Source organism: Arachis stenosperma, chromosome 3 (assembly GCF_014773155.1).
Source record: "Arachis stenosperma cultivar V10309 chromosome 3, arast.V10309.gnm1.PFL2, whole genome shotgun sequence".
NCBI lineage: Eukaryota > Viridiplantae > Streptophyta > Magnoliopsida > Fabales > Fabaceae > Arachis > Arachis stenosperma.
Window position 1 is genome coordinate 6,509,509 of NC_080379.1, and position 116,992 is coordinate 6,626,500.

Consider the following 116,992-nt stretch of genomic DNA (forward strand, 5'->3'; position numbering starts at 1 on the left):
GTTGTTGAAGTAAATGATGATGATAATCTAGATGAAATTATATTTAATTACCAACAGAATAAATAAGATTAGTATAAAATGTAATTTATGTTAGATGATACTTACAATAATAACAAATTCTTATATGAATGACACTTACAAATCATAAACCAAATAGATTTGCGTACATAATGGCGGTCACACTACTGCATAGGTTTTGTACACCGATTTTGATTCCAATCCATACAGTACACATTTTGATTCATCCAGGGAAACAATTTCAAATCTAACAAGTCTTAGCTTTTTCTAGTGTTAAATTTTATCAAAATATATAACAAACTACACAAGAAACTCAACACGAGGAGGAATTAACCTCTATCATAACTTTTTGATAAAATTAAAGGAAAAATACTATTTATACACTAAAATCAGTTATTAAAATCAGCCATTAATGTATTTATGTATAAATATATGTGTGGTTTAATTTATTTTTAATGTGTATTTATATTTCAACATATATTTTATACTATTGACTAATTTTGGTGACTGATTTTACTGTACATGCAGCATAATCCAAATTAAACATATTAGGTTCTACTCCTAACTCTTTTATTTTATACACTATGCAAAAAAGATCTAACAAAACAAATTTTCTTTTTATTTTTTAATCGTGCCTCCAAATAAGAGAGTCCACTTTTCGGTGTCTTATCCCCACTTTTACTAGCTCCGTAAGCATCTCAACTAAGTCTTCCTCCTCCCACTCCCTAAGAGCTCTCCATTGCTAACTCCATCTCCACAAGAAACCCAAACACCACCCTCACAAATGGAACAATTACCATGTGAAGTTGATCTATATAGTCTTGGATATCTCTCTAATTTTTCCACTTTCATCCACAAATCGTGCCAAAATTTAGCCTTCGTCCCATCCCCAACCTGAATCTACAAACCCTCTTTATATAACTTAAACAACTCTGGTTCCTTATGCTTCAAGCCACCGATATCCGTCATACACCCCATTCCTTTTTATTAAATAATTTTTAATAGGCCTACTTCCATCAAAGTCATTATAGGAACACACTATTTTCTTTCACAACGGATACTTCTTTTTGTTAAACTTCTACCACCATTTAAACAATTGACCAATATTCTTTAGTGTTACATCTCCCACTCCTAAACCCCTTAAGTTCTTCGGCCTTTGTACAACAGATCACCTCATAGTTGGTATTCCCCTCCACGGGTTGACTTAGTCAAAAGAACCTTGATCACAATGCCATAAGCTTTGCCGCCACTACCTTTGTAATTTTAAACATGTTCAAGCAATACATGGACAAATTATTGAGAACCAATTTAATCATCAGCACTAGTTTTCTTACTTTTGTCAAGTACCTCTCCTTCCAACCCTTAAGCCTCTCCTCCACTTTTTTTAATAGTCGGATCCCATTTTCCACCCTCTTCGAATTTACTCCTAATGAAATTCCCATATAATGGAACGGTAAAAGAACTGATCTACACATCCCAAAATATTAGATGACAGCTAGGACTCGAAGTGAGTCAAGTCAGTTCATGAGTTAACTCGAATTCGACTCATTAATAGTTCAATAAGTTGAACTCATGAGCTCACACATTTGGATGCTATGACCGTACTATCAAGAGGATTGGCTGCCAAAGGTATCTATCCAGCTGTATATCCTTTAGATTCAATGTTAACTATGCTCCAACCTCGGATTGTTGGTGAAGAACATTATAAAACTGGCCAAAGAGTTAAACAAATTTTACAGCGTTACAAAGAACTTTAGGACATTATAACTATTCTTGGGTTAGACCAATTATCCGAAGAAGATCGCTTAACTGTAACAAGAGCACAGAAAATTGCTAGTGAACCGACTTTAAACTTGAAATTGAACTCATAAATTAAATGAGTTCATTAGTTCGTGAACTGGCTCGATAATATATATATATATATTAATGATTTTAATTATTTAAAATTATATATTTATTTATTATATATAATTTTGATGTAGGACATAAATAAAATATTTATAATTTTTTAATAGATAGAAAATTTATAAAATTGATCTTTTTGAATATTTTTTAAAATATATAAGTTATAATTTATTAGTATAGATTATAGATTATGTAGTTCTTATTATTTGAGTCAGTTCGTGAGATCGAGCTAGTTCATGAACTTTTGGTGAGTCGAACTTGAGCTTAGGAAATAAGCTCTCAATTGTTAATGAGTCGAGTTGTGAATCAAATTCAATTTTCGTGTGCTAAGTTTAAACTTGGTCTAACTCGACTAATCTCGATTCACTTCCAACCCTAATGACAGCTTAAACTCTTCTACTTTGCAATTTAATTAAATAATTGACGGCTTCTCAATAATATCATATGTAGTGACGCTTATAAATTTTGACATATATCTTAATTTTATTGCCGCATTCTTTTGAAAATGTATAAAAATATATATAAATATATACAAATATTTATTAGTAATTGATTTGATGATTTGTTATTTATAGAGTATTTTATATTTCCTTGATACCTTAAACGAGATAGATTAAATATTCTATGAATTTAGATTGTTATATATGAATCCAAATATATATATAAACAAAACTTACCATAATATACAATATTAAAATATCAAGTATAAAAAATAAAGTCGCACAAGAGTTGAAAATGGATTATTAAATGATAAAAAAATCATAAAACTCGTTAATTTAAAACTTTGGGTTAAAATGTGATATCTAACACATTGTTATTTAAACTGTTGCTTTACTTCTAAATTTTGTTATTTAATTTAATCTATCAGTTGGTTAAAGTCTCTCGCGTTGTTACTACAACACAAATAAACAGTTACGTGCGAATTACATAATATAGTCATTTTTTATACATATGTTATTTGCACATTAAATTAAAATTGGTTATTAAGATTTGTCATTATATATTTTTATATAAATATATGTGTAATTTAATTTATTTTTAGTATATATTTTATAATTTTATATATATTACATACTCATAAATAATTTTTGTGATTGATTTTAGTATATAACTAGCTGTATTTTTCATATTATATATGATCAATAAAAAATACAAACTTTGTGAAGATCCATGATGAAAAACTACATCAGCTAATGATATGCTTATTACTTCTTAAGTTATTTATCTTATACAGAAGACAAGATGATATATAATGTCCGTACAATAATGGAGTCCATATATAACATGTAGATGCCCCTAAATCTAATTAATACCTCTTTTAGTAACCTTCACCTTCAAGCCATGTTTCATGTGAAGAATAATAGAGACACATGGACACACATTATTATGCCCTTCCACCACCTCAAACTGAAAATTGCAGAGCAAAGCAATGGCGATAATCTTCATCTGAATAAAGGTTATATTTTTACCCAAACAACTTCTTGGGCCTGCATTGAAAGCTATGAACTTGTAAGATGGTATGTGTATGATGCTTCCCTTGTCAGAAATCCACCTTTCTAGCTTAAACTCCAAGCAATCTTCTCTCCATATTTGTTCCATTCTTCCCATTGAATATAGAGAGTAAATCACCATACTATTTGCATTAACACGATGCCCACTGGGGAGTATAAATTAATTTTCTATGGAAACGTGTAATGGACGTTAAGTTAGGGATGAGCTTTTTTATATAAGAGTAAAGTATTGTTTTTGTCCCAACGTTTGGGATAAGTTTTAAAGTTGTTCCTAACGTTTCAATCGTCCTATTTAAGTCCTAACGTTTCAAAATTGACTTAATGTTATCCTACCGTTAAGGATCCGTTAATAAAATTAACGGCGGGATAAAATTGAGACGATTTTGAAACGTTAGGAATTTAAATAGGGCGAAAATTTTGGGGACAAAAACGATACATAGAAATAAATTTTAATTTTATTCTTTAATAATATCAATCTTTTACTATACATAGTATTCAATTATTTTTAATCACATTATTTTCATTTTAAATAAATTTATTTTTTTAATTTTATACTTAAAGTAATGTAATTTTTTTATAAATAAATAAATTTTACACTTTCATTCTAAATAAATAATGTAATGTGATTAAGTAATAAAAGTAAAATTACATTATTTATTTAGAATGAAAGTATAAAATTTATTTATTTATAAAAAATTATATTACTTGAAGCGTAAAATTATAAAAAAAATTAATTTATTCATAATGAAAGTGTAAAATTATAAAAAAAATATAAGTAATGTGATTAAGTAATGAAAGTAATACATTATTTAGAATGAAAGTGTAAAAGTATAAAAAATTAATTAATTTTGAATGAAAGTGTAAAGTTATAAAAAAAATTATAAGTAATGTGATTAAGTAATGAAAGTAAAATCATATTATTTAGAATGAAAGTATAAAATTTATTTATTTATAAAAAAATTACATTACTTAAGTGTAAAATTATAAAAAAATTAATTTATTTAGAATGAAAGTGTAAAATTATAAAAAAATATAAGTAATGTGATTAAGTAATGAAAGTAAAATTACATTATTTAGAATGAAAGTGTAAAAGTTATTTATTTATAGAAAAAATTACATTACTTTAAATGTGAAATTATAAAAAAATTAATTTATTTAGAATGAAAGTGTAAAATTATTAAAAAAAATTACAAGTAATGTGATTAAGTAATGAAAGTAAAATTACATTATTTAGATTGAAAGTGTAAAATTTATTTATTTATAAAAAATTACATTACTTTAAGAATAAAATTATAAAAAATTAATTTATTTAGAATGAAAGTAATGTGATTAACTGTAATTTAAAAAATAACTGAATATTATGTACAGTAAAAATTAATATTATTGAAGGATAAAATTAAAATTTATTTCTATATATCGTTTTTGTTCCCAACGTTTTCGTCCTATTTAAGTCCCTAACGTTTCAAAATTGCCTCAATTTTGTCCCACCGTCAATTCTGTTAATGGATCCCTAACGGCAGGACAATATTGAGTCAATTTTGAAACGTCAGGAACTTAAATAAGACGATTGAAACGTTAGGGACAATTTTAGGACTTACCCCAAACGTTGGGAACAAAAACGATACTTTACTCTTTATATAATGTGATAATGACATTTTAAAATAGTCAGAATCCACAAAAATTGCTATCAAGTATAAATTAATTATGGCACCACAAAAAAATGTCGTAATACCCAAATATTATTACGGTTTTATAGAATCACCGTAATATTAGTGTTATTTTATGTCTCTCTTTTTTTGTAATGTAATTTACAAAAAAATATTATACGTTAAGAAGGACAAAATTATAAAATTAAAAATTTAGTAAAATTATAATTAAAAAAGACCATTAGAATAATCAAACATTTTTGTTGTTAGAAAATTTAAAATAAAATACTAAAGTATGCATTCAAATATATGTCATGATGAATACAATTTATTTATGATTTAATATTATATTTTTTTATATTAGACGAGTGAGATGATTATTACTAAACCAAATAAATTAGTTTGGTTCAATATAACACTTATGTATATATAGCTTTTCACGCGGTCTAATTATTTAAGTTGATAAACTCATAATCAGTTTTAGACTGATTTTTTATCATCTCCAAAATATTTTCGGTTATTTAATCTTTAGCTAAAGTCTTTTGCATGTTATTTAATCTTATATCATTTTTTAAAGTTGGTCACGTTATTCTTTCATATTAACTATACTAACCATTTGTAGAAATATCTAGATTTTCATAATCATATTTTGTAAATAAATATTTAATATTATGATAAAAAAATCTAAAAAATAAATAAATAATTTAAATGTTAAAAATATTGAGAATAATATCTAAAAATATCTACGATAATATCTAGTACCTGAAAATATCTAAAAGAATTGATTAACCAATTTAATTTTAGGAGCCTATGATAGGCCATGATAGAACTTATTGTAGTCAAATGAGCTAGCACATTCAAATTTCATTAGTTTTATATTTCCTCCTAAACTATCAAATTTATCCAACCATTCATTTAAATTATCCCTTATCAAAACTATTTTTACTACTTTCTGATTTTGCTTTTTACACTCTTCCTTTTCCCTTTAATCACAATTTTAGTGATGAGACAATTGTCTCTGCTAAGATTTTTCGTATCAATGCTCATGTTCTCGCTTCATCCCTGCAATTACTATCTTTGTTGTTGCTGCCTACACTTAGCACTGCCACCAATTTTTTTACCATTGTTACACCACATTTTTTGGTTCTTTTGTATTATTGTGTTTCATCTCCGTCTTTACAAACTACTCAAGTTCTATTTTATTTTATTACTTTTTCTATGATAATTTTTGTAAATTTAGATAAAATTTAATTTCAATTTGTGTTTGATATATGTTAGAGAAAATTTTGTTTTAATAACCAAGAACCAAGCTATATAAATCATAGTTATGTCAATATTGGTTAGAAGATAACATCTGTAACGACCTTCAGTTTTAAAAATATAAATATAAATAAGTTATAATTTATTTCATAAATTGGAGTTTTTTTATCTTTAAAAATTATTTTATTATCAGTAATTGAACTAATTTTATAACTATTTAAATTTAATCAAATTCATATTCTTATATATATAAATATTTTATGATGAAATATTTTACATAATTAAAACTATAATTCCAGTAATTTATAAATAATGAAACTTATATGTATATTTTAATTTGAATAATTGATATTTTAATTATTTAAAAATAGAGTTTAGATCATAATATTATTATCGAGCTTGATACTTAATTATATGAATAAATATCAGTACTCTTTAGTGAGCTTAGCTTTACTAATATTTCACCAAATATCTTTTATCCTTAAATTACTAATATCATTTATATTAATAACTCATATACTTTCAGCTTTATAAATATTATTGCTATAATTGTATTATTATTATTATTACTATTACGTTTATTATTATTATTACATAATTATCATTACTATTGTTAGTATTATTAGTATTACTAATCATAAAGCATGGAAGTAAAAGGCGGCTTCAATTATGGATTACGTTGGATATATATATATATATATATATATATATATATATATATATATATATATATATATATATATATATATATTATTACATTAATCATATTATTATTATTATTATTATTATTATTATTATTATTATTATTATTATTATTATTATTATGCATGTATGCAAGGTAGCAGCCATTTAGCTAATGAAAAGCCTTTCTATACGTATACATATATGTAATAAATAGTTATGAGAATTGTTAGCTTTATTATATCATTAGCTAGCTTTATATATAATAGTATCATATGAAGGAATAAGTAATATTTACTTTATTACCATTATTATATTTACGCCCCCATACATATATATATATATATATATATATATATATATATATATATATATATATATATAGAAAACGAAAGAATGAGAGACGAGAGAGAAGAGTGATCGAGAGAGAGAAGTGTAAGAACGTAAATCTCCTCTAACCTTTCGGCTTCGATTTCTTACAATCCGTAACTCCAATAAAAAATTTAATCCGATAAAAGTATTCGTATCCTCTTCCTCTACACGTTGGCACCATGTTTGATCGGTAGAAATTGACGGTAACGTAACTCCTCTATTCTTTGAGTTTGGCCAACGAAAGATTTAGGAGGCAAAGACGATTCTGGACGTTTTCTTCTTCGATAGCTCGGTCAGAAAGCTTCTCCAGAGCTTTGAATATTTTGATTTCGTACGAAGGTATGGTTTTGGTTTCTCGTAGTTAACATTTAATGTCACGTGAAAACTCAGGCTAGAAGACCTTAAGATAGGAATGGACTGAATGTATAATTGATGGATTGTGTATATGGAATAGAATGTGTGGTTCAGCTGTTGTTAATAATTTGCTGTTGAAGTTGGTCAGTTTGGAAAAAGATTTAATATTGGTATTTGTTTGATTATGAAATAATTTGTTACTGGAAATGATTTGAGTGACTGAGAGGTGTTTGGTTTGATAGTTGGGACCCTTGAAAGGTGGCAGAAATTTGAGTCTTAGAGGAGATATTGCCAAAATTTCTTTAAGAATTGGAGTTTTGATTTGAGGTAACATTTTAAAAGGGAAAGAGATTATTATGTGGCTTGTGTATTTGAGACTATTTGTTGACCCTCTGTCGCAAGATGTGATCGGGCACTTTAACTCCCCGGATTCTCCCATGGGCATGCATATATATGAATATTGAATATTATATTTGAGCTTGGAGTTCGACTCCATGGAATACTATATTATTGAGCTTGGAGTTTGACTCCATGGAATATTATTGAGCTTGGGGATGCGCGCACAGAGGGACGGTCCAATGGTTAACTACAAGGACTTGTCGGGTTGGCTGTATAACCGACAGATGAGACTCATCAGCCATAGGACAGGCATACATCATATGCATTTGTTTGCTTTGTTTGGGTGTGCATTGCTTTAGTTTGTTTAACTGTTAAATTCTGCTTATCTGCTACTTGTTCTACTTGCTGTAAATGCTTCTCTATTTGTGTTTTCCTTGTCTGTAATGTTTGTCTATGTAATTAAGAGGCCCCTTGTCTGGCGAAGGAATGACGAGGGTTGTTCCACCATTGATTCAGAGGATTAGAAGTGACAGAAAGTAGAATGTTGGGTTAAAGTTAGATTCAGAATTAGAATACCTTAGACAATTTACCTAACTTCCGGTTTAGTTGAATTCTTAAGCTGAAATCTGAGTGTCGAAGTTTTAGGAATGCCTCTGGCTTTCCCGAGACCTTTTATATTAACTATGCGGGCACCTTTACCATACTGAGAACCTCCGGTTCTCATCCCATACTATGTTGTTGTTTTTCAGATGCAGGTCGAGAGACACCTCGTTGAGCATTTGGGTATCCTCCTTACGAGCGAAGAACTGTCTTTTGGACGGTCATATTTTGTTTTAGGCTATGTATATATGTTTATAGAATCTCCGCATGTATATTTTGTGTTTTGTCCCTCCTAGAGGTCGACTTGGAGATACAGGGGTTTATGTTGTGGTTTGAGTTTTATTTTGGGTTGTATATATACATAATTATATACTCTGGTCGGCCTTAGCTTCGCAGGTCGAGTCTGGAGCTTGCTATCTGAGTTTTGGAACTCTGATATGTATATATGTGTTCAGTTATCTTTCGATTTTACCTGTCCGTTTTACGAATATTCATGCGAGTGTGTCACGATTTTCTGTTTATCGATTTTTTTTAGCTTGTTCTTCAAGGCTCCTAGATATGACTTCATTCAACTATATCTATGTACATATCCTTTTCTTTTAGAAGTCGTAATACCTTGTCACCTCTGCTTTACGACTTAAGCGTAAGGTCCTGTGTGATAGGGTGTTATAACATCTCTCTTTTAGTTAAAATAAAATGAAGAATATTTGTCTTTACTATGAATTTCAGGCACTAGCACTAGTATATCAACAAATTGACCACTTTTTTTATCGAGCGTCAAATCATAAAAGAAAAACTTTAAAAAGACAATATTAGGCTGATTTTTTTAATATAGAAAAAATATTGATGTTTTTGTTGAAAATGAGATTATTTAATGTAATTATAGGTAAATTCTGCATGTAAAAAATTAACATGTGGGGGTGTGTTGCAACACGTGGGGCGTGTTGGACACGTGACAACATCTTGACTAATATGTAGGAAGCGTGTTGAATAATTTTCACAATAATGTAATACTTTTCAAATGTCAATATTCAACTAAAATATCATCTTTATTTTCATATTAAAAATAATTTTTGACAATATTATGCTTGACAAATATAATATTATTCTTTTTCATCAGTCCCTTGTGGATCTTTTCCACTTGCTAATAAAAATTAACATTGTCCAATTGATATATATTTTGTCTTATTGATTGATAATTCCGAACGTACACCAATTAAGGCCATATATTGAAACAATAGACGACATAAGCGATAGTATCTTATAACAAACTATGCTATCTTGCCTAAAATATATGAGAATTGCTTAATCAACTGTGTTATTATTTTATACATCTCTTCTCAAACATAATGTTAGATATATCCTTTGTTAATTAAAATTGATTTTTCCTTTGACTTTGAAACATTGATATCAAAAGTTGATATTGAGAGTAGTTTAATTAGGATATCAACCACTTAAAAGAGTGGAGTTGAGTAACACTATTTTTTCCCTATATTATAAAATGAAAATCAAGCACAAAGTGCTTGGTTTATTATAGAGAAAAGGAATTGAAATTAAAAATACCAAATTTAAAATGCTTAACCTTACTATAGAAGAATTAATAAACCATTTGATTTTCAATTGCTAGTTCATTGTTATCATTTTTTTTCCAACACAATTGTTTCAGGTTTTTAACTTTGTATACTTAAAAGTTTTTAAGTCCTTAATGCTTAATTAAGTTATTATCTTTTTTAATTTATTGTATTTTTTTGTTTCTTTATCCACTTAATTTTGATCTTATCCGATTTAGAGTATATATGCTGTTTATTGACAATATCCAATACAACATTAACATTCTGTGACAACTGACATGTTTAAAGGCTGCTCTATGGATATTTTGAAGAATCATGAAAGTTATAGTAAAATATTTTTTTATTTTTAGATTTTACTATTTTGATCTAGGGACATCAAAGTTTACTCAGCTTTATATTATATAATAAATTACAAGTTTTGGATCAGGTACTTATTGTCACCAAAAATGACATGCAGTCAATGTAATTTTAGCAGATAATAGATGGAATAATGATCAACACATTGCCATCCTATGAACTTGGAAGACATGAAAAAATAATTGATTTGTAATACTAGTTTATGCTATGTTGTAGGGTGTACTATTTCATAGGAAACAATAAGAATATTTAGATAAAGATTTTGTTGATGGGAAACTAGTGAACCACTGCATATGTTTTTCTTGATTCTTTTAGTTTTTTGTTCTGGGTTTACACCAATGAGGTTGTGTTATCATTTTACAAGATGTTTTACTTTACTATGCAGGAAGCTATAATTAATGTGTGCTTTTGTGATATTGGTGTTGCAATTCAAGAGGTCATGGAGTCCTACGAGATTGAGATTAATGGGAAGGTGTATCAAGGTATGAAACTACTGTTGTTATTTCTCTCTCTTTTCATATTTATTTTATTTTTCTGATATAGATAAATTGAATTTTAGCTTGAAAAAAGTAGATTATTTACAATTTTCTGTTTTAGATGTAATTGAAATCACGGTAGGAGCATTTATTTTGTGGTTTATGGTTGATCTTCCTATCCCTATAAATTCAACCATGAGTAACTTTGTACTTGTTAGAAATAAAGAGTATTCTATAATATCTCTATCATATCTTAACATACCAAATATATAATCTCTTAGGATTAGTTTTGATATTAGCTATTATTATCCAATTAATTCCTTATCTATGATTAAGGTTTCACTACTATTTGTTACATACTCAGATATTGCTGATGAGATGAGGAGAAGTATCTAATCCTAAGTGAGGGAAGATTCAACCATTACCATTTCATTATAGTAGAAAGAAAAGATTGGAGGGAAGAAAGGAAAAAAGTGGAAGGGGAAATATCCTTGTAACCAACCTGCCACCTGACTCAGTTAGTGAGGGAAGTGTGAGAGGGGGTCAGGAGGTGTAATCCTAACCGAATTGGGTGAGGGGAGAGAGTATTAGTAGTAACAGAATTTGTTCCTTTTTTAAAATTTTGAGATGGGCGTGGGAACTGGGAAGGAGGAGGTAGGCATCAGAGTGAGAGAATATAATAGAACTAGGAGTGAGGCTGGCTCTCTGTCATGAAATTCCTGTAACTTAGGAGTTAGGAATCCATTTTGAATTTTTGAAGATGAAAAGCAATGAGTTTAAACAGTTTCTTATATAAGATGATTAGGTTAACTTTGAATGTCATTTACTATTTTCTACAGGAAATGGAGGCATATATACGAGGTCTTATCCCCAACTTAGCACAATTACGTGATATGCCAGAAGCCTTTGTTCAAATGTAATGTATTATCGTATTATTATTTTGAATTATTTGTAAAAGCATATATTATGAGTAGTTCATTTGCATCTTATAAGATTTTTTTTTTATTTCTATAAATATTACTTTGGTAGTGGCATAATTAGTATATGCTTATTAATTTGTTACAATATGAAATTAATGAATGTAGTTGTAATTTGTGGTTTTATACAGCCCTACTCTTATCATTTGCATCTTTGGTTACTAGTGAAGCAAGGAATGGATCCAAATATTAATAATAAAAGTAAAATATATTGGAGATCTTGTAAAAAGAAAAATTAGATATGGCTATTAAGACGATAATGTTATCAATTTTTAATATAAAATAGACAAAATATGTCGGTAATTTAATAATTAAATCGACCGCTAATTTTTCAATTTTAATAAATCAAATATCGACACAAGCGTCGTCGATTTTAGATAATATTATCGACAACCAAGGTGTTGTTTTTATTAAATATGAGAAAATCTTAAACCTATATTGTAACACTCTACCACACAGAGCTTTACACTTAAGTCATAAATTAGAGGTGGTGTGGTATTACGACATCTAAAAGTAAAATTTATATATAACAGTATTGAAAAGGAGTAATATACGAGGAACCTTGAAAAACAGGTAAAACAAAAATCGCATAAATAAAAGCGCAACGCTCAGACAAGGAGATTACTTGCGTGCGAAGAAAACTAAAGTTCATAAGTATAAATAAAACAGAAAGTAGGAATAGATGGTCAAGGATACAAAATAATAAGCTCCTAACTCAGCCTACGAAACTAAGGTTGGCCGAAAAATATTTACATACATATATACATAACCCTAAAACCCAAAATATATAAGCAAAACCATAGTTCTCTATAATCCTCTAAGAGGTACAAAATAAACAAGTTGTTTGAAAAGAGTTAAAGTATATATATATAAAAGCTATACATCAAACCAAAACCCAGAAACTACTCTGCTTCAGAAGTCCAGACGCCTAGCGAGGTGTCTCTCGACCTGCATCTGAAAAATAACAACATAGTATGGGATGAGAACCGGAGGTTCTCAGCAAGGTAAATGTGCCATGTATATAAGATATAAGGTCTTGGGAATGCCAGAGACAATCCTAGAACGCCGGTACTCAAATTATAAAGCTTAAAATACTAAACAAAATCCATAAAAGGGTGATCATCTAGAGAGTTCTAAGCCTAACTTAACTTAGACTTATTACTGCGCCCCTTTCACTTTTTCTCTGTACCTCCATCTCTGATGAGTTTACAAAGACAAATAAATAGACAATTTCAAGCCTAAATAGAGAACAAGTAGTGCAAATAGCAAATATAACAGTTAACATAATGTATTTAATTAGGCACTCCCAAGTAATGTATAGCAAACAAAGCAAACATAACGCATATGATGAATGCCTGTCCTATGGCTGATAAGGCTCAGCTGTCGATTATCAAGCCAACCCGACTAGTCTGGTTTGTTAAACCATGGACTGTCCCCCGACACGCATCCCCAAGAGTCTATGCATAACTTTTTCTCAAATATATAAAATTGCTCAATGGGGTCAACCTTCCCGGGAATTTAGAGTGCCTGGTCACATCTTACGTCGTAGAGTCAACAGAGTATCGAGTTTCGACTTGGAACCCGTGGTGGCAAGCCACGGTACTTTACCCAGAAAAACTCGTATCTCAGATCAATTGAGTGTATAATGCCAAATGATGTCCATAATCATTGTAATCTTTGCATAATCATATCATATAGGCCATAGTATCATATACGCTCCAAATATACTCATTTTCATATTTACTTCACCACTTTTCCTACTTTACTTTGCCCCCAAGTTACCTCAATTTCCTATCTCCATCTTACTACTAGAGCTCACACTATAATTTGAGGCTAAAATGATGAAAATAGAGGTTTAGAAGTTTGAAATTTGACTTAAAAATACAAAATTTATTTTTGCTGGAACTAAGGGTGAAAACAGGCTAGGCTTTGCTCTTAACAGGCCTAACCTGTCATTAGGGGTGTAATCTGTTCGGTTTGGTTCGGTTTTAGACCGAAAACCAACCGAACTGACCTGATCGGTTGTACATTGATACCAACCATTCGGTTGGCTGCTTTTTGGACAACCGAACCGAATCAACAGTGGTTTGGTTTGGTCGGTTTTTTCGGTTTTATTACACCTAATAAACAGAATTTAAAATATCATAAAATGAAGTTTAAACCTTCAATAAACTAGAATAACAAGAGTATATCACATCCAAATTCAATACAAATTTAACTTAATTAAACATAAAACAAAGACAATTAAAAATGTCTAGCAAAACAACAAAAATAAACACACTTTAAACCAAAACAGTCACTTTAAAACAAATAAAAACCAAACAGCCAGTCAACCACCATGCTTAATCTGAATCCACACCAGACTCATCCTCATCTTCTCCGGTTGGTGCAATTTCTACAAAAATAAAACAAGAAAATCAATATAGATTATAAATATAATATAGATTATAGATTATAAACGTAAACCATGAAAGGAACTACAAATTTCTTTTTTGCATACCTAATTCAAACTTCTCAAACTCTTCAATAAGCTCCTCAAAATCAGTTGTCATTGGAGAAGCAGGAAGCCAATTTTGTGTGCATATCAATGCCTCAACTGTCTTTGGAGTTAAAGAACTCCTATAGTTGTTAAGCACTCTTTCACCAGTGCTAAAAGCTTATTCTGAAGCAACAGTTGAGACCGGCATTGCTAAGACATCTCTAGCTATTTGGGATAAGATAGGATACTTGCTAGAATTTACCTTCCACCAATTCAATATGTCAAAAGTAATTTTGATCACGAGACTTCTCTAAACCATCCATCAAATACAAATCCACCTCATTCTTGTTGATGATCTCATGAAAATGCACCTCCTTAAAAAAATCACCAACCATGTCACTATCAGGTACTCCCACATCTGATGCACCATCCATTGTTGCTGAAGTAAAAGATCTTCCCCCATTATTTGCATTCATATAGCATTCAAACATCTTGGAGAAGGTTTATTTCACTTTTGTACCCAAAAAATCAGCATCATCCTTATCATATAGCTTTTCAAAGCTAAAATTCACAAACTTCAACTTGTATCTAGGATCAAGAACCACAGCAACAAAAATCATCATATTGATATTTTTTATGTTACCCCAGTACTTGTCATACTTAAGCTTCATCCTCTCAGCCATACTCCCAAGTAATGGATCTCGACTACCACAAGAAGCCTTGAACACACGCAAAATCTTACAAAACTCATGAAAATATTGAGAAAAAGTCACAAGCAAACTACCAAACATACTCTTTGTAACATCATGAAAAATTTTCAAGAATTTCATAAAGTGTTTTGCATTGTCCCAATCAATATTCCTCGGAATACCACCTTGCATTAGAGCATATTCTGTATCTCTCTCCCCTAGCCTCTTGAAAGCCTTTTGAAACTTCAAACCACTTTCAAGCATGGTGTATGTAGAGTTCCATCTAGTGGGAACATCGAGTTGAACAGTACACTTGTCTTGTATCCTAGCTTCCTTAATAAAATTTTTGAACCTATTCATACGACTAGGGGAAGCACGCACATATCTAATAGCATTTCTTATCTTGCTAATAGATTCATGCATCTCTTTCAATCCATCATTAACAACAAGATTAAGAATATGTGCACAACACCTAACATGCAAATGCTCTCTTTTTCAAAGGATGTAAATTCCAATCCTCCATTCTAGTTCTTAGGTAAGATATTACAGTATCATTAGAACTAGCGTTATCAACAGTAATTGTGAACACTCTAAATATCCTTCACCCCAAAAAACATCTCAATTTTTCTACCAATTGTTTCTCCCTTGTGGTTTTTAATAAGACAAAAATTGATAATCCTCTTTTGCAATTTCCAATCATGATCAATATAATGAGCAGTGAGACACATATAATTCAGATTTTGCACAGAAGTCCAACAATCAGTAGTTAAACAAACAGATTGATTTGGTTGTTTGAACACAATTTTCAACCTATTCTTCTCACTAATATAAAGATTCCAACAGTCCTTAGCAACAGTAATCCTTTCTGAAAGTGGAAATCTAGGTTGCACAATACTCATATAGAATCTAATGCCTCCCCCTCAACAAACTTGAATGGTAGCATATCAACAATTATCATCCTAGCAAGGACTTTTCTACACATTTCAGCATCAAAAGTACTTGCAGTAAATACCCCTTCACCCTCTCTTTTTTTGTTGGAAGGTAAGAATTGTTTGACTAGGGTCACCCGACTCCCTAGGAAATTTTTTACTTTGGTTCAACAAATGATAACGCATATTAGTTGTACCATTTCTATGAGAGTCACATGCATATGATGCACCACACCAATTACATTTAGCCCTAGGATGTGATGGCTTGGAGTTAGGATCCTTTGTAAAGTGTTCCCAAGTCCAAGATCTAGGTCTAGAAGGTTTTCTGTTACCTTCATTAGCTTCATCCTTGTTGTCCTCTTCATCAGTTTCCACAGTGCTTGGAGCTGGATTTGTAGGAGTTGCTCCCGGAGTTTCACCCACATTAGTTGAATGAACCTTCCTCTTCTTTGATCTAGAATGGGGCGGGGGTTTGGTAAGTACGCCGCTGTCCGTTGAAGAACGTACCGCGGACTCAACAATTTTACCCCCAACTCCAGGCGTCCGCTCTTTGGGCACCTCATTGCTTGTTGGCTGCATATATATAAACAGAATAATAAAAAATTAGCATTTTTAATTCATGAACAGCACCAAAAGTCCAACAGTCCAGCAACAAAACCACAACAGCTCATAAGCAGCTTATGAAAAATTAGCATTTTTAATTATATGCAGCCATATATATGCAGAACAAAACCACAGCAGCTCATAACAGTACAACTAGCATCATTGGATTTAAAAACAACATATTCTAACAAGTAGAAGGCAAGTTATTATTTCACAAACAATGTATTCAATGACATTATTATTACAGAAAATGACTCTACACAAATTACTTTAATGATTCAGCCATTGCACAAAATCTTCACATTAAAGGATCTTGGTTCCTTATCATATTTTCTTGGAATTGAAGTTCATAGAACAGATTCTGTGCAGTTTGTCCCAAATAAAATATACAATAGACCTTCTATAAAAATTGGGAATGAGTGAAGCTAGTCCAATGCCTATCTCAATGATTTCATCCCTACAATTACTATCAACTGGATCAGAGAAGTTTAATAGTAACGAAAGTTAGCCAGTTCATGCATAGTCCACTTTTAGCTCATTGGAAAGTTGTAAAACGTATTGTAAGATATTTGCAGAGCACCAAGGATCGTGGTTTAATTATACACAAGTATTCAAATTATTGTGTTTATCTTGGTACTAATTTAATCTCTTGGTCGTATAGAAAGCAAACCCAATCTCCATATCGTCTACTAAAGCTGAATTCTAAAGCTTGACAGCTTGTGAAGCAGAGATCACATGGGTTTATAATCTACTTCAAAAATTAAACATCAAACTTCATATTATTTTACAAGCAATGTATTCAATGAATGTCTCTATTTTTTATCCAGGAAAAAAATGAAAATAAAAAAGAAAGCGATGCATGATCCTGTGAGTTCTTGATGCAGCCAATACAAACAGAATTTCTAAAAACAGAATTTCTAAAAAATATAACCACAAACAGAATTTCTAAAAGCAATTGTTCAGGTTAAATCAAGCACAATATCACTAAAAATCCCACTAAATCAAGTACAAATAATCAAATATCACTAAAAATATTACAGACTAGGATTTTATTGACAATATATTCATCAATTACTGTAAAAAAAATTATAACCAAGCACAAACTCTAACCTCCGAAGAAGACATTGTTGAGTTGCTTTTTGCAGGAGAGGGCTTGGTGACAGGAGTGCTGCTCGTCGCTCGAGTTGGACTGCTCGGCCACTGGAGTCTTGCTTGGCGACTGGACTACTGCTCGGCGATGAACTGCTTCTCAGCGACAGACTGCTGCTCAGTGAATGGATTGCTGCTCGGCGATGGATTGCTGCTCGGCTTTGGCTTTGTTGCGATGGCAACCCAGCGACGGCGATGAATGAACGCCTTTGAGCAACAACTGGTGACTTCCTTGATGGTGGACACTGGACAGCACTCTCTGACTCCCTCAGGCTCTCCTTCTCTCAAGCATGGAGGAATCGGAGGTGGAACCATGGAAGAGAAGAAGAAAGCTAGGGTTGTGGTCTTGTGGATTGACTGATTCGCGTAAAAGAGAAGAAGAAAGCTAGGGTTGTGGCTGAAGTGGCCCTTTTATACCTAGGTTAAAGGGCAACTTAGTAAAAATACACCATTGAACCCTCATTCTTCAGTTCGGTCCGGTTCGGTTCGGTTTCTGCCGAGCCAACCGAAAACCGAACCGAACCGATCAATTTAGTTCAAAAAAACAAAAAAAAACGATTTTTTCGGTTTTCTAATCGGTTGTTGTAAAATTCAGTTCAGTTCTGTGATAATTTTCGGTCCGGTTCGGTAACTTACACCCCTACCTGTCATGTAGTCAATTGGCCTGAGCCTGGCTTGTAGCCTGCTATAGGGCTTTTTTTTAAGTACTAAGCCTGGCATATTATTCAGCCTGGCATGGCGTGAAGCTTGTTAAAAGGCCTAATAAAATTTTTTTTACAAAAATAAAAATATTATTTAAAAAAATTATTTTTTAATAAACTTATTTATATGGAATATGACATATTTAATATTTATAAAAAAATTTAAATTTTAAAGTATTTAAAATATACAAAACTATTTATAATTAAATATAATAAATTTAAAATATCTCATAATTTTATTAATAATAAAAAATTATTTATATATGTAATTATGTATTAACAGGCCCAAGCAGGCTTGACAGGCCAACAAGGCTAATTAGTGAGCCTGCGCTTGGCCTATTAACATAATAAGGCTTTTAATAAAAGTATGAGCATGTGCCTATTTTATAACAGGCCCCTGGCAAGCTGCCCAGCCTTTTTCCATCCCTACCTGGAATAGGGGCCACACGCGTATGCGTGAGCGTGCGAAAAACCTTGCTCGCGTACGCGAGTATCCCAACTCGAAGAGGTTGGCCACGTCGCGTGCAGGTGGTCGCGTACGTAAGCACCCAAACCCGAAGAGTTTGGTCGCATCGCGTGCAGTGGTCGCGTACGCAAACTGAACAGGATCAGCAAAGTGCTGAATACTGCAGAATTTTTAGTTTTACCCTCCGAACTTTCGTTCTTTCTTCAAATGGCGTAAACTTCACAGACCCAATTTTCATATAAAACAAGTTTGAAATCATTCGAAGGTCTGGAAGCCAAGTTATGGCTCGCCGAAGTTCGTCCAAAATCTAATTTTTTACAAAAATCTTCCAACCCCTATTTCATTGATTTACATACAAGTATCAACCATTCCACACTTAAAAATCAGTCCTCAACATGCAATATCACATCAACATAATTCTACACCCATCTATCATCCATTATACATCTACATTACACAATTATTTTACACCTAAATTCTCACTTTAAATATTAAGACTATAAACAACCACCAATTATGCACAAACAACCTTACCAACAAACCAATCTTTGTTCAAATACCACTTTGGCTTTTAATTTCAACATAATTATAATCACTAATACATACTCAATCTATGTCGGCAATCATTATCACAAACACTAACATTCAACATGCTTAATCATTCCAACCTATCCTATAATCCTCTAGCCTAAAATTTCATAGAATATTATATATTAAATACGCAAAATCTAAACCATACTTTGGCCGATTTTCATGTATTTTCTGAGACACTACCAAGACACCAAACACAACCCTCAAAGTTCAAAATCTCTAATGCAAGGTCTCCCAATATCCTAATGCATATATATCACATACACACTCAATTTCAATATCCAACACACTAAAACCAAGAAATTAACTAGGATTAGTGATTCTTACCGTATCCACAAACCAATCAAACCAAGTCCACTAATCCTCGCAAGCTAGATCGAACCTAAAGTACCAAATTCAACAAAATCTCAACATGGATATTCAAGATTTTTGAAATTTAGGGGGTAAAAGAACTGGGATGATAAAGTGGCTTACCTATGAAATTATTTTGGTAGAATCGTAGAGTTCGACGCGGTGGTCGCGTGACCACAAACGATGCGGCGATCGAAACTCGGAGCGGGAAGTTATAGAGGTTAGAATGGATTAAAGGGTTTGGAACATTTCTTCCTTGCTCTCCCTTTCCAGGAATGTGTTTCCTTGATTTGGGATGAAATGAGCTGAAGCTCATTTGGTTAATGGGTTGTGGGTTAGGCCTTGGGTCAAATTCTTTAAAATTAGTGTTAAAATTCTCGTTTTAATTAGCTCTATCCTAATTTAATATAATATTCATATTTCTAATTTTTTTATTAGAATTTAATTTATTGACTAATTATTTACTAATTTAACGGAGTTTACATATATTATCGACACAGTAGTTGTCGATTTTATTGAACGTTTATCAACAGCATGAAAAGCCGTCGATTTTATTAGTTTTTTGAAAAATCGACACGTTTTAAAGCGATAGCTAAAATCGTCAATTTTATCGTCGATTTTTAATATTATTGATGGCAAAGCTGTCGATTTGGCTATTAATTTTAACGGTGTTTTTTGTAGTGTAAAAAGTATGGTGTTGTAGTGGCGGTGCTGAGTACAGGCAGCAACAACGATAGTAATAACTGTAGAAATGAGACAAGAACATGAATATTAGTGAAAAAAATTTTAGCAAACTGTCTCATTTCTGAAATTGTGATTAAAGGATTGAAAAAATGTGTAAAAGAAAAGTTAGAAAGGCAAAATTTTAATTATTAGTTTTTTTTTCAAAATTAAAATAGTGAGGTTCAATTTGTAAATATTTTTATTTTGGTTAATATTATTCTCTCATAAAAATGGGAGTAATGACTTGGTGACCTAAATTATTAATCTAAAAATATTAGAATGATAACTAAAAATATTGACGAATATAAATTAAAATTGTGTGTGCTTGAACTTTTTTTCTTTCTAAAAAATAGCTTCTGGTGGGACTTTATAACGACCCTTTAAAGTATGACATATGTCTTGCTTGATCTTATTTCCACGCTTTTTTAAGGAAAAGTCTAGGGGCCAGCAATTTTATTAAATTCTGGCTAGCATGTAACCAGCAATAAAAAGTGAGTCATTGGATGAAATATCACACTAATCTCATACCATTAAAACTATCTTGATGGTTATTTGATGGCTACAAATCACCAAAGTTGCTGCCCCCTAGCATTCCTCTAGATTAAATATTCTATAAACAAAATTACATATTCTAAACTGTTATATATATCCAAATATAGAAAATTTTACCATAACAAAATGTTAAAATATAAAGAATAAGAAATGAAGTCTTACAACAGTTGAAAATGGATTAAGTAAAAGATATATAATATAAAAGACCCATAAACTCGTTAATTTAAAATTTTGGATTAAAATATGATGTCCAAGGCAATCTTAATCTAGGCTAAAATCTCTCGTTTATATATTCTACCAACACAAATAGATGGCATATATGGTGCCGTCTATACTCTATAGTGGCAGTTAAGGTTCAATGGTTACAATCGCTAAACTCAGAACCAACAGGTGGCTGACACTTGGAGAGTTGGAGGTCGCTTGACTCTCGGTTTAACTTTGTCAATGACAGTAAAATTGTTATTGAAACACAAAAATATGTTGTGGTTAAAACTGAATTAACAAAAAATTCACCCAAAAAAAATTAAAAGGAAATTAAATTTTTATTCAGTATTTAATTTGGAAAGATGTGTTCCCAGAGACGTGACATATATATATCAATAACAAATACAAACTCTGTGAAGATGATGAAAATAAATACATCAGCTGACGATATGCTTTTTACTTCTTCACTTAATTACCTTATACACATGACAAGATGATATATAATGTTCGTACAATAATGGAATCCTATCATATAGATTATAGAAGATGCCCCTAAATCTAATTAATAATGCCTCTTTTAGTAACCTTGACCTTCAAGCCATGTTTCATGTGAAGCACAACAGAAACACATGGACACACATTATTATGCCCTTCCACCACCTCAAACTGAAAATTGCACAGCAAAGCAATGGCCATGATCTTCATCTGAATAAAGGTTATATTTTTACCCAAACAACTTCTTGGTCCTGCATTGAAAGCTATGAACTTGTAAGATGGTATGTGTATGATGCTTCCCTTTTCAGAAACCCACCTTTCTGGCTTGAACTCCAAGCAATCTTCTCCCCATGTTTGTTCCATTCTTCCCATTGAATATAGAGAGTAAATTACCATACTATTTGCATTAACACGATGTCCACTAGGGAGTATATCAGATTTAACTGCAGATTTGTGCTCGAAAGGAACTGGAGGAAAAAGTCTCAATGCTTCACACATAGCTCCATGCAGGTAAACTAGCTTGTTAAGATTTTCTACCCTTGAAGTGATGAGCCAATATTCTTCTTTGGTTATAAAGTTTGCTCTCATTTCTTCAAGGATCTTGGCTTCAACAACAGGGTGGGTTGAAACTAGCCAGAAAAACCAACTGAGACTTGAACTAATTGTATCCCTTCCAGCTACTAACAGAGTCAATGCATTGTCTCTTAGAAACTTGCGATCTATTTGTTCCATTCCACTTTCCTCCACAAGAGCTTTGAGCATGTTAAATGTTGGTTCATCATCATCTTTGGTGCACTTGACTTTGCTTTGTTCTTGGAATGTGGATGATATGCACTGATGCAAGAATTGGTCAACTATCTTTTCACATTCAGTATAGGTCTTCCCTCGTCCAATTTGGAGCCATTTCTGAAGCTTCCATAAAAACCTTGGGACAATGTGTCTGTAGAATATTGCATCCTCCGCCATGTTGAAAGCTTTCTCGAAAGGAACTTCCGGGAACTCGATGAGCTTGTTAGGAAGGGATTTAGGATCAAAGCCCAACACTATGGAGCAGATGTTGTCAAAACTGATTCTCTGAAAGATGTCTTGCAAATCCACAACAGTTCCTGATTCTGATACATCATTGAGAAGTGGAACTAGGCAACTGTGGAGCTTCTTATGAATGGTTTTCACAACTAAACTCTCAAACGAGTTTTGTCTGAATAATGAATGAAGTATGTTCCTGCTATGCTTCCATTTGTGAGAATCAGTGTTAAAGATGCCATCTCCGAGTATTTCAAAGATCTCATAATACTCAGAGCCTTTGATGTAGTTGTCAAAGTTCTTGCTAGTAATGTGGTGCACATTCATAGGATCACTGGTGATGAGATAGTTGAGGTTTGTGAACCAGGGACCTTTGAACAAAAAAGTACCTCCACATTGCTTCAAAGTGGTTGTTGCGTGATCATGGATATTGGAAAGATTACATAAAACTGATGGTAGCATACCAAAGAAGCGCAAATTAATTATGGGATTTTTTCTATTAGACCTCCAAGTGTGGATGAATAAGAATGAGGCAATGGCTACAAAAATAAGAATAAAGTCAAAGAATTCCATCAAGATTTGGCCTTATTTGGAGGTCTTGTTTTGAGTGACGTGTGATATATGCATGATGTGGTTTCTTTGATCATACATTTATACAGGTCCATGATGCTTTCTAATGATGAAGATAATACTATATAAGATAAAAAGTTAGATTTTAATATTTATAAAAGTGTTGTCTTTAAATAAAGTGTAACTAAATAAATAAGTAACACTTTTAAATAAAATATTTTTATAAAAAAATATTTTTACCATTTTTTTAAATAATTACCTAAAAAAATAAATAAAATCAATTCCATACTTAAACGTGTGGATTTAAAAATATTTATATTTTATATTTTATTATTTATTTTTTTTATAATGATTGTAAAAAATATATGTACGAAAAATATTATTTGAAGAAGATATTTTAGTAACGAAAAAATATAGAAAATCAATTCTATTATAATGTTTTTCGCTGCTTCTTACCACTATTTCTTATCTTCTTGTTCTTCGAAATAATTTCCGTGCTCTTTTTCTTCTCCTTTTTAAGTTTTGAATTATTATTTTTAATAATTTTAGATTTTTTTATAGGTTTTGAACGTTTGTTTGTTTTAGATTTTTTTTAGATTTTTAATAAATTTTTAAATTAATTTTCAAATGTTTCTTTTTTATATTTTAAAACATTCTTTTATTATGTTTTGAATATTTTTTTAATAATTTTAGATTTTTATTTTATTAGGTTTTGAATATTTCTAAAATAATTTTAGATATTTTTTAATTTAATTTTAGATTTTTTTTTTATTAAATTTCGGATGTTCTTTTTTCAATAATTTTAAAATTTTTAATATTTTATAATTTTTATTAAGTTTCGGAGGTTTTGTTTTGCTATGTTTTATTTGTATTTTCTTTTCAAAATAATTTTAGATGTTACCTGTCGTGCTTTTTTGGATGTTTCTTTTAAATGGTAAGACAAAAGAATGATCAGTGATGGATAATAAAACACCATGTGGACGCATTGACAATAACGATGGATACATTCTTAGAAAAAAAACATCTACATCTAAAATATAAACATCCAAAATTTGGATATAAAAAATATTTAAAATGATGTCTTTATTTTAATATTTTTTAATTTATTTTTATTGTACAATTTCAGAAAAAATATCTGAAACATCTAAACTTTAAATATTTAAAATTCAAGTATAAGAAACCTGCAAAAATGATTTTTTTATCATAATTAAAAGCATTTTTATTATGTTTAGATTTTAAATATTTTTTTGTTAGATTTTGAATATTCTTTTTACAATAATAATTTTAGAAATTTGTTTATATTTGATTTTAAATATATTTTTTTAATTTTAAATATTTTTTCATCTAATTTTATATATCTTTAATAACTTATTTGTAACTCAACTAATAGTTAGTTATTATTTACTAATACCTTAATTAACGTAGCATGATTGGTTTATAACTAAGTTTAATCATATTATTTTTTCTTCTTTTTATATATGCATCTCTTCCTTTTTTCAATTAAGTTATATTGTATCAGTAAATTATTAAATTAATTTAGTTAAACTTAATTATCAAAATTATTTAGTCACGTAGAATCACCCATTTTGAATAATCGGCTCTTAAATAAAATGTTATATTAATTCAATGATTTAAAAAAATTAAAATTCGATTACTAATACTGAAAATGATAACAACAATATAACAATATCTCCCTATTCCAATTTATTATGTACAGATTTTTTTTTTTTCATTTACTATTTTTTTCTCAAACATTTCTTTTTTTTTTAAAATAATATACATGATCCAGAGCTTCATCTTCATCACCCTAAACAAACATTCATCTCATCTCCATACATACATACATACAAGATTTATTCCTATTTTTATTTTTATTTCTAACCACTTAATAATAAAATACATACATATATGTTTAATTTCTAAATTCTACTTAGTGTCATTTCATTACAATATATACTGTTAATAAAATCAAAAATTATCACTATCATTATCATTAAATAAAATTATTAAAAAAAAAACTTACATGATTTGGATCTCCAAGATAGTTAACAATATGAAGCTCCGGTTGATTTACTTCCTTAGTTTTCCTTTTTTTTTGACATTTTTATTTTACCCTTTCCTGAGCTTCAGTGGTCCAACAATGGTGAAGGAGTGGGGTTGAGGAGTGGGGTTGAGAGGAACAAGAAAGGGAAAGTTGAGAGTGAAAAAGAGAGTATTGTACCGTGTGAAAGAGAGAGGGGTATAGGGGAAATACAGATAAGGGTCACGGGCCACACCAGGGGAGCCAGCTGCATGTGCGACGTGTGGCAAGGGGTCACCAATCGGTGCCACCGATTTCAGACCTCCCTTTCCCAGAAATCGGTCCCACCGATTTCCTTCCCCCCAATCGGTGCCACCGATTTCTTTCACGGCGCCGTCACAACTCCGTCAAACACCCCAAACTCCCATAACTTTGAAAAACACCTACACCTCTCCCATATCAAAATTAAAAAACTCCCCAACGGTGGGTTTTCTCTAATTTGCATTTTCAGGTTCTACGTACACGCACTTTTAAGTACCCACGTGAATAATGTATGTATTGACATATATGTAAATATAAAATATGTGATACTTTGTCATGTGAAGTGGAAAGATGGTTTCCTGCATATCATGGTCGGATTCTGAGTGCTAAATCCGTGTACATAAAGTTTCACCAAAGCTCCAAAAGAAGGGTTTTACTGTTGGGAGTTGGGGGTTGACGGTCACTATGAGGGGGTGGGTTATTGGGACTTGGGAGTATATTTTAAGGGTAGTGTTAGGGAGCCAATGATCTAAATGTACAATGTGTATAATGTGTTAAATCTTTGGTCCATGAATAAAATGAACATCACCCATACTATCCAGAATAACCATCCGGATACCAGGGATAATAAACATCTCATGTCATAAAATCACTCATCCCAAAAACTTAAGTTGATTTTGGAGTTCACAGAGATTAAATCTTTGACCTTTTGGATCTAGAACTCTAATACCATGTTATGAACCCACTCATCCCAAAAGCGTAACCTGATAGGACAATATAACACTAATGGTCATATTTCTAATACTTCCTAAACCTCCATTGTATACATTGTACGCTTAGGCCATTGACTCCCTATACTTTCTCATATTTTAATTATATTATATTAAAAATTAATCACTAAATTAATTATTAATATAAAATATATATTAAAAATAAATTAAATAATATATGTATTTATATATAATTTTTTGTTATACACAATACATTTTATTTTTGAAACATACACACTTTTATTCTATACAAATTAAAGAATAAAGTATCGTTTTTGTTCGTAATGTTAAGGGTAAGTTTTAAAATTGTCCCTAACATTTAAATCATCCTATTTAAGTTTTTAACATTTTAAAATCGTCTCAATATTGTCCTGCCGTTAGTAATCTATTAACAGAATTAACGGTGGGACGAAATTGAGATAATTTTGAAACGTTAGAAATTTAAATAGGACAGAAACGTTAGAGATAAAAATGATATATTACTCTTAGAAGAATTATCAAATCAAATAAAATGACAATAAATTTTAATGAAATGAATTATATTACAAATTCAAGATTTTTACTCATATTTATAAAATGGCTAGTATATAAACGTTTAGAGAAAAAAAGAGCATGATACATATATAATAAATTATAAATTATACCTTTTACTCTTTAATATACCCAACGCCTTTAATGTTTAATTTAATTAAATTTTATTTTTAACTTTTAAATAAATTTTATTAATTTTTTTCTTTAATAATTTTAATTTTTTTAGTATAGATAATTATTTAATTTATTTTTTAATTTTTCTCTTAATTAAAAAGGTATCATTTATATTCTATTGTATATGTACTTTGCTCTTTTTCTCTTTTCTGAAAGTTTATGCACTAGTCATTCTATAAAAAATTTATGATGAGTAAGAATTTTTAGGAGTAAAATTAGAAAAAAGATAAATTTACTTAATTTACTTAGATGTGATTAAAAAATAATTGAATAATTATGTACTATAAAAAAATTAATATTATTGAATGATAAAATTAAATTTTATTTCAAAAAGGTATAATTTATACTTCATTATATATCATATACTTTTTTTTCGAAAGTTAACTACTAGTCATTCTACAAGTATTTATTATGAGTAAAAATCTTGAATTGGTAATGTATTGTTTTTATCTCCAATATTTTCGTTCTATTTAAGTCGCTAATATTTTAAAATTGTCTCAATTTTGTCCCACCATCAATTCTATCAATAGATCACTAACGGTAGGACAACATTGAGAGAATTTTAAAACATCAAGAACTTAAATAGGACGATTTAAACGTTAGAAATAACTTTAGAATTTATTCCAAACGTCAGAAACTAAAACGATACTTTATTCAAAATTAAATAACATATACTTTAGTAAATTTGACTAAGATACTTTTTAATAATTATTGTAATGATATATATTAGTAATAATAATAATAATATAAAATGTACAAGACTTCGTTGGTACGAATTGTGAGATAAATTTAGGATTCGTCAGTCAAGGTGGTGACACTATGAGAGAATTATATTTCTGGAGCGGCAGGGAGTGGTACCTACAAAGACATTCCAACGTTCAAGTCAAAATAGATCTGAGAGGTATAAGTGAAAGTTAGGAATATGTAACGTATAACTTTTGGCTCCTTTTTATAGTTTAAAGTTGTTATCTTATCTTATCTTGTCGGATAAGATAAAGTTTGAATTTAAATGTTGGTTAATATTTTATGGATAGCGGGTCGGTTTGGGCTACGATGGTGGCTCGGATAACCGGGTTGTAGCTGCTCCGATGGAGGATCCAAGGATCGGGTCCAGAACATAAAATATATTATTATAATAAAGAGTAAAATATATTTTTTGTTCTTAAAGTTTGTTAAAAAGTTTTAAAATATTTCTAAGTTTTATGTTGTTTTAATTTTATCCCAAAAATTTTCGCTTTGCATTAAATATATTCCTAGCGGCTAATTTTTTCGAAAAATTTAGGATAAATTTAGCAATAATTTTAGAAGAATAACCTTTAATACAATCAAATTAGACATAAATGTCATGTATTATTATTAAATTGATCCTAAACTTTTTGAAAATTTAGCTGTCAGAAATATATTTTATATAAATTAAAAATTTTTAAAATAAAATTAAAATAACATAAAACTTAAAATATTTTTAAATTTTTTAACAAATTATAAAAATAAAAAATATATTTTACTCTTTATAATAGTAATATATTTTATATTACTATTATATATAATTATAATAATTATTAAAGGGTATCTTCGTCAAATTTACTAAAATATATGTTATTTAATTTTTATAAGATAAGATCAGAGTGTGTACGTTTTACTTGTTACAAAAATATTTAATTTAAAATTTTTCACATATTTCATGATTAATGGTCAAATATTTAACATAAATAAAATTTATCACTTCAACGGTGTCTATATATATATACTATTACATAATATACAATATTTTTACTTATTATAAAAATACTTAATTTAAAATTTTAAAAACATATTAGAGTAATAATACTTATATATTTTTATATTATTATTTTTTTATGATAATAATATATTTTTAATAAGTTAAAATATTAGAAAATAAATTAAATTTATTACCGTAATTAATAAATATATATTATGTTATTTTAAAAATTATCAAATAATTATTACTTATTTAATTTGTATATATGATTATAATTATTAAATTGAAGAGTATTTTAGTCAAATAAACTAAAATGTATGTTATATTACCTCTTGTATGAAAAGAGTCCATTTATTTAATTTTTTAATCAATTTAGGTTGGTCAAGTAGTCAACTCACTTGTCCGCTTAAACAAGTGTCGGGTTCGAATCCCGCTTTGTGCATGCAGCAACTCAAAAAAAAAAACTCTTTTATGAAAAGAGAGCGTATATTTTAGAAATAGAAAAGAAAATTATTTTTCTCCTATTATTTAATATATATTTTAACACAGGAGAAAATATATAGAAATTTATGTTTCTTAATATATAGAAAGATCATTTTAAAAATTTATTATAAAACTAAAGATGATTTTGAAAATGAAATTAAGAATGATATTAATTATGGACAAAAAAACTCTAGACTAAATTTATTAAAAATATATATACATAATATTTTTCTATTGGATATATGAATAGAGAAAGTGGATACTATTATTCTTATTTTAATAATAACATCTTTTTTTCATAAAATTATACAAACATATAGGTATATTATATTGAAGCTATATTCAATAAGCGATAATTATTCTATTTGGTATATTAGTAGTAACCTCTGAAGTTCACTTTCAATAATGAACAATTTTTAGCAGCCATATATCTTGAATGTTATTAATGTTAACGTAATTATTTATATAAAGATATCTTTATATATATATATATATAAAAATAATAATTGATATTATTAAATAACTTAATATATTTAACATAATATATGTTTATATCTTAATTAGTCACCAAAAAAATATCTTAATTATGATTATGGCATAAAAAATTTTGTATGCGAAAAACCATCTAATACTACCTAGCAATTAGAAAGATGTATAATGCTAGAAGTCTACAAATAATAATAACTAACATGTCGTAATTAATGTTAGCGAGATAGTATTCAAAGTTTAGTTCAATTATTCTGATAATAATTAAAAATATAGAATAAAATAATTTTAATTTTTTTTAAATTAATTTTTTATTGTTTACCAAATATTTTTAAATAAGGGTAATTAAATACGATTTTTATCTTTAAAGTATAAGTCAAACAATTTTTTCATCCTCAACTTTATTTTGCATATAAAATCGTCTCTAAAATTTATTTGCATTTTAAAATTGTCTTTTTTACTTAAATTTTAAAATTTAGGATCAAATTATTCCTAACGAAAAAATTATAAAATATAAAAAAAAGAGAAAAAGAACGGACGTTGAGACTTGAGAGAGAGAAAGAGAATCATGGGATGGGGAAGAGAAGAAGAAGAAGGCGGGGGAAGGGAAGGTGGTGACGACGCCGGTGAGAGAGGATGGACGTCGACGCCGGCAAATCGGCGAGGAAGGACATCCGTTGCATCGCTGTTTCTGCTCCTCCTTCTCGCTAGCTCGCCATTTGCTGCTGCTCCTTGCCACTCGCCGCTCGCCGCTGCTCCTCGCCACTCCCAGCTCGCCACCGTTCCTCACATGTCACCGCTGCTCTTAGTCGCTCGCCATTGCTCTTCCCTAGAATTCTAATTCTGCTTATGATTTGTTGATTTTGTTAATTACGTTGATTCTTCCACCTTTGTTTCTTTTAATTTATTAATTACATGGTTGATTTGTTGATTTTGTTAATCACATTATTTTTTATCTGATTTCATTGTTGTTGTTCATCCTGATTTTATTCTTTTGCTTTTGATTCCATTATTGTCATTGATTCTTCTACTTTTGTTTCTATTTTTGTTGTGTTTTTTGGAATTGGCAAAGATAGTGATAATTTCTCTTTTCTTCTCTTTTAATTTGTTGTTGCTGCTAGTTGAAATACAGATTTATTTTTTTACTACTGTTTCTATTTCTATTTTTTATTTTATTTTTTATGTTTATTACATTAGTTCTGTTTTTTGATTTTATCGTTGTTGTTGTTAATGCTGTGACAAAGAAGAAGAAAAAGAAAAAGAAGATGGTGCTGTGATGAAGAAAAAGAAAAAGAAGAATAGAAATTGATTATTTCGGTGAAGAAGAAAAAGGGTATTTTAGTTCGAATGACAATTTTAAAACCAAGTTAAACTTTAGAGACAATTTTATATACAAAAAAATGTTAAAAACAAAAAAAAATTTTAACTTATACCTTAAAAACTAAAATCTTATTTAATCCTTTAACTAACATATTATACCATGTTAGAAAAAGGATCTGTATATTTACTATGTATTTAGTGTGTATCGCATATAATAAATAAAAAGTACCACTTATTTATAGATGTAAAACAAATAAAAATAAGAGTAAAATATCGTTTTTGTCCCCAACGTTTGGGGTAAGTCTCAAAGTTGTCTCTAACGTTTCAATCGTCCTATTTAAGTCCCCAACGTTTCAAAATTGACTCAATGTTGTCCTACCGTTAGGGATCCGTTAATAAAATTGACGGCGGGACAAAATTGAAACGATTTTGAAACGTTAGGGACTTAAATAGGACGAAAACGTTGGGGACAAAAATGATACATAGAAATAAATTTTAATTTTATTCTTCAATAATAATAATTTTTTACTATACATAGTATTCAATTATTTTTAATCACATTTACACTTAATCACATCACTTTTATTCTAAATAAATTTTTTTTTATTTTATACTTAAAGTAATGTAATTTTTTTATAAATAAATAAATTTTACACTTTTATTCTAAATAAATAATGTAATATGAATAGAATGAAAGTGTAAAATTATAAAAATATAAGTAATGTGATGAGTAATGAAAGTAAAATTACATTATTTAGAATGAAAGAGTAAAAGTAAAAAAAATTAATTTATTTTGAATGAAAGTGTAAAATTATAAAAAAAAATTATAAGTAATGTGATTAAGTAATGAAAGTAAAATTACATTATTTAGAATGAAAGTATAAAATTTATTTATTTATAAAAGAATTACCAATACTTAAGCATAAAATATAAAAAATTTATTTATTTAGAATGAAAGTGTAAAATTAAAAAAAAATATAAGTAATGTGATAAGTAATGAAAGTAAAATTATATTATTTAGAATGAAAGTGTAAAAGTTATTTATTTATAAAAAAAATTACATTACTTTAAATGTAATATAAAAAAATTAATTTATTTAGAATGAAGTGTAAAATTATTAAAAATTATAAGTAAGTGATTAAATAATGAAAGTAAAATTACATTATTTAGAATGAAAGTGTAAAATTTATTTATTTATAAAAAAAATTACATTACTTTAAGAATAAAATTATAACAAAATTAATTTATTAAATAAAAGTAATGTGATTAACTGAATTTAAAAACGATTGAATATTATGTACAGTAAAAATTAATTATTGAAGGATAAAATTAAAATTTATTTCTATGTATCGTTTTTGTCCCCAACGTTTTAAAATTGTCTCAATTTTGTCCCGCCGTTAATTCTATTAACGGATCCCTAACGACAGGACAACATTGAGTCAATTTTGAAACGTTAGGGACTTAAATAGGACAATTGAAACGTTAGGGACAACTTTGAGACTTACCCCAAACGTTAGGGACAAAAACGATACTTTACTCTAAAAATAAAATCACAAAAATAATTATCTAATTTAAATTTAAGTATAAATTCTAATCTAAATAATATCCAAAATGTTATTCCAACACATGTCGAACTTTAATAAAATAGTGACACATTCCAACTTTTGCCTGCTCCATTATTATAGGCATCAATGCTGCAAAAACATGCTTAAAATAAATCATTAGTTGAAACTGGCCTCTCGCAAGTCACAACCCACATAATAAGTTTCATTTGTGTTTATTAACGAAAGTTAATAAATGAGATGGCGAAATTTAGGTTTTTTAAGTATATAAAATAATTATTAGACAACAAACTTTTTAAATTATTCCAAAAGATTTTTTATTATAAATTTATCCTCTTCTTATTTATACAAAAGTATTTACTATGGTGCCTAAAAAGTATTGTCTAATTATTAAAATAGGTAATAATTAATTTTAAATTTAAAAGTATAAAAGTTAAAAAAATTTAAATATTTTAAAGTTACTAAAAAAAGTAACTTAGGCAAAAATTAGGTACCAAACAAAAAACACCATAAAATTGGCCTTATATAAATTACTACAGATACATAGTTGTCACTTACAAGATTTTGGTACTCTGATATTTTATTGTTGGTGAATGCTATGGTGTCTATAATGTGGTGCCTATTTACTAAAAAGGGTTAAAAATTATTATTTCATTTAAAAAGTATAAAAATAATTAATTTTTAAAAAATCAAAATTTACTATAAAAAATAAGTTAAACAACATTTAAACAAAAACTTATAGGCAACATAGAATTGGCCTTTATTGTTTTAACGGATTACCCTGTATATGAAACCGTGGGCTATGGAGCACAGATTATTGGGTATTAGCCTATTAATTAAAGACGACACACCATGATTTAGCATAAAAGGCCATACAAATACAACTAAGAATGTGTTTGGTAATGACGTTTGAAGGAAAAAAGCATGTTAAAACTTTTTGAAAGCTTAATTTTTTTGTTTGACTAATTTTCTTCTTTAGAAACGTAAAAGTGATTTTGTTCATAAAATCACGTTTATAAGAAGCAATAATTTCTAGTTTTTCCGTTGCACTAATGTGCTTTTAGCCAATACCTTTAATATTTATTTTTCTTTTACCAACCTTATCATTTATGGGAAAGTATGAGGAGCCAATGGAATACTTGTACAATGGGTACAATGGAGGTTTATGGAGTATTAAAGATATAATTATTAGTGTTACCTTTTTCCATCAACTGAAGTTTTTGGAATGAGTGGTATCATGATATGGTATTAGAGCGCTAGATCCAAAAGGTCAAAAGTTCGATTTAATCTTTTGGGAAGATGTTTATTATCCCTAGTACTCGGATGGTTATTCTAGATAGTATGGAGGATGTTCATTTTGTAACTAAATAACCCATTGTATACATTGTACAAATAGTCCATTGTCTCCCTAGCGGGATCCATCCTTTATACATATTATTGCATTATTTATAGAATTCTTATCATTTCTCTCTGTATGAATTTTTTTTATTATTTATTATTTATATTTTTTATTAATTTTTTTATTTGACATTATATATTTTTATAGTTATAATTTTTGTGTATTGTATTTATTATTATCTTTTTATAATAGAATTTATTAATCCCATTAGGTAAAATAAATTAAATAAAAAAATTAATCATAAATAATAATAATTAAAAATTATAATGTACTAAAAAAGAGTATTAAAAATATATTATATAAAAAATATATAAGAAAAAAATATAAATAAAAATTAAACATGTATATAAAATAATATTATAATTTAATGTCATGTCCTTTTAAGTAATTATTTATTTAAAAGTGATTTTAACTAATATTATCCAAACAATATTTATTTTATCAAAATCAATTTTCAGTAAAGAGTTGCCAAACATAAATCATATTGACACAAACTTACTTCTATCTAAAATCAATTTTATAAAATCACTTTTATTCAAACTACAGTTTAACCAACCACAATTCAAACACACACTAAATGTAGAAGCGTGCAACAATACTCACTAAAACCCTAAAGGTGGTAGCAATTTATCTTCACCAAGACACTGAAACATGCATCCAGTTAGCTAGATTCATTCTTTCGGTTAGATGGCATTGCTCATGTGGCATGCATGTTTCAAAAACGAAGATGTTAGTCGGATATTTTTTTTATTTTAAGCATTTTCATCATATTTATTCGATTAGATTATTCCTAGATTGTTGTTGAAGTAAATGGTGATGATAGTTTAGATGAGATTATATTATTTAATTACCATTTGAAAAAATAAGATTAGTATAAAATATACTGTGATTTTCTATACATTACGAATTTAGTTGACATTGGTAGAGCTTGTGTGATAAAATATGCCATATAAGTATTTAAAATATTATTGGTATACCAAAATCAGTCATCAATATATTTGTACATAAATATATATGATTTAATTTATTTTCAATGTGTATTTATATTCTAATATATATTTTATAGTAATGACTAATTTTAGTGGCTGATTTTGGTATACACGTAACATAATCGACAATATTACAATTAGAAAAGGAATATAAATGAGATTTATATATTTTTTTATCTTTTTGTTGGTTATGTAGTTAGATTTTTCAATAAAAAAATTTGATTAAACGGGAAATACAACAAATTAAATACATCTATAGTGATTCTTTAAATATTTATAATATATGTTCTAAATCCAAAATATTTTCTCTTCGTTGTAACTGACTCGTTTAGGGTAATTAAAATAGCATCAAGTATGTCGAGTGGATCTATTTAATCAAATGAAGAAAAAACATTATTTGATTCGTAATTTATCCCTTTTAATATTGTCCTAAAAAATAAATTATAGATCATAAATTTTTAACAAGTCCCAACAATTACACCAAAATACCCCCCAATACCCAAAACACACCAAACTGCCCTCATATAAAAGGCAATAAGCCAAATAGAAATATTCAATAATAAAATAAAATCAATCAAAAATAGCTTAAATTTATCTTATTTAATATTTATTAATTATTATAACAATTAATAAATCTTAAATAAAACAAATTTTGAGTTTTTTTTTTCTCTCTAACTCAAAATACATTCGAGCAATTATTCCATGCCCTCCTCAGCACTCAGCAGTTGCACTCCTATATAGTTGTGGTTCGCTTTCTTAATTAGCTCAAGATAGAGAGATCCATATTGTAATAGCCACCCATTCTCATTCTCAACGATAACTCCTTATTATGATGATAACAAATAACAAATTGCACTTTCACATATTGACCATCAACAAATTCACGATCATACCTAACTTGTCTAATAATTACAAATTCTTATATGAATGACACTTACAAACTCCCAAGAACAGGGACGTGAGACCAAACAAGTCCAAGAACAGAATACAAAACAACACAAAGCTAAAGCAAAGATACCAATCAATGAACAGGAAACTGAATAATACTAAATCACATCACTATCATAGCATAAAGCCTCCATGAGAACCATCCTCGTGCCCTGCCGCAAACCACAGGAATATACATCATACTCATATCCTTGTACTCTTCAAACCGCCGTTCAGTCCTTTCCTTAGTCTATAATGCAACACAATTTATAACCTCATTTTTCAATAGGTCAAAATTAATTTCCCCTTTTCTAAAAGTTTTATTATTTCTCACCTTCCAAATACATCATGTGCGAAGAACAATGTCATCGGCACCTCCCCTTTTTAGACTTCTCTCCATCCATAATTCAAAACAAATTTTTACATCATTCGGCCCCACCCAACACACGGTACCCTCCACTGCCAGCGATTTAAAATACTCCCCAAGGCTTATGACATCCAAAAAACAAATTAATTTCAAATATAGCAAGTCTTAGCTTTTTCTAATGTTCAATTTTTCCAAAACAACAAACCACACAAGAAGCTCAACACGAGGAACTAACCCTTTTCATAACTTTTTGGTAAAACTAAACATATTAGGTTCTACTCCTAATAACTCTTTATACACCACATGTACAAAAGATCTAACAGCCCAATAAATTATAGTTCAAATGGCATAATCTCTTTATAATTACCTAAAAAGTTATGGGTTCGAATTCTCTATCTTTAATTAAAAAAAAATCTAACAAAAAAAGTTTTTTTTTTTTTTTACAAGAGAATCCACTTTTCGGTGTCTTATCCCCACCTTTACTAGCTCCGTAAGCATCTCAAGTAAGGCTTCCTCCTCCCACTCCCTAGAGGCCGTCTCCATTGCTAACTCCATCTCCACTAGAAACCATCCAAACACCGCCGTTACAGATGGAACGTTTTTCCACTTTCATCCACAAATCGTGCCAAAATTTAGCCTTCATCCCATCACCAACCTGAACCTACAAACCCACTTTATATAACTCAAACAACTCTACCCTCTTTATGCTTCAAGCCACCAATATCCGCCACACACTCCTTTCTTTCTTATTAATTGATTTTCAATAATAGGCCTACTTCCATTAAAGTTATTACACGAGCGCACTACTTTCTTTTACAACAGATACTACTCCTCTTAAGCAAAAGACCCATATTCTTCAACACGAGCACCCATATTCTTTGTTAAACCCCATATAGTTGGCATTCCCCTCCCACGGTTCGACTTACCCAAAAGAACCTTGATCGCAATGCCATAAGCTTTGCCGCCACTACCTTTGTAATTGTAAACATGCTCAAGTAATACATTGACAAATTATTGAGAACCAATTTAATCAGCACTAGTTTTTTAATTTTTTTGCTTTTGTCAAGTACCTCCCCTTCCAACCCTGGAGCCTTTCCTCCACTCTTTTTAATAACTGGATTCCATGTTTTCACCCTCTTCAGGTTCGCTCTTAATGGAATTTTCCGATAACGGATCGGTAAATTAATTGATCTACACATCCCAAAATATTACATGATAGCTTAATCTCCTCCTCACTACAAGAAAATAGAGTTATTTTAACGCTTTATTTTTTAACACCATAATTAAATGTCAAAATTAATATACATTTTTGATAAATATCACAAATGTTAAATCTATGTTTTCTTGACGAATAATTTGACTGTAGAAAATTACTCCTTAATTTTGACACTCATTTGTTTTAAATTTACTCCACTATTTTTTTTGGACTCTGTTAATTTTGATATCACACTGCTTTCAGTTTATGATTATATTAGTCATTTTTTATCTTCAAAATCTCAATTTATTCTTTAGTTTCAAAATCACATCTCATTTTTTGTTAAAATTTTTTGTTGAGAATATTTTATAGTCAATAAATGTCAAAATAAATAGTATTTTTGACAATTAATAAGTATCACAGAAAATATGTTCTCAAAATTTTCTAACAAATTATTTTTGACAGTCAATATTTATCAAAATAAGATTTAAATTTTTTTCACAATCACTTATATGTTAAAAATACTATTTTTGATAAAACTTTTATTAACATATTTTCATAGTTAAAATAGTGTCAAATTTTTTTTTGACAAATTTTAATTTTCTTTTACACATTATAACCCTAAAAAATAATCTATATTGTTGTAGTGTGTTTCGCAATTTAATTGAATGACTGCCGGCTTCTCAATAATATCACATGTAGTGACGCTTTGAAATTTTGACATATATTTAATGTGTTCATGGATTAGATCCAATTTATATATATGCGATATTTATCCAAATTTGATTTGAAAATTGCGGATATAGATTCGATCGCAATGCTATCAGATCGGATATCGGATCGGACCCGCACATTTATAGGTTCGAATTGCGGATTTTATGTCGGTATTCGCATATCCGCAGATTCGTAAAAATAAATAAATAATTAATTAAATATTTTTCTTATATTTTATTTCAACTAATAGTTGTTATATATGTTGTATTATTTTAATTTTATTATTTAAAAAAATTATATTTAATATTATTTTAAAAATAAAAATATTGAAAAAAATAGAAAATAAAAAATTTATTAATAAAAATAAGATTTTAAAAATATTTTTGTATTTTGTAAATATATACGATATTCGATCCGCAAATGTGCGGATCGGATCGAATCCAAACTTAAATACTGTGGCTATTAGATCCAATGATTTAGTATCAAAATTTTAGTTATATCCAATTCAATCTAATCCACGCTCACCCATGATATCTTGATCTTATTGTCACATTCCTTTGAAAATATGTAAAATAGTAAAATACAAATAAATATATCCAAATATTTAGAATTAATTTGATGATTTGTTATTTATAGAGCATTTTATATTTTAATTTCTTGATACCTTAAATGAGCGAGATAGATTAAATATTCTATGAATTTAGATCGTTAGGTAGTATCCAAATCTATATAAAAAAAATTACCATAATAGAATATTAAAATATCAAGTATAAAAAATTAAAGTCTCACAATAGTTGAAAATGGATTATTTAATAATAGAAACTCATTAATTTAAAACTTTGGGTTAAAACGTGATGTCTAACACATATTGTTATTTAAACTCGTGTTCTATTGTTTCCGAAATATATTTTGTTATTTAATCTTTGGAAGACAAAGTGAAATCTTGATAATGTGTATAATAGGTTGATTATAATAAAAATCACTCGACATATTATTTAAATTCAAAAATTCTCATTCAATTATTTCACATTAAATTTTAAGATTTAAATTCTCCAATTTCAAATTTTAAATTTTAAATTTTAAAAAAATTTAATTAATTATTTCAAAAAAAAATAACCATTCAAAATTTTAATTTGTCAAAGAATTTCACTCTAATGCTCTCTTCTTTTTCAACCGGCGGCCACCCCCACCTTCATCAATAATTATCCCACTTTATCATCGCTGCTTGACTTGTCACATGCCACTCACCCTTAATAAAAATAATCATCCACTTAAGAATAAATATAAGAGGAGTGCTAGGGAACAAGCAGATATTGTAATTTGTAGTCATAAATTAGTCATCAATAGTATTTTTAATAGTGTGAGATTACATCTAATGGTGCGAGATTACTCATTTTTCTTTTGCTGGTTAAGTGTTGGCCAAATTTTAATAAAAGTGCTGGCCCCTAAGCTTTTTCTAAATATAATCATCCACATGCCTAATGAATTGAACATTCAACATATTTTAATTATGGTGAATGTTATCCAACCCCTTCTAAAATAACATGTAAGTTACCCTTCATTGTGTGTCACATTGTAATTGGTCCTTATCTTAACTATAGTTGGGTTATTTTGTAATTTATTATTCTTAAAATATCAAAGCTCCACTCCCGTTAATTGAAACACATTCCACTCCTTCATTCTTTGTTTATCACTTCATCACCGGAAATGGATCTTCTCCAGTTTTTTCAACACTTAGACAAAATACAGTGCAATCTCTCACCTTTGATTTTAATAGTGGGACCAGAAATAAACAAGAGAGAGAGTGTGGTGAATGGTTAGATTAAACACTGCACACCATCCAGTTTTTTATTCACTGGAGAGGATCCACTCCCCTTCATCACCTAGATTTGGTCCTTCCAAGCACCGTCGCGTTCGTGACAAGAAGCGTTAACGTCATCGCCATGCCCTCCAACACAACCTCTCTTCCCAGTATAGTATAGCCGGTGCCTCTTTTTGGCGTGAATCACTGCTTACCCACATAATTAATGGTTAATTTGGTTATTAAATTTTTTTATTAAAAAATATATCTTTATTTAATTACGTGATGGAACATATATTTATATGTAAAATAATAATAAAAATAAATCTATTCAAAGTATTTAAAAATATAATCATGAATATACAATATAATAAATTTGTACTCCAAAAAAATAAACATATTTTTTTATCATACATATTATTTAAAAAATATATTTATTAAAATTAATAACAGAAATTTAAAATGATAAAATTCAACTTTTTTACCGTATTTTTTATAGTACTTTTTATTTTTAATTTTTAATTTATTAGTACTTTATTATTTAATTAATAATTAAACAAATTATTTTTATGAAAAATTATTTTTTATATTATATAGAAAAGAGACCAATATAACAGTTTAAAAATAAATTGTATAAATTTAAGAGAATATATGAACATACCTAAATAATGTTTTGTTTGGTTATTAAATTTTTTTATTAAATAATATTATTTAATTACACGATAGAACGTATATTCATATAATATAATATAACAACTCTATTTAGAGTACTTAAAAGTATAATTAAAATCAGAAAAATATTTTTTTTTGTACATAAATTATTTTAAAATAATTGTTAAAATAATAACACAAGTTTAAAATGATAAAATCTAGCTTTCTTACAAGTATTTTTCATAGTATTTTTATTCTTTAATTTTTTTTATTCGTACTTTATTATTTAATTAATGATTAAATAAATTATCTTCATGATAAATTATTTTTTGTATTATCTTAAAGAAAGACCAATATAACAGTCTAAAAAATAATGTAAAAATGATTTTTAAATAAAAATAGATAATATTAAAATTTTTAAATACAAAAGTAAATTATATAGATAGATATTTAAGAGATAAATATCAAATACATGCCTAAAATAAATAAAACAGACAAAAAATAATTCTCCATTTCAATAGTACTCCATTTTTGTCTGTTTTATTTATTTTATATGTATTTCATATTATCTCTTAAATATTATACAAAAAAATACGGTAAGAAAGTTAAATTTTATTTATTTAATTTCAGTTATTAATTTTAATAATATTTATTTTTTAATAATATATGTATGATAAAAAAAATATGTTTATTTGTTTGGAGTACAAATTTTATTATTATATTTATATGTTCCTAATTTTAATTATACTTTTAAATACTTTGAATAGATTTATTTTATATTATATTTTAAATATATATGTTCCGTCACGTAATTATATAAGATATATTTTCTTAATAAAAAAATTTAATAACTAAAATTAACCATTAATTACATGGATAAGCAGTGATACATGGCAAAAAAAGCGCTAGCTATACTGGAAAGGACAAGTTATGGGCGACGGAATTCAACGACGTGACTAAGGGATGATGCACTAAAGAAATAGAGGTTGTGTGGGAAGGCAGTAAATGGCGATGACGTTGGTGCTTCTTGTCACAAACGCAACGGTGCTTGGAAGGACCGAATCTAGGTGATGAAGTGATGAACAAAAAATGGAGGAGTGGAATGTGCTTCAATTAATGGGAGTGGAGCTTTGATATTTTAAGAATAATAAATTATAAAATAATTCAACTATGGTTAAGATAAGAACCAATTACAATGTGACACATAATGAAGGGTAACTTACATGTTATTTTAAAGGGGGTTGGGTAGCATTCACCTTTAATTATATATAACTAAATCCAATCCAATAAAAATAATCATCTACATAAAAATTAAAATAACCATCTGCATACCTACTAAAATGACCATCCTAAATTGACCATTAAAATAGAAGGAGATGAATAAACAGAAAAAGCAACTATGATCATCCAATAATTTAACTTTTATTAAAAAAAAAGAGAGAGAACATGTATAATTTTACACATGACCCTTATGATTTGATGTAACAATAAAATTGGAGAAACAAACAATAAAAAAAGAAAAAGCTTGATCAGAGGAGACATGGGTGAGAATTAAAAAAGTAAGCAATTGAGTGCTTGATTTGATATTGTCTTCAAGCATACGTGCGCTACATCTATCATACTTACACGATTAATTCAAACAACGGCGTTGTTGAGCTTTTGGCCTCATATGCGAGAATCCGTGGCGGCGTCGGCTGGAGTCTGTGGTGATGGTGTCGGCGGCACAGTCGACCGGGAGTTGCAACGGCGCAGGTGATAGAGACGAGCCTGGCACAACAAACGCGCAACGAGGAGGTAGGACTTGCTACGATGATTGCTGTTGGGAGAGTGGCGCGAAAACAGTGGCAGAGGGCGAGCCGCGTCGGATTGACTGACGGAAGTGGAGGCGGTGTCGGTAGGAGGCTGCAGCGGCGTCTAGCCGGCGGGGAGTGCAGCAGCATGTTGTGAAGGCCAGAGAAGATAGCGGTGAGTTTTAGACGTGTATTGGAGATTATGGTGAGATTAAAAATAACTGTACATAGTGTAAATAAATGAGTTTAAATGCTAATCTAAATTTTTTAAAATTAAATAATTAATTATCTAAGTTTTAATTTTAATTTTATCCTTTTTTTAATTCTATTGTACACATTATATACTAAAATTATTATCTTTTCATACTTTTCTCATACTTTCTCTTAATGAATCTATTAGTCAAAGTCATTCGAATTGTCTGTGCAACACAAGTAGTTAGACAATTACGTCAATTATATAACGGTGGATACTATCATGAAGATTTTACAATTGTTTTTATGTAAAGATGCATCTTTATTACTATTAGATGATGAATTGTAGAATTTAATTTGATATACTATAAAAATGTTATCCTTTTTTAAAATGTGGCCAAACAAGCAAAACATATTTTTAATATAAGACTCTTCATAAAAAGATATTTTTAACATTTTTATTTAAGTATGTCTCTTATATAATATAGTCATTTTTTCATAAAAATATTATTAATATATTAAAATTAATCACTAAAATCTATTATTATTTATTTATATATAAATATATATATACATAATTTAATTTATTTTTAGTGAGCATTTTATATTTTATTTTTGTATATATTTTATATTGATAAATAATTTTAGTATACACTTAGTTGTATTTTTTATATTATATATGATAATATCAAATACAAACTTTGTGAAGATCCATGATGAAAAACTACATCAGCTAATGATATGCTTATTAATTCTTCACTTATTTATCTTATACAATATATGACAAGATGATATATAATGTCCGTACAATATATAATAGAGTCCATACCATGTAGATGCCCCTAAATCTAATTAATAATGCCTCTATTAGTAACCTTTAGGCTTTAAGCCATGTTTCATGTGAAGCACAATAGAAACACATGGACACATTTTTATGCCCTTCCACCACATCAAACTGAAAATTGCACAGCAAAGCAATGGCGATGATCTTCATCTGAATAAAGTTGGAGTTCGAATCTCGCCTTATAATACAATAACTCATTGATTTCTTAAATGAAATTTAGATTTGCAACGGATTAATTTTTAATCTGTTAAATTGGGAGATACCATGAATAAAAAATATATATGTACATATGAAATAATAAAATATATATATGTATTAATAATTATATATATATATTAATGATTTTTTTAATTATTTAAAATTTTATATTTGTTTTTTATATATAATTTTGATGTAGGATATAAATAAAAAATTTATAATTTATTGATAGATAAAGAATATATAAAATTGATCTTTTAAATATATAAGTTATAATTTATTGGTATAGAATTATAGATTATGTAGTTCTTATTATTTGAGCCAACTCATGAGCTCGAGCTAGCTCATAAGCTTTCGGTGAGTCGAGTTTGAGTTTAAAAAATAAGCTTGACTATTAATGAGTTGAGTCGTGAGTCAAGTTCAAATTTTATGTATCGAGCTTGAACTTGATCCAGTTCAACTCAACTCGACTCATTTCTAATCCTAAATTGACAGCTTAAACCCTTTTGCTTCGCAATTTAATTAAATAATTGACGACTTCTCAATAATAACACATGTAGTGACGCTTATAAATTTTGACATATATCTTGATTTTATTGCCGCATTCTTTTGAAAATGTGTAAAAGTATATATAAATATATACAAATATTTATTAGTAATTGATTCGATGATTTGTTATTTATAGAGTATTTTATATTCCCTTGATACCTTAAATGAGATAGATTAAATATTCTATGAATTTAGACTGTTATATATGTATCCAAATATATAAAAAAAGACTTACCACAATAGAATATTAAAATATTAAGTATAAAAAAATAAAGTCTCACAATAGTTCAAAATGAATTATTAAATAATAAAAAAATCATAAAAACTCATTAATTTAAAACTTTGGGTTAAAATGTGATGTCTAACACATTGTTATTTAAACTGATGTTTTACTTCTAAAATATTTTTTGTTATTTAATTTAATCTATTAGCTAGTTAAAGTCTCTGGCATTGTTACTATAACACAAGTAGACAGTTACACCAATTATATAATATAGTCATTTTTTATATAGATGTTATTTGCACACTAAAATAAGTTATTAAAATTTGTCATTATATATTTATATATATACACGTATAGTTTAATTCATTTTTAGTGTAAATTTTGTATTTTTATATGTATTACATACTCATGAATAATTTTTATGATTGATTTTAGCATGTACCTAGTTGTATTTTTCATATTATATATATATGATCAATATCAAATACAAACTTTGTGAAGATCCATGATGAAAAACTACATCAGTTAATGATATGCTTATTTCTTCTCCACTTATTTATCTGATACAGATGACAAGATGATATATAATGTCCGTACAATAATGGAGTCCATAACATGTAGATGCCCCTAGCTAAATCTAATTAATACCTCTTTTAGTAACCTTGACCTTCAAGCCATGTTTCATGTGAAGAATAATAGAAACACATGGACACACATTATTATGCCCTTCCACCACCTCAAACTGAAAATTGCAGAGCAAAGCAATGGCGACAATCTTCATCTGAATAAAGGTTATATTTTTACCCAAACAACTTCTTGGGCCTGCATTGAAAGCTATGAACTTGTAAGATGGTATGTGTATGATGCTTCCCTTTTCAGAAATCCACCTTTCTGGCTTAAACTCCAAGCAATCTTCTCCCCATATTTGTTCCATTCTTCCCATTGAATATGGAGAGTAAATTACAATAGTATTTGCATTAACACGATGTCCACTAGGGAGTACATCAGATTTAACTGCACATTTGTGCTCAAAAGGAACCGGAGGGAAAAGTCTCAATGCTTCACACAAAGCTCCATGCAGGTAAACTAGCTTGTTAAGATTTTCTAATCTTGAAGTGATGAGCCAATATTCTTCTTTGGTTATAAAGTTTGCTCTGATTTCTTCAAGGATCTTGGCTTCAACAAGAGGATGGGTTGAAACTAGCCAGAAAAACCAACTGAGACTTGAACTAATTGTATCCCTTCCAGCTGCTAACAGAGTCAATGCATTGTCTCTTAGAAACTTGCGATCTATTTGTTCCATTCCACTTTCCTCCACAAAAGCTTTGAGCATGTTAAATGTTGGTTCATCATCATCTTTGGTGCAGTTGAGTTTGCTTTTCTCTTGGAATGTGGATGATATACACTGATGCAAGAATTGGTCAATTATTTTTTCACATTCAGTATAGCTCTTCCCTCGTCCAATTTGGAGCCATTTCTGAAGCTTCCACACAAATCTTGGGACAATGTGTCTGTAAAACATTACATCCTCTATCATGTTGAAAGCTTTCTCGAAAGCAACTTCCGGGAATTCAATGAGCTTGTTAGGAAGGGATTTAGGATCAAACCCCAACACTATGGAGCAGATGTTGTCAAAACTGATTCTCTGAAAGATGTCTTGCAAGTCCACAACAGTTCCTGATTCTGATACATCATTGAGAAGTGGAACTAGGCAACTGTGGAGCTTCTTATGAATGGTTTTGACCACTAAACTCTCAAACGAATTTTGTCTGAACAATGATTGTAGTATGTTCCTACTATGCTTCCATTTGTGAGAATCAGTGTTAAAGATGCCATCTCCGAGTATTTCAAAAATCTCATAGAACTCAGAGCCTTTGATGTAGTTGTCAAAGTTCTTGCTAGTAATGTGGTGCACATTCATAGGATCACTGGTGATGAGAAAGTTGTGGTTTGTGAACCAGGGACCTTTGAAGAAAAAAGTACCTCCACATTGCTTCAAATTGGTGGTTGTGTGATCATGGATATTGGAAAGATTACATAAAGTCCCTGGAAGCATACCAAAGAAGGGCCAATTAGTGAGGCGGTTATTTCTATTAGACCTCCAAGTATGGATAAAGAAGAATGAGACAATGGCTGCAAAAATAGCGATAAGCTCTAAGGAGTCCATCAAGATTTATATGCATGACGATTGACAAGGTTTCAGACAATGGTAAACTTATATAGGCGCACAATGCTTCTAACAAAGATAATATTATACTGAAAAAAAATATTTATATACTAAAATTATTTATCAAAATTAATTATTATTTATTTATATATAAATATATATTATTTAATTTATATTTAACGTATATTTTATATTTAATATTATTATTTTATTTTAATAATTAATTTTAATATACAACTCGAAAAAAAAGATACGATCCAAGTCAGAAGATATGAATCGAAAGATTTTTTGACCACATTAAGTTATTTACTATAACTAATTAATTACATTAATTTTTATTAGATTGAGATGGATATCAAATTATTTAATATTTTATTTGACTACATTAACTATAACTAATTAATTATATTAATTATTTGATTTGACTGAAATAAATAAATTAATTTTACCTTAATTTACATTAATTTTTTTGTCTTATGTTTTTTAATTAATAATTTTTAAAAATATTATAATTAATTTTATTTTATTTGATTTAGATAAATATCAAATTATTTAATATTTTATTTAATAACATTAACTATAACTAATCAATTATATTAATTATTTGATTTAACTATAATAAATAAATTAATTTTATTTTAACTTGCATTAATTTTTTTGTCACTTATGTATTTTGATTAATAATTTTTAAAAATATTATAATTTTCACATACCATATTTATAAGATATCTTTATTTATTTAACTTATTTTATTGAGTTAAATAATTATAACTAATTTTTTATATCAATGATTTAATTTAATTATTTCAAATTTGATTCAATTTTTTTTATCATATTAATGTTTAAGTCGTTGTTTATCAAAATTTTCTCTTCATTTTTTGATCTCAAATATTTTAATTTTAAATTTTAAAATTTTATTTATTATTTTTATTTCTCTTTTATTTTATAATCAAATTTAATATTTCTATTAATATTTTTTTGTAATTTATTATCTAATAGTTATATCTACTATCAATTATATGGTCCTAAATATTTTTTTAATTTATTAAAAAAACATAATTTTATTTTTGGGTAAAAAACCATAATAAGCAAACTGGCTCAAAAAATTACGTAAATACACCAAAGCAAAAATCGTTTCAGCAATAAGCCAGACCGTATTTTTATATAATTCTAACCAGGTTGGTTCGAATTCTATTTGTTAGTAAATCGAACCAGGTTAGTTTGAATTAGGGTTTTTTGTTGGTAATAAATCGAACCAGCCTGTTTCGAATTAAGAATGAAGGTAATTCGAACCATGGTGGTTCGAATTATAGAGAGAGAAGGTTTCCATGTAATTCTGAACCAGCCTGGTTCGAATTACACCAATCATAGTTCGAACCAGGCCGGTTCGAATTAGTGTGAGACTGAGCTGTATATATATGGTTCCAAACGTGAATTAGTCTCATTAGAGGGAATAGGATGGCTAGTGAGGAGAGTTTTGTGGTTTTGGTGCACCACAAAGGATCTGTTAATAGAAAAACTCGTTCCGGAGTAAAGTTCACAGATAAGAATCCTCTATGTATTGTCATAACATCTACGACGAGTTATGATGACCTTGTTAGCGCTGTACTAATGAAGCTCGGGGCTGGAGGGTGCGAAGCGGGTAAAGAAGTTTTTCTATCGCATTCCAGTCACGGTGCTACAGAATACGGTGAAGTATGATTGCTTCACGATTAATAATGATGTGGACTTGCAAGTAATGTTTCTTTGTCGGCGGCAGTTTTCGGAGGTGAGGACACCGGAGTTGTTGGCACGGCTGGTTGATGTTGTATCCAGCTCCGGCGGTTCGAACAGGAATACGAACACTATAGCGAATCCAGCAGGTTCTAGTTCCCGGCCTGCCGTTGCTTCCTCGTACGTCCCTGTGTACGAACCAGTGGTCCAACATGTTGCCTCCCCATCTTTCGCTGTTGACCTCAATGGCACCGATGGCGACGAGGTAGTGGAAAGGAAAAATTTGCCGAACGCTTTATTGGGAGTTGCACCTGTTGGCGTAGGCGACGGTTTTTTGGACGATGAAGAGGAGGATGACGTCGAGCCGGATATGATTGACGATGATAGCGCTGATGATATTGGAGCGACCGGGCCTGCATTGGAGGTAGGTGGTTCTAGCTCTGGCACACAGCAGTATCCACCACATTTTTCCTCGTTGGACTTGGACGCCATGAGACATGAGGGGGTTTTAGGGCATGCTGTTGGATTCGGAGCTAGAGATGCGGAAGGGACTACTGGTCTGACAGAGTTTCAGGTTGGTCAGCAATTCCAGGATAAAGATGAGGCCCTTTTAAGTGTGAAGACTTACAGCATCCGGCGAGGGGTACAGTACAAGGTGGTGGAGTCCGATCACCGCCGCTATGTGGGCAAGTGTTCCGAGTTGGGAATGGGTGCACATGGTTGATTCGACTGAGTCTCCGGAAGCGCAAGGGCATTTGGGAGTCAAACGGTACAATGGACCTCACACTTGCCTGGCCACATCCATCTCGAGTGACCACAGGAGTTTGGATTATCATGTGATTTCGGCGTTCATCATGCCAATGGTTAGGGCCGATGCATCCGTGAGCATCAAGGTGCTCCTGAACGCCACGACAGCGCACTTCGGTTTTAGGCCGACTTACCGGAGGGTTTGGATGGCGAAGCAGAAATCTATTGCCATCATTTACGGTGACTGGGATGAGTCCTACAACGACCTGTAGGTGGGTGTTGGGTGTGCAGCTGACGATGCCTGGTAGTGTTGTCGTCCTTAAGACGCCCCGGTTCGAGTTGGAGGACAAGTGGACGAGTCTCAAGCGTACTTTCACAGGCTTTTCTGGACTTTCCCGCCGTGCATCGAGGCATTCCGTCATTGCAAGCCGCTAGTGAGCATTGACGGCACACATCTGTATGGGAAGTATGGGGGGACGTTGCTCATCGCGATTGCACAGGACGGGAACTCGAACATTCTACCTGTCGCATTCGCACTAGTAGAGGGTGAATGCGGAATCCTGGACATTTTTTTGTTGCACCTTCGACAGCACGTGACCCCGCAGCCCGGTCTGGTTATATCGGACAGGCACAACGGCATCAGGCTGCGCTTGAGGCCCCTGACGGCGGTTGGCTACCGCCATCTGTACCGTGCATTCTGCATACGACACGTAGCGGCTAATTTTGCCCTAACCTTCAAGGGCAAAGACGCTAGGAGGCTACTAGTGAACGCGGCATATGCGAAGACCGATGTTGAATTTGATTACTGGTTTGATATCTTGCGATCTGAAGATCCGGCGATGTGTGAGTGGGCGAACCGGATTAATTACTCGTTGTGGACTCAGCATCGTGATGAGGGGCGGAGATTCGGTCACATGACGACGAATATCTCCGAGTGTGTGAACTCTATCCTGAAGGGGGTCAGAAATCTCCCTGTAGCATCCCTGGTGAAGGCAACATATTGTAGGCTTGCGGAACTGTTTGTTCGCAAGGGGAGAGAGGCTGAGGCCCAGATGGGAACAGGACAACAATTCAGTCAGCATTTGGTGAAGTGTATTGAGGCCAACATGAGGACGGCCAGGTGCTTCACGGTGACGCTGTATGACCGGGATAACTCCGAGTTCACTGTAGCAGAGACCACTCCGACTGGTTCTTTCTCCTTGGGTACTTACAGAGTATCACTTGCCTCTCGGACATGTGAGTGCGGGTACTCCAGGCTCTTCATTTCCCGTGTCAGCACGCACTTGCATGCTGTGCATACTCACGGGTCACCTGGACCTCTTACGTTCACAGCGTCTATCAGATTAGCTCGGTGTTCAACGTGTATCGGATGGGATTCACACCTCCGATCCCGGAGGGCTTCTGGCCACCTTACGACGGGCCACGGTGATTCCAGACCCTGACAAGAGGCGTGCCAGAGAGGGTCGTCCTAGATCCACTAGGATACGGACGAATATGGACGAGGCGGATCCGAATCGGCAAAGAGGTGCGGCCTATGTCGCCAACCGGACACACACGACGTAGTTGCCCACAGGTTGGAGGCTCGTCTCAGACAGGACACCATTAGTATGCATGTTGTTAGTGTTAGCATTATCTACATTAGTGCGCTTCTTGCTAGTCTTAGAGTTATTTAGATTATTTCCCATGTTGTTAGTGTCAGCATTATTTACATTAGAGCACATGACTTTTAGTTGATTGTTGCGAGTAGTAATGAATATGGCTTCTTTAATTATGTATTTTTTTCTTTAAAGTTCAATCATGTATCATAGTGGTTTGTACTTTTTTTGTTATGTTATAGTCTGTTTACATATGTTTTTTTTTTATTTGTGTTCTGCGACATTCATTTTGTATGATCAATGAATCTTGAAACAGTTTAGTGTTTATTTTTTCTTATTAAATTGTGTCCGGGTTGGCGACATAGCCCGCATCTCTTTGGCCGAATCGGATCTGCCTGGTCCATAATCAGTCTCACACTAATTCGAACCGGCCTGGTTCGAACTATGATTGGTGTAATTCGAACCAGGCTGGTTCGAATTACATGGAAACCTTCTCTCTCTATAATTCGAACTACCATGGTTCGAATTACCTTCATTCTTAATTCGAACCAGGCTGGTTCGATTTATTACCAACAAAAAACCCTAATTCGAACTAACCTGGTTCGATTTACTAACAAATAGAATTCGAACCAACCTGGTTCGAATTATATAAAAATACGGTCTGGCTTATTGCTGAAACGATTTTTGCTTTGGCGTATTTACGTAATTTTTTGAGCCAGTTGGCTTATTATGATTTTTTACCCTTTATTTTTCTTTTATTTTATTTATTTTTATATTTTATAACTTATTCATGTGGTAAAAAGACATATATACTTAAAGAATTTTTTTTTTTACCAATTACTCCTTCTATCGGTAATCGATTTTTTTCTCCTATGAAACATTATTTTTATTGCTCAACTTTTTTATAAATTATAAAAAATTATTATCTCTTTTATTTTATCCAACACATTATTACTTAAGAGAAATATTAAAAGCATCATAATTTATTATTTTTTTTATTAACTTAATTTTTTTAATTTAATATTTTTAATTCAGTAATTTAATTACATACTTTATTTTATATTTTTAAATATTAATGATTTAATAGTCGAAAACAATATATAATTCGGATGGCCAACAATATATAAATCTGATTAAAGCCTCCCGTCATCATATTCCTCCAACACAAGTAGACAGTTACACCAATTAGCTCATATGTATATATCAAATACAAAGTTTGTAAGTTAAAGATCGATGACGAAGAAATACAGCTGATAATATGCTTATTACTTGTTCACTTGATTATCTCATACAGATGACAAGATGATATATAAAACGTACAACAATGGATTCCATATAATATATATATATATATAGATACCCCTCAAATATATTCTAATTAATACCTCTTTTAGTAACCTTGACCTTCAAGCCATGTTTCATATGAAGCACAACAGATACACTTGGGCACACATTATTATGCCCTTCCACCACCTCGAATTGAAAATTCCACAGCAAAGTAATGGCGATTATTTTCATCTGAATAAAGCTTATATTTTTACCCAAACAACTTCTTGGGCCTGCTTGAAAAGCTATGAACTTGTAAGATGGTATGTGTATGATGCTTCCCTTGTCAGAAATCCACCTTTCTGGCTTAAACTCCAAGCAATCTTCTCCCCATATTTGTTCCATTCTTCCCATTGAGTATAAAGAGTAAATCACCATACTATTTGCATTAACACGATGCCCACTGGGGAGTATATCAGATTTAACTGCAGATTTGTGCTCGAAAGGAACTGGAGGGAAAAGTCTCAATGCTTCACACAAAGCTCCATGCAGGTAAACTAGCTTGTTAAGATTTTTTAACCTTGAAGTGATGAGCCAATTTTCTTCACTGGTTATGAAGTTTGCTCTGATTTCTTCAAGGATCTTGGCTTCAACAACAGGGTGGGTTGTAACTAGCCAGAAAAACCAACTGAGACCTGAACTAATTGTATCCCTTCCTGCTAATAAGAGACTAATAGCATTGTCTCTCAGAAACTTGCGATCTACTTTTTCCATTTCACTTTCCTCCACAATAGCTTTGAGCATGTTAAAATTTGGTTCATCATCATCTTTGGTGCACGTGACTTTACTTTGCTCTTGGAAAGTGGATGATATACATTGATGCAAGAATTGGTCAATTATTTTTTTACATTCACTATAGCTCTTCTCTTGTCCAATTTGGAGCCATTTTTGAAGCTTCCACAAAAATCTTGGGACAATGTGTCGGTAGAACATTGTATCCTCCATCTTGTTGAAAGCTTTCTCGAATGCAACTTCCGGGAACTCTTTGAGCTTGTTAGGAAGGGAGTTAGGATCAAATCCCAACACTATGGAGCAGATGTTGTCAAAACTGAATCTCTGAAAGATGTCTTGCAAGTCCACAACAGTTCCTAGTTCCGATGTATTATTGAGAAGTGGAACTAAGCAACTCTCAAGCTTCCTATGAATGGTTTTCACAACTAAACTCTCAAACGAGTTTTGTCTGAACAATGAATGAAGTATGTTCCTATTATGCTTCCATTTGTGGGAATCAGTGTTAAAGATGCCATCTCCGAGTATTTCAAAAATCTCATAGAACTCAGAGCCTTTGATGTAGTTGTCAAAGTTCTTGCTAGTAATGTGGTGCACATTCATAGGATCAGTGGTGATGAGAAAGTTGAGATTTGTGAGCCAGGGACCTTTGAACAAAAAAGTACCTCCACATTGCTTCAAAGTGGTTGTTGTTTGATCATGGATATCAGAAAGATTACATAAAACTGCTGGTAGCATACCAAAGAAGGGCCAATTAGTAACGGGGTTATTTCTATTAGACCTCCAAGTATGGATAAAGAAGAATGAGACAATGGCAGCAACAATAGCAATAAATTCTAAGGAGTCCATCAAGATATATATGGCCTTATTTTTTGGGTTTGTTTTATGTGATAACCTGTGATATATGCGTGATGAAGGTTCTGATCGTATACTTGTATATATAGGCGCACAATGTTTGTAACGATCAAGATAAGATGAGCAGAGCAGAAATTAATAATATATTTTTAATATATATTCTTAAATATTAATAACTAATTGATAATTAAAAATAATAAATTATATTAATCTTTCAAATAATAAAATTATAAAAAATATTAAAAAATTATCAAAATTTATTATTTTTTTATTATTATTAAATTATTAATATTTAAAAATATGAAATAAAATATACTGTTGGTAAAAGTGAAAATAGACTAAATCAGACTTTATAACAAAATTTGAATCGACCTAATCTAAAATCTGATAAAAAATTTGATATATATAATATTTTATTAAAATAAAAAAATTAAAAATATTTTAAAAAATATTTATATCTAATATGTTAAATTTATTCTTTACAATAATATTTAAATTTTTAAAATATTTAAAATATAAATAATATTTATAATTATTCAAAATATTTATTTATATTTTAACAAACTTAAACAAATTTGATAAATTTTATTAGACTATTTTATAACTCTTGAGACTGATTTATTAACAAAATTAAATTTTTAAATTAGTTTAAATCTAAAATTATTGTATGATAATAAGTCAGACTAGATTAAACCAAATGCAAGTTAGATTATACGTCCTTATTAAGTCATCTAACTTATTTTCATTCTTAATTATTGAATTATTAAATTAAAAAATTATTCTAAAATAATTGAGTTGTTGAGTAAGTAATAAAATCAATAAATTTTGAAATAACATTTTTCTAATATTATATACTAGAAAAAGACCAAAGAGACAGAAGATATTAGGTAAGAGTAAGGATAATAATTCAGGAGTGAAAACTCAGGTGCTGAGGTGCAGTCGACTTCACGTGAAGTTGATATTTGAGAGTCGTTAGATGATTTGACTGATGCAGTCGACTTCACGTGAAGTTGATACTTGAGAGTCGTTAGATGATTTGACTGATTTGACTAAATTTTCATCTAATGACTCTCTGATATCAACTTCACGTAAAGTCGACTTCACCTGAGTTTTTACCTAATTCAGGTTATTAAACCAACAATTCAACATTTATTTAATTTTATGCGAATTATTTAAAATGAATCACTCTAATTATATTTTTATGCAAATCAAAATAGATAAACTAAATTTAAGTCTTTACATAAATCGAAATAGTCAAATTTAATATATATATATATATATATATATATATATATATATATATAATATATTTTTGCATGGTGTGTTAATAAATCTAATCAATTTATTTTAATTTATACATGTATACATGATATCTTAATAAATCTAAAGATACTGTTTTGATTTTAGTCATGCAGGGGAGGCCATAGTCATTCAAAACAATCTATTTTGTGTAAAATTAAATGATGTTAGTTTAATAATGTAAATTATCTAAAGAAAAATATCCAAAAGAGCTTTAAAGTCACACCACATGATAGTGACGGTTTACATGCCAAAACAAGCCCTCTTTCCGTATATCCATAAAATTTGCCAATTATTACTTATCTTTAATGAAAGTAATCAGTGATATGGTTGAATCTTCATTACATACTTTTTTGTTTATTGTGATTGGGACTATTAGACTAATTAATCTCTCATTGATTTATATATATATTTTGATAAGTAGGATAATTGCTTTAAATTTTTTATTTTTTTTTCACATCCAAGACAAAAACTAAACCATTTTGACATTTGGTATAATATAATTATAAGCTTTGTATATAATAAAATTATAATATAATTATAAGCTTATATAATTCTAATTAAGCTTTCTATGTATAATATAATTATAAGCTTGTAGTAGATAATAAAGTTATATACATAGTAATAAATAGCTCATGAATTATTAATTATCAAAATAATTTTGTTGTCAAATTCTTGAGTTAATTCGTACGAATTTACGAGTTTAGATAGTGGAATCAAGTTAATTCGGACACAAACTCGTTTTTGGGTAGATTCGAGTAGACTCGAGTAAACTCGCATAAACTCGGTCAATCTCACGAGTTTACGGGCGAGTTAACGAGTTTGCTTTGTTTGGCCTTTTTAGCAAAAACGAAGCCGTTTTGGCCCTAAAAAAAGAGGGGAAAAGGGAGTAACGTATGAACGTCACCATAAATAGCTAAATCCCTCACTTTGCTCGCCACACTCACTCAGTCACTCTCTTCTCCAATCCCTCTTTGCGTTTCGTCTGTCCCTCGCCGCCGTTTGCCATTTTTCGTTCCCCAAATAGCTCATCACTGTCTCTCTCCGCTGTTCTCTCATTCTCATCCTCTCATTCTGCTCTCTATTGACTCTGTTATGCATCAAATCTCGTGGACTTGTGGAGCCTCTGCTGTCGCTACGTTACCTTCGTTCGTCGCATCCTCTTCGGTCGCATCTGCGTTCGTCGTGTGTACGTTCTCTGCCCGTTCGTTCTTATCTGCTTGCACAGCACAACAATGCCTGGTTCCTCAACTGAGCCTACTCCATTCAACCATTCAGATTCAGGTATGTTTAAAAAAAATAGTTACTGAATTGATGCATGTTGCAGTTGTTACTTGCTAGTGTTAGTTTAGTCTATTCTTAATTGCTACTTCTTGTAATTTGTAGTTGTTACTTGTTAGTGTTAGTTAATTGTTACTTGTTACTGAATTTGAATGTCTGAAACTCTGAAATCTCAAATTTGAATTTACCAACTTTGATAGTGGATAACTTTGCAACTATTAGTGGATAACTATGTAATAACTGAAGGATTTGAATGTGTGTTCTAGAGTACTTGTTATAATTATTGTAGTATTATGTTAATTTCTTATGTTTTTTTACGTTGAAATTGTTGAGTTTTAATGCCTATATTTGAGTAAACATATATATTATACATGATATATATATTTTTTACAAAAAAATTATAACAGATAAACTTATACGAGTCTACGAGTCGAATTTAATTAGATCAGTTCCATGAGTTTATCTAAACTCGCGAGTTTGACAACCTTAAAAATAATGTTAATTTTTGTTTAAATTAAAAAATACTAAAAGACTATTAGAATTTATTTTTTTGGTTAGTAGTTACACATCAATATTTGAACGTATGAATTAAAATATTTTATTAGTTTACTAAACTAAAAAAATTAAATTAATAACTAAAATTAAAAACCAAAAAATGATAAATTTTAATAATTTTCTAGTATTTCTCTTTAAATAAATAGACTTAATATGAGAATTCTTGTATTACTGGTTGCGGTTATTTTTAATACCATACAAAATATTTAAAACAATGTAAAAGATGCAATTATCATTTCTTAAATTTTGATATGTTTGATATGCATATGCACATGTATTGAAAAGTACTGTAATATAGGACGATTATGGTGTGGCGCATTATTGTATATTTTAATAAAGAGTACATATTATTTTTTTATTAAAAAATCACAAAAAGTCATGTGTGTAATGTTATATATTTTTTATAAATTAATAAATTTATTAAAAATGTTCATTTTTTACTTAATTCGCTTTTCATAAAAAATTTCCTTATGCACGTCCAATAATAATCAAGTCCACTTGCATGTATGCACGAACTCACCCTTAGAACTGCATGTAAAGTGTTTTTATTTTATTTTCCGAATTTTTTAACGTTAGGAATTAAAAACACAGAAACTTATTATATTCTAATTATTTATTTCTAACTTTGGTAATGTATTTTCTCACATGATATAAATTTTTATTTGAGACATTTATTGAATTGAATGTACGATTAAAAAAATAAAAAATAAAAAATAGTAATTGTAATAAATCAAATGTCTAATAATATAGTTAAACAATTAATTATTCTAGCATTCGATCGAACATGTTTCATCTATCTATGGCATACAGAGAAGCAATAAATGAGTTTGTACGTAGGGTACCAGCCACTTTAAAGTCTCTAGGTTATCAATCCATTATTACTTTAGGATTGGACACCAAATATATATATATATAAGAAAGCTGCTATGAATTATATAAGAAAGATTTGGAGAGGAATTGTGGCGGTCCAAAATTGATGTTTGTCCAAGTATTCATATCATCTATATCCTTTTTCAAGTTAAAGCTAAGTTAGCTATGCTCAGAGTCATGAAAAATTCCAGATGAGTTGTTATTATAAAAATGTGTTATTTATAGTTGAGTGGTCGGCTCTAAAAAAATAAATAATAATGTATTATATTAAAGCTATTCAATAAGCTATAATTAGTTTATTTAATTAGTTACTTATTAATAATAACCACTGATTAGATTGTTCATCACTTTAATAATGAATAACTTTTAGCACCCGTATATCTTGGATAATATAATACTAACTACCAATTAAAAAGTTATGTAATGCTAGAACTAATAATGACACATGCCAAATTGCCTATATTAAAAAAATATAATATAAATAGGGACACATTTCAGCCTTGATATTTATTATGGTGTCTAAAAGATATTGTCTAATTATTAAAATAGACTAAATAATTTATTTTAAATTTAAAAATATAAAAGTTAAAATATTTTAAATATTTTAAAATTATTATAAAAAATAATTTAAACAAAAATTAGACACCAAATAAAAACATTATAAAATTAACCTTTAGTTTTTGTCTGCTCCATTATTATAGACACCTACGCTGCAAATGAAAATCTTAAAATCGATGAGGATCATTTATTTATGGTAGTCAGTATAAATGTAAGTTGAAACTCACTTCTCTCAAACCATATAATCAATCAAGTGGTTAATTAACTTGATCAACCCATATAATCAGAAGTTTTTATATGAAATATATGTGATAAGCCAACCATAATATATAATAACCGCCAGTAATTCTCAAGAAGATAAAAATTTAAAATTATTTTATTTAATTTAATATTTATAATTATATATTTATAAAAATAAAAATAAAACTTTAAAATATTTTAAATTATTTTTTATTATCTTTTAAATATTTTTATATAATAATACTAGTTATTATTTCTTTTGTGCCCACAGCAGTAATAAACCACCGTCACAACAAACAAACCCCGGCCCCATTAGGCTGTTAGACACCACTACCCAATCTTGTCACCTCCTCCGTCGTCTCAAATAGGCATATTGTCAACCAACCTTATCTTACATGGCATATCTCCCTTTTTCTATCTTAAAGATTTAGGGTTTAAACTTTAGAAATTACAATTGAAAAAAAAGTATAATAAAATATATGAGAAGTGTATAGATATATTGTGTACCTAAAATTAAAGATTGTCCAATTAATTAAGGTACTTAGGATTGAGTTGTCCAATTTACTGAACCAAAAAAAAAAAAACAGGCATATTAAAATTGTTGAGAAGCATTGTGCCAAACATTTTTTAATTTAGTAGTTGACTTTTTCTTAGAATGAACTACCAACTCGATCTCTGTCAATTTTTTAAAATGACAACGCGATCCTTAAAAAAAAATGATCCACTTCGGTCCCTGTTCTTTATTTTATGACACAACACGGTCCTATGACTGTTTTTCCGTCAACTCTGAACGAAAAATACTGACGTGTCAGGTTTAAAAATGAATAGGAACCTAATTGTCTCTAAATTTAAATTAGTTAGGGATTTATTTGTCCTTATTTTTTAAACGATATCTTTTTCAAATTATTTTTTATTCATTATATAAATATTTTTTTCAAAAAATTATTGAATATATGGTATAATAAATACAAACTAATTAATAAATTATTCAAATTTAAAAATATCATTTATTATGAAACTAAATAAATAGTTCTCAAATATAATTTTTAAATGTATAAATAATAAATATTAAAATATGGTTAATACATTAATAATAATCCTATGATATACTATTAGTATTATGATCTAGATAATTTATACAATAAATTAAAAACTAATGAATACATTATTTGATATATAATAAAAAATTTTTGAATAATACCAACTTTAATTTTTTATCTCTCTAAACTAAATTAATAACTCTATTTGATATTTTTACACTACAATACACTATGAGTAAGCTATTAATACTAAATAAAATAAAAATATTATATATATATATATATATATATATATAAAGACCATTTATAAACTCAACAAACTCAAAGCATCAATAATATTATTAATCTATTAATAATATATATTGTTATAAGGTTACATATCAATGGAGATTTATCAATATAAGAATAATATGGATTGATTAAAATTTTACGTATATTAAAATTCATTAAATTTTACATATATTTTACTCAAAATTAAGTATTATGATCTAGATAATTTTCACAATAAAGTAGAAACTAATGAACACATTATTTGATATATAGTAAAATTTTTCTGTGTAATAACAAATTTAATTTTTTATCTCATTAAATTAAATTAATAATTCTATTTGATATTTTTGCATTAAATTAATAACCCTAATATCATAGGGTTATTATTAATGTATTAACCGTATTTTAATATTTGTTATTTATATATTTAAAAATTATATTTGAGAGTTATTTATTTATTTCTATAATAAATAATATTTTTAAATTTGAATAATTTATTAATTAATTTATACTTATTATACCATATATTCAATAATTTATTTAAAAAAAAATATTAGTATAATAAATAAAAAAATAATTTGAAAAAGATATTATTTAAAAAATAAAGACAAATAAAGATTCCTAACCAATTTAAATTTACAGACAATTAGGTCCCTGTCCATTTTTTAACCTGACATGTCAACATTTTTCATTCAGAGTTAACGGAAAAACAGTCATAGGAACCGCATTGTGTTATAAAATAAAGGATAGAGACCAAAGTTGATCGTTTTTTTTAAGGGGTCGTGTTATCATTCTGAAAAATGGATAAAGACCGGATTGATAGTTCATTCTTTTTTTTTCACTTTTTAATAGTTTTTATTATTTTGTGAATTTAATATTTTATGTCGTTTATTTGTTTACATATTGGTATAATTTTAGTGTAATATCACTACTAGAAAAATCACTTTTAGCGGTCATTTATTTTACTTTTAACGGCAATAAAAATAGCCACTAATACATTTACCGGCAATTAGACATTAGCCGTCTTATGCTTTGCCGCTAAAAGATTTCAGCGGCAATTATACATTTGCCGGTAAAGACCTTTTTAATAGCCACTAAAAATTATAATTATTTGTGGCAATTGTACAATTACCGGTAAATACTTTTATAATAGTCGCTAAAAGTTATCATTTTTTGTGGCAATTTTTTTGACAATTTATATGGCCACTAAAATTAATTCTAAAATTTTAATATTATTCACTTTTAGTTGCCATTGTTATTATCGCTAAAATTTTAAGTCATTTTTTAATTATATTATACTCATTTTATTAGAACTAATCAGCTATCTTTTTTTCCCTAAAATCTCATTATTTTTTAAGAAGATTATTATTATTTGTACATAATATAAATTTACTAAAATTAATTACTATAAAATGAAATATTTTATTAAACATAATATCAACAAGTCTACATATACAACCTTTTATAGCAAACTGAAATAGTAACATCTAACAAATAGATATCTTATGATTCAAATGGCCTATACAACAAACAGTAGTTACCTGGCCAAGCTTAATTTTTTTCCTCTATTAGGATTATAAAGCACATGAATATTACAAACTACAACTTTACTTGAATCTTTCGTGTCGTAGAATATTACTATCCTAGCATTGGTATTGAGTGTTCTACATTTAAATGCCTGAACATGTTCCATGCCTTCTAATATTTGGACTCCAAAATCTTCTGATGTGATCATGATTCTTTGGTGGTTTTTCTTGGAAAACTGCAATAGAATCAAGTGTTGCAACGTTAGCAAAGTATAAAATATAAAATTCCTTTTAGTGAGGAATGTCAAGATCAAAACCTGAATTCCAGTGATCTTGTTGCAAGATGTTGATGTTCTCTTCTTTTCGCTAACATTAATCTGTGCCTCAAAATGGAAATATTTTCCTAAATTATTAATAATACATATATTGGTGCAAATATTAATCTTGTATGTTTGAAGCTTCAAAATGAATAAAGCCTGATATTAAATAGGCTTTAGTCAACTCATGATTGAATTTTCTAATAAAAAAAAATCCAAACATGATATGATAATATCATTAAAAGGATTGTAATACAAGGAGGTAATGTTAGATACCTATACTATGAAATGTAATAATATCCCAATTGGATTATTTGGCACGTCAATGGAGCAAATCAAATAATAGAAGGTAACATACATTACTTGATATTATAAATCATGATTACCATAATTCAATGTGCCCATTATTGATAAAATGGATTTCATAGAACACTCTTCCTAGTGCATACTATTGACACACTGTAAAATAATTTCTTCATCACATTCAGACTCATATGCAGCCAAGAATGGAAATTCATTGCGATCTTTTTTTCTTTTTTTTAAAAAAAAACCATTGAGGTATTGTGGTAATTTTGTTGGCAAAAAAGTTGGGTGGATCTTATAAGAACAAAAAACGTAGAGCAAAGTAAGTATAACATATAAACTCTTTTTAGTGAGCAATGTCAAAATCAAAACCTGAATTTCAGTGTTCTTGTTGCGAGATGTTGATGTTCTCTTCTTTCCGCTAACATTAATATGTGCCTCGAGATGGAAATGTTTGCACCAATGTTGCTTTAACACCTTTGCTAACCTGAATTAAGCAATGTGTAACGGATGTAAATATTCTTTGCATATGAAGCTCGCATAATAGCGTAGCAATCAGTCTCAGATACCAAACAGAGCAATGTTTTAGTAGAATCAGTAATTCTTAACTGAAAAAATTTCAGTTGAGTACTAAAGGGCCAAATGAGCTAATTGAATATTGATTAAGCAGTATTTAGATTTGAATTGAAATTCATTGGTATTAGAAGACTAAAAGTTCTCATGTCACTCGCGCATCTCTTGTCAATCTAGTGGAAAAAATATTAGTTATATTCAAGCATTCAATGGGATTTAAGGATAAGATAACAATCCTATATTATCCAGATGCAATATATACATGATTTTTGCAAATGGATGCTGCATTTTATGTTTACGCACCATACTAAAAAGAATTTATATTTTGGCAACGAATGCGCTCCAGCAAATTGTAAGCAAGTGCCTCTTTGGAAGTCCTTAACAAATTGTGCAAGACAATAAGCAAGATTTCTCAGTTAAAACATAAACTCAAAGAAAAAAAATAAAGATTTTCCAATATTATAAACCAAGAAAAAGTTACCTCTGTATATATGCTTAAACTTCCATTCAACCCCATGAATATCCTTTGCTACCAACTCTTGAGTAGGATTTTCCATTGTCATATCCTACAACAACAAAACCAGAAAAAATAGGAAAAATCAGTTAAACATTTTTCAATTTTCAATGAGGGAATTAATTGATCAGAAAATGTATCAAATTCTCACATCTGAAGATGGTTGCTAAGTGAGTCGAGCATAAGCCTCGCCGCTTTCCATCTCGGCCTACAAAACAAAATTAACAAGATTCTATAATCAGTACATAAAAAATCATCATTCCAATGAGCCAATCAATAACACAACACAACATAAGGAACCAAAAAAAGATAAACATTACCAGACACTAACATCAATAACACCACATAAGATCTTCCATGGAAGATTGTATTTGGGAGATTTCTGGTTCTTCATCTGCCTCAATTCTTGTTCTGCAGGTTCTGGCAACTACAAAAGAAAAAAACAAAATTATATAACACTAACTAAACCCTTTAAGGCTTAAATTTGAAAGCATACATAGCACAAAAAAGGAAAAAATGAAATTCACAACCAAAATCAGAAACAATGTAAATAAGTATATGTTATACCAATTCAGTGTGACCCAGGAAAATAGAAAACTCTGTCTTGAACACAAAGAACATCCATTAATGGCCCTGCACACAACTAGAGAGAAATAGAGGAGGAGCGACAGCGACAACAACAAAATCCTGCTGAATTTCAGAATTATCAAAAATATAAAATGAAAAACAAAACATAAAAAAATAAAGGGATTATAAACTTATGTTTCTTGTGAATTAATTAATGAGCATGAATCACATAAACCCTAGAAAATGAGAATTTCTTAAATAAGGAACCACAATTGAACAAGAGAAGGATGAAAAGGTTATTGAGGTACGAACTGAAACCAGAGATCAATGTATAGCAGAGGTGGTGATAGAAACCACCGTATGAGGCTACAAGCCATCGACAGAGACTGTAACATGAACTAGCGACAACCAACACAAATTGAGGATGAGGTGGTAGCAAAGAATGTTAATTGAGCCGTTCGGTGTAGAACTTGGTGTGAGGAAGAGGAGATGGCGGCGACGGCGAAGTGAAGAGGTTGCGACACCAAAGTGAGGTGGTGGCAGTGACAGAGTAAAGAGGTGTAAAATGTGAGAAACAAGAGGGTAAAGGACAAATTCGTCCCTGACCTTTTAAATTTGGGACTTTTAACTCCCTCAAGATTGGAAAATACAAAACGACCCCTCACCAGTGGAAACGGCGTACAAACTGGTCCTTCCGTTCAATTTGGGTTCCAAGACGTAACGGATTGTGTTTACCTGGCGCCTATGTGGCGTGGATATGTGCACGTGTCTTCAGGGTGGTAGTAACGGGGCTGACGTGGTGCCAGTAGAGAAAGTAATGGGACATTTTAGTCCTTGGTCATGCGCACGACGTCGTTTCGGGTTAATGTTTTGCAATGCTGAGTGTGAGCTATGAAATATGCCAGAGCTGCCCATATCAGTGAGAAAGAATTACAAGAAGCCCTAGCACTACTAAGCTTTTCCCTCCAAAAAATACAACGTTTCGTCTCCGCTTTGTCGTCGTTGCAGTTCCGTGGAGGAGTTCCAGATTGAAGCTCCGTGGTTATACCTGCGTCTGCCATAGAGAGGGGTAAGTACATTGATGTTCAATCGTTCTGCTTATGGCCGTTATTTGCTATCAATGTTGTAGGATGAGACTAATAGGGATTGTAACTGATTGTCATAGGTGATTAGTTGTGGGGTTAGTCATTTGCCATGTGTTGTTTAGAGATATTTTGGACATTTAGATAATAAGGGGTGGTTTTGTGTTTTGTTGTGGATTGAAAAATTTTGCAGATGGTTGATGTCTTTGGTGTTCCCGTGTTCCATCATGGGGGTAACTTCTCACGGGGGGCTAGCGGTGAGTTAGTGTATCTTAATGGTCAAGTTGAGAAGTTTCCTCCGATGGACTTGGATTTTGTCAATTTCGGCGATCTGGTCACCATGTTCAAAGGACTAGGATATCAATCCTATAAGGAGGCTTACTGGTATGATCCAAAATGTAAAGATATGGAGTCAGGGTTGCATGTACTGAGGGGGGACGCAGGGATCAACCAAATGCGACAGGCTAAGTTGAGGAACAAAGATACTGAAGAGTTTTACATTTTTTTTGACCATCCTGTTGACGAACCTGAGATCGCAGATGATGATTTTGAGAAAAATGCTGAGGTTGAGGAAGAAGCCGATCCAAATGACATGGAGAAGTCGGATGGTAGCACTGACAGTGATGAAGATGAGCTATATAAACCACCACCAGCTGGTTATGAAAGTGGGAGTGATACTGGTGAAGATGATGAGGGCAGAAGGGTTAGAGCTGCCAAAGGGAAGAGGAAACATGTGTCTCTATCGCCGAGGAAAGGGGTTGATCCCAATGAGAAGCCAAAAAAACAAGCAACCCATGAGTTTAAAAGGCAGAGATTTAAAGCAAGAAGGGTAGGCTCAAGTGGTGAAAGTTCCTCAAGGTCTACTGGACCTGCTAAACAGCCCAGCACTAGTAGGCCTGGAAGCCAGCCCAACAGATCTAGGCCTGCTAGGGAGCCCAGCATGAGGCCAGCCGTTGCAGATTATGTCAGTGATGAAGACACTGATAATGAGGACATTGTGTTTGAGTATGAGTCTAAAGAGCTGCATACCCCTGTCTCATCAGAGGATGAAGGGAACAAACCACACTGGCCTGAGTTTGATGAACACTATGGGTTTGGAGAAGGCAGATTTGAGCTAGGCACAAGATTTGCTACAATAGAGAGGTTCAAGGAAGTTGTGAAGGATTCGTTTATTGCTGAGGGGAGGGAGTTGGTTTGGATTAAAAATGATAAGGAAAGAGTTAGAGTTGGGTGCAAGAATGAGAATTGTCCCTGAATTGCTCATCTATCATACAATAAACAGCTGCAGTGTTTCCAAGTGAAAACCTATAGGAGTGAACATACATGCGCAAGAGATCTGGGAAGCAATGCGGCTGACCAACACTGGATCAGCAAAAAAGTGGAGAAAAGGATGACCACCCATCCCCATATGAACACACACGAGGCCATTGATTTTTTAAAAGAAGAGTTTGATCTAGTAATACACCCTAAAATGGTTTACAGAGCTGTGAGGGAAGCCAAAGACAAGATCATGGGAAACGAGGTAGAACAGTATGGGAAGCTTAGAGATTATCTAATGGAGATACATAGAAGCAATCCAAGGTCTACTGCATTGTTGGACGTTATTCCCCAGCCACAAGCACCCCCAACATTCGACAAAATGTATATATGCTTCGATGCCTGCAAGAGGGGATTTAAGAGTGGATGCAGGCCATTGATTCACTTGGATGGAGCATTCCTGAAGACCTATCATGGGGGCCAATTGCTGTCTGCTGTGGCACAGGACGCAAATAACCAGTTTTATGTGGTTGCATTTGCTGTGGCAAGGTCCGAATCGAAAGAGTCATGGAAGTGGTTTCTGACCCTATTACAAGAGGACATTGGAGATGTGCAACAACATGGTTGGAATTTTATGTCCGACATGCAAAAGGTTAGTAAGCAAGTTTCTCTACTTAATTTAAGTACATATGGTGTAAAATGATGAAACTCCTTCTTGTTGCATTCTGTTTCAGGGACTGATGCCTGCATTGAAGGAGATAATGCCGAATGCACATGTGCGCAATTGTGTCATGCACATGTGGAAGAATTTCATCAACCGTTTCAAGGACTTATATATCAGGGAAACTGTGTGGGAATGTGCAAAATGCACAACTGTGGCTGAGTTCAAGACAAAAATGGAGAGGCTGAAGGAAGTTAATCAGGATGCCTGGTCATACCTGATGAAATTTGAACCTGCAACATGGGTAAGGGCCTATTTCAGTCATGGTCCAAAAGTGGACAACCTGACTAACAATATGTGCGAGTCTTTCAACTCCAAGATCACCAAGTACAGGTGCAAGCCTATACTGACAATGTGCGAAGAAGTGCGCTGCTACCTCATGAGGCGTATGGTTCAGCACAAGAGACTGATAGATTGCCATCATGGAAAGCTTGCACCGGTTCAGGAGAAAAGGTTGAAGAGACTTGTTAAGCCAAGTAACAAATGGACTGCGGAGTGGATAGGTGATAACGAGCGCAAGCGATTTGAGGTCACATACAAGGATCTAAGTTGGATGTGGACCTGATTAAACATACATGTACATGTAACAGATGGCAATTAACTGGTAAGTGTGTAATTTTATTTCTCTAAATGTTTCTTGTTGGATTTGCCTGCAAGATGTTGCTGTAATTTTACTTACTTATGACATTGTTTCTTGTTGGAATTGCCTGCCTGCTACTACTGTAATTATGTTAATGTGATTGTTTGTTGTTGGATTTGCTTGTCTGCTGCTGCTGTTTCCTTACTTGCATATGTCCAGTTGTATATGTTTAAGTTGTATATGTCTAATTGTTATCATTAACTTGTTGGATTTGTTGGAAAAGGGATGCCGTGCACTCATGCAGTTGCAGCAATCAGAAAAAGACATGACAACATGGAAGATTATGTGCATCCATGGTTATGCATGGAATCACTGAAGAAGACTTACGAGCACTTCATTCAACCCGTTACAAGTGAAGAGTTCTGGATACGGTCTGATCAGACTAGGCCGGCTGCACCTGTCATTAAGCGGCCAATTGGTCGTCCAAAGGTACATAACAGGCAGAAGGACCCAGCAGAAACTGTTATCGAAGGTGAAAAACTGAGGAGAAGTTTCTATGTGACCTGCAGCAAGTGTGGTCAAACAGGACACAACTATAAGACTTGTAAGGGTGCGCCATCCAATCCAAATTGGAAACCTAAGACCAGGAAACCAAAGAAGAAGACCCAAGACAACCTTTCTCTTGTGGTTATACCACTGTCACAATCAGCACCTGAGGCAGAGGTACTTGGCTGGACTAAGGATCTTTATGTCCCCCCGATAATATGTTTAAGGATTTAGTTGTCCATTTTAGAAATGCTAAAGGACCCATTTGTATTTTTTAAATTTGTTTCATGGCTTTATTGTCTTTCTTTGTTTCAGGGTGAGGAGCATGACTCAGCTACTCCAACCAACCAGAACCATTCTACCACTTTCACAACTCCAGATGTGGCCCAGCAACAACCTGCTCCACAAGTTGCATCTGTGACCACTACTGCAGCACCTGCAACACAAGGTCAGGTTCCTTTCAAACCTCCAGCCAGAGTTCCAGCAAGGCCATCCAACAAAACATTCAGACCGAAACAACCAATTAGAAGGAAGAGTGATGGTAAACAACAAGTTCAGAAGTCACAGCAGCCAAGTGTGGAAGCAGTTGAAGGACCATCTGATGAGGCTCTGGCTGCAGCAAGCAGTGGAACTAAAAGGGTGTTTCAGTTCATCCCCACCCCAGGAACCAACAATTCCAAAAAATGATGTTCATATTTTATGAGTCTGATGTAAAAGTTGGATCAAACTTATTTTTGTTTGTTATACACTATGGAATCTTTTTGCCAAAACTATGATGCTAAGGTTGTGAGCCTTTATTAAACTGTATACCATGTTTTGTTAGGATTGTAATCTCTTAAACTTAAACTTTCGTTCAATGTTAAATGATCCAAACTATTTAATGTCTATTTCATTCTAATCCCATCAACATCATATTACATATACCCACCCAACTCCAACATGTTACAGCAACAGCATATCATCATTCATGAAAGGATAACTTAATACAACACTTGTGTTCCAAAGGCATAACTTAAACTGCTTTTCCACTTTTCAGCCAAGTTTGGCAACAACAGAACCCAAAATTACACTAACCACAACAACAATAACATAATACAAATTAACATTCTTCTTCCTCTCTAGATGCACCAGCTTCTTCTCCAAATCAGTGAGTCTCTGTTCCACCACCTTCTTTCCAAGATATAGTTTCAGATCATCAACCTCGTTCTCAGTCATAAACTTGTCCAGAACTCTTACTGTTGAAACATGGTCATCCAGCCATAAGAAGAACTTGCAGTGACTGGGATTTTTCAGCTGCATGTTCATCATGGCAAAACAAAAAATCACCAACTTATAATCAAAATAACTACTTACGCCCGTATAATCAAAATCAATCAAATAAAACCACCAACTTACCTTAAAGAATGGACATCCAAAGAACAATCTATTGGGGTTCGTTGTCGTCCTCGATTTGTACAATATGGCGTACACTCCACATCTACACCTCGGAGCAATGTCGTCTTTCTCCTCTGCAGCTTCCACGCATTTTATGGTCGACGGTAGTGGTACGCGTCTTGCGCTGGATGAAGCTCCATCGCTGGCCATTTACCACTCCACAGTATCACCAGCCCCGACCTCTCATACAAATCACAACGGCTATGGCGACAGATTCCATTTGAAGAAATAGGGCACACACCGGAAACGACGTCGTGCGCGTGCCCAAGGACTAAAATGTCCCATTACTTTCTCTACTGGCACCACGTCAGCCCCGTTACTACCACCCTGAAGACACGTGCACATATCCACGCCACATAGGCGCCAGGTAAACACAATCTGTTACGTCTTGGAACCCAAATTGAACGGAAGGACCGGTTTGTACGCCGTTTCCACTGGTGAGGGGTCGTTTTGTATTTTCCAATCTTGAGAGAGTTAAAAGTCCCAAATTTAAAAGGTCAGGGACGAATTTGTCCTTTACCCAAAAAATAACTTCAACTGTGAAACTGATATTCTTTATAATTAAAAAAGATTAAAAGGAGAAGAATTACAGGCGTAGTTAATGATTATTTAGTGGCCATTTATCTAATTGCCGTTACAAATGAAGTGTTAAAGGCAATTATTTTATTTGCCGTAAAAGAAGTCATTTAACAAAAGAAATTATGGCTATATTAATATGGCCACTAAAGATTTGTCGGTAAAGATCAAATTTTTTATAGTGTATGTGTTTTTTAAAATTGTGAGAGTAGGACAATACATCTCTCTTGTATTGACAATACACCTTTTTGTATTGTATATTTTATTGTCTTACTCTCATAATTTTAAAAAACACCATAAAATCCAATGATTAATTGAGTATTACATCAAAATTTTTTTAATATAAAACAAATTAGCCGTTTTATGTTGTGGAAAATTAACTATTTTTCGAGAGAATCCGCACTAATTATTTTAATTTGATTACGGAATCGATCCATGACCTATATACCTATAGGCCACAAGTACTCACTACAGTAGACTGTTTAAGAAAATAAAAAGATTATTACATATATATACATGGAAAAATACCCACATAGAAGTCTAGAACACAAGGCAAAAAGCCTTTGACAAACATACCATACCATAGTTGTGTAAACCAATATAACCATAAAAGAAACTACAAGACGCTGCCAACAACCATAGTACAAATTAAAACACAGTAGTTTATATATAAAAATGTTAGATAACCAATATTTTTTAAATTTTTGTTTTATTTTCAACTAACTCTCTGTTTTTTATCATTAAAAATATTAATTTCCTAATATATACTCTATCATATATTGTACCGAAAATTGATAACACACAACATTTTGATTTATTTTGTGACTATGCTGCGTGTACACTAAAATCAGTCATTAGTAAAAAATATATTTTAAAATATAAATACACATTAAAATAAATTAAATCACATATATATTTATACACAAATACATTATTGACTGATTTTAATGTAAGAATAATATTTTTATCTATTTCATAAGAATTAAAGGAGGATGGTGAGTTTAATTTAAATTTGGCAACTACTAATTAATTAGTAGGGGCGATGACCTAAGATGTTGCCTGGAGGGTAATAGTAGCAAGTAACAAGAGTTCTTCCATTAAGACAATTGGCTCTAGCACATCCTACATAAGTAGATGACTTGGAAACAACTTGAGTGTAGGCAACACAATTAGCAGGGTTACCACCTATGCAAGTGTTGGATATGTAGTCGTAATTTTGTTTTTGTGCCACCCACTTTGCCACAGCAAATGCTCCTGTAAGGCTTTTGGATGGACCACTCAAAATGTTTTGACCGTACATAGGATGAGGGGATATAGATACCCTATCAAGGCAATCCACAATGTGTTTACTCAAAAACGTATTGGCATGTGATTCTAACTCATTATCCCACAACAGAGGATTAATGCCAACTTCTGCACGTGCAATATTGTGAGCTTCAAGATAGTCTTGTGGAGAGTTTTGTGCCAATAAGCATAATGGGATTACCGTTATAAAACTTGTTACTACCGCCACAATATGCAACCTCCCCATTCTCTGTTTTTTTCGTTGTTATGTGTGGGATAATTATTGCAAGTGTGTTTAGAGTTAGATAATATTGCAATAGATTTTGGATATATATATATAATTGACAATATTAAAATAGTTTTTTATTTTTAATATCTTCAATTAATATTTTTAAAACATTTGCTGGCAAAACTACTTGTGTATTGATATATCAAAGAATTGAGAAGGCAGTAACAAATGAAAGTAATTTAATAATGTATGTTAATTATTAGAGCAACGGAATGATGAAGTATAACCAATGAACCTTGACTTTTCATAACTTGAAGGATCAAAAAGGCTTGTGAATGCCTCTTCCTCATCGTCATTATGATCAGTCTCATTTGTGTATTAATGAGAATTAATAAAATACCACCTAAATTAATTGAATGGGTAAATCCTATAATCTTAGAATAAAGTTCTATAACTAAATAAAATACCATCTAATTAAATTTAACTAAGTTGTTATAAAATATTTTATATTATTATTATTATTATTATTATTATTATTATTATTATTATTATTATTATTATTATTATTATTCACCTCTGTTGCTGACGTTTCTTCTTTTTTTTTTCTTATTTTTTTTTATTTTTAATTTCTCTTTTATTATCGGTTGTAACCACCATCATCTCCTTGGTTATTTTTTTAATTTGAATTTATTCTCTTCTTTTTTTTTCTCATATTATAAATATTATTGTTATTATTATAATTATAGTATTTTTTTAAATTATTTTTAATTTTTTTTGCTTCTTCTCTATCATTTTAACTACTACTTGCCGCCGTCCATAATGACCACCTCAAAACTACTTTATGTTGTGTGGTCATCAAAACTACTTTTCATCATAAAACGACGCAATAATTATAAATTGATTATGGAAAGGGAAAATATACGTTAGAACTTAGAACCATGATATTATTAGTACTAATTGAGGACATTTTTAATTATTAAATGAAAAAATATACCCACATATATAAATCATAGAACAGAAGGCAAAAAGCATTTGACAAATTAAACATACACAACTATATAGTTGCAAAACAAAATAACCATAAAAAACTGCAATACCAAGAACCATATTACATAGTGCAACAAACTTATTTAGTAATTAAGGGATATGTAGCTGCGTTTAACTTGGATTATTATTTGGTAAATACTAATTAATCATCAATAGGGATGTTGACCATCATCGTTACCCGGGGGATCATAGTAACAAATAACAATGGTGCCTCCATAATTGTTACACTCGGCTCTAGCACACCCTAAATAAATAGATGCCTTAGAAACCACCTGAGTATAGGTAAGACATTGAAAAGTACCATCAATGCAAGAGTTGGATTCGTAGTCATAATTTTGTTTCTCTACCACCCACCATCCCACAACATCTTCTCCTGTAAGATTTTCTGTCGAACCACTAATAAGTATGTTCCGCGCAAACGGACTAGGGTCGATATAATCCACCTGCATACAATCTTCAATGTGCTTACTCAAAAAGTTGCTAGCATGTGATTCTAACTCAGAATCCCACACTAAAGGTTTAACCCCAACTTTTGTACGTTCAACATTGTGAACTCTAAGATAGTCTTGTGGAGAATTTTGAGCCAACAAACATAATGGAAGTATGCTTACAAAACTTGTTGTTAGCACTACTAGAATCGGCAGCATTCTCATTCTCTCTCCTTTTTTTTTTTTGTTTGGTTATGTGATAATTGCAAAAGAGTGTTCGAATTCTTATATATGTGTGTAGTAAGAAATTTTAGAGGACAATGATTTCTTTATTTTTAACGGTTAATATATTAAGTTGTTGATATTTTATCAATTTTTACATACATACATCTTACATGCATGGATATATGAATCGGAATAATTAGTACAATAGACACAGATTAATAAAGAGTGCATACATAAATTATTATATTTTATAACACTTCTATAAGGACTAGCTATTATGTTAATTACAAAACTACTATCTACTTAGCAGAGTTCAAGTAATAATAGGTTTAATTATTCTGTTGGTCTCTATAGTTTCGCGAAACTTTTAATTAGGTCCTTATACTTTTTTTTCTTTTAATTGTGTCTTTATACATTAATTTTTTTTCAATTTAGTCCCTATTAATGTTAAACGTCAAAAAAATGTTAGTCAATTGTGAAATTACTTTTATATCCTTAGAGACTAACTAAAAAGAAAAAAAATATAAAGACTTAATTGAAAATTCGGTAAAATTATAAATATAATAAAAGGTATTCCTATATTCCTATTCAATGATTCTAAGACATGAAAAATATTCCTATAATCTCTTTTATTTTGTCACTATCATTCTTTTGCTTATTTATATACAAATTGAACCTTTAAATCATGAACAATATAAGGATCAAGAAATTAATTAACTTTGACAAAACTACAAACCCAGAATGATAAATAAAAGAAATCTTAGATAGCCATTCATCATGTTTGCCTCCAGATTACTGAAATGAAAATACCTGGTTCAACAGCATGGTTAATATTTTTAATGTACATTGATTTATAGTGTCAAGAGCTAATCCCTATCATCCCATTTCTGTCAGTGAACAAAACTATTATGAACATGAAAGTTTGTTCAATAACTTTTGATGAAAGAGCCCAACAATTTTATGTTTTAGACAATGAAGTGAAATTTTTAGTACTAACAAAGAAGAATCAAATTCTCTTCTGAGATAAAACTAAGATTACAGTATCCAACTATTCATATCTATATGTATCTATATGGGGGTAAAGGAGATTTATCCAACAAAGTTTCGATGACTTAAGAGAATTAATTCAGTTTCAATTGAAATTGTTACATGGGAATAAATTTGGAACGCAATCATCTCGATTGGCTGGGGTTTTAAAGTAAAATCAACTCTGAAGATGAAAATTATAAACAGGTTACAGGGAAGACAAGAATGTTACAGAAAAAATATATGGTTTTCCTATCAGGTAATTACCACCATTGATGAACAAGAACTCCACTTTGTCTGAGAAAATTGAAGAGCTGCAAGCATTGATCATATGTTTTCTCATACTTTGCACTCTTCTGCCCAGGGCAACATCTTTGCCATCTATTATAATGACATTCTAGAAAAATCTCGTCTACCAAACATATAGCCCCAGTTTCAAACAGCCTCAGAATCAAATCAAATTCAGTGCCCTCCACATCCATCTTCACCACCACAAAATCATTCTTTGAAACAGTATTTTTCGACCAAGCAACAAAATCAAAACCTTTTATCTTCTCCACTTCGCCATCAAAGTCCTCTGAACTAGAACCCTGTAGAGGCTGAATCCTACCCATCCCCCTACCTTTAACCTCAACCTGCTCACCAGGGTCACGATGAATCTCGAAAGTCAAGGTCTCATTCTTCACCCACGCAGCATAAGGAACCAAAGTAATCGCTTTCTTCAACCCATATTCCGGATGAAAAGTCCTATCAGCCTCAATTGCATACACATGAAAGGTCTTGTTCTGCTACGGGTATTGTTTCCTAAACCAAGATCCTATACTAGAACCAAAGCTTCTGGCTCCAACATCAATATACTCATACCTTCTCTTAAAGCTTATATCCACCATTGAAGAAAGGTACCTTATGTTCTTCAAATTCCTCTTCAAAGTTATCCACGGTTCAGTGGCTCCATAGGAATCAAAGGCTCAGCATTTTCAACCGAAATTTTGTCGATGAATTTCACCAAAATAATTTTTGTCGATGAATTTCACCGAAATTCACGACCTTGTTGTGAAACTTCCAGGTGACCCAGGACGCCGCATCAGCTGTTCTTCCCTATGAGGAGATTCTCGATGCTGCCAACGAATTTGGGAATGAATCTGGTAACTCGGACTTACGTTCCTCTGATCTGCAAGATACGAGTTCGTTGAAGGAGGTTGTGAACGTTTGCGATGCAGACAAGTCTCCTTCTCCGTTTGTTGAAGAGGTGGTCATGGCCTCGCCGGAGTCTTTGGACGCCAAAGAAGCCGACAAGACCGAGGTGGCTGCCGCCGCTGCCGCCGCCGTAGACGAGCTTCCTCGTTTAAAGAAATGCTCCGCTAATTCTGCCATGGCAGGACCGAAGGTCACTTGGAGTGGGTGGGTTATTTTAGTATTTCAGAAAATAAGAACGAAAGAGAATTAGAGATTTAGAAAAAAGTTACAGAATCTTTAATTTATGAACGGAATATTCTATTAAATCTAACTATTTGGTCACGGTAAGGATTTAATTGAAAAAAAATTGGTGTAAGGATCCAATTAAAAGAAAAAAAGTATAAGAACTTAATTAAAAATTGTGCGAAATTATAGAGACTAATAAAGTAATTAAATCATAATAATAATAATACACTATTTATTTATAGATTAGCAAAAAAATGTCGTAAAGGCATTCATTATGGAAAAAATATTGAAAAGTTTTAATTTAGTTATTCATAAAATCTAATTTTAATATACTAAGAGTATAAAGTAGTTATACAAAAATAATCATCGTTATGAATTAGGTATCGTTATATCAACAAAAATAATCATATTTTACAATCAAAACATACATGAATAGTCATCTAAATTAAAAGAACGAACATAATTGACCAACAATATAGAATAATTTATATTATTAATGTATCATATTTGTATTATCTATTAAATTTTTTATTTTAAATATCTTTAATATTAAATATTTTTAAGATTCTCGGTATACCATATTTGGTATTCAGCTTACTTGAGTAAGTGTATTAGTTAACCAAAGGATCAAAAAGGCAGTATACATCAAAAGTATTAAAAATTTTCTATTATTATATTTTAAAATGTGTTTTTAGCATACAAGTTAGTTAAATCTTTAAATAAATTATTATTTCTAACTAAAAAATTTGAATGATGACATATCTAATAATGAAATTTGTAAATTAATTTGAAGATTGAATTGGTTTGATATATAGAACCAACTACTTAAACTGAGTAGTTTTGTATGTATAACTACTATAGTCTTTGATAGATATAAAATAAATTTATATCTTTCATAGTTAGAAATATTTATTTATTTATTAAAACATTAGAATAACATCTTCACAAACAAAGATAGACTTTATTATTATGTCTTTAACTATATTTCAAGATAAGAAACCACACGGTTAAACTTAAAAATAAATAAATAAATAAATAAAACAATGCATAATTTATCAAAGAAGTTAATAGCAATCACAAATGAAAACTCACTTCTTTCAAACCATATAATAATCAATCAAGTGGTTAGTTAGTTAACTTGATCAACCCATATAATCGGAGATTTTTATATGAAATATGATCATCCCACCATAGTATACAGTAACCGCCAATAATTCTCAAGAAGATAATAATTTAAATTTATTTTACTTAATTTAATATTTATAATTGTACACGTATAAAAATATAAAATAAAATCATTTCAGATTATTTTATATTATTTTTTATTATCTTTCAAATATTTTTATATATTAATACTAATTATTTTTTCTTCTGTGACCACAGCAGTAATAAGCCACCGTTACCAAAAACAAACCCCAGCCCCCATTAGCATGTTAGACACCACTACCGAATCTTGTCACCTCCTCCGTCGTCTCAAGCAAGCAAACTAAAATTGTTGACAAGTATTACATAAAAAAATTATTAAAATATTTGTGTACCGATACACTTGAAAATTTTTATGAAAAAATACCCACATAGAAGTCTCAAACACAAGGCAAAAAGCCTTTGACAAACATACAATACCATAATTGTGTAAACCAATATAACCATAAAAAAAACTACAAGACGCTGCCAACAACCATAGTACAAAATACAGTTTATACTTTATATATAAAAATGTTAGCTAACCAATATTTTATAATTTTTTGTTTTATATTTAAATAAATAATAACTAATTCTCTGTTTTTAATCATTAAAATATTAATTTCGTAATATATTCTATCATATATTATACCGAAAATTGATAACACAACTAACGTTTTGATTTATTTTGCGATTATTCTACGTCTACACCAAAATCAGCCATCAAAGTAAGTTACAAGTATAAAATATATATATTGAAATATAAATACATATTAAAAAATAAATTAAACTACACATGTATTTATACATAAATATATTAATAACTAATTTTAGTAACTGATTTTAGTATACGAATAACATTTTTATTTATTTCGTAATAATAAAGGAGGATGGTGAGTCTTATTTAAATTTGGGAACTACTAATTAGTAATTAATTAGTAGGGGCGAGTACCTAAGATGTTGCCTCGAGGGTGATAGTAACAAATAACAAGAGTTCCACCATTAAGACAATTGGCTCTAGCACATCCTACATAAGTAGATGACTTGGAAACAACTTGAGTGTAGGTAACACAATTAGCAGGGTTACCACCAATGCAAGTGTTGGATCTGTAGTCGTAATTTTGTTTTTGTGCCACCCACCATGCCACAGCAAATGCTCCTGTAAAGCTTTTGGATGGACTACTCAAAGTGTTTTGACCGTACATAGGATGAGGGGATATAGATACCCCATCAAGGCAATCCACAATGTGTTTACTCAAAAACGTGTTGGCCTGTGATTCTAGCTCATTATCCCACAGCAGAGGATTAACCCCAACTTCTGCACGTGCAATATTGTGAGCTTCAAGATAGTCTTGTGGAGAGTTTTGTGCCAATAAGCATAATGGGATTACCGTTATAAAACTTGTTACTACCGCCACAATATGCAACCTCCCCATTCTCTTTGTTTCTTTCGTTATGTGTGTGATAATTGGTGCAAGTGTGTTTAGAGTTAGATAATATTGCAATAGATTTTGGATATATATATATATATAATTGACAATATTAAAATAGTTTTTTATTTTTAATACCTTCAATTAATATTTTTAAAACATTTGCTGGCAAAACTATTTGTGTATTGATATATCAAAGAATTGAGAAGGCAGTAACAAATGAAAGTAATTTAATAATGTATATATGTTAATTATTAGAGCAACGGAATGATGAAGTATAACCAATGAACCTTGACTTTTCATAACTTGAAGGATCAAAAAGGCCAGGCTTGTGAATGCCTCTTCCTCATCGTCATTATGATCAGTCTCATTTGTGTATTAATGAAAATTAATAATTGAACGAGTGAATTTCTGTAATCTTAGAATAAACTTCTACAACTAAATAAATACCACCTAACTAAATCTAACTAAGTTATTATCAAAACTTTTATATTATTATTATTATTATTATTATTATTATTATTATTATTATTATTTATCTCTGTTGTTACTGCGGCTCTTTCTTCTTCTTCTCTTTTTTCCTCACCTTTTTCTTTTATTATTATTTTCGTCATAACCACCACCACAATCTCTTTTGTCTTCTTTTCTAATTTAAATTTATTTTCTTCCTTCTTTTTTCTCATTGTTATCTTTTTCTTATACATATTATTGTTATCATTATCGTTATCGTTATCGCTGTTATAGTCGAATTTTTTCACTTTGTTTCTGATTTATTTCGCTGCGTTATCAACAAATTTTTTCACTTTATTTTTTTCTATCAAAATTTGTAAATCTGTAACTCAAGTCTTTATGAGATAAATTGTTAGTTCCACCACCTCATTTAGTTAGAAATTTTGGTGTTAGAGTAAACACATTTTGATATTATTTTTGTTTCTACAAGAATTTAATCCAATAAGTGTAAATCTACATTCATTCAACTAAATAAGATATTTCGATGTTATATTTTAAATTTTTATGTGTTATTTTATATATGAGATAAGTAGGGGTGAACGCGGATCTGTTCGGATATGACCAAAATTTCAATCTGATCCGCAATAAAATCATAGAATCAGATACAATATTCGCATTTTTTATGTTTGGATAAGATCCGATCCGATCTGATCCGCACTCGGATATCGGATATATATATGCAAAATACAAAAAATATTTTTGAAAGCTTATTTTTATTAAAAAATATCAATAAAATTCATTTTTTTATATTCTGTTAAATATGTTTACTCTTAAAATAATATTAAACATACTTTTCTTAATAATGAATAAAAATAATACAACATATATAATAATTATTAATTGAAATAAAATATAAAAAAATATTTACTTATTTATTTCTTTATTTTTGCATATACGCAGATATGCGGATACTTACACAAAATCTGCAATACGATCCTATTAGTGTGCGTATTGGATTCATATCCGCAATTTTCGGATCGAATTCGGATAAACACTTCGGATATGCGGATCGAATCCGATCTATGAACATCCCTAGAGATAAGCATTCAATTAATTGAATGTGTAGTAATTTTGAAAATATTTAATATTTTTGTGTGGTATTACTAAACTTCTAGTGTCAATTTTAAATCATTTTAGTACTATCTTGTTTTATTTTATAAAGTCTAGTAATCTTTTAGTATGGAATTTACTTTTTATATTCTGTATCATTATATTTAAATTTCGATGTCAATTTAAATAAATTTCGGTGCTATTTTTGTTTCTGACAAGAATTTAATCCAATAAGTGTGAATATACATTCATTTAGCTAAATAAGATTATACTACTATAATGTAGACATATTCATTTAAGTCTAATATGAGAAGTAATGCTTTTAAAAGAAGAAGTAAGAGCAACAGAAAAAAAAAAAGAAGAATAATAAGAAGCAAAAAAAATACAGCATTAAAAAAAGATATTTTTGTGTTTTCTAAGCAAAATTTCGGTATCAAAATTAAAAAATTTCTGTGTCATGTTTAAAAAATTTTGATGTTATTTTTCGATAAATTTTTCAAGCAAAATTTCGATGTTATTTTCAATAAATTCTGCATAATTCCTTCATCCTCCTTTTTCTTTTTTTTCATAATTCTTGTTTCACCATCTTAACAAGAACTTGTGTTACAGTTAAAAAATTTCAATGTAAAAAAATTGAAATTTTTTTGTATCACACTTAAAAAATTTTAGTATTATTTTCTAATAAATTTTGCATAACTCAAAACTCCTCCTCCTCTTCTTCTTCATCATTATCATGTTCTTTTTCTTCTTTTTCTTTTCTTGTTCATCTTCTCTTTGTTATTTTACTTTCTCATAATCCTTTTTAATTTATTCTCTTAACAAAAAAAAAAAACACATAATACTACAAAAGTACTTAAAAAAACCTCTCTATCCTCAAAAAAAAACACACACACATAATTCATGATCTTCTTGTTTTTTAAAATTGTTTTTAATTTTTTTACTTTTTCTCTATCCTTTTAACATCACAATTTTATCTATTCACTACCAGTTACTGCCTCCCGCCGTCCATAATGACCACCCCGAAACAACTTTATGTTGTGTGGTTGTCAAAACTACTTTTCATCATAAAATGACGCAATAATTATAAATTGATTGTGGAAAATATAAGTTAGAACTTAGAACCATGATATTATTAGTACTAATTGAGATCATTTTCACTTATTAAATGAAAAAGTATACCCACATATATAGATCATAGAACACAACGCCAAAAAGTGTTTGACAAATTAAACATACACAACCATATAGTTGCAAAACAAAAATAACCATAAAAAACTGCAATCCCAAGAACCGTATTACATAGTGCAACAAACTTATTTAGTAATTAAGGGATATGCAGCTGCGTTTAACTTGGATTATTATTTGGTAAATACTAATTAATCATCAATAGGGGTGACCATGGTTACCCGGAGGGTCATAGTAACACATAACAATGGTGCCTCCATTATTGTTACATTCGACTCTAGCACACCCTAAATAAATAGATGCCTTAGAAACCACCTGAGTATAGGTAAGACATTGAAGAGTACCATCAATGCAAGAGTTGGATTCGTAATCATAATTTTGTTTCTGTGCCACCCACCATGCCACAGCATCTTCTCCTGTAAGGGTTTTTGTCGGACCACGTGTAAGCATGTTCCGCGTAAAGGGACTAGCTTCGATATATTTGACCCGCATACAATCTTCAATGTGGTTACTCAAAAAGTTGTTAGCATGTGATTCTAACTCAGAATCCCACACTAGAGGTTTAACCCCAACTCTTGTACGTTCAACATTGTGAACTCTAAGATAGTCTTGTGGAAAGTTTTGAGCCAACAAATATAATGGAAGTATGCTTACAAAACTTGTTAGCACTGCCAGAATCGGCAACTTTCTCATTCTCTCTCCTTTTTTTCTTTTTTTTTTTGGTTATGTGATAATTGCAAAAGAGTGTTCGAATTCTTATATATATAGGTGTGTGTAGTAAGAGAAATTTTAGTGGACAAATTAAATGATTTCTTTTTAACAGTTAATATATTGGAACCACTAAAATAAAGATGTCAAAAATGTCTTTTTTTAAGATATTTTTTAAAAATTAAAATTTAACACATATAATTAATTAAACTGTATTATTTTTATTAAAATTACATCAGATAAGTCAGTTTAGTAAAAAAATTAATAAATTAAATTTTAAACTGGTATAAATTAATATTTTTAAAAAAAAATGACTATAATATTTCTATTATAAAAAATAACTAAAATATTCCTATAATATGTATATATATTAATTTTGAAAACTTTAAATCCTAACCTTATGACGACAACGAATAAAAGGGCTAGAATTCAGAATTTTTAAAATTATATATAATAAGAGTATTTTAGTCATTTTTTATAAAAAAATAATATTAATTTAGACTGATTTAAAATTTGATTCACTATTTTTCAGTCAAATAATTAATTTGTCTAACCTAACTTTAACAAAAAATAACACAATTTAATTAATTATATATATTAAATTTTAATTATTAAAAAATATTTAAAAAAAAACGTTTTACACATCTTTATTAAAATTTCTAATATATTAAGTTGTTGACATTTTATCAATTTTTACCTAAATACATCATACATGTATATATGAATCGGAATAATCAGTAGTTCAGTACACCCAGTATAAAATCTAGACATAGATTAATAAAGAGCGCATACATAAATTATTATATTTTATAACACTTCTATAGCCTATAGGGACGGGCTATTATGTTAATTACAAAACTACTGTTTAGCAGAGTTCAAATAATAATAATAATAATAATAATAATAATAATAATAATAATAATAATAAGAAAAAGTTTAGGAAACACTATTTTATTAAAATTTAGCCAACAGTTAATCAATAAAGAAAAAATGAATAATCTTACACTAATATATAAAATCTCACATCATTAAAAATATCAATAATGACTAATTAATAACTATAAATCACAAAACTTGATAATCGTCTATCACTTTAATAATAATAATACACAATATTTATTTTTAGATTAGTAAAAAAATGTTGTAAAGGCATTCATTAAGGAAAAAATATTATTGAAAAGTTTTAATTTAGTTATTCATAGAATTTAATTTTAATATGTGTAAAATAGTTATACAAAAATAATCAATATAAATTACGTATCGTTATATCAGCAAAAATAATTATATTTTACAATTAACGTATATATGAATAATTATTTAAATTAAAAGAATGAACATAATTGGACAACAATATAAAATAATTTATATGATTAATATATCATATTATTATCTATTAAATTTTTACTTTAAATATCTTTAGTATTAAATATTTTTAAGATTCTCGTTAGCAAGATTTTTATTCGTTCAATTATAACATAGTTGGGGTTCAGCTTACTTGAGAAAGTGTATTACTTAACCAAAGGATCAAGAAGGCAGCATACATCAAAAGTATTAGAAATTTTCTATTGTTATATTTTAAAATGTGTTTTTAGCGTACAAGTTAGTTAAATCTTTAAATAAATTATTATTTCTAACTAAAAAATTTGAATGATGACCCTTTTAATAATAAAATTTGTAAATTAACTTGAAGATTGAATTGGTTTGACTTTATATATAGAACGAACTACTTAAAACGAGTAGTTTGTTATGTAGTTTTGTATAATAATTACTATAGTCTTTGATACGTATAAAATAAATTTATATCTTTCATAGCTAGAAATATTTATTTATTATTTTATTTATTATTTAAAAAAAATTGTGAAAGAAAATATTAGAATAACATCTTCACAAACAAAACAAAGATAGAATTTATTATTATGTCTTTAACACGCATAACAGATGCATATGAGTTCAGGCTAGAATGGAAGGATTAATTGGAGCGACTTTAGCAAATAGAAACTCGGATGAAGATACACTAGAATCAGATGCGCGCTGTTAACATCATATCGATTGGTAGCAGTATCGTTACTAGTGGCCCACAAACATCACCGTCTTATACACTGTCTCATCAGAGCTACAAGAACGACGATGAAGACGAGTACTTACATCTTTAGTATTTAGCAGTAGCAGAGCCACGTTAGAAGAAAGGGGGACAATGATCCCTCTCAAATTAATAATTTATATGTATAAATCTTTAATTTTTTTAGTTTGACCACTATTTAATTTTTAATTTTTTTCTCTTCTTAACTTATATTTTTCATGTTGGCCCTCAAAAAAAAATTTTAGTTCCGTCCCTGCTATTTAGTGCTTTGTTTTATTGTTTCATTGTATTTATTTGATTTACTTGACTTTTAATTTATTTGAACATTTGATAATTTATTTATAAATAATAGGTTTCTATTATTTATAAATTGACCATTAGTTGTGTGAAAAATAAACTTAAATAAAAAACTAAAATTGACCATTTAATTAGTTCACAATTTAAAAAAAAAAATTGACATTACCGTCGAATTTACTAATGGAATAATCCGACGGTAATAGTGCAGGAAACAATTAATTGTGGCGCCAATATTACTACCGAAAAAATTCGCCGATAACCAAATAATTTTCGTGCAGGTAATCCGTCGTAGAATTCGATGGTAAATATTTACCGGCGAGATTTATAACGTACGATTCCTTTTGACGGTAAATCTGATGGTAACAATTTATTTTCCGACGGTAAATTTAACGACACTCTATATTTTTCTTGTATTGAGAACCTCCCAAAAGTATTCAAAATATAAATTATTCCATCTTTATAAAATACGAAATCTGAGAACAAATAAGCAGATATTAATTTCAAATAATACTTGTATGGTATTTCAAAACTATAACATAATAACCATCAACATTTTAACCACAATTACTACTTTCTGTGTCTTTTTTTATTAATTTCAATTTTTGAAAAAAATAATATTATAATATAATATTAAATCTTCTGTGATAAAAAAGTCTAGTTCTTCGAACCTTGTTAAATCTCAAAAGATAAAAATATCATAAGACAAATAAAAACAATATTGATACAAAATTTACACAAATAAAAAAAAATAAAAAAAACATATTAAAAATATAACCATTTTATATAACTTAAACTAACTTTTATAAGTCACACCAAAACCATTTCAACAATCATCACCTATCACCAAACCCCATACCAATTACCAAACATTCTTAAATCTTAAGTGGTTTCTTTTTGCCGTCTTTTTACCGTTTTTACTAGTTTATGAACTTGACGCATGTATATATATATGTTTTGTACTACTTTTCATCGTAAATTGACGCAATAATTATATATTGATTGTGGAACGTATATGTCACCGCCATGAAATTATTAGTATTAGTAGTAATTCAAGACTTTTTTTTATTAAAATTTAATTTTTTTACATTGTAAGTGTAATTTTACATATACATCTAATTATATAATATTATATCAATAAAAATAACTATTTCTTATATTAATTACGTGAATAATTTATCTAAAAAAAGACGTAATTGCACGACTATATATCAAAATTAAACTCTTCTAATTATTACATGAAAAAGCATACCAGCATATATAGAAATAGAACACAAGGCTTAACAAACATACACAACCATATAACTGTAAACCAAAATAACCATAAAAAACTGCAAGACCAACAACCGCAGTACAAGTGCAACAAACTTATATATATTATATCCATATTACATTAGATTAACACTCCAAATTAGTCTTTAAAAAAATTTAGTTGGACACATAGTCTTATTATAAATTTAAATTACCAAATCAATCATCAATTTTTTTTATTAAAAAAATAACCACACTTCATATCTTAGATAAAAAAGAAAATATAAATCATTCTTCATCATTATTTAATAAAAATACCAACTCTTATAATATTTTTTAAAAATTCTTAAATAATTCCATCCACGCATACCAACAATTTGATATAAGAATTAATTTGTTTAAGAAATAAAAATGTAATGTAAAGTCTAATTTGGTAATTAAATTTTATTAAAGATTAACTTAGAGTATTAGTCTTTAAGAATTAATTTGTTTAATAAATGACTATTTGTATCCATAAAACATAAAAACAAGGATATATGTATCCACACTAGATCCAAACAAAATTTGTATCTATGCAAAATGTCATGTGACAAAAGTATCCTACGTGGCAGTCTAACCCTCCAAAGATGGAGTACTTTTATCACACGGAAGACATCTTGTGTGTATACAAATTTAGTTTCGATATAATGTGAATACATATGTCAGTGTTTTCATCTTTTATGATACAAATTGTCATTTATTCTACTAATTAATCAATAGGGGCGTTGACCTGCAATAAGAGCAGGGTGATAGTAACACCCAACCAGAGTGTCTCCATTGATGCACTTGACTCTAGCACACCCTAAATGAGTAGATGCCTTGGAAACAACCTGAATGTAGGTAAGACATGTAGGGGTACCATCAATGCAAGAGTTGGATTTGTAGTCATAGTTTTGTCTCTGTTCCACCCATGATGCCACGGCATCTGCACCGGAAAAGCTTTCAAATGAGGAATCATATGATGCAAAGTTCCGGCCATAGAGAGTATACTGAATCTGTTCCACCCTCAAACAGTCTACAGTATGCCTATTCAAGAATTTGTTAGCATATGATTCTAACTCAGAGTCCCATACTAAAGGTTCAACTCCAACTATTGCACGTGCAGCATTATGAACTTTAAGATAGTTTGTGGAGAGTTTTGAGCCAACAAACATAATGGAAGTATGTTTACAAAACTTGTTATTACCACTGCCAAAACCGGCAACCTTCCCATTCTCTCTCCTTTCATTCTTTTTCTTTTTTTTTCTTTGGGATATGTGATTTGAATTCAGAAATATATAACCGTAGAAATTTTAGAGGGCAGATGATTTTTTTTTCTAATATTTAACTAATATAATAAGTTGCTGATATTTTTCAATTTTTGTACGCATATATCTATGAATCCATATAATTATTAATAACCAACGACCTTGACTCTTTCATTACTTGGAGGGTCAAAAAGGCTTTTGAACCACCGATTCATTAGTGAAATTAATAAGTAAAGGCAAGGGTCATAGCCTCATATATTTTACTACTTAACTTAAATGTAGTTAACCCTTTCAGCTCGATCGTTTTGCCATTCGCTTCTCTAATTATTATTATGAAAAAGTCTAGAGCCAGCAATTTTATTGAATTTTGACTAGCATGTAACTAGCAGAAAAATGTAAGTCATTGAATAAAATTTCACACCATTAAATCATTATTAATGACTATTTAATAGCTACTATTAATCACAAAAATTACTTGCTCTTAGCATTGCTCTATTATTATTATTTAGTCAATAAGTGTTTTACGGACAATTTTAAAATGTTAAATGTCGAAAACTTGTATTAAAAGGGTTTTGCACTTTTGCTAATTTATGCCCTAGGGTATAAATTGAACATATTATGAAAGAAAATATTTTATAAAAATTTCATCAAAAGTTAGATTAATTTTGATAAACAAATTATGATGATAAATATTTATTGAGTTTTTTTTTGTCAAAAATATTTATTGGGTTAAAAGTCCAATTATGGTTTAACATGTGTTTTAGTGATGGAGGCCCATTATTTATTTCTCGTCCAACAATATTGCCTGAGTATTCCTTTCATACTTCAATTCAATGCATAAGCCCAATGCCTTTCACAAGCACCGTTCAGCGAAAATATAAAAGAAGAAGGTTCTGCATTTGCAAAGTGATAAAGGAGCATTTTGTCTTCATTTTTAGAATAAAAGGATATTAACAACATAACAAAGACAGTTGGGGCTCTAGAAAAGAAACAAAACACAAGGACAATGTCACTACTACAAGGACATCAGAGGAACAACATTCAAAGAAAAGAAAGAGCAAAATGAAACAGGCAAAAGCAACAAAACAATACAAGGACAACAGAATAGTGAAACTTTTTTATAAAGAACAGAAGTGGTGGAGCAGCTCCTCAACAAACTGAGTTAGTGGAGAAGAATGAAAAAAACATTGTATGCCAATGGAGATAGCTTCAACAGACAGATGGTATAAGAAATTAGAAGAGGCAATAAAAAAGAATAGGTAGATCAATATGTATCTATAAATCTGGCCTCACTTCACCATTGGAGAACAAGAAAAAGAGAGCAAAATTTAAGAGCATCATCTCAACATACTTGAGTTGAATTCTTTTTCTTCTACTTGTGCTTCATTTTTGATTTTCATTGTTATGTTTATCTAATGTCATTTTTCTGTAATTGAGAAAAAAGCTAATAATGTGAGTAAAACAAAAAAAAAAGTCATGAGAGAAAAGATTAGAGAGATGCATGAAAAAAGTCAAATGAATTGTTTCTATGTAATTTGGTTTTAGTGAACTAGAATTAGTTCTACTTGCCAAGTTGGAAGAGCACTTGGTGGTGTGTTGAATCTGTTTGGATTTCCCTTTTAAGTTGGGACAACACTTGAAAAGTTGAGTTTTGGTGAAGAAAGCTTAGTGGTAGATACTAGATAAATTAAATTATAATTCATTAGTATTGGTGATTGTAATCTGGTTGATTATAGTGAAAATTCTACCATAGTTGTGGTGGAGACTGGACGTAGGTTTCATGACACTTGAAAATTAAACCAGGATATATGCTGGCATCTATCTCTTCTTTTTTTCTTTCTTTCTATTTAAGTATGAGACAAACACAAAAAATATCCTGCATATTTAACTTTCACAAAAACAGAACCTAATAAGTTTTATTCTGAGCTAACTTGATTCAACCCCGGCCCCTTCTCAAGTTCTAGCAGTTATATAAAAAACATTAAAAATTTTTATTATTATATTTTAAAATGTATTTTTAGCGTACAAGTTAATTAAATTCTTAAAGAAATTATTATTTTTAACTGAAAAAATTTGAATGATGACATATTTAATAATGAAATTTGTAAATTAATTTGAAGATTGAATTGGTTTGATATATAAAACGAACTACTTAAAACGAGTAATTTGTTATGTAGTTTTGTGTAACTACTATAGTCTTTGATGGGTATAAAATGAATTTATATCTTTCATAGTTATAAATATTTATTTATTTATTAAAACATTAGAATTACATCTTCACAAAGAAAGATAGAATTTATTATTATGTCTTTAGCTATATTTCAAGATAAGAAATCACACGGTTAAACTTAAAAATAAATAAATAAATAAATCAAACAATGCATAATTTATCAAAGAAGTTCATAGCAATCACAAATGAAAACAATAAAATAAATCATATGAAGCCCCATGCATGCTTCCATTTCCATCCATCAAATGCTTCTTTTAGTAACATTGACCTTCAAGCCATGTTTCATGTGAAGGACAACAGAAACACTTGGACAAACATCATGGCCTTCCACCACCTGAAACTGAAAGTTCCACAGCAAAGCAATGGCAATGATCTTCATCTGAATGAAGCTTATACTTTTTCCCAAACAACTTCTTGGGCCTGCATTAAAAGCTATGAACTTGTATGATGGTATGTGTATATTGATTCCTTTTTCTGAAACCCACCTTTCTGGCTTGAATTCCAAGCAATCTTTTCCCCATGTTTGTTCCATTCTTCCCATTGAGTAGAGAGAGTAATAGATCATAGTATTTGGACTAACACAATCTCCACTAGGAAGTATATCAGATTTGATGGCACATTTGTGCTCAAATGGCACTGGAGGGAAGAGCCTCAGAGTTTCACATAGAGCTCCATGCAGGTAAACTAGCTTGTTAAGATCTTCCACCCCTGAAGCAAGCCAATTCTCATCATTGGTTCTCAACTTTTCTTTGATTTCTTCAAGGATCTTAGCTTCAACAAGAGGATGAGTTGAAACAAGCCAAAAGAACCAACTAAGACAGGCACTGATTGTGTCTCTGCCTGCTGCAAGGAGATTAATCGCCATGTCTTTTAGAAACTTGTCGTTTATTTGTCCGATTCCTCGTTCCTCCACAAGAGCTTTTAGCATATCAAAGTTTGATTCATCATCTTTCGCGCAATTGATTCCGCTTTGCTCTTCATTTCTTGATGATATACATTGGTGCAAGAATTGGTCAACAATTTGTTGGGATTCATTGGAGTTCTTCTCTTGTCCAATTCGGAGCCGTTTTTGTAGCTTCCACAAACACCTTGGGACAATGTGTCTGTAGAAGATTGTATCTTCCATTTTGTTGAAAGCTTTCTCAAAAGCAACCTCTTGGAATTCAGTGGGATTGTTGGGAAGGCATTTAGGATCGAATCCCAACACTATGGAGCATATGCTGTCAAAGGTTAACCTCTGAAACATGTCTTGCAAGTCCACAACAGTTCCTGATTCTGAAGCATGATTGAGAAGTGGAATCAAGCAACTCTCCAGCTTCTTATGACTAACTTTTTGAACAACATTCTTAAAGACGTTTTGTCTGAACAATAATTGCAGTATATCTCTATTGTACTTCCATTTATGGGAGTCAGAATTGAATATTCCGTCTCCCAAAATCTCAAAAATCTCGTGGAACTCAGAACCTTTGCCATAGTTGCCAAAGTTCTTGCTTGTAATGTGGTGCACGTTCATAGGATCACTGGTGAGGACAAAGTTAATGTTTGTGAGCCAAGGTCCTCTAAACTTAAAAGTACCTCCATGGTGTTTCAAGACTGAGGTAAGGTGATCATGGATATTGGGCAAATTACACAAAATCCCTGGTAGCATACAAATTAAGGGCCAATATGTGAGGGGGGTATTTCTATTGCACCTCCAAAGATGGATGAAAAAGAATAAGAGAATGGCTACAAATACAATAACAAACTCAAGCAAGCTCATCATCTTGGTGGCCTTGAGAGCTTGTGTTTCAAGTTGTGTCTGAGATACATGAATGGTGGATTTTCTGATGAATATATATAGGTACATTATTCTGTAAATGAGGATAACGCTGAGAATAAATGTAAATTCATTAGAGTTCTATTAAACCCCCAACAGTTTGCACCTGAACTACAAAACCAATGTATACCACCCCATTTACCTAAATAGCGTTTAGGAGTAACAATCAAGCGTACCAAACAAATTTAATCCCTCACTAAAATAAAAAAAATAACCCAATGCTCTTTAGGATTATTAAAGGTACCAAACCATTGCACATACCTACACTGCCGTACAAATAATAAACTGGTGTATTAAAGTGCTCATTCGGATGAGAGTAATAAATTGCTCTCCAGAACAATAGAACTGATGTATACCGTAGAATACCTGAAGTGCACTTTGGGCCAGAGTATTAAACCAATATACATATAACTTGGACCATCAAAACTCCTAACTAGAATTTAATGTGCACTCTCAATCAGCCCATCCCTCGTGAAAGATAAGTTAGAAGTTAACCATTAGGCGCCAAGACACTCACTACATTTACACATTAAAACACAACCATTGGATCATCTAATTTTCACTTTAGGAGTATATTTGCATTTGCTTGTAGCATAGCTAACGCTTTAACTTTTAGGCATTTTCCAAATAAAATGTCTTCCACATTTTTGAAAGTACAAGATAATACACACACAATATAATTCCACATTAATAAATTCCATCAAACACCTCGAATTTGAAGTGAGGGCAAAACATTAATGGTTTTCAAATCTAATCCAACGAAGGCATCAAAATGTGCCTTGTTTACACACCTGTACACGTGCTTTTCTGATTGAACTTCAAACCAAAAAATCAATGAATGTAAAGTACACAATAAGATATAGCACATTACTATAATAATTGTCATTTCTCAATTAGGTAGTTTTTGTGTTGTAAAATGGATTTTGGAGTCTCAAAATGCAATCAGCAGAGGTTCGGTTTCATAAAAGGAAGGAGCTGTTAGTCTCCGAATTCCACACCATATCAAAGTTTTAGCTGCCACCTGCCAGATATAGGAAAAACCGATGGGAAGCCAGAGGTTAAGGGTCAATTCAACACAATTAAATGACTTTTTGAGGCTAATAAACAGGGATCAATAAATTACAATATTCATCTTTTTTCCTGAGAGCGAGATATAGTTATTGGGTCTACGGTCTTCAATGTTATGTTCAGAACTCTTCTAAATAAGAAGTGAACATAAAATAGAGCAACACTTTTTGTAAGTAACTTGAATATATTAAGATTTTCATTAGAGGTGTTCATGGGATGATCATAAGCATTCTCTATAATAGCAAGAAATATGGGGACTCGGGTGAAATTCAGTTAAGACATAGGCACATAAATAAGACAAACTCATTGTGCTTGATAAACAAAAGATTATCCTCAACATTGTTAAGTGTTAACTCAGTTTATATACCGTTTCCATCTTTACTGGTGTTCAGCAAGCATGATGAATAGTTCTTCGTCGGTTATTGCCCCCATCTCCATTGCTCTTTCAAGTACAGTGAGTCCGCCGGCATCTTTAACTGACGGTCTAGCACCCCTGATTAATTTGCATGTAAGTCTTGAAAGTAGGATAAAGATACTAGCAAGCTTAATACAACTCTCTCTCTCACACGCACACATAAGTATATGTAATTGATGCAAAATAAAACATGAAAAGCTCGGCAGAATAAAAGGAGAATAATGGAAACACAGTAAAACAATGGCTTAAACAAAAAGTATTAGTTTATTACCTTCTCAACAGAAACTTCGCCAGTGAATTTTTTCCACCGGTGATGCAATGGTGCAAGGGAGTTCTACCATGATAGTCTTGCATGTTTACATCAGCAGCAAATTGAAGTAACAACTCAACCATTAGTGCATGTTCAGAATGACATGCTAGATGTAATAATGACCAACCATGGAAACACTTCTGTGTCTCATTAGTCTGTTTAATGCTGAGGCAAGATTCAGAATCCTGCTCATGGCCTTCCAATATAATACATTCTAAGTCCAGGGCTTTAGCATCAGCATGGGAAACCACATCATCATATTTCGTATTTACTACATTTGAGTTTGAGATTACAATAAGGCGATATACTTCTCGTACATCCATAGCTTGAACTGCTAGCCAGATTCTTACAGAAACTGAAGGATTCCCGGGAATATCCTCTTCTCTGATAATTAATGATTTCTGTACATACTGATTACAAAAAATAAAAAATAAAAAAATTATATCAGAATAAAAACTGAAGAAAGCATAGGGTTCCTTATCTAATACATCAATCCATAACATAATGCCAAGCTGCAAGGGTTCTGATAACAGTATCACTCTTTCGTCTATAATAACTCCCTAACACGTTTGGACATAACTACGACTTAGGATCATTCAAAAGCAATTATAACAGATTCCAAAATGGTAGTGGTTATGGATGTATTATCTATAAATACCTCAATAAAGTCAATAATAATATTTCTTTGAATATTTTTCCTGTGCCTAGAAAACCAATCAGGTAATGCATAAAAAACCTTATAAAACAGACAAATTGTGCCTATCTTACACGAAGAAAATAAAAATTGCATTTTACCACATCAAGCTGCTCCTACTACCATAATCCACATACATAGTCACATGCAGATAAAAAGTGAAATTGAACTGAAATTCTTACCTTTGCCTGTATGTACTTTTCCTTATCTTGGAAGGCATCCATGAAACATGGTTTTGCTGGCCCATTTGATTCACCTACTCTGCAGATAATTGTTCCCAAAAAGAAAGGATTACAAGCTCAACTACTAAATAAATCAACAGATATGTAGCACATAATGTACATTGGTTAATGAGCCAAAATTTTACCTTTCATTACCAAGTAGAAGCATGCCTTCCCATATCGAATTACAATAAGCATTACCCAACTTATCAAATAACTCCAAAATAGTAGGCTCCCATACCTTAACATCTAACGTTATAGATCTCACCTGTGGTTGGCAGATAAAATATAATAAACTTCAGAAAATGGTAACAGTTTGTTAATACCAAAAAAGAAAACAAGTGTCCTTCAGACAGAAAGAAAGAGATTCTACAAAAATATGTTAGCACTGTAGTGCAATACTGCCATATGACCATCCCAGAGAACTAAGATCAAGAAGTAAAACCTTTAAATCACAAACTAAGGAAAATTAAAGGTAAACTTCAAAACAAATTTCACCCAGTTTATAAAATTTTTCTCATTTCCAAGTAGAAGTAAAATAAATGGTTTTCCTTTATATATTAAAGCATGAACCTTCGAGATATGAACTCCAAGATTTCGATGCACTCCAGAGCATTCTATACAGAGTAATATGCCAAGGTTTAAAGATGCCCAGTCCGGATCAGTAGCACTGCATTCAGCACATTTATCATTCCCAGGAATTCCCCTTAAAATCTTGGAGACACTATGGACTTCCTTTGGATATATGTCATCCATCAAATATTTGTCACCATCCTCTGATTGACTAGTTGACGAAGCACCAGTTGCTGAGTTTCTATTTTCTCTATCATAACGAGGCTGCAGAAATTACAATGGAATAGTGTTAAAATCTTATAAGGACATTATACATAGTGCTATGCTTCAAAACGTGCAAATAGATAACCTGTTGAAGAAAGTGAGAATTAAAGAGCGACGTGACAGCCCCAGTAATTTTGTTTACCCAGTCCATCCTATCAGCTTCATTTTCTGCCTGATAGAAACAATATGCAGAGTCAACTAACAAAAACCAATATGGAACTACAATAAACCAGCACACCGCCTCTGATGCAAGATATAGAGAAGAAACTAAACATAAAACAGAATGTCCATAATCCCCACGTTAGGTTCTAAACAAGAAAAAAATTTATCTCACACGAATGAGAGGTAAGTGCAAGAGAAATTTATGTTTTGTTATCACCATGATAAGCTCTTACATTATTATAGAGGAATATCTAATGATTCGTTACTTCAAATATAAGAAATAAGTCAATCAGTCACCTGCAGTGTATATGTTTTTGAGGGAGAAATTATACGGAAGCAAAGACGTAGATCTGTATCCTCTGCATCCATCTTTATAGAGGATGTGCACAGATCAATTGAACAACAACCCAAAGCATCCTCATTTTGTGATGATGACCTGTTGTGCCTTGATCGAAATCTACCAAACATGCCACTATTTTGTTCAGGAGGACGATTATAATTATATGACTGAGCACCCTGGGGGACAGATTGGAAGAAAAGAATTAACAGTTCATCAAGAGGTCAAAACAAAAATATGGAACAAATACGTATTAGTACAAACAGTAATAGAAGTTAGTGAAGTTATTGATGATTTGATGGTAAGATGAAATTGATGTCAAAATTCAGCTGCATTCGGACTAGATATCATATTTTCTTTTAAGGCCAAACTGGTGTCAACTTCAAAATGTTAGGATTATATATATTGCCTTATTAGCTTTGAGCTATATTGTTTGTTTGTCTTCTTTGACTGATGAGAGGAGACAATTTCCACCAAACAATTTGAAGACATACACACACCCACCCTAATTAGAATGAATAGTAATATAAGTGACTTGGGTTTGTTTGGTTTGTGTTTTTATTTCCAATTTTCTCTATTTTCAAGATTTTGTGAAGAAAAAAATAAAAACAATAAAATCTTGTTTCCAATTTTTATTTCTTATTTTCACTTTTTCTTTACAAAATCTTAAAAATAGAAAACAGTGAAATTGAAAATAAAAAATGAAAACACAAACCAAATGGAATGATATGAAGAAAGGATGAAATAGATTTCAAAATTCAAAGTATCCAGACTAATAGTACAACATATGTTTTTGAAATAAATAACTACCTTGGGTTTGGGTCCCTTCATGCTGTAATAAAATAAACTCCCCTGGTTATCAAGTACAAAGAACCTCCGTTTCCAATCTCCTCGTGAGCTTGAAGAGCGTTTTAATAGATAGCCCTGTTTAACTGTTTGAACCTAAAACCAAGGGTGAAAAAAGGAATTACAAGTCATAAAAATAAAAATAATAAACAAAATAAATGAAGAGGTAACAATGCATATAACATGTGCAGGAGAACTTTCATATATTTAACCAGAAAAAGGCCATTTACTTGCCTCCCCTTTGGCCGCAGGCTGCATCCCTCCTTCAAAGCCTTTGTAAGTGTTCAAACCTACAACATGTGTGCCATCAGCACCTGGCAAGGGTTCCGTGTTGTTAGAAGCTCGTGTGCTTTCCAACTCAGCCTGTGTTCTGTATTCTTGGATTCGTTTTGCAAGCTTATCTTGTTCAATATTAGCTAGTTCTTTAGATTGTTGTGCACATGTTAACACCTATGTTCAAGACAAAATATAAGATTGTGTGAAATTTCATGGTGCAATCGGGTTTTAATCATTGAAATTACGAAAGCAAATATTGAAGAGATTATTTCAAAGTTAATCAAATTTTGCAAATAGATGTGGAGTGTAAATCGCATTTTCAATGAAAGGCTTTTTGGACAATGAAACAAAACCCCATTTGTACCTGGTGAATATACGGTTCCATTTGGCTCAATAACTCATAGCCCTAAAGTATAAGACAACTTGTCAAATACAAAAGGAAAAGAAACTGAAAGTTTACAAATGAAAAATTAGCAACCAAATAACAGACCAGCTTAAAGTATCTTAGATGAGCATCCATTATCGCACTAATGGACTCCAAGAACTCATACTTCTTTTTCACTTCGATATTCATGAGAGAGTGTACCTGCACTCCTTAAAACCCAATAACCAGGTTCATAATATGAAAAAGATTGTAGAGATGCCAACAAATAACAAAGACAAAAGATACATAATTGTACAAGACATACTAGATTGAAGCGACTTTTTTCAAATGCTGACTTCGAATTTTGTAGATCCTGTCATGAACCAGAACAGCGAGATAATTGATTAACTAATTTCACTCGGTCAGTAGGACTATGCCAAATATAACAATAAAAGTGTATAATTAGATAACCATGTGAGCAAATATGTAGAGTCATCTGTGAATCAAGCCAAAATTTCAGATCTAGCAGCAATGCATATTTCCAAATGATACATGGTCATATAAGCAATACACACCAACACTTAAAAATGAAGTTCGGGCCTCCTTCAAATTACACCAGATCAACCCTTTTAGATTCAGATGAATGTAGATATCAGCGTGTGCCAGTATCAACCTGACTGATATTACAGACTAATATTGCCCTTTTCATGGTACACCAGCTATATGTTTAACACAATATATAACTAACATCACTTTTTTAGGTTGTCACATCTGAAATAATCACTTATTGAAGAAAGAACAATGAACTATCCAAGAATAAGTTTAAACAATTTGGGCAGAGATGAGAAAATAAAAGTGATAACTTTATCAACATTTTGCCACAAAACACAACTAAAGTTTCGATCAGATAAGAACCACTTACATATACTCATTACGATGACTATAATAAATTTTAGATTTATACAGAAAGTGATGAAATACATTCTACACCAGTTATCAATGTACACTCTGGCTGGAAACTTTAGTATGCATGCACGGAATTTGAAGAAAAAGCAACTTTTCACAATCTAATCATTTATAAATTGATAAGGCAAACCTCTTCTAATTCAGCAACAACGTCTTCCGGCGTATTTTTCTTCAAAGATACAAATTTTTCTCGTGACTGAAAATTGAAGAGATACATGAGTACCTTTAGAAATAGAAACCAATCAATAGCAACTGTGAACAAATGACTTCAAATATGGTCCAAATAGGCTTAACCATAGGAAGGACTACAAGCATATGTGCAACACTCTTCCGAGGAATTCTAAAAGCTAAAATATAACCAAAAGAAGTCAACTAAAACAAGAAGAAAGGGGTGAAATAAAAAGGATAAAGTAGACATCACATGAAGAATATTCAGGTAGCGAGAACGGAAAATGATTATCAGCTTGACGGTGTGGATCACAAGCACTGAAATGGAAGAATATATATATTGCAGGGACAATCAAAACATTGACTTATCAACATAGATATTATTCACTGAAATTACTAACTCTGGCCTTTTCTCAGATTCTAAAATTAGTGGTTTATAACTTCATAATATATAGAGCTAAAAAAGCTGCTCTTTTCAGTTTCCACAACAAAGCTGAAAACAGATTTCTTTTTTAGGCTCTAGTTATATATATACTGTAATTCTATAAGAGTGTGTGCCGGGGGGGGGGGGGGGGGGGGGCGCACGAGAGATAGAGAGAGAGAGATGATTTTATTAATTCTAAAACAAAAAGGAAAAAAATTGGCTAGAAAAAGGTGACAAGAACATACTGTATATTTTGATATATAAACAATGTGACAAATAAAGTCATCAATTTGATAAAAGATAATTTTATTTTCTAAATACCTGATCATAAGAATGCATAGCTTTGTCAAAACGTTTCCGAGAATCCTGACACAGCCAATAAAGGATAATTTAAACAAAAGTATACAGCATGCATATTATTATGGAGAAAAAGAATAAAACATAGAAGCAAACATTCATGCTTGAGACAAAAAGGTATTAAAATAAAAAACCTTTGCCTCTTGCAAATCAACATTCATAAACTCTGCGAGCCGGTCAATCATCACATGTTCAACCTATACAAGAAATCTGTCAAATAATTACCAAACAAAAAATCGATATCAATTGTCAACAAAAAAGGGGAAGATTGGAAACGGCTTTGGATCTCGCAATATTCAAGAAAAAGTATACTTAAACAAAGAATGAATTCTCAAATCTCAACTTAATCTATTTTTCAAATAAAACACTCCTTGAACCTTCAAAACATTTTGTCTCTGTGTAAACATTTAAGTTTCTATTTTCCAAATTTTTAGAGGAATTTTCATTTATTTTTTTATATCTTAAAGTGAGACCTGCTTTTGGCATGACGCATCTCACACAAAACAAAGCAACATAACCATTTTACTATTACTACATTCAGGAAAAATATATATATAATCCACACAATTTCCATAAAGATCTTTGCATACCATCAGTAAATGGGTACTTCACTACAACAAACCAACTTATCATCCTGGCACACTTACTATGATTAAATGTGTATGGCAAGTTTTTGCTTTGATATTTAAAAGATGACACACACACACACACACACACACACACACACCCCCTCCCGCGGGGGAAAAAAAGATCTAAGCTAGTAAATAAAAGACCAGAGACCATTGCATTCATGTAGCACAAGGGAAGTTTTGATCGCTACATGAAACCTCAAGAAAAAGGTGCAGCATTATGTTCAATGGCTTACCTGCGAACGAAGAAGCTCTTTAAAAGTAGCTAGCTCACGTAATGTAGTAACAAATCTAGATATGACCGGTCCTGGAAAAGAGATAACAGAGAAAGCAAATAGATTCTATAATATTTACACCTACAAAAATATAGTACTTACATAAAATACAGAACATGAACCTTTAAAACAGAATATATGTAAAATCATGACTTTTAACAACCTCCAATTGACACACTAACAGGGTCATCCAAGCCACCGCCAAATATTTCTAATGAATCAGCAAAGCCAATTTCTCCATTATATGCTTCCCCCAAAGCTGTCCTGAGGAGATACAGATAAAAAATCAACTACTTTCTAATTTGCAATTCCAAAATAGTCTGATGGGCTAAACCACGTATTTTAGATACCATAATCATTCAGTAGTAAGCTTTCACTTGGAAGACCATACAACAAGTCATTATTCTGAACGATCTAGCAGCTTACTAAATTAAGCTACATAAAAGACTTAAAATCAAAAGCCAAGTTAAATTTTCTTAAAATCGATGTCACTATAGATAAACAGAGTTGATACATCATCAACCAAATTTACAATTACAAAATCCATATTACATATATGCATACTTATTCACAAAGAGATGAGCAAGGATACCTGAGAGTAGGATAAGAAATTTTCTCAAAAAGAATTATTAAAATAAAACACCAAGATTATACACCCACAAATGCAACAAAAACATTTATTTTTTTTGCATATGATTGATAGAAATTCACTTGAAACAATCATGAGCAGAGGAGAAAAAGATCCTATTTCTTCTTTATATGCAAAAAAAAAAAAGCACTCATGTATAAAGTTATAGCTTTGAAATCTTGGGCAGACTGTTTTTGCATAACAATGGTAATGATTGATTTAAAAAAATAGTAGATCCAATATAGGAATACCATAAAGAACTTACATAAACTTCTTACATCCTTTGAACAGCTTCTGGCACCGATCCTTTAACTCATCAGCATTTGCTTCAAGAGACAATACCTGTCCACGAAGAAAACTAAATTATTGGCAAGGAATCATCTTTCAATCTTTCTACTTCCGGTACATGACTATTAACCTTTCTAAAGGATCCATGAATCAAAGAATCTTGATCAACATTGATACATGAGAACAAGTGCACATACTTCTTTAGGCGAGAAACAGACAATTTACCCTCACATGAATTGAAGAGAAGGCAAGTTCTTTTTCTTTTTTCTTTAAAAAAAATATAAATTAAAAAAATAAATAAATAATGAATCTTTATTTATTTCTACTAATAAAAGCCAATCAATCCCATTGCCTACTAAGACATAGCTGACACCATAAAGCAGACAAGAGTCATCCATCCTTAAATAAATTAACTTCCATTAATCCTCATTTGCTTACTCATTCCAAATCAAGGAAAAAACTATAGAAATTTTCAAAATTAGCAGAGCAAGCAAACCTAATGCTCATCCCAAAGGACCTAAACTAAATCCTCATTCCACAATCTTCCACAAACCACAACACCTAATTCAATCCTAAACTAACTAACCATTCAAGATTCCAGCTCATATCGTTGTGGTTCACTATGAAACAGTATCTCAGAGAACAAATCGAAACACTACAACATGCCTTCAAATCATAGCATACAAAGATTTTCACAACATTGAAAATGAAAACAAATCTGAAATGAAGCTGGATGCAACTAACGAATTGGATTGCGAGAAAGTGAAAAAAGGACTTGAATGGAAGCTGGATGCAGGTAAAGGTAGTAATAGTTTACCTGCTTCTGGAACATTGGAGAATCATCGAGCTTGACGAACGCCGAAGCCATCATTGATGGTGTTCGTTTTTGAGTTGCGTTTTGCGGTGTTCGTGTTCGTTGGGTTTCGATGTATGTGGCTTAGTTAGATCGCATCATAACATTAACATAACATAATAACACCATCTTATGCCTTTTTTTTTTTTTTCCTTCCCCATCATACCAACATGATTCAATGATTCATTATCACATCACATGCTTCTCTATCAATTGACCATTTTGTCCCGCCGTAAACTTAAACCCTCGCTTTTTAGTTCTTACCACGTGGTCTTTTTCCACACCCCTGTAAAGTGTAGCTAATTACAGAAATAAAAAATTATATCTGTATATTTTTTTGTGATATAAAAAATAGATTTTTCATTATTTTTTTATATTTTATTAGTTATTTTTAATATTAAAAATGAAAAGTGCACAAAAAATATACAAATATGGTGTATATAACATTCTTTATTTTAAATAGAGAAGAAACGTTAATCGGATTTAGCAGAAAAAAATTGTTTCTTTTTAGTGAAACTATTTATTATTATATCAATCTAATTAAGGAGCCTCTTTATAAATTAAAAACAATTCAAACATATTTTTTTTAAGAAAGGAAAATAAAGTTAGCTAAATGTTTGTAAGAAAAAAAAATCCTTGCTTTTTTCTAAAACTTTTCCTTATTATATAGTTAGCACTTGGAATTTGTTTATCTAGTTGATTATTCATCTATATGTGTTCCGAAAATATACAAAATCCTCTTATAGTTATTTATCTCAAGAGCTGTAATAAATTTAATTGTACTTTTATATTTAATGATTTTATTATGAAAAAAATGTGTGTTATAGTTATAGTTATAAATTTTAATTATACTATACTATAATATTAGTATATAAATCAACGAACAAAAAGAAAAATATTCTCTAAATAGATAATAATGACTAATTATATAAGTGTAACTACCATTTCTCGTGGTATATGATTGCATTTTTCTTTTTCAACCCGTATCATGAATACACGAACTAAGCTTTCACTACTACTCATTGTAGGTATGATTACATTTTCTGATACAATGTGTATATACTTATACCGAGTTAAATCCGTCATTTTTATTGGTTATGTGATACGCATCTCCTCTTGGCCTTAGCCTAATAAGAAAATCTCTATTTTATAACGGGTAGAGATAGTTGACATAATAATGACATTAAAGCTAAAAGCTTAGCGCTTAATTTAACAAACCAAAAATGACAGCGCACTTGAATTATTTAACTAATTTATGAAAAAGCATTGATTGCCTCATATCACAGCTATCTTTGTAATAGTGATATTTCCGTTTTCTAATCCTATCTTCTGAAAATAAATCAAATATAAGTCTATGACACTGACAATATTTAACTAAGTGTGGTTTGTAATTTGGCCATTAACTGTGTTGCATTGGTTAAAACTTCTCATTCCACCTTTCATATTAAGGATTGTTGTTGAAACTATCATCAAATTATATATCAGTTTAATCAAATATTTAACTCAATCATAAATCATTTTTGTTCAAAAGTCAAAACAACTATATGCGTTGGAGATCATATAATCCCATATTGTAATATCTTTTCTTCAACTCATAATTATCAAAACCGGCCCGATCTGAATATAAATTATTAGTTACTGATTCATTTGTTAAATTACCAACTAAATTGGTTAATCCGTATAATTAAATAATTATATAAAATTTTGTTTTTTTATTATAAATATTTTTATTTTATTTTTTTATAAAAATAATTATTATTTTCAGATTTTAATATTTTATTAATTTATATTTATTATATTATTATATACTATAAGTATTTATTAAAAAAATTATTATTATTGCAAATCACTAAACCCGTAGGTTCACCCGCATACGCGACCCGAATGCTCCGGTTGGGTCGATATTTACTAAATTTGACCTATTCTTCAAGTTCTTAACTTAAAACGGTCCTGGTTTTAGATCGAACCAATTTAAGATCTAACTCATTGATTTTTCGATTGAATCGATCGTTTCTGGTTCGAATTTGATAACTATCCTTCAACTGATTTTTTTATACGAAAGACTCAAGCACGAGCAGATTATGAGAAAACAATTAGAAATATTACGCAGTCAACACTTTTTCTTTGGTTTTGCTTTACATTTAAACCAACACTAGCCACTTCTCCCATTTTTACCTAGCACGGCCCAAAAAAAAATCCGTTGCTCTAACCAACCATGTCTTTAAGATTCAAGTAGGCTAAAATCTTCACACACTCGAACTAGTTTCAGTTGCAACACTAATTTATCCAACATCGAATATACATCAGATGATTCATTATGTGAATGATCAAACGCTTTAAACTCATGAATCAAACCATTCACTTCTATCCAACTGCACCCTGGAGTTTTCTCTACCTTTGTTCCTTTCATGAGCTTCCTCATAAGTGCAGCTCCTTCCCAGTTTTGACACATTGAATACAAGTTTGCCAGAAGTGCATATCTTCCACTATGGTTCGGCTGCAAATTTATCAAAGACTTACCTATAATTTCACCCATCTCATAATCCTTGTGGATCATGCAGGCACCAAATAAAGCTCCCAAAACACCAGGACCAGGCTTCATTGGCATGTTATCAATTATGTGCTTTGCATCTTCTAAATACCCTGCGCGACCAAGCAGATCAACCATGCAACCATAATGGTCCATTTTCGGCTTCAAATGATACACTTTGATCATCAACTCGAATAACTTTTTCCCTTCCTCTACAAAACCGCCATGAGAACATGCAGCAAGGACACCAATGAAGGTAACTTCATTAGGATGAATGCCACTCGTCAACATGCGCGAGAAGAGCTCCAACGCTTTTGAGGCTTCCCCGTTAACAGCCATCCCATTAATCATTGCTGTCCAAGTGAAGACATTCTTAACTTGCAACTTTTCGAATATCCTCAAAGCCTCATCTATGCATCCACATTTTGCATACATATCCACCAATGCCGTCCCAATTGCTGAATTCAAATTTGCCTTAGTACTACTCTCTATGTACTGATGAACCAACTTTCCGTGATCCAATGCTCCTATGTGAGCACAAGCACTAAGAACACTCGTTAGCGTGAATTCATTAGGCACAATATCATCCCAAACCTTGTCCCAAAATACTCGAATCGCGTCTTTGAACCTGTTACAATGCACATAACCAGCTATAAGCACAGTCCAAGATACTACATTTCTATAAGGATATTCATCAAATACTTTGCATGCATCACCACAAAGATCGCACTTGAAATACATATCCACAAGGGCGCTGCAAACATGAGCATCTAAACACACTCTCCCTGCTACAACATAGAATCCATGAACCCACTTTCCAAACGAAGCATTACCTGCCAACGACGCAGCACGAAGAATGGCAACAACAGTGACCCCATCAACTCCAATTCCCAAAGATCTCATCTTCATAAAACACTCTAGTGCCTCCCGAGGACACTGATTCTTCACATACCCATTGATTAACGCAGTCCAAGCAACAACGTCCCTACTGGAACTTTCATCAAACACCTTGCGTGCACTCTCAAGAAACCCAGAATTCGCAAACGCCGAAACAAGACCGTTACAAACGAATTGATCAAGGTTGAAGCCAAATTTGATAACTTGAGCAAAAAGCATAGATGGGTCTTGACGAAAAATATTGGGGCTAGAGAAAACCTTGAGGAGCAAAGGGAAGGTGTGTTTGTCCGGAACGACGCCGTTTGATCGCAATGAGGAGTAGCAGAGAAAGGTGGTTTGAGGGAGGTGGGAGAAGGTTGCAATCATTTTGTTCAGGAGGCGAGTGGTGGGAGCATGGAGGATGGTGTTGAAGGGAAGGGCAAGATGGGAATTTTGACATTGGAGATGAAAGAGGTTGCAGAGGAAGATTGTGTCTTGTGAGAGAGAAGAAGTGAGGATGATGGATTGAATCTGCTTCGATTGTTGTAAGGTTTGGTGTGTGTTTAGAAGGGACACAACTCTGTTGCGTAATGAAGCTATGTTTAACAACATTGTTGGATTCCTACGACAATAAATAACCTAGTGCTAGATTCGGCTTTTATTTATCCTTTAGATTTTTTTTTACATGACATCTATCTTATTTGTATTTCCTTTTTGTTGATTTTCTTAAAATTTTCATCTCGTTTGTAATGTTTTGGTCGTCTTCGTGATCTTTAAATAATTGAAATATAATATAATTTGAAGAAGAAAATAAGATAATATAGTATTGGAAAAGTACGAAGAGCCAATAGAATATTTGTATAATGTGTACAATAGAGATTTAAGGAGTATTAGAGATAGAGTAGTGCTAGGGAGCTAATGGCCTAAGTGTACAATGTGTACAATGGGCTAAATCTTTGGTCTATGAATAAAATGAACATCACCCACACTATCTAGAATAACCATCTGAATACCAGTAATAATAAACATCTCATGTCATAAAATCACTCACCTTTTGAATCTAGAACTCTAATACCATGTCATAAACCCACTCATCCCAAAAGCATAACCTGACAGGACAATGTAACACTAATGGTCATATCTCTAATACTTCCTAAACCTCCATTGTACACATTATACGCTTAGACCATTGACTCCCTATACTTTCCCTTAGAGATATAACTATCAGTATTACCTTTTTTCCATCCCAAAATCAGTTTAAGCTTTTAGGAAGATGTTTATTATTTCTAATACTCAGATGGTTATTTTAGATAGTATGAGTGATGTTCATTTTGTAACTCAATACCTCATTATACAAATAGTCCATTGACTTCCTAGCAGGATTTGTTAGTGTTCCGTCCGAGTAACCCAAGCCGACCTTCCTGCAATCCGAGCTTTTGGTAATCACAGGTGAATGGTGCTGCTGTTCGTCAAGGCGAGGTATAGGTCGGCTGTCTTCAAAATACCGCGGGTGGAACACCTGCAAAAGAATCTCCGACGCTCAAGTCAGAAGAGGTCTTTTAAAATGAATTGCGAATAAAGTAAAAGAAAAAGAAAGAAGTAGTGATGCCGTCCTTTATGTCATCCTCTTCAGCCCTTTTTAAAGTGGAAATTCCTCCCGTTAGGAGATTGGCCTCCGAGATATTCTCGGCCTTTTCTGGAGTGGTTGTTGTCAGGATCTTTTACCTGGTCTTATCCGACGTTTTAGGAATGTAGATAACATCGACTTTATTGCTTTCTGGGCCGAGGTTAATGGTCCATATCATAGCCCCCAAGCTTGGTCTTGGTGGAAAGGAAATAGGCCAAGCTTTTGTAATAACCTCGGCCATTGTAGTGTTATCTGTGTGGTGTATTTATCTAGCCCCCAAGGTTGGACTGTTTCCGAGTTTATCCTTGGTTTTGAATAGAGAGTTTATTTTGTTGAGGGGCCACTTTCGGACGTGGGTCTTGGTTGTTGAACCCACTAACTTTTATTTTGACCAAAAAAAAAATTATTTACCAATCTTCCCACTAACATTTAATTGACGTGACTTGACTGCACGTCTCTCAATTTTTTCCCACTCGTTGATTTACTTTCAACGGTAAAGATGCATTATGATGATTTATTGAAAAAACCAACCATTCATCATGTGTTAAAAATTGTTGCTGCATAAGATGTATTTGTTGATTTTTGAAAATAGGATACTTGTGCTTCGTCTTCTGAAAAAATGAATAAGAAAGGTTAGTACATGCTATTCTCCTTTGTTCAGGCATTTTCTTTTTTGTCTTTCCCTGCACTTTTGCATCTTACTGGTTTTGGAAAAAATAATGGAGAAACCCTACGTTAAGGTTTCGGAAGATGATCCATATGAGTGGGTTGATCTTAGTGTGAAGTCGTTTGTATCTTGTTTTAATGACATTGAGTCTGTGAAAGTACTAGGGTCAGATGTCTGGGTTAGAGAAGGTAGTGGTCTTCGGGTGGAGATTCTGCCATGTGAGGAGGATGACCGTGTGTGTGAAAGATTATGTGATTGGCCCTATTTCTATGTTTATAGTTGTCTCCTGACGGAACTGGGAGTGCGTTTCCCTTTTTCGGAGTTTCAATGCGGTGTATTATTCTGGCTGAATTGTGCTCCGTCGCATCTGCATCCCAACTCCTGGGGGTTTGTGCGGGCGTTTGAGATTTTAATGGCTTTTTTGCAACAGCCACCTTCTTTAAGACTGTTCTTCTCCTTGTTCCAAGCTAAGGGAGTGCGTAGGGATTTGTGGGTGAACCTGAGTAGCCACCCTGGTAGGTCGTTGTTTGCGCTTTATAAATCATCTTTTAAAGATTTTAAAAGGATGTTTGTAAAGGTTAGAGCTGCTCCGGATCAATTTCCATTTTATGTTAACGAGAATTTAGAGGGGAGGTTTCCTATTTGTTGGTGTGCTGAGCCGAACCAAATTTTAGATGTTGAGGATAGGCTCCCTATGGATGAGTTGTTGCTAGAATTTCTAATTGCGGAGATGGTGGATAAGGAGCTTCTTTCGGTTGTAGAGATATTGAAATGGGATTCAGACGAGCAGGCTGTGTTAGATTATCTGGGTAAAGAGTTGGATTTTATGTGTTTGTACTAGATTGGTATAAATCTTTGACCTATCTGATCTATGTTGCCTTTGTTTACCATTTTCAGGGGAGAAGGTTCCCACTATCACTACGGCTGGTCTGAAATCGTTTTTTAGTCAGAGAAAAAAGGCTGAAAAAGAGAGTTCCACAACAAATGTTGACAAGGAAACTACTCATACTGCGGTTCAATCTGAGCCGAAGGGGAAAGGGAAGAGAAAGAGGGGTTTGTTTTCAAAGACTACTGACCTAAAGGATGAGGATGGAGTTCGGTTTGATTTGGTGGAGTCATCCTATGAGTCTCAAAAGGTCCTCCATAGCTATTTGGTTGAGGATCATACAAAATCTCTCTGGAGTAAGTTGTTTCCTTTTATGACCTTGGCCGACCAATGTACTCAGTTTCCCGAGGACGTGGAGATGGTCAGTAAGGTCGGCCCTTTGGGAGTTAGTCGATTTATGCAGGTATGTTTGTTTTGAATTTTGTTTCTTTTCCATATTATCTGTTTGTTTTCTGAGTAGTTGTGGTTTTATAGGTTATTGGAGCTCGTCTTGTGTCCATTGGCCGGACACAAGAGCTTGTTTTTTAGGCTGAAAAGATGAACTCTATCACTATTGCTGAATTAACTAAAGAGGCTGAGGAGAGGGATAAGAAAATTAAAGAACTTACCTTATCACTCGAATCCAGGAGTTCTGAATTTAGGAGTCAAAAAGAGGCTCTTGACAAGGAGATGGATGAGCTGAAAATCCAAAATGGTCAATTGCTTGCTCGGTTGAAGGAATTGGAGATGGAGGTCTATGAGTCATTTGCTCAAGGGTTTGATCGAGCTGTGTCGCAGTTGAAAGCATTGTTTCCTGAGGTTGATGCTGGAAAATTGGATGCTACGAAGATTGTGATTAATGGGAATCTGGTTGATGATGAGGTTCCTGTTGAAGAAAAAGATGATGATTCTAGTATTGGGGAAAGAGATGATTGAGCCTTGTAACAAATGTTGTTTCACTCTTTGTTTTTTAGAGGAACTGTATGGAATTTTTTGTCATTTTTGTTTTGCCGATTTGACTTTGGCTTTGTATGTATTGTTTATCCGAGTATGAAGCTCGGTTATATTTTGTAGGTACTATTGACAGTGTAATGGTTATGACCTGATATTTGCTATGATTCATTTTTCATAGAAAAATGTATTGTTTATTCATGTAAGAGAAAGAATGTTTACAGGAAACTTGTAGTTGGCATCCGGCCTCATTAAAATCTTCTCTTGAGCAAAAACCCAATGTGGGTAAAAAAAAAACTCATGAGGAGGAAAAAGAGTACCATCACTTGCCGAGCTATATTTGCTAAGAGAAATACTGTTTGAGTGATGAGATGTTCCATGTTCCTGAGATGGGTTCCCCATTGAGTTTTTGCAGTGAGTAAGCCCCCTTTCCGAATGCTTTAGTGACTCTGTAAGGTCCGTCCCATGTGGCTGATAACTTGCCATGTCCAGGTTGTCGCCGAGCTTCTTCTGTCTTTCTTAATACTAGATCTCCTTCTGTAAATCCTCTGGGGATGACTTTGTTATTGTATCTTCTCTGCACCACCTGTTGTAATGCTCTTTGTTTGAGGGATGCCTCTTCTCTAGATTCTTCAATTACATCAAGCTCGGCCTCCCTTCTTTTATCGTTGTTGTCGTCATCTCGTAGCTGGACTCTAAGCGTTGGGTTGGATACCTCTACCGGGATCACTGCTTCTGTGCCGTATACTAATCGGAAGGGGGTTTCCCCTGTGGAGGAGTGTACTGTAGTGTTATAAGCCCATAGTACTTCTGGGACTAGCTCTGCCCATTCACCTTTTGCATTGCCCAGTTTTTTCCTCATTGCTTGTAAGAGGACCTGGTTGGCAGCTTCTGCCTGACCATTTGTTTGATGGTGTTCGACTGAGCTAAAACGATGTTTGATGTGAAAATTCTGTAAGAATGAAGCAAGCCGAGAATCAGTGAATTGTCTTCCATTATCAGATATGAGTTCACCTGGTATACCATATCTGCAGATTATATTCTTCCAAAGGAAAGATCTTACCTTGTCTGCTGTGATTCGTGCTAATGGTTGTGCCTCTATCCATTTGGAGAAGTAATCTATGCAAACTAAAAGAAATTTTACCTGACCTGGTGCCGTTGGGAAAGGTCCTAGGATGTCCATTCCCCATTTGTAAAAAGGCCAACTTACTTCCGAGCTATGTAAGACCTCGGCCGGGCTGTGTATCACCTTCCCATGCTTCTGGCAATTGTCACACTTTTGGACCTTGCTCGCGCAATCTCTTTTCATGGTTGGCCAGTAGTACCCAGCCCTGGTTAGCTTTGCTGCAAGTGCTCGGCCACCAATGTGATTACCGCAGACTCCTTCGTGAGTCTCATCTATTGCCAGGTCTGCCTCTTCCTTGCTAAAGCATTTGAGGAGTGGTCTCGAGAATCCGCGCTTGTATAGCTCGGTTCCCAGCATTGTGTAGAAACTAGCCCGTCTCTTGAAGAGTTTTGGATTAACTTCGTTTGACGGGAGTATTCCGCTGCTGATGTATGTTATTATCGGAGTCCTCCAATCTTCATCCTGCGAAATGCTTAATATATGTGTTAGGTTTACGCTAGGGTTTTCTAACGTCAGTTGCGTGAGTTTTGGTATATTTTTTGTTTTTCTTGTTGTTGCCAATTTGGATAAAATATCGGCTCTACTGTTATTTTCTCTTTGTATGTGAATAATCTCAAAATTTTTGAATTTTGAGATGAGTTCCTTCACTAAATGCCAATACCTTTCTAATAGAGCATCTTTTACCTGAAATGTTCCCTTTACCTGTTGTACCACCAGAAGGGAGTCACAATGTACTGTGATTCCAGGAGCCTGAAGTCTTAGTGCGAGGGTCATTCCTGCAATAAGAGCTTCGTACTCTGCTTGGTTATTACTAGCTTTGAAGCAGAATCGTATTGATTGTTCAACTGTTATGTTTCTTTCGTCATCTAATATAATTCCTGCTCCCGTTCCGTCGTTGTTAGAGGCTCCATCCACATACATAACCCAGTTATTCGTTTCAGGCTGTTCGCGTGGATTGGTCCACTCTGAGATGAAGTCGGCCAGGATTTGTGATTTCAGTGCTGGCCTTGGTTGGTACTGGATGTCGTATTCTGATAATTCAATAGACCACTTTATTAGTCTTCCTGCTACTTCCGGTCTTGTTAAGATTTGTCGGAGGGGTTGGTCTGTCCGAACTATTATGGTGTGACTTTGGAAATAATGCCTGAGCCTTCGAGCAGTGATCACCAAGGCCAGAGCCAATTGTTCCAACTTCGGGTATCTTTTTTCGGCTAGTTGCAAGACCTTGCTGACGAAGTATACTGGCTTTTGTGCTTTCCCTGTTTCCACTACAAGAGCTGAACTTATAGCTTGGTCATCAACAGATAAATATAAACATAATGGCTTACCGAACTCTGGTTTTTGTAGTATCTGAGGAGATGTTAACATGGCCTTTAATTCTGTAAAAGACTTTTCGCAATCCTTGGTCCACTCAAATTGTTTGCCTTTTGATATGGTTTGAAAGAAATGGTATGCCCTGTTTCTTATTGTCGGCAGGAACCGAGACAGGGCTGCAATTCTACCCGTTAGTTTTTGAACTTCCTTCACAGACCTCGGACTGGCCATGTTGAGGATGGCGGCGCATTTTTCAGGATTTGCCTCGATTCCTCTAGATGTTAGCATGAAGCCTAAAAATTTTCCTCCTTGTATGCCGAAAGTGCACTTTTCTGGATTAAGCTTCATGTTGTATGCTCGGACTTGGTGGAAGACTTCGGTCAGGTCAGTGCAGTGGGAGTTTCCTGTTGGGGTCTTGACCACCATGTCGTCGACATAGACCTCCATATTTCGTCCAATCTATTGACTAAAGACCTTGTCCATTAGGCGTTGATACGTTGCACCTGCATTCTTAAGGCCAAAAGGCATTACTCTGTAACAAAAATTGCCAAATTCTGTTATGAAGGCTGTCTTATGTTGGTCCTCTGGATGCATTAGAATCTGGTTGTACCCAGAATATGCATCCATGAAACTCAAACATTTGAAGCCTGAAGCGTTGTCCACTAGTTTGTCAATACAAGGTAACGGGTATGCATCTTTAGGACATGCTTTATTGAGATTAGTGAAGTCAACGCACATGCGCCATTTACCTGTGCTTTTTCTTACCATGACGACATTTGATAACCATGTTGTGAATCTTACTTCTTTGATGAAGCTTGCTGCTAGTAGCTTTGCCGTTTCCTCAAGGGAAGCTTGTCTCCTTTCTGTTCCGAGGTTGCGCTTTTTCTGTGCTATGGGTTTTACCGATGGGTCCACAGCGAGTTTGTGGCAAATGATGCTGGGGTCTATTCCGGGCATGTCTGCCGGGGTCCATGCGAAGAGATCGGCGTTGTCTTGTAAAATCTTTATTAGCCGAGCTCTTTCCTGCCCTGAAAGTGCACCACCAATGTATGTGAATTTGTTAGGGTTATCATAAAATGTTACCTTTTCTAGTTCGTCCGTTGGTTGTGGTCTTTCTTGACAGTCTTCTCTGGGGTCTAACTCGTTAAGGAGAGGGAGCTCTTCCGAGTTGTAGACGGCTTGCACTGGTGCCAATGTTATTCTGTGTGCTACTTGTTGTTTTAGACTGGCGTTATAGCATTGCCGTGCTTCTCTGTGGTCGGCATGTACTGTAGCTACACTGTCTCCCTGCACATGAAACTTAACACACAGATGCAAAGTGGAGACTATTGCTCCGAAAGAATTTAATGCTGGTCTACCTAATATAATATTGTATGGGCTTGTGCAGTTTACTACGACGTACTGTATATCGATTATTTTTTATCGGGGATGTTCCCCCAGCATGGTCTTTAACCATGCACTTCCCATTACCGACACCCTTTCTCCCGAGAATCCTATGAGGTCTCCGGAGTAAGGTTGTATGATTTTATCAGACAAGTTCATTTTCTGGAATGTTGAGTAAAATAAAACATCGGCACTACTACCTGGGTCTAGCAAGACCTTTCTTACCAACAGGTCTCCGACCTGTACTGAGATAACAACGGGATCGTCGAGGTTTGGGCTTGCTGATGTGCAGTCTGAGGATGTAAAAGTAATCTCTCCTCTCGGCGTATCTTTCTGGGGGAAGAAGGTCGCTCCTTCGATTGCTAGCATTTCTCGGTAACTCCGCTTACGGGCCGAGCTTGTAGTACCTCCACTGGCGAAGCCACCTGAGATGCAATTTATGACTCCTCGTGGCTGGCTTGGGTTTGCCCAGTGTCTTTTGTCATTTTCCTCTGTCCCTTGACCAGTCGTTCCCAGTACCTTGTTTTCTCCTCTGCCCCTTCTTCCATCAATGTATTTGTCTAATAGTCCTTGCCTTGCCAATCGTTCCAATAGGTCTTTTGCCGCAACACAGTCGTCTGTCATGTGGCCGAACTTCTGATGGAAGGCACAATGTTTTGTTTTGTCAACAAACCTTTGATCTTGATAATTACCGGCCCTGATTGGAGGTTTTATTATCTTTGCATGTAGGATTTCTTTTATAATGTCTTCTCTCTTTGTATTGAATCGGGTATAGTTATCAAACTTGGGGGTAAGCTTGAAAGGCTTTTTGAGTTCTTTGTTGCTTGTTGACCTAAGGGCTTTGTCTTCCTCCCTTTTGGTTGGATGCTTGTTCGTCTTTCGGGCTTCCCGAAGTTCTTCAACCTCCATTTGTCCTGCAGCCTTCTCTCTGAATTCGTCCAATGTTTTTGGTTTTGTTACCGCAATTGTTTCTTGGAACTTTCCTGGTCTGAGGCCGCTTTTGAGGGCATGGAGGTGGACTTCTGGACTCAAATCTGGGATTTCCATGGTCGCCTCTGCAAAGCGCGTCATGTAGTCTTTTAAGCTCTCATGCTGCCCTTGCTTGATGGTGCTCAGATAATCCGACCCGTGCACATATATCCTTGATGCGGCGAAGTAATCAATGAAGGATCTTGCCAGCTGTTCAAAAGAGGAAATCAAACCTGCAGACAACTTAGAAAACCAAAGTAATGCAGGACCATCTAAATAAGTAGGGAAAGCTCGACAAAGTATGGGTTTAGAAGTGCCATTAAAAAACATCATAGATTGAAACTTCCTGATATGAATGCGCGGATCACCAAACCCCCTGTATGGGTCAAGGGTAGTTGGCAGCACGAAGTTTTGTGGCATTTGGAATTTCATGATGTCTTCTGAGAAGGGATTGTCTATGGTCAGCCTCTCTTTTGGGGGTACGAGCTTTTGGGTGTCCCTGTCGTTCTGGTTTGAGCCTTTGGGGTCCCCTGCGTCATGTTTTCCATCTCGGTTGTTAGACGACAACTCGGCTATTCTTCGAACCTCCGCCTGGAGCTCGGCTATCTGAGCCAGAACCTCTGCTTGCGTGGGTTGTTGAACTCCGTTGTCTGCCATCCTTTGAGGTTTGAGTAACCCTGAAAAAAGGAGAGCAAAAAGAACTGCAAAGAGAATTTAAGGAGTGTTAGGCTTAGTGGGGTTCCCACTTGTTCGGGTGGCCCCACGGTGGGCGCCAAATGTTCCGTCCGAGTAACCCAAGCCGACCTTCCGGAATCCGAGCTTTTGGTAATCACAGGTGAATGGTGCTGCTGTTCGTCAAGGCGAGGTATAGGTCGGCTGTCTTCAAAATACCGCGGGTGGAACACCTGCAAAAGAATCTCCGACGCTCAAGTCAGAAGAGGTCTTTTAAAATGAATTGCGAATAAAGTAAAAGAAAAAGAAAGAAGTAGTGATGCCGTCCTTTATGTCGTCCTCTTCAGCCCTTTTTAAAGTGGAAATTCCTCCCGTTAGGAGATTGGCCTCCGAGATATTCTCGACCTTTTCTGGAGTGGTTGTTGTCAGGATCTTTTACCTGATCTTATCCGACGTTTTAGGAATGTAGATAACATCGACTTTATTGCTTTCTGGGCCGAGGTTAATGGTCCATATCAGTTAGTATTAAGAATTTAATTTCGATGATATATTGTTAATATAAAATCTTTTTCCAAATTATTTAATTACGCCATTTTTTTAGACAATTATTCATATAGATATTTGAAATATAATAATTATTATTAATATATAATTGAATGTATGTACAACATTTTTTATATTTTATATCAAAATTAAATTATTAATAATATTCATTAAAATTTATCATTTTATATAAAGTTAATTTGGTCTATTTATATAACTTTTTAAATATTATTAAGAATTTTGGTGTTCTTGTTGGTATGTTTATGTTTTATTTTAGTATAATGAGAAAAAAAAACTAAATGAATATTATACTAAAATATGAGAAGAAAAATATATTAATTAGGAGAAAATGTGTATATTGCATACAATTATTTTTATATAAAATTAATATTTAAATATTATTAAATAATTTAATAAATTTAACTAAATTATTATTTAATAATTTTTAATTATTAATTTTACATAAATACAACCACGCGTGTGCCTTTGCCTATTAATTAACATAGGTTTAGAAAATTATCTAAGATATGCAATAGTATAGATTTTGATATGGACCATTAACCTCGGCCCAGAAAGCAATAAAGTCGATGTTATCTACATTCCTAAAACGTCGGATAAGACCAGGTAAAAGATCCTGACAATAACCACTCCAGAAAAGGTCGAGAATATCTCGGAGGCCAATCTCCTAACGGGAGGAATTTCCACTTTAAAAAGGGCTGAAGAGGACGACATAAAGGACGGCATCACTACTTCTTTCTTTTTCTTTTACTTTATTCGCAATTCATTTTAAAAGACCTCTTCTGACTTGAGCGTCGGAGATTCTTTTGCAGGTGTTCCACCCGCGGTATTTTGAAGACAGCCGACCTATACCTCGCCTTGACGAACAGCAGCACCATTCACCTGTGATTACCAAAAGCTCGGATTCCGGAAGGTCAGCTTGGGTTACTCGGACGGAACATTTGGCGCCCACCGTGGGGCCACCCGAACAAGTGGGAACCCCACTAAGCCTAACACTCCTTAAATTCTCTTTGCAGTTCTTTTTGCTCTCCTTTTTTCAGGGTTACTCAAACCTCAAAGGATGGCAGACAACGGAGTTCAACAACCCACGCAAGCAGAGGTTCTGGCTCAGATAGCTGAGCTCCAGGCGGAGGTTCGAAGAATAGCCGAGTTGTCGTCTAACAACCGAGATGGAAAACATGACGCAGGGGACCCCAAAGGCTCAAACCAGAACGACGGGGACACCCAAAAGCTCGTACCCCCAAAAGAGAGGCTGACCATAGACAATCCCTTCTCAGAAGACATCATGAAATTCCAAATGCCACAAAACTTCGTGCTGCCAACTACCCTTGACCCATACAGGGGGTTTGGTGATCCGCGCATTCATATCAGAAAGTTTCAATCTATGATGTTTTTTAATGGCGCTTCTGAACCCATACTTTGCCGAGCTTTCCCTATTTATTTAGATGGTCCTGCATTACTTTGGTTTTCTAAGTTATCTGCAGGTTCGATTTCCTCTTTTGAACAGCTGGCAAGATCCTTCATTGATTACTTCGCCGCATCAAGGATATATGTGCACGGGTCGGATTATCTGAGCACCGTCAAGCAAGGGCAGCATGAGAGCTTAAAAGACTACATGACGCGCTTTGCAGAGGCGACCATGGAAATCCCAGATTTGAGTCCAGAAGTCCACCTCCATGCCCTCAAAAGCGGCCTCAGACCAGGAAAGTTCCAAGAAACAATTGCGGTAACAAAACCAAAAACATTGGACGAATTCAGAGAGAAGGCTGCAGGACAAATGGAGGTTGAAGAACTTCGGGAAGCCCGAAAGACGGACAAGCATCCAACCAAAAGGGAGGAAGACAAAGCCCTTGGGTCAACAAGCAACAAAGAACTCAAAAAGCCTTTCAAGCTTACCCCCAAGTTTGATAACTATACCCGATTCAATACAAAGAGAGAAGACATTATAAAAGAAATTCTACATGCAAAGATAATAAAACCTCCAATCAGGGCCGGTAATTATCAAGATCAAAGGTTTGTTGACAAAACAAAACATTGTGCCTTCCATCAGAAGTTCGGCCACATGACAGACGACTGTGTTGCGGCAAAAGACCTACTGGAACGATTGGCAAGGCAAGGACTATTAGACAAATACATTGATGGAAGAAGGGGCAGAGGAGAAAACAAGGTACTGGGAACGACTGGTCAAGGGACAGAGGAAAATGACAAAAGACACTGGGCAAACCCAAGCCAGCCACGAGGAGTCATAAATTGCATCTCAGGTGGCTTCGCCAGTGGAGGTACTACAAGCTCGGCCCGTAAGCGGAGTTACCGAGAAATGCTAGCAATCGAAGGAGCGACCTTCTTCCCCCAGAAAGATACGCCGAGAGGAGAGATTACTTTTACATCCTCAGACTGCACATCAGCAAGCCCAAACCTCGACTATCCCGTTGTTATCTCAGTACAGGTCGGAGACCTGTTGGTAAGAAAGGTCTTGCTAGACCCAGGTAGTAGTGCCGATGTTTTATTTTACTCAACATTCCAGAAAATGAACTTGTCTGATAAAATCATACAACCTTACTCCGGAGACCTCATAGGATTCTCGGGAGAAAGGGTGTCGGTAATGGGAAGTGCATGGTTAAAGACCATGCTGGGGGAACATCCCCGATCAA

General features: G+C 31.7%; 13 protein-coding genes and 1 pseudogene across 21 annotated transcripts; 2 read left to right on the forward strand and 12 right to left on the reverse strand.

The window, feature by feature from the left end:
- Positions 1–21,873: 21,873 nt before the first annotated feature.
- On the reverse strand, positions 21,874–23,622 carry LOC130970550 (alkane hydroxylase MAH1-like). The gene has a single exon (XM_057896666.1). It carries the CDS (start codon positions 23,593–23,595, stop codon positions 22,063–22,065), a length of 1,533 nt encoding a protein of 510 aa, XP_057752649.1. The 5' UTR covers positions 23,596–23,622; the 3' UTR covers positions 21,874–22,062.
- Positions 23,623–37,127: 13,505 nt separating this feature from the next.
- On the reverse strand, positions 37,128–46,925 carry LOC130965387 (alkane hydroxylase MAH1-like). Its single transcript, XM_057890153.1, has 5 exons — positions 45,407–46,925; positions 42,589–42,973; positions 37,672–37,792; positions 37,528–37,572; positions 37,128–37,262 (listed from the first exon to the last, which is right to left on the reverse strand). Exons 1-5 carry the CDS (start codon positions 46,923–46,925, stop codon positions 37,128–37,130), a joined length of 2,205 nt encoding a protein of 734 aa, XP_057746136.1.
- A 1,458-nt stretch (positions 46,926–48,383) lies between these two features.
- LOC130965388 (uncharacterized) lies at positions 48,384–49,362 on the forward strand. Its single transcript, XM_057890154.1, has 2 exons — positions 48,384–48,620; positions 48,685–49,362. The coding sequence occupies exons 1-2, from the start codon at positions 48,384–48,386 to the stop codon at positions 49,360–49,362; spliced, it is 915 nt and encodes a 304-aa protein (XP_057746137.1).
- Positions 49,363–49,498: 136 nt separating this feature from the next.
- On the forward strand, positions 49,499–50,827 carry LOC130965389 (uncharacterized). Its single transcript, XM_057890156.1, has 2 exons — positions 49,499–49,653; positions 49,765–50,827. The coding sequence occupies exons 1-2, from the start codon at positions 49,499–49,501 to the stop codon at positions 50,825–50,827; spliced, it is 1,218 nt and encodes a 405-aa protein (XP_057746139.1).
- A 1,527-nt stretch (positions 50,828–52,354) lies between these two features.
- LOC130965390 (alkane hydroxylase MAH1-like) lies at positions 52,355–59,006 on the reverse strand. The gene is made up of 3 exons (XM_057890157.1): positions 58,996–59,006; positions 56,690–56,710; positions 52,355–53,822 (listed from the first exon to the last, which is right to left on the reverse strand). The coding sequence occupies exons 1-3, from the start codon at positions 59,004–59,006 to the stop codon at positions 52,355–52,357; spliced, it is 1,500 nt and encodes a 499-aa protein (XP_057746140.1).
- Positions 59,007–61,464: 2,458 nt separating this feature from the next.
- On the reverse strand, positions 61,465–64,379 carry LOC130970020 (uncharacterized). Of its 6 annotated transcripts, none has more exons than XM_057895961.1 (9): positions 64,116–64,379; positions 63,804–63,879; positions 63,557–63,663; positions 63,388–63,444; positions 63,204–63,288; positions 63,026–63,099; positions 62,522–62,636; positions 61,847–61,906; positions 61,465–61,765 (listed from the first exon to the last, which is right to left on the reverse strand). In XM_057895961.1, the coding sequence occupies exons 5-9, from the start codon at positions 63,237–63,239 to the stop codon at positions 61,541–61,543; spliced, it is 510 nt and encodes a 169-aa protein (XP_057751944.1). In that variant the 5' UTR covers positions 63,240–63,288; positions 63,388–63,444; positions 63,557–63,663; positions 63,804–63,879; positions 64,116–64,379; the 3' UTR covers positions 61,465–61,540. The 6 variants fall into 6 exon arrangements, 5 of the variants coding, with proteins under 5 accessions (XP_057751944.1, XP_057751943.1, XP_057751942.1 ...); XM_057895960.1 differs by having other exon boundaries at positions 63,804–63,923; XM_057895959.1 differs by having other exon boundaries at positions 63,804–63,926.
- A 6,650-nt stretch (positions 64,380–71,029) lies between these two features.
- On the reverse strand, positions 71,030–71,530 carry LOC130965391 (pathogenesis-related protein 1B-like). Its single transcript, XM_057890158.1, has one exon. It carries the CDS (start codon positions 71,528–71,530, stop codon positions 71,030–71,032), a length of 501 nt encoding a protein of 166 aa, XP_057746141.1.
- A 1,178-nt stretch (positions 71,531–72,708) lies between these two features.
- LOC130965392 (pathogenesis-related protein 1A-like) lies at positions 72,709–73,206 on the reverse strand. The gene has a single exon (XM_057890159.1). The coding sequence runs from the start codon at positions 73,204–73,206 to the stop codon at positions 72,709–72,711; it is 498 nt and encodes a 165-aa protein (XP_057746142.1).
- Positions 73,207–74,501: 1,295 nt separating this feature from the next.
- Positions 74,502–75,612, reverse strand: LOC130965393 (uncharacterized; annotated as a pseudogene).
- Positions 75,613–77,673: 2,061 nt separating this feature from the next.
- LOC130970732 (pathogenesis-related protein 1B-like) lies at positions 77,674–78,318 on the reverse strand. The gene has a single exon (XM_057896900.1). It carries the CDS (start codon positions 78,276–78,278, stop codon positions 77,778–77,780), a length of 501 nt encoding a protein of 166 aa, XP_057752883.1. The 5' UTR covers positions 78,279–78,318; the 3' UTR covers positions 77,674–77,777.
- A 7,784-nt stretch (positions 78,319–86,102) lies between these two features.
- On the reverse strand, positions 86,103–86,543 carry LOC130965399 (pathogenesis-related protein 1B-like). The gene has a single exon (XM_057890164.1). The coding sequence runs from the start codon at positions 86,541–86,543 to the stop codon at positions 86,103–86,105; it is 441 nt and encodes a 146-aa protein (XP_057746147.1).
- Positions 86,544–89,107: 2,564 nt separating this feature from the next.
- On the reverse strand, positions 89,108–91,221 carry LOC130969107 (alkane hydroxylase MAH1-like). Its single transcript, XM_057894695.1, has one exon. It carries the CDS (start codon positions 90,710–90,712, stop codon positions 89,108–89,110), a length of 1,605 nt encoding a protein of 534 aa, XP_057750678.1. The 5' UTR covers positions 90,713–91,221.
- Positions 91,222–91,364: 143 nt separating this feature from the next.
- LOC130969106 (ADP-ribosylation factor GTPase-activating protein AGD2-like) lies at positions 91,365–100,922 on the reverse strand. Of its 4 annotated transcripts, none has more exons than XM_057894693.1 (20): positions 100,765–100,922; positions 99,938–100,001; positions 99,195–99,295; positions 98,993–99,063; positions 98,262–98,324; positions 98,092–98,136; positions 97,309–97,374; positions 96,538–96,585; positions 96,339–96,434; positions 96,213–96,254; positions 95,807–96,022; positions 95,537–95,668; positions 94,687–94,905; positions 94,313–94,399; positions 93,964–94,227; positions 93,537–93,658; positions 93,352–93,430; positions 92,437–92,885; positions 92,118–92,243; positions 91,365–91,703 (listed from the first exon to the last, which is right to left on the reverse strand). In XM_057894693.1, coding segments are annotated over exons 2-19 (2,217 nt in total). In that variant the 5' UTR covers positions 99,940–100,001; positions 100,765–100,922; the 3' UTR covers positions 91,365–91,703; positions 92,118–92,128. The 4 variants fall into 4 exon arrangements, 3 of the variants coding, with proteins under 3 accessions (XP_057750676.1, XP_057750675.1, XP_057750677.1); XM_057894692.1 differs by having other exon boundaries at positions 99,925–100,001; positions 100,765–100,919; XM_057894694.1 differs by lacking the exons at positions 99,938–100,001; positions 100,765–100,922 and having other exon boundaries at positions 98,262–98,337.
- A 1,952-nt stretch (positions 100,923–102,874) lies between these two features.
- LOC130970626 (pentatricopeptide repeat-containing protein At1g50270) lies at positions 102,875–104,710 on the reverse strand. The gene has a single exon (XM_057896761.1). The coding sequence runs from the start codon at positions 104,591–104,593 to the stop codon at positions 103,022–103,024; it is 1,572 nt and encodes a 523-aa protein (XP_057752744.1). The 5' UTR covers positions 104,594–104,710; the 3' UTR covers positions 102,875–103,021.
- Positions 104,711–116,992: the final 12,282 nt, after the last annotated feature.

Coding starts and splice junctions, on each gene's coding strand:
- LOC130970550 (XM_057896666.1), bottom strand. CDS start 23,595: ATGGAATTCTTTGACTTTATTCTTATTTTTGTAGCCATTGCCTCATTC.
- LOC130965387 (XM_057890153.1), bottom strand. CDS start 46,925: ATGGACTCCTTAGAGCTTATCGCTATTTTTGCAGCCATTGTCTCATTC. Junction 37,793..42,588: donor CCGTTGTTTGAATTAATCGT/GTAAGTATGATA, acceptor TGGGATGTGTAG/ATCAATTAATTTACCGATCC. Junction 37,263..37,527: donor TGCGATCAAGGTTCTTTTGG/GTAAGTCGAACC, acceptor GTGGGTTTGTAG/GTTCAGGTTGGTGATGGGAT.
- LOC130965388 (XM_057890154.1), top strand. CDS start 48,384: ATGGCTAGTGAGGAGAGTTTTGTGGTTTTGGTGCACCACAAAGGATCT. Junction 48,621..48,684: donor GTGCTACAGAATACGGTGAA/GTATGATTGCTT, acceptor TGTCGGCGGCAG/TTTTCGGAGGTGAGGACACC.
- LOC130965389 (XM_057890156.1), top strand. CDS start 49,499: ATGGTTAGGGCCGATGCATCCGTGAGCATCAAGGTGCTCCTGAACGCC. Junction 49,654..49,764: donor GATGAGTCCTACAACGACCT/GTAGGTGGGTGT, acceptor GTACTTTCACAG/GCTTTTCTGGACTTTCCCGC.
- LOC130965390 (XM_057890157.1), bottom strand. Junction 53,823..56,689: donor TATTACATAGTTATCCACTA/ATAGTTGCAAAG, acceptor CTTTATCCATAC/TTGGAGGTCTAATAGAAATA.
- LOC130970020 (XM_057895961.1), bottom strand. CDS start 63,239: ATGGGGTTGAATGGAAGTTTAAGCATATATACAGAG. Junction 63,100..63,203: donor GTTTAAGCATATATACAGAG/GTAACTTTTTCT, acceptor CAATTTGTTAAG/GACTTCCAAAGAGGCACTTG. Junction 61,907..62,521: donor ACAAGAACACTGAAATTCAG/GTTTTGATTTTG, acceptor TTTGAGGCACAG/ATTAATGTTAGCGAAAAGAA.
- LOC130965391 (XM_057890158.1), bottom strand. CDS start 71,530: ATGGGGAGGTTGCATATTGTGGCGGTAGTAACAAGTTTTATAACGGTA.
- LOC130965392 (XM_057890159.1), bottom strand. CDS start 73,206: ATGCTGCCGATTCTAGTAGTGCTAACAACAAGTTTTGTAAGCATACTT.
- LOC130970732 (XM_057896900.1), bottom strand. CDS start 78,278: ATGGGGAGGTTGCATATTGTGGCGGTAGTAACAAGTTTTATAACGGTA.
- LOC130965399 (XM_057890164.1), bottom strand. CDS start 86,543: ATGTTTGTTGGCTCAAAACTCTCCACAAACTATCTTAAAGTTCATAAT.
- LOC130969107 (XM_057894695.1), bottom strand. CDS start 90,712: ATGTACCTATATATATTCATCAGAAAATCCACCATTCATGTATCTCAG.
- LOC130969106 (XM_057894692.1), bottom strand. CDS start 100,818: ATGATGGCTTCGGCGTTCGTCAAGCTCGATGATTCTCCAATGTTCCAG. Junction 98,137..98,261: donor TTGATTTGCAAGAGGCAAAG/GTTTTTTATTTT, acceptor TGGCTGTGTCAG/GATTCTCGGAAACGTTTTGA. Junction 96,586..97,308: donor TTGTTGCTGAATTAGAAGAG/GTTTGCCTTATC, acceptor GGTTCATGACAG/GATCTACAAAATTCGAAGTC.
- LOC130970626 (XM_057896761.1), bottom strand. CDS start 104,593: ATGATTGCAACCTTCTCCCACCTCCCTCAAACCACCTTTCTCTGCTAC.